Source organism: Capricornis sumatraensis, chromosome 9 (genome assembly GCF_032405125.1).
Source record: "Capricornis sumatraensis isolate serow.1 chromosome 9, serow.2, whole genome shotgun sequence".
NCBI classification, from domain to species: domain Eukaryota; kingdom Metazoa; phylum Chordata; class Mammalia; order Artiodactyla; family Bovidae; genus Capricornis; species Capricornis sumatraensis.
In genome coordinates, this window is record NC_091077.1 from 95535682 (window position 1) to 95679605 (window position 143924).

The 143924-nt window shown below is 41.3% G+C and overlaps 1 protein-coding gene across 1 annotated transcript; it reads left to right on the forward strand.

Moving 5' to 3' along the window:
- The first annotated feature begins 50688 nt into the window (after positions 1–50688).
- ERAP2 (endoplasmic reticulum aminopeptidase 2) lies at positions 50689–97574 on the forward strand. Its single transcript, XM_068979721.1, has 19 exons — positions 50689–50728; positions 53233–53927; positions 60039–60177; positions 63713–63847; positions 65814–65934; positions 70891–71045; positions 74090–74203; positions 75229–75360; positions 75584–75715; positions 78349–78417; positions 79431–79606; positions 82703–82782; positions 83711–83894; positions 87974–88130; positions 88616–88800; positions 91838–91999; positions 92499–92639; positions 94742–94823; positions 95520–97574. Exons 2-19 carry the CDS (start codon positions 53371–53373, stop codon positions 95661–95663), a joined length of 2865 nt encoding a protein of 954 aa, XP_068835822.1. The 5' UTR covers positions 50689–50728; positions 53233–53370; the 3' UTR covers positions 95664–97574.
- The last annotated feature ends 46350 nt before the right edge of the window (positions 97575–143924 follow it).

Sequence of the window (143924 nt, forward strand, 5' to 3'; positions counted from 1 at the left end):
AACACCTAAGAAGTTTTTCACAAATCCTGATGCTTAAACCAGACCCCATGCCAGCTGAATCAGAATCTTCTTAAGAGGAAGCTAACGGAGAAGGCAATGGCACCCCACTCCAGTACTCTTGCCTGGAAAATCCCATGGATGGAGGAGCCTGGTAGGCTGCAGTCCATGGGGTAGCGAAGAGTTGGACACGACTGAGCAACTTCACTTCACTTTTCACTTTCATGCATTGGAGAAAGAAATGGCAACCCACTCCAGTGTTCTTGCCTGGAGAATCCCAGGGACGGGGGAACCTGGTGGGAGGCCGTTTATGCAGCAGCCAGCAGTAAGTTTTAATAACTCCAGGGGTTATTGCACTATGCCACCAAGTTTGAGAACTGGTCTCCTTAAACTTTAACATGCATATGAATTTCATAGGAATCTTGTCAACATGCAGATTCTGGATTCAGTAGGTCTGGGATAATTAAATTATGATCTGCGTTTAATTAATACTTTATAGTAATTAAATGAACTTTTCTTCTAATTGAAGGCAGGATTTTGAGCTGATTATCTGAAAGTGATTTTCTAAGCAATTACTCTATTAAAGCACGAGTTTGAGAATGAGGTGAACTTACACTACACAAGACTGACACTGGGGTCTCCTTCTACTGATGAAGAATGAGCCGGTCCATCAGAACCTACATAATAATTAGGTTAGAAACTAATTATGAGAAAACAAAAGCCTAGCGTCCTCTGCAAACTTAGGAGACAAATCAATGCTTGGCATGGTCTAGCACTATAATTAGACTGGAATGCTTGATCATCAGATAATGTCAAACACTTGTTTATACAGTTTTTCCTCTTTGGGTTTTGTTTGCCCAGCCTGGGCCCTACAGGTTTGTGTTCAAACAACCTGCAAGCATGACACAGCAGACCTACACACAAATGCTGATTCTGCTTAATGTCTGCAGCCAGCACTGTGAGTACAATCTCTGTGTTCTGGCAGTCTGCCTCGCGAGCCCTGGGACTGGATTATGACACAGAAGCAGCAGATACACAGTCATGAGGAGCCAAAGAAGACAGCTCTGCTCCTTACACTGGGGCTGCTGGTGCAAGACTAGTCTGGCCGAAAAAGGCAACGCGATATTAACCTTTTCTCAGGAAAGCCAAGGCACATAGGAGAAAGAATACGAGCCAGGGGAAATAAAAAGCAAAAGCAAAAAACAAAACAGGAAGAGCAAAGGAGACCAGCGGCAGCAACAGCACAGGGGAAAGGCCAGCAGCAAGTCCTCTGAGAGCTGAGAACAAGCGATCAACAGACAGACCAGTTCTGTCCTGTGGAAAGAGAGACAAAGAGCTCCCTGGTTCTCAAAACTGTAGCAATGGAAACATTTACTTATTTATGCGTTCATTCATTCATCCAACATCTGCAGTAGAAGCCTGATGCACTTCCAAAACCCCTACTTCTTTTGCCATGGACCAAGGTTATCAGATTCCCTGATCTGCCGTAACAAGGAAAGCGTCACTACATTTTTCTGGCCATGTACACTCAGCAGCATGAAATCTGACAGTGATAACATAAACGAATATCATTTTTATGAGAAGATGAATGCTGTTTGAGGACCAGGCCCCTGTCTCCAACAACTGCCCCATCTGTGTGTAACTTAAAGCCCTCTCCCCACTTCCAGGTAGTAAATAAACCCTGAACAAGAAACACATAATCCCAGAATTCACTAAGAAAACTCCTGAATTTCTAAAAGTAATTCTCTATTATTGGGTATACTAGGAACTCAAGACAGGAAAAGAATACAATTTTTGAATATCTATGTCTGTAGCTTAAGAAAGATTTCTTCTTAGTTTTGAGAGAAATATTGAAAAAAATCCATTCCCAGAATTTTCTAGTTAAAATTTTATGACCAGATATATGAATAGTACTTTCATTTAATGCCCCAAATGATATTCTGTTTCCATAAATAAAATTTAGGGCTTTCCTACTTTTGAAAAAATAACTTGTGTTAGATGCAAAGTCTCACATTCAAGTCTGACAATTAAAATAGACTTTTCAAATAACCATATTACAATTTCATAGTTTGTAATTTAGTTTACAATGTTCAGATGGTAATGGGAATAGGAATGGTGACTCAATTGCTTTTCAAGTGAAGTACTGTGACGAAATATATTCATTTTCTCCTGACAGGGGATTATTATTGCCTTAAATTTAATCTTTGTTCTGCACATGCTACAGGGATTTTCATGGCTAAATTGTTTTAAATTAGCTTATGATTCATCCACCTTGAAAAATGAATGCACTGTACACACAGTAAAATAAGGCAGAATAATATGTTATAGGCTGTAGATGATTTTATATTTGATTTTCTAGAGACACTTTATTAAAACATTTTTCTTAGGTGGCTAAAAATCATGTCCTTTGATTTGTGTTAAGAGGCAGGCTTGGGAGACTGGACTGACCTACGTGTACTTGTTCATTCACTCAGCAAATACAGAGCAAAGTAGATAAAGGATCAAGGCCAAAACCTCTGCTGAAACCAGAAAAAGAAAACTAATTGTCACACCCAGAAGCCTACCAAGGAAGGGTGGGAAAACCAATGCTCTCTTCGGACAGGATTGGGGCCACTGATTCCAGGGCAGAGGTCGTTTGCTCTCTGCCCTAGTTTGAAACAAAATGTAGACAGAAGGTAAAACCAAATCAGACTGTAGTGGAAATAGACCAGAAGTCTGCAGGTAAATCTGATTAGGGTAAGGGTAAGGTGAAGTCGCTCAGTCGTATCCGACTCTTTGCAACCCCATGGACTGTAATCTACTAGGCTTCTCCCTCCATGGGATTCTCCAGGCAAGAATACTGGAGTGAATTGCCATTTCCTTCTCCAGGGGATCTTTCCGATCCAGGGATCGAACCTGGGTCTCCCACATTGGAGGCAGACGCTTTAACCTCTGAGCCACCAGGGAAGCTGCCAAAACAGAAAGACTAACCTTCCTTTCACCTCATATCAATGCTGAAACGTTCCAAAAATTATTCCAAAAAGCAGTATCAATGGTTGTTTACTTATCTCCAGTTAGAAATGTGTAACAAGGGACAAACACCAAGAACTCGAAGCTATAAAATCACGTTAGGTAAGAAGGGCAGCTATGACCACCTTAACTGCGCTCAATGGACCCATTTTTCCCCAGAAAGGGTTCAAATAATATGAGTTGTATTTATTCAAATTGTAAACAGGAGAACAAACTTAGAAAGTCAAAGTTCCTTTTATAGCTTACGGTGAACGATGTTGGATTCATGGTCTCCGAAGAAGAAGATTTAGCTTCGGGACCAGGGACCAGCCTTGATCACCAAGAGCTTTTGTGTAGCAGAGTTTTATTAAAGTGAAAAAGGGACAGAGAAAGGTTCTGACATAGACATAGACAGAGAGTGCCCCCCTCGCTAGTCTAAGCAAGGGAATTATATACTTTTTTAAATTAGTTCTTATAATAAATCAAAAGAATGTCTCAAGGTTGTAAAGATCTTACCAGACCCACTCCAAAAATATACATTCTAAGCTAACAGGATTAGGCAGAAGGTTTTCAAGAAGGAGAAACTGTCCTCAAGCAGGATACATTGTTGTTCAGTTCAGTTCAGTCGCTCAGTCCTGTCCGACTCTTTGTGACCCCATGAATCCCAGCACACCAGGCCTCCCTGTCCATCACCAACTCCCAGAGTTCGCTCAGATTCACGTCCATCGAGTCCGTGATGCCATCCAGCCATCTCATCCTCAGTCGTCCCCTTCTTCTCCGGCCCCCAATCCCTCCCAGCATCAAAGTCTTTTCCAATGAGTCAACTCTTCGCATGAGGTGGCCAAAGTACTGGAGTTTCAGCTTTAGCATCATTCCTTCCAAAGAAATCCCAGGGCTGATCTCCTTTAGAATGGACTGGTTGGATCTCCTTGCAGTCCAAGGGACTCTCAAGAGTCTTCTCCAACACCACACTTCAAAAGCATCAGTTCTTCAGTGCTCAGTCTTCTTCACAGTCCAACTCTCACGTCCATACATGACCACTGGAAAAACCATAGCCTTGACTAGATGGACCTTAGTTGGCAAAGTAATGTCTCTGCTTTTGAATATGCTATCTAGGTTGCTCATAACTTTTCTTCCAAGGACTAAGCATCTTTTAATTTCATGGCTGCAGTCACCATCTGCAGTGATTTTGGAGCCCCAAAAAATAAAGTCTGACACTGTTTCCACTGTTTCCCCATCTATTTCCCATGAAGTGATGGGACCGGATGCCATGATCTTCGTTTTCTGAATGTTGAGTTTTAAGCCAACTTTTTCACTCTCCACTTTCACTTTCATCAAGAGGCTTTTTAGTTCCTCTTCACTTTCTGCCATAAGGGTGGTGTCATCTGCATATCTGAGATTATTGACATTTCTCCCAGCAATCTTGATTCCAGGTTGTGCTTCTTCCAGCCCAGCATTTCTCATGATGTACTCTGCATATAAGTTAAATAAGCAGGGTGCCAATATACAGCCTTGACATACCCCTTTTCCTATTTGGAACCAGTCTGTTGTTCCATGTCCAGTTCTAACTGTTGCTTCCTGGCCTGCATACAGATTCCTCAAGAGGCAGGTCAGGCGGTCTGATATTCCCATCTCTCTCAGAATTTTCCACAGTTTATTGTGATCCACACAGTCAAAGGCTTTGGCATAGTCAATAAAGCAGAAATAGATGTTTTTCTGGAACTCTCTTGCTTTTTCCACGATCCAACGGATGTTGGCAATTTGATCTCTGGTTCCTCTGCCTTTTCTAAAACCAGCTTGAACATCAGGAAGTTCATGGTTCATGTATTGCTGAAGCCTGGCTTGGAGAATTTTGAGCATTACTTTACTAGCATGTTAGATGAGTGCAATTTGTGCGGTAGTTTGAGCATTCTTTGGCATTGCCTTTCTTTGGAATTCGAATGAAAACTGACCTTTTCCAGTCCTGTAGCCACTGCTGAGTTTTCCAAATTTGTTTGCATATTGAGTGCAGCACATTCACAGCATCATCTTTCAGGATTTGAAAGAGCTCAACTGAAATGCCATCACCTCCACAAGCTTTGTTCATAGTGATGCTTTCTAAGGCCCACTTGACTTCACATTCCAGGATGTCTGGGTCTAGATGAGTGATCACACCATCGTGATTATCTGGGTCATAAAGATCTTTTTTGTACAGTTCTTCTGTGTATTCTTGCCACCTCTTCTTAATATCTTCTGCTTCTGTTAGGTCCATACCATTTCTGTCCTTTATTGAGCCCATCTTTGAATGAAATGTTCCCTTGGTATCTCTAATTTTCTTGAAGAGATCTCTAGTCTTTCCCATTCTGTTGTTTTCCTCTATTTCTTTGCACTGATCGCTGAGGAAGGCTTTCTTATCTCTTCTTGCTATTCTTTGGAACTCTGCATTCAGATGCTTATATCTTTCCTTTTCTCCTTTGCTTTTTGCTTCTCTTCTTTTCACAGCTATTTGTAAGGCCTCCCCAGACAGCCATTTTGCTTTTTTGCATTTCTTTTCCATGGAGATGGTCTTGATCCCTGTCTCCTGTACAATGTCAAGAACCTCATTCCATAGGTCATCAGGCACTCTATCTATCAGATCTAGTCCCTTAAATCTATTTCTCACTTCCACTGTATAATCATAAGGGATTTGATTTAGGTCATACCTGAATGGTCTAGCGGTTTTCCCTGCTTTCTTCAATTTAAGTCTGAATTTGGTAATAAGGAGTTCATGATCTGAGCCACAGTCAGCTCCTGCTCTTGTTTTTCTTGACTGTGTAGAGCTTCTCCATCTTTGGCTGCAAAGAATATAATCAATCTGATTTCGGTGTTGACCATCTGGTGATGCCCATGTGTAGAGTCTTCTCTTGTGTTGTTGGAAGAGGGTGTTTGCTATGACCAGTGCGTTTTCTTGGCAGAACTCTATTAGCCTTTGCCCTGCTTCATTCTTCATTCTAAGGCCAAATTTGCCTGTTACTCCAGATGTTTCTTGACTTCCTACTTTTGCATTCCAGTCGCCTATAATGAAAAGGACATCTTTTTTAGGTGTTAGTTCTAAAAGGTCTTGTAGGTCTTCATAGAACCATTCAACTTCAGCTTCTTCAGCGTTACTGGTTGGGGCATAGACTTGGATTACCGTGATATTGAATGGTTTGCCTTGGAGACGAACAGAGATCATTCTGTCATTTTTGAGATTGCATCCAAGTACTGAATTTCAGACTGTTTTGTTGACCATGATGGCTACTCCATTTCTTCTGAGGGATTCCTGCCCGCAGTAGTAGATATAATGGTCATCTGAGTTAAATTAACCCATTCCAGTCCATTTTAGTTCACCGATTCCTAGAATGTTGATGTTCACTCTTGCCATCTCTTGTTTGATCATGGATTTGACATTCCAGGTTCCTATGCAATCTTGCTCTGACAGAATGTGGTCCACTGGAGAAGGGAATGGCAAACCACTTCAGTATTGTTTCCTTGAGAACATTGTTGTTATATAATCCTTACTAAGGAATGTAGGGAAAAAACGTTTGTTCTTTCCTCCTCCTTGAGAATTCCAGACCCTATCTCCTCTTCAAGAGCCCCAGATCCCTCTCTCCTCCTCAGGGACCCCAGACTTATCAGCCTGCCTAGGAATTGTCTCTCTCTTTCCTGTACATACCAGTGGCAGTCATAAATTTGGAACTCACATTGGAATCTGGCTTTGAAAAGATTGCTTTCTCCACACAGTGTGTTTCAAGTGCCTAAGGCGATACAAGACAGTGTAACAAGTCTGAAGACCAATCAACCTCAAAGTACTTAAAGTTCTTAGAAAATGACTTTCCTGAACCTTAGAAAGGCAAGCAAAGCAGTGTAGACTTTTATTAATAGTAGCCATTGCATTTGTGCCCAAAGAGGAGGAAACACTTATTTATAAATATTGATAAAAGATGGGTTTTTGAAGGACACAACCTCACTGGAAGAAATACATGGCCAAGGACATTTCTGACTCCTCTCCTGAGTTTTTGATAATCATTCTCTAACCATTGCCACTACTTCAGGCTGTATGTACATGCACACACACACACACACACACACACACACATACACACAATCCATACGTATGTTGCCTACTAAAGACTCAGTTCAGATCTAAAGACACACAGAAACTGAAAGTGAGGGGATGGAAGAAGATATTCCATGCAAAAGAAAGGCACAGTAATACTTCTATCAGATAAAATAGACTGTAAAATAAAGACTCTAACAAAAAACAAAGAAGGACATTACATAATGATCAAGGGATAAATTCACATAAAAGATATAACAATTATAAATACATAAATAAATAGATTGAAGATAGCCAACATAGGACTAACTAAATACATAAAGCAAATAGTAACAGACATAGGGAGAAATGTACAGTAACATAACGATAGTAGGGTACTTTAACACCCCACTTACATCAATAGATCATCCAGATAGAAAATCAGTAATGAAACATTGGCCTTAAATCACACATTAGACTAAATAGACTTAGCAGATTTATATATATATATATTTATATATATACATATATATATATACACACACACACACATATATATTACACACAAAAAAACAAAATTATAGGCCATTATCACTGATGAACATAGATGTAAAATTTCTCCAACAAAATATTAGCAAAATGAAAGCAACAGTATATTAAAAGGATCATACACCACAATCAAATGGGATTTATCCCAGGGATGCAAAGATGGCCCTGTATTCACAAACCAAAGTCAATGGGATATAGATCATTAACAAAGTGAAGAATAAAAACCATATGCTTGTCTCAATAGATGCAGGCAAAGCTTTCTTACAAAAGTAAGCATGCATTTATGGCACAAACTCTCCACAAAGGGAGTATAGAGGGAACGTTCTTCAGCATAGTAAAGGCTGGATATAAGCCCACAGCTAACACCACACTTACGGTGAAAAGGCGAAAGCATTCTTTCTGAGATCAGAAACAAGACAAAGATGCCCACTCCTGTCACTTTTATTCCCCATTGTGTATTCCTATGTTCTTTGTTGGAGATCGATTGAACACAAGTGCATTGGTTTACTTTGGGGCTGTCTCTTCTGTTCCACTGATCTATGTGCCTGACGTTGTTTAGAGATGACACAATACTATACATAGAAAATCCTAAAGATTCCAACAGAAAACTACCAGACCTTGTCAATGAATGTGGTAAAGTTGCAGGATGCAAAATTAATATAAAGAAATTTATTGCATTTATATAGAATAACAATAAACTATCAGAAAGAGAAATTAAGAAAATAATCCCATTTACCAGCACATCAAAGAGAATAAAATATCTAGGAATAAACCAACCTAAGGTGGAAAAGGACCTGTTCTTAAAAAATTTGACAGTGATGAAAGAAATTGAAGATAACACAACAGATAGAAAGCTGTATTGTGTGCGTGGATTGGAAGAATTAATGTTAAAACGACCATGCTACTCAAGGCAATCAAAGATTCAATGTAATCTTTATCAAAATACTAATGGCATTTTCCACAGAAATAGAATAAATAATTCTAAAATTTGTATGGAAACACAAAAGATCCCAAATAGCCAAAGCAATCTTGAGAAGAACAGAGCTGGAGGTATCATGTTCCCTGAATTTATACCATATTATAAATTCACAGTAATCAAAACAGTATGGTACTGACACAAAAACAGAGCCATATGGTTCTGTTCAATGGAACAGAACAGAGTCCAGAAATAAACGTATGCACTTATGGTCAATTAATCTACAACAAAGGGCGTAAGGATACACAATGGGCAAAGGCATTCTCTTCACTGCGTGGTGCCTGAAGAACCTGACAGCTACATGTAAAAGCATGAAATTAGAACATCTTCTCACAGCATTTACAGATATTGGATTCAAGACCTAACTATTAATACTGTAAACCATAAAACCCCTTGAAGAAAATATAGGCAGAATATACTTTGACATAAATCATAGCACTATTTTTTTGAATCTGTCTCCCAAGGCAAAGAAAACAAAAGCAAAAATAAACAAATGGGACTGAATTGAACTTAAAAGCTTTTGAACAGCAAAGGAAACCGTTTAGACAAAATGAAAAGACAACTTGCAGAATGGGAGGAAGTATCTGTAAATAATGTGACCGATAAAGGGATGAAATCCAAAATGTATAAACAGCTCATACAATTCAATATAAAAAAACCAAAAAACCCAACTGAAAAATTGAAGACCTAAAAAGACATTTTTCCTAAAAAGACAGACAGCTAACAGGCACATGAAAAGATGCTCAACATCACTAGCTACTGGAGAGATGCAGATCAAAACTACAATAAAGATATCTCCTCACACCTATCAGAATGGCTAACATCAAAAAAGACCACAAATAACAGATATTTGGTACAGATGTAGATAAAAGGGAACCCTTATAAACTGTAAATTTGAAAATCCACTATGGAAAACAGTGTGGATGTTCTTCAAAAAACTAAAAATAGAACTACCATGTAATGCAGCAATTTCATCCCTAGGTGTGTATCTGAAGAAAAAGAAAACACTAACTGGAGTAGATAAATGCACTTCGATGTCCATAGTAGCATTATTTATAATAATCAAGATACGGAAGCAATCTGGTGTTCATCGACGAATGGATAAAATGTGGTGCATATATATACACAATGGAATATCACTCAGCCATAAAAAGTGTGAAAATGTTGCCTTTTGCAACAATCTGGATGGCCTCGGAGGGTATTATGCTTAGTGAAATAAGTCAGAAAAAAGACAAATACTCTATGTTATCACTTATATGTGGCATCTACAAAATAAAACACATGAATTAATATAACAAAGCAGAAACGAGCTCACAGATACAGAGAACAAGCTAGCGGTTACTGCTGGGGAAGATGAGAGCGGGGAAGGGCTTGATAGAGGTAGGGTATTAATCAGCACAAACAATTATGTATACGATATAGGCTTCCCCGGTGGCTCAGACGGTAAAGAATCTGCCTGCAGTGCAGGAGACCTGGGTTCAATCCCTGGGTTGGGAAGATCCCCTAGAGGAGGGCATGGCAACCCACTCCAGTGTTCTTGCCGGGAGAATCCCCATGGACAGAGGAGCCTGGCAGGCTACAGTCCATGCCAGTCCATACATGTACAGTCCATACAAAGAGTCAGACACGACTGAATGACTAATCACATACATTATATATGAAATGAGTAAGCTACAAGGATACATGTACAGTGCAGGGAATGTGACCAATATTTTATAATAATTTTATATGGAGTTTAATCTATCAAAATGTTGAATCACTATGTTGAATATCTGAAACTAATATAATATATAATAATATGTATTGATAAAAATACAATTTTGAAATCAGCACCCTAACAAAACCAATTAGAATTCTAATATAATTATGCTAGCATGGTTAAATTTCCATGGGCATTTGCCTTAGAACCTCAGTCACTCAAATTTTATGGCCTTTTGAACTAGAATCATGCTTTCTTTCTTTTGAAATGAATGTCCTTGAAGACAAGCAGTTCCACAGAAATCAGTTTAACCAAAATTTAAAATACAATCCAAGAATGGCCTAATTTATCACTAATTTCTCTTTTAAAATGGAGTAAACATACTTCCACTTCTCCTCTCTACCTGAAACTCCCCAGAGAGCTTAACAAGAAAATGCAGTGATTCTTGAAGCCTCTAACAAGCCACATTTCATACAAAGAAAAGGTATTTCTGCAGAATTTTTAGCTTTTATCTTAAGTTTTAATACTCTCAGAATCTTCCTCACTAATTGTGAGAAAGCTTGGCTTTGAAACATTAACATGCTGAGGAAAATTATGTATGAACCCACCCAGCTTCCACAATATACTGCCTTTATTCCCAATTTACAAATACATATATAAGTCAATCAAACAAGAAATCAACAGAATGAGATGGTTCTAACATGTTAGCAGTCTACTAAGCAAACCAACCCCAAACCTATAAATGTCTCAAGGTTAAGAAATGGAAACTGAAGGACAACCAATCACAAATCACCAACCAGTCTTATTTAAAGAAAGCAGCTGCTTAAACCCCAGCCAATCAAGTAATTTTCTGGCTTTGTCTCTATCTCTTCTCTGTAAAGTCTTTCCCCGAGCTCCTGGTGGTACAGCATGCACGACACATCTGGGCTGATGCTACCTAATTCAAATTGTCGCTCAAACTCTCAACACTTTTAACAAGCTTTGGTTTATTTTCTAACACACTTGAGTGAATTGGCATTAAGGAAACACCTAAGAGAACAGACTACATGTTCACAACATCATGATCAGGATAACAACGTAATGAAGGTACTCACCACTAGGACCTCTTACCTGTGGTGAGGAAAATTGAAGAAATATCCCATGAACTTGAGCTGCAAGAATGTAAACAGTAATTCTGTCAAAGCTATTTTCACAAGATACATTGACTCTCTCACTCTTGAAACAACAATGTATTAAGAAGGCTTTGGAGGAAAACTCATCCTAAGTTGGTGGGCAGAGCTGTTATCTGACAAAGGTGGCTGCGGGGATTCCCTAGTGAATTGCACAGCAACTCCTGATTTTAGGTTAAAGACTATGGTCCCTTTCCATGACTCACAGCAACCAGGCATTTTTCGAAAAAAAAAAAAAAAATGGTGATGCAGTTTTTAAGCTTTAGCTCACCACCAGAAGAGATTGCAGCAGAATTTTGGTCACCTTTGGGTTATTTCCACCTTTCTCCCATTTAAGAGCTTGAGCTACACTTAAATCTGCCTTCACAGTCAAGTGAATTTGAACGCTAAGGCATCTCCTTCTTGGTCTTATAGGTAAAAGGAATAGAAAGATAAAGAGGAAGGGAATTTTCGGTTCTCTGGTAATCAGTGCAAATTCACTCACACAAGCACACGTGTACGCACGTATGTGTTTGCAGGTTGTGCTTTTTCTCCTCCAGCAAACACCCAGCGTGTCTCATGTAGATTACCTCCCTTTCTGCCCCAGGACATCTCCTCTCAGCATCACAGAAGCCCACAGCTGGACTCAGAAAACAGTAGAGCTAAGTACTTTACCGCAGCACCAACCTCTGATGGGTGTCAAAACCAGAGCTGCTGACGAACAGATACGAACAGCATAATTGCCCCAGTACTTCAAATGTTGAAGTACTTCCATACGGTTTTTCTGAGCCTGTAGGTCTCTTGACCCCTGTTTTGGTCTCCCTAGTTTCCACCCGGGGCCTTCCAGAAGTTCCCCACCACCCCAGCTCATGCCCCTCTGGACTCCTTCACCAACCAGGCACAGAAGGTTTACTGTCTGGCCCAGCAGGCATCCTGGCTTTGCTCTGCACTCACACAGATGCCATTCTAATCGGTCTGTGTATCGTTGTTTAGTTGATAAGTTGTGTCTGACTCTTTTGTGACCCCATGGACTGTAGCCTGCAGGCTCCTCTGTCCATGGGATTGTCCAGGCAAGCATACTAGAGTGGGTTGTCAGTTCCTTCTCCAGAGGATCTTCCCAACCCAGGAATCGAACTTGCATCTCCTGCACTGGCAGGCAGATTCTTCACTGCTGAGCCACCAGGGAAGCCATGTGTATAACACCGAGTATTTAATACTTTAAATGTCACTCCTTGCTAAACCTCATGGGAAATGTCACAGGCGGGGGGAATTTGCAAATGCTGAAATTGTTGTAAAGAAGACCACTGTATGGAGTTTGGAGGAACAGTGTTAAAATTCCTGAGATGCAAAACAGGATGAGACCTCAAGCAATGTGCTTGACTGTCATCTAAGAAAGAGAGGGTCTTGTTAAGTACAGTGTTGGGAAAGACCATGGCCCACATCTGAATTGCTAGGACCATTGGGGAAAAAACTATTCTCTCTTCCTTACATGCAGTATTCAACCTCCCCTACAAATATATTTTCTCCAAATATCAATATTTAAAGAATATTAGTTTGGAAAAAGACAAGTTGTTAGCCCCTCTGGAATGTGAATATGCTAGTGTCTAATTCAGTTTGAGCACTCTGATGTCAACTTCCACCTTGCTCTCACCATGCTCAAAGTCTCACATCCCAGCGCCCATCCTGTGCTCAGGAACATTGAAAGAGCTAGTTCACAGTTCGCTATAACCATTATATCAACTTAGCTGCTGCTTCTGCTCTGTTGCTCTCATCCCATTAATTAGCCCTTGGCTATATTGTCACCCTGCTTATTTAACTTATATGCAGAGTACATTATGAGAAACGCTGGACTGGAAGAAACACAAGCTGGAATCAAGATTGCCGGGAGAAATATCAATAACCTCAGATATGCAGATGACACCACCCTTATGGCAGATAGTGAAGAGGAACTAAAAAGCCTCTGGAGTGAAAAAGTTGGCTTAAAGCTCACCATTCAGAAAACGAAGATCATGGCATCTGGTCCCATCACTTCATGGGAAATAGATGGGGAGACAGTGGAAACAGTGGCAGACTTTATTTTTTTGGGCTCCAAAATCACTGCAGATGGTGACTGCAGCCATGAAATTAAAAGACACTTACTCCTTGGAAGAAAGTTATGACCAACCCAGATAGTATATTCAAAAGCAGAGACATTACTTTGCCAACTAAGGTCCGTCTAGTCAAGGCTATGGTTTTTCCTGTGGTCATGTATGGATGTGAGAGTTGGACTGTGAAGAAGGCTGAGCACTGAAGAATTGATGCTTTTGAACTGTGGTGTTGGAGAAGACTCTTGAGAGTCCCTTGGACTGCAAGGAAATCCAACCAATCCATTCTGAAGGAGATCAGCCCTGGGATTTCTTTGGAAGGAATGATGCTAAGGCTGAAACTCCAGTACCTTGGCTACTTCATGTGAAGAGTTGACTCATTGGAAAAGACTGATGCTGGGAGGGATTGGGGCAGGAGGAGAAGGGGACGACTGAGGGTGAGATGGCTGGATGGCATCACTGACTCGATGGCCGTGAGTCTGAGTGAACTCTGGGAGTTGGTGATGGACAGGGAGGCCTGGCGTGCTGCAATTCATGGGGTCACAAAGAGTCAGACATGACTGAGCGACTGAACTGAACTGAACTGATAGATTCATGGCCAGTCCCCCCAGCCATGTTTGGCCCACCCCATATCCCCCACCCCAGGCTCTGTTCTCAGTGGGGGCACTGCTGTCATCCATCTCTCCCACGTAACACTATATAAAATGTGTGCCACTGACTTTCTTTATTGTGAAAGACTTTATTTTCTTGGGCTCCAAAATCACTGCACATGGTGACTGCAGCCATGAAATTAAAAGATGCTCGCTCCTTGGAAGAAAAGCTATGATCAACCTAGACAGTACATTAAAAAGCAGAGACATTACTTTGCTAACAAAGGTCCATCTAGTCAAGGCTATGGTTTTTCCAGTGGTCATGTATGGATGTGAGAGTTGGACTATAAAGAAAGCTGAGCACTGAAGAACTGAGCTTTTGAACTGTGGTGTTGGTGAAGACTCTTGAGAGTCCCTTGGACTGCAAGGAGATCCAACCAGTCCATCCTAAAGGAGATCAGTCCTGGGTGTCCATTGGAAGGACTGATGTTGAAGCTAAAACCCCAATACGCTGGCCACCTGATGCAAAGAGCTGACTCATTGGAAAAGACCCTGATGCTGGGAGGGATTGAGGACAGGAGGAGAAGGGGATGACAGAGGATGAGATGGTTGGATGGCATCACCGACTCGATGGACATGAGTTTGGGTAAACTCTGGGAGTTGGATGCTGCAAGCCATGGGGTCCCAAAGAGTTGGACACAACTGAGCAACTGAACTGAACTGAACTGACTTTCTGATTAAAATGTCTTCATTTTACTAATTTCGGTCTTCTGCTGGGTCCTGCATCTCTTACCTCTTCTGGACCTGTGAACACTGATCAGTCGCTTCTTTTATCGCCCCCCTCTGGACCCTGACTGCCATCTGCTCTTTCTGCATCCTGATGGCTGCAGTCTCAGCGGGCTCCTTCCCTCAGAGCCTCATCCTCACAGATCTTTCTCACTCAGGTTGTACCACAATCACTCCATTAAACCAGTTACTCCCAGTGTGACCCATTTTTTCTTCTGCCTCCAGACCTCTGCACGTGTTGCTTTCTTTGCCTAGGATGTGATCTTCACTCTGCCTGGCTAACGCCCTCTCATCTTATCAGGACTCAATGTCATGTCACTTCCTCCAGGAAGCCTTCCTGGACTGCCCACGGCTGGGTTCAATTAGGCTCCTATATGCTCTCAGAGCATCTTGTCTTACTCTTCCTACACACTTACGCTAAGCCATTGCTACCTTTCTGTTTTTCCCAATAGAGATGAGTTCTCTGGGGGGAAAACGGCATCTTGTGCTCATTTTTCCTCAATAGCTAGCACACTGCCTGACATAGAAAACTCTCAACACATTTTATTCTGTAATGAACTATGAAAGTAAGATGCAACATAAACTGTTAAGATTTCTCATGTCACTGTGAAGCAGCTATCTTATCATTCCCACTTTACAGATAAGGAAAGTGAACACAGAGAAATGAAGTGACTTTCCTAAAGTTACACAATCAAGTAATACAAAACCAAGTTTCAGATCCCAGTAGCCTGTCTCCAGAGACTCTATAATCACTACTCTATGCCTCTTACTTGTGAGTTATGAGGGGTAAAATCATACCATTAATACAGTATTGTTTCCCATTAGCTCAAAATACCCTTAAATTTAAAAGACGTGTATCTGGTGAGAAAATGTATTTATTCAGCCTATCTTAATCCTGAAAATAAAATTTATTTTATATACAGGCCTAGATGGCAGGTCCCCTGGGGCTGGAGAAGAGAGTAACGAAGAAAACAAGTGAGCTCAGAAGGAAAATATCTTTAAAATTATGTCCAAAGGTTAAGCCAAGATCAGGTCTCCAAAATGTGTTCAAAATGGGTCAGAGGGCAGAGCTGAGATGGGAATTTGTGAGAACAAGAACAGGGAGCAGCAGGTTGGAGGGGCAAAGAGGCTGAACTGTAGCTTCTACCTGCTTCTGCCATTAAGCCACAATGGGAGATCAGTTTGGTTATGGCAAACATTGAGTCAAGGTGCAATCATGAACTTTCTCTTTGTTACACTGCACCTGATAACCTCGAACTAATAACTTGATGATTGGTGACAGCCATTCGACTTGTGGCTTATGCCAAAGAATATTGAGCATTTCTCGAATATCTCTGAGCCTTACATTTGGCTGACAGTGCTTGTCTTCAGTAACAGAGTTAACCAGATTTACAGCACATGGCAATGCTCCCCCGGGCCAGCATTTCACTTGTCAGATGTGCTGACTTAATAGGGCCCAGAGAAGCCCCTAACTTAGATTAATCATGGTATGCAAATAAGTAGTCAATATCCCTAATATTTCATGCCCAGAATGGGAGGCCAGCAAGGGAATATAAGTGAGAAAAGAAAGAATAACAAAGTTGAATACTGACAAGATGTTCTCATTTTAAAACTCCCGTGTGTGCTGCGTTCATAGGCGCATACAAATCAAATGGTATCAGCCACCAAAGAATGCTAAGAAGCCTGGCTCTGAAGGCTGCTCCTTCAGAACATATTATTGGCTGTTGTGCTTCAAATGATGAAAGTGAAAGAGGAGAGTGAAAAAGTTGGCTTAAAACTCAACACTCAGAAAACTAAGATCATGGCATCTGGTCCCATCACTTCATGGCAAATAGATGGGAAAACAATGGAAACAGTCACAGACTTTATTTTGGGGAGCTTCAAAAATCACTGCAGATGGTGACTACAGCCATGAAATTAAAAGACGCTTGCTCCTTGGAAGAAAAGCTATGACCAACCTAGATGGCATATTAAAAAGCAGAGATATTACTTTGCTAACAAAGGTCCATAGAGTCAAAGCTATGGTTTTTCCAGTGGTCATGTATGGATGTAAGGGTTGGACTATAAAGAAAGCTGAGTGCCAAATGATTGATGCTTTTGAAGTGTGGTGTTGGAGAAGACTCTTGAGAGTCCCTTGGACTGCAAGGAGATCCAACCAGTCCATCTTAAAGGAAATCAGTCCTGAATATTCATTGGAAGGACTGATGCTGAAGCTGAAACTCCAATACTTTGGCCACCTGATGTGAAGAGCTGACTCACTGGAAGAGACCCTGATGCTGAGAAAGATTGAAGGCAGGAGGAGAAAGGGATGAGAGAGGATGAGATGGTTGGATGGCATCACTGACTCAATGAACATGAGTTTGAGTAAACTCTGGGAGTTGGTGATGGACAGGGAGGCCTGGCATGCTGCAGTCGATGGGATCGCAAAGAGTCGGACACGACTGAGCGACTGAACTGACTGATGCTTCAAATGAGAAAGATGAAGCTCATGTTAGATTACCTCCCCACCCCATACACATGCACAGAACTCCTTTCCTCACCTCTGGACCCCTGTAACTAGCACAGAGGCTGGCTTATTAGGCATCAGAGGTTTGCTGACCTGGTCTCTGAGCCACACAGGAGCACTCTTCTCGCCCCGTGCAGGCTGTTTCCGGGCCCTTCCATGTGAGCACAGAGCCCTTCAGAGTCAGCAGACAGCCGCCCACGGCAGGCAGGCTCTGGCTTCACCCTCCCAGCTACTCTTTGGCAACTGTGTGCTGAGAGCAGGGGTTTGCTGGCTGCTCAGTGCTCCCAGACTGTGCTCTGAACCAGGAGGAACGTTCTCCTCTAGGAGGAGGGTGGTCCTTGCTCAGCTCTCTCCAGAGTGGGGACCATCTGGGCCTCCATGTCCCTCTGGTTGCCTTGTATCATAGAGAATGCCCTGGACAGAGCTGAAGGCTAGACCCCTGCCTTGATGGTTTCAGTGGTCACTAGTAAGATCCCAACAAGTCACAACCTCATCAAGCTTCAGTTTACTCATTTGTAAAATGAGGTAATACATGCCGTGAATTCTGTACAGAATTGGTCTCAGGATCAATGGTATAATCTATATGAAAGTGCTTTTACAGCTGTAAAGCAAGCCTAATAAATGTAACTGGTATTATTGGTAGTATTTGTGGCATTCTCAGTCTTGGCTGTTTTCTGTGACTCTGACCTAGTGACCTCAGCTTCACAAAATCAGTAATGTCAAGTAGGCTGTGTTACTGTTTGAGGCAGATTTTTCACATGTGAAATTGGAAATACAGTCCAAATGGTATAGAAGGACGGCCAGCATATTTTCTGCCTGGGGCAGCCGGGCAGGGCTAAGGTTTAGTTACTAGACATAGGATGGCATTCCATGTGTGTAATTTAGTGTCACTCCGAGACAAATTTTAGCCCCCAAATACATATATCTCTACCAGTATGACTGTATTTTACACGCCCTAATTATAAATCAGGCCTGGGTTGCTGGTTGTGGTGGTATTAGGCTGGATTTACAGAAGAGAATAGATAGCTCATATTAATTTAACTGTTTGTGAGAGCTCAGCCATAAAGAAAGTAGAATGCCAAAGAATCGATATCTTCAAGCTGTGATGCTGAAAAAGACTCTTGAGAGTCCCTTAGACTGCAAGAAGATCGAACCGGTCAGTCTGAAAGGAAATCAATTCTGAATGCTCATGGGAAGGACTGATGCTGAAGCTGAAACTCCAATACTTTGGCCACCTCATGCGAAGAGTTGACTCATTGAAAAAGACCCTGATGCTGGGAAAGATTGAAAGCAGGAGAAGGGGGCAACAGAGGATGAGATGGCTGGATGGCATCACCAATGCAATGGACATGAACTTGGGCAAAGTCAGGGAGATGGTGAGGTACAGGGAACCTTGGTGGGTTGCAGTCCATGGGGTCACGAAGAGTTGGAGATGATTTGGCGACTGGGGTTTCCCTTATAACTCAGTTGGTAAAGAATATGTGTGCAACCCAGGAGACCCCAGTTTGATTCCTGGATCAGGAAGATCCTCTGGAGAAGGGATAGGCTACCCACTCCAGTATTCTGGCCTGGAGAATTCCATGGACTGTATAAGTCCATGGGGTCCCAAAGAGTTGGACATGACTGAGTGACTTTCACTTCCTTCCACTTTGGCAACTGAACATTCATTTAACAAGTTTATTGAGCAGCTACTCTGTGCTAAACAGCCTGTGTTAGATACTAAGGACAGAGCACTGGGCAAGACAGGCACGGTCCCCACCTTCATGAATTACAGTCTTATAACCCAGTGTAGTCTAGGGCATCAGGAAGGTTTCGTTTGGCAAGAGTCAGTTTATGGAAGACTTCAATGAGGACTTGTCTAGGGTCCAGAGAAGGAGGATAAGAAGCGAGGTGGGACAATCTGCTGAGACGGTGTCATTCAGTAGCTGTTTATCGTCTTCACGAGCGTTGTCTCACATTGCAGTCCCACAGACCCAAAGAACTTAACTACACAGCCTCCCTTACAGCGAAGCTGCTCTTCCAGTCTTCTGCACTAATGTACTTTGATTCAGAAGTGAGCAACACTTCATGGTAACCAGCCTTCAGGTAGCTGCAGCCTCATTTTTCTCCCCTAAACATGGTGTAGGCAGAGCAATCTAGCTACTTAATGAGAGCAATGATTTAAGGTCACAGTTCTGACATGATCCTGTGGCTAAATTGTGGTGTTATTTTCTGGCACGTTTGCAAGTCAATTTATTTCTATTAACCTCATAACAATTTTTTGAACTGCCAAAAAATCCCTTTAAAAAGTTCCACTGTTAAATGAATTAAACAAGGAGGCCATTAGTCTGAGGTAGTTCTCTTAGCAGCCTATGTAAGGGAACCAAAGCTTAAGCCTATAAAATGCCTTAAGGTTGAGAAATGGAAACCTAAGGACAACCAGTGACTAGCAGCCAACAAGCCTGGCCCTCGTAATGCGACAGCCAAAACTATAGCCAGGCAAATGATTTCCTTACTTTGCTTCTGCTTCTTCTTCACCTCAGTATTCTTGCCTGGAGAATTCCATGGACAGAGGAGCCTGGCAGGCTACAGTTTATGGAGTCTTAGAGAGTCAGACACGACTGAAGTGACTTAGCACTCACACGCTTCTCCATAAAAGTATCCCCTCTCCTTCACCCGCATGCATCCCAGCTCCCATCAGTGGAACACTCCTAACCACTTCTGCTCTGGCACTGGTCCATTGGAAGCTAGTTTTGTGCAAGTGAAACTCTTACAATTTTTAATATGCCTCGACTTATTTTTGAACACCACAGATACTGCATCCAATCATTTCACAGCAAAGAATGTGTGAGAAACAGTGCCTGACCTTGGGATTCACGAGTCTTATTATCTGCGGCAGCACCCAGAAGCAAATAGCATGGGTGTGAGTTTTCCCTGCAAACATCTTGATGTCACAGAGATAAAGAACACACGGATCCTTCAGCAGGGCAGTCGGCAACTAACTCTCAGGCAAAACGAAGGACTATCTTAGTTTATGAAGAATAACATGAACCCCAATGGTAAAAACCTAAGTGGCTTTGGATTGCTATTTGCTGATTCTCGTTTAAAGGTTTCATGTAGACAGTCTCAATGTTCAGAAGCAGCTCCAAATAAAATGGAAGGTATCTGAAAGTCTTAACCTGATTTGGCACTCTTTCCTTTTTTGCTTCTGCTAACATCCGTCACTATCAGTAAGAGTAATGACTAATATGTACCAAGTACTTACCATGCACCAGGCTCTACAGCATACCATGTCACTTGATCTAGTTAATCCTTCAAACAAGGTACTCTAAGTATCCTCCCTTTACAAATAAGGAAACTGAGGCAACAGAACTTAACTAACTGACCTAATCTAAGTGCACATCATAGCTTTGGACCCAGGTCATTTAACTCCGAAGCCTTTATGCTCTACACTCCACTAAGGGAGCAGGTCACATCTTGTGGAAATTCTACGGCATTTGTGTTCAGTTGCTAAGTTGTGTCTGACTTTGCAAGCCCATGAACGGCAGGCAGCATGCCAGGCTTCCCTGTTCTTCACTACAAGTTATTTTACAAGAGGAAACGTATTGGGATGCTTCAGATTGCAAACTTATTTTGATCATAAAAAGTACTGGGTAAAATAAAATGCCAAAGGATTTCCACAGGACATTACTAGGGGAGCAGAGAAAAGGTCGTGTCTTGTGGAAATTCTATGACAATTACTTAGTACTAATTTTACCCAGTGCTTTTTATGATCAAATAAATTTGCAGTCTGAAGCATCCCAATACCTTTCCTGTCCTAAAACAACTTGTATGATTTGTAAACCAAGGTATATTGTGAAGCTTAGCTCGAACTAGGAAATCATTCCCATAAACAGGGGACTAAATCTTTATAAAGGGCGATCACTGCTCTTAAGCTCTTTAGTTGACAAGACAGTGTCACCTGAGTGCCATGTCTCAAGAAAAGCAAACTCCTTAAGCTAACTAATGTGCTTTCTTATTAGGGATATTGAGGCTGCCCACCAAGGTAAAAGTGGGCTGAGAATGAGCTAAACCCATCATCCACTGACAATCAGAAGACAGCTCGGAGCATGCCTCTCAGTGTATGACAGCGAGCTAGAACTTCTGAAAGTCTCTGCAGGAGGAGAAGGGGACGACAGAGCATGAGATGGTTGGATGGCCAACTCAATGGACGCGAGTCTGAGTGAACTTTGGGAGTTGGTGATGGACAGGGAGGCCTGGCGTGCTATGGTTCATGGGGTCACAAAGAGTCAGACACGACTGAGCGACTGAACTGAACTGAACTTTGAGTGGGTATGAACAAAGGACATTGCAAGACTCCTTCAATACCTTATCTAGTGAGTGGTTGATTTTCAGTAGCTAATGAGTTCTAAGGACTGCCTGTGTTACATTTTAAGCTGGTGTTTTCCTGATGGCCACAGTGTCACCTGCTCTGAAGCCATCAGGGGCCGACTATATATTACTCTCCAGGCCCTGCCGCATCCCAGGATGCATATGGAGCAACTGAGAGGTTAAGCAGAAAGAGGAATTTTCCTTGCCAGACCTTCCCTGAGCCCTTCTCCAGGCCCATTCCCAGGAAGGGGGGGGTCTCATTTCCCAAACCCTCTCCCTCTCCCTGCCATTTGGCTGTCACTCCTTTCTTGAGCTGCTCAGACCTCACCTGCCTTATCCTCACTCATGTCGGGGTCAGACAGGGTCTAATAAAAGCAGCACAACCGCCGTGTTAACTTAGGCTCTTGGAACATGAAAACAGGCTTAACTTCCTTCTTGACATAAATATGTTTTTCTTCAAGACCCACCTGCACTATGCCCTCCAATCTCACATCTCTAAACCCACTGTTTTGCCTTAATCTTGGCTTCTCACTTACCATCTCAGGCTCCTCTCCCAAGCCCCCCAGGTTTTTGCCCAGTGGGTCTCATCGCCTGCCCTGGCCTCAGCCAGTCACCCTCAGTCAGTGGCAGAGCCTCTCCACCACAAGCTCGGTAGATTCCCATCCCCAGCCCTCCTCCTTCCAACCACCCCAGGCTGGCGCGTGCTTTATTCCCTCCTGCTGCCGGACACCCAGGCTCCCAGGGCCCCTCACTCTGCTCTTGTCTTCCCGCCATTGTCTTCACCTTGGGACCTGTCACACCGGTCCCAGCCTCACTTATCTTAGGCTTGATCTCACCCTTCTTGAGTCTTTTTCTACTGCTCTTTCTCTTTGAAGTCATGGAGTTTTCTACCTTTTGCACTTCCTGTTTCCTTTTAAGATGAGCATATTAAAGTTGAGACACTATACGAAGCAAATGTGAAAGATATGAAAAAATATAAAGAGCTTCCTTGCACAACTATTATCGAGATATTGATTATATTTCATTACAATGAACATACAATGAGAGCTGGACTATAAAGAAAGCTGAGCGCTGAAGATCTGATGCTTTTGAACTGTGGTGTTGGAGAAGACACTTGAGTGTCCCTTGGACTGCAAGGAGATCCAACCAGTCCATCCTAAAGTCCTGGGTGTTCATTGGAGGGACTGATGTTGACGCTGAAACTCCAATACTTTGGTGACCTGATGCAAAGAACTGACTCATTTTTTCCAGTGAGACCCTGATGCTGGGAAAGATTGAAGGCGGGAGGAGAAGGGGACGACAGAGGATGGGATGGGTGGATGGCATCACCAACATGATGGATATGAGTTTGAGTAAGCTCTGGGAGTTGGTGATGGACAGGGAAGTCTGGCATGCTGCAGTCCATGGCGTCCCAAAGAGTTAGACACAACTGAGCAACTGAACTGAACTGAAGCAGTTTTTATCTGCAATTTCCAGAGAAGGAATTTGAAACTCCGAGAGGTTAATTCAGATCACACAATTTTTAAATGGTAGAACCAAGAACTGTGTCCAAAATTGTCTGATGTTAAAGTCCACTCTGGACTTCCCTGGTGGCTCACATGGTAAAGAATCCACCGACGATATAGGAAACCCAGGCTTGATCTCTGAGTCAGGAAGATTCCCTGGGAGACGGGAATGGCAACCCACTACAGTATTCTTGACTGAAGAAGTCTATGGACAGAGAATCCTAGAGGGCTACAGTCCATGGAGTCGCAAAGAGTTGGATACCACTGAGTGACTAACTCCTTACTACATCAGCACTTATAGAAGCCACTTAGACCCAGTATTCTGGAACTTAAGAAATGTAGAAGGAGATACTCAAGGGTTAAGTTTCAACTTATGATGGCCTGACTTCCCTGGTGGCTCAGACGGTAAAAGCATCTGCCTACAATGTGGGAGACCTGGGTTCGATCCCTGTAAGGAAATGGCAACCCACTCCAGTTTTCTTACCTGGAAAATACCATAGACAGAGGAGCCTGGCAGGCTACAGTCCATGGGATCACAAAGAGTCAGATATGACTGAGCAACTTGATTGCCCAATTCATTCACCCCTCTGGAATACACTGAAAGGTTCACTGAATCACATTTTCAATACCAGTATTGGATGTGTATATTTAAGATAAGATTGTCCTCTCCTACTTATATGAAGTTAAGTGAGCCTTAGGAAGCATCACTACAAACAAAGCTAGTGGAGGTGATGGAATTCCAGTTGAACTATTTCAAATCCTAAGAGATGATGCTGTGAAAGTGCTGCACTCAATATGTCAGCAAATCTGGAAAACTCAGCAGTGGCCACAGGACTGGAAAAGGTCAGTTTTCATTCCAACCCAAGAGAAAGGCAATGCCAAAGAATACTCAAACTACCGCACAATTCCACTCATCCCACACACTAGTAAAGTAATGCTCAAAATTCTCCAAGCCAGGCTTCAGCAACACGTGAACCGTGAACTTCCAGATGTTCAAGTTGGTTTTAGAAAAGGCAGAGGAACCAGAGATCAAATTGCCAACATCCACTGGATCGTGGAAAAAGCAAGAGAGTTCCAGAAAAACATCTATTTCTGCTTTATTGACTATGCCAAAGCCTTTGACTGTGTGCATCACAATAAACTGTGGAAAATTCTGAAGGAGATGGGAATACCAGACCACCTGACCTGCCTCTTGAGAAATCTGTATGCAGGTCAGGAAGCAACAGTTAGAACTGGACATGGAACAACAGACTGGTTCCAAATAGGAAAAGGAGTATGTCAAGGCTGTATATTGGCACCCTGCTTATTTAACTTCTATGCAGAGTACATCATGAGAAATGCTGGGCTGGAGGAAGCACAAGCTGGAATCAAGCTTGCCAGGAGAAATATCAAATAACCTCAGATATGCAGATGACACCACCATTATGGCAGAAAGTGAAGAAGAACTAAAGAATCTCTTGATGAAAGTGAAAGAGGAGAGTGAAAAAGTTGGCTTAAAGCTCAACATTCAGAAAACAAAGATCATGGCATCTGGTCCCATCACTTCATGGCAAATAGATGGGAAAACAGAGCAAACAGTGGCTGACTATTTTTCTGGGCTCCAAAATCACTGCAGACGGTGACTGCAGCCATGAAATTAAAAGACACTTACTCCTTGGAAGAAAAGTTATGACCAACCTAGACAGCACACTAAAAAGCAGAGACATTACTTTGTCAACAAAGGTCCATCTAGTCAAGGCTATGGTTTTTCCAGTGGTCATGTATGGATGTGAGAGTTGGACTATAAAGAAAGCTGAGCACTGAAGAATTGATGCTTTTGAACTGTGGTGTTGGAGAAGACTCTTGAGAGTCCCTTGGAGTGCAAGGAGATCCAACCAGTCCATTCTGAAGGAGATGAGCCCTGGGATTTCTTTGGAAGGAATGATGCTAAAGCTGAAACTCCAATCCTTTGGCCACCTGATGCAAAGAGCTGACTCATTGGAAAAGACCCTGATGATGGGAGGGATTGGGGTCAGGAGGAAAAAGTGACGACAGAGGATGAGATAGCTGGATGGCATCACCGACTCAATGGACATGAGTTTGGGTGAACTCCAGGAGTTGGTGATAGACAGGGAGGCCTGGCGTGCTGTGGTTCACAGGGTTGCAAAGAGTCGGAAATGACTGAGTGACTGAACTTAACCCAGCATCCATATAGCAAAGTGGTATTCTCAAAATGCAAATTGGATTATGTCACTTTCTTGCTCTATTTCCCCCAGTGGGTTTCCAATGCACTTATGGAAAACACCCAAAACATATGTTGTGGGCTTATCTCCAGAGCTAAACTTCTACCCTATTTCCATGTGCTTCCTCCAGAGTCTCCCTCCTCTGTCATTTCCTCTCTTTCCCCTTGCTCAACAATATGTTCAAGTTTCTTCTCACTTCAGTTCAGTTCAGTTCAATTCAGTTCAGTCGCTCAGTCGTGTCTGACTCTTTGCAACCCCATGATCCACAGCACACCAGGCCTCCCTGTCCATCACCATCTCCCAGAGTTCACTCAGACTCGCAGCCATCGAGTCAGTGATGCCATCCAGCCATCTCATCTTCTATCATCCCCTTCTCCTCCTGCCCCGAATCCCTCCCAGCATCAGGGTCTTTTCCAATGAGTCAGCTCTTCCCATTAGGTGGCCAAAGGATTGGAGTTTCGGCTTCAACATCAGTCCTTCCAATGAACACCCAGGACTGATCTCCTTTAGGATGGACTGGTTGGATCTCCTTGCACTCCAAGGGACTCTCAAGAATCTTCTCCAACACCACAGTTCAAAAGCATCAATTCTTCAGTGCTCAGCTTTCTTCACAGTCCAACTCTCACATCCATACATGACCACTGGAAAAACCATAGCCTTAACTAGACAGACCTTTGTTGGCAAAGTAATGTCTCTGCTTTTTAATGTGCTATCTAGGTTGGTCATAACTTTCCTTCCAAGGAGTAAGCGTCTTTTAATTTCACGGCTGCAATCACCATCTGCAGTGATTTCTACTGTACTATTAATGTAAACTTTCTTCAACCTCTGATCATGTTCTCACTTCCCAAACACTGTCCTGTTTTTCTTCTTCCTTTTAACAGCAGGCTTCCTTGGTGCCTCAGATGGTAAAGAATCAGCCTGCAATGCAGGAGACCTGGGTTTGATCCCTGAGTCAGAAAGATCCCCTGGAGAAGGGAATGGCAACCCACTCCAGTATTCTTGCCTGGAGAATTCTGTGGATAGAGGAGCCTGGTGGGCTACCGTCCATGGGGTTGCAAAGAGTCAGACACAACTGAACAACACTTTAGCAGTTTAGTTCAAGCCACAAATGATCAGGCTCAAATCACACCTTGATGAGGAAAAATCTTAAATTTCTCCATGGCAGGATAATCAAACTAAGTCAGAACTGAAACACACATTTGTGATGGGCATTTTCTCAACACACTATGTGCATAGACATTATACATTAACAAGACATTCTCAAGGCAGGAGGAAATAAGCAACCTTCAGGAAAAATGGTCGCTTTTACCTGATGCCAGCATTGTAATTTTTAAGATTACTATTACTATTTCATCCTGTACAGGGGGTTGTGTTGACCTAATGTCTCACTCTGTTTGTGCATACCTGACCAAAACATCTGATGAGTTTTATGCATAATGTTAACCTGTCAATATGATTCATAATTCTTTGTCTCAAAAAATGTATAAAACTGCATCTGTAGCACCTAACCAGTGGAACAGTCATCAGAGCTTCTGAGAGTCTGTTTCTCTAGGTTATAATACTCAGTTTGGCTTGAATAAAATTCTATTTTTTCCTTCGTAGGAAAAAAAGAGATTGCAACAGATTTTGATTGCTAATTGGATTTTGGAACATTTGCACGGTGTAGTCAGAAGGATTCCAGAGCACCTCCAGAGGATGCCTGGATCCTGTGCTCGGTACCAGCATGGGGCCCTCGGGCCCCACAGGCTTACCCATATCTCTCAGGCATTCTGGTGAGTTCTCCTGACATCAGGACCTCATGCTGAAGTGATGATCCTAAGAATTTTGAGCTGTTTCTACTTAAAACTTGGAGTCTCCAGGGGCGAGGACCTAGAGGGTGATCTAGGGAGGCAACTAGGAAAACATAAGTCACTAATCTTGGTTAAAAGAAAGAAAAGAAAGAAAGTGAAGTTGCTCAGTCGTGTCCGACTCTTTGCGACCCCATGAACACCAGGCTCCTCCATCCATGGGATTTTCCAGGCAAGAGTACTGGAGTGGGTTGCCATTTCCTTCTCCAGGGAACTTCCCGACCCAGGGATCGAACCTAGGTCTCCCACTTTGTAGACAGACGCTTTACCATCTGAGACACCAGGGAAGTCAGTCTTGGTTGAAGTTGGCTCAAATTGAAAAACAAGTTGGTATACAGTCTGAACAAACTGCTAGTGAAATGAGAAACTGTGCCTGAATTCACCTCCGAACAGATACCTGCTTCTTCCGGGCTCAGAGCATTCTCAGATGACAGAGCCTAGTAGAGGTGTCTGAGGATTAATCCTGGTGCTGCGCAGTGGCCCCCCAGAGAACCCCACCATAACCACTAAGTAAGCACTGCTCTTCCAGGGAACAGGACAGAGACTGATCAGCTAGTGCTCGGGGAACCCACAGTGGTTTTTGATTCTTGGAAGGAGAAACTGAGACATAATATAGTCAAATCGACCCAAAGGTAGCTCCTTAGAGAGCCAGACTCAGAAGCAGCGCACATCCAATCTATCACATGGTCCTTAGAAAGTTGTTCAGATCATATCTGAATCAGGCTACCTAACTAATAATGGGAAACCATGCTTCAAAGGCAGACAGACAGCCACATGAGGGAACACCAGCTAGGTTTCTGTATAGTGGCCTATGGGCCTAACACTTGCAACATTTAACTAAAAGGAAAGATTTAACAAAGATAACTTCTCCCTGAGATGGTCAAAACGGGGCACTTTTGGATTCAGAGTCCAGAGTGCTAACCATTACCCCATGGGGCCCGTTGTTAAAATGGGGCACTTCTGATTGATCTAAACTGACTTATTTGCATACTCAGAAAAAAAAAAAAGGCTATAAGATTCAACAACCAGAATGGGAGACATGTTTAGTAGGTACCTGAAAGCCTCAACATAGGGAAATGAGAAAATGTCTTCTTCATTCAATGATGCAAATGGAAAAATCATGACTAATGGTGGCCAAATTAGCAAAAAACTTCAGAAGCCATTCCATTCAGAAGTCTCCCCTGAACTTTGTATTCTTGCCTTTCCCCTGCCCTGCCCTGTCTGCTTTCCTACCTCCAACACCAAAAGGAAAAAAAAAAATCTGAGTCCAAGGCAGAAAATGAAAGCAGCCCAGAGGTAACAGCAGCTTCCCTTAAGGAGAAGTCCAGAGACAAAGGGGAACTCGCTCTTAAATAGACTCCTTGGACTGAGACAGAGCCTAACTAAGGATTTTCCAGATCCCTTACAGGATCCCTTGAGTTTTTCTAAAGTATTTGATCTTTCTTGCAGTAAGAATGTATAAGCCTGGATATTCAGACTTGTACCAGCTCATACATTTACTAGTCTCTGGACATAAATCAAAAGAATGGCTCAGAGAGCTAAATTAGAAGATGCCTATGGAAGATTTTCATAAACATGAGGCTTCAGACCACCAGAAATGAAGAGAAATTGCCCACAAGCTATATCAGGCTATACCCCTCAGAATAAAGAATTAAAATGGTAGAGGAAAGAGCCAGTAACGTTTCAGCTAGGAACTATCACAGGAAAACACGTGTTTCTTTTGGTGAAATTGTGGTCCAGTTAATATGATGAGTCCTTTTAGAGGCATAGAATTCCCATATTGCCTTCTCACCTGAGGGTGAAATGATTTTAGATTTTGAAGACGTAGATAGAGGTCAGAGCGTGATAACAGAGATTGTTGGTTATGAAAACAGGTCAGGAAGAATTGTACCTGAGAACTTATGGTCATCTTCTTCCTCAAATACTGGGAAAATTAAGACAGCCACTCTAACTAAAGCAACTATTGATAATTCCAAGCTTCTACCCAATATTTGACAATATCCACTTAAATCAAAGGATGGTTAAATTAAATGGAATAAGACCTATTATTCAGAAATTCCCTAAGAAAGGACTTGTAATTCCTTGTACCAGTCTTTGCAATACCCCCACCCCACCCCCCACCCCACCACCACAATTTTACCAGTAAGAAAGCAAAATGAAAAAGGCTGGAGGTTTGTTCAGGATGTGAGCACCATAAATAACATTGTCATCCCTTGCCACCCTGTGCTTCTTAATCCTCACACCCTGCTCTCATCCTACCTGTTGTTTTTCAGGTGGGATGTTCTTTAGTATTCCAGGGGGAGAAGGAAGCTAGTAACTCTTTGCCTTTATGTGGGAAGATGGTCACTATACATGGACAGTTATGCCACAAGGCTATACTGAAGGCTCTACTTATTTTTCTCAAATACTTAAAGCTGATTTGACTGATGTACACTTCACTAATGACTCTGCTTTAATTCAATATGTATTCAATCTTGTTTTGTGTTCTGGAACTGAATAGGACTCCCAAATAGACACTATCCATCTGCTACAATAATTAGCCTCTAAGGGACCTAAGGTTTCCAAAGTCAAAAGACAATTCTGTTAAGTAACTATGAAATATTTAGGTCGTCTGTTATCTAAGAAAGACTAGTTAACTGATCCTGAAAGAATTAAGAGAATCTTAACTTTCTAACTTCTCAAAACAAAATAAAACAAACTGAGGAGATTTCAGGGTCTAACCAGATATTGTAGGAATTCAGTTCAGTTGTTCAGTTGTGTTCAACTCTTTGCGACCCCATGGACTGCAGCATGCCAGGCTTCCCTTTGGGTAGCTCTTTTTCCCTTTATTGCCCAACTTCTCTATGCATTACTTAAACCTGTCGAACCATACCCAGCTGCATGGATGACAGAGGAGAAAAGGCTATAGGCACTTCAAAATCTGCACTGACTCAGGCTCCAGCAGTAGGTCATTCTCATTATAAACTGCCATTCTTTTTTCCTCTTTCGGCATGAAAGAAAAGAAAACACCCTGGGTGTACCAACTCAGAGGCCTGGTGACCAGCATCGATCCACAGACGGCATAATCAGAAGCTAGATTAGGTGGCAAAAGGGCTCCCACCCCATGTGAGAACTATTTCAGTGACAGCTCTCTTATGCAAAGCTAGTGAAGAATTTGTAATGGGGTCTCTATTTATGTTCCTCACTCTGTTGAATCTCTCTTAAATTCTCATCTTAGCACTATTCTGTGAGCCAGTTGGCTTCTTATGAAATACTGTTACTCTCTTCAATCAATATTATTTTGTTTGCTATAACAATTATAACCCAACAACTTTGCTTCCAGCACCTAAAGATGACGACAACCATGACTACATTATGTTAACTGACTAACTTCCTACTGCTAGGACAGACTTTCAAGAAATTACCATTGATAATGCTGATTTAATTTGGTTTACAGGTGGATCCTATTTAAAGGAGGACAAGGCATTATCAAACTAGGTACACAATAACCTTGACGGTATAAATAAAAGTTCTTATTTACCAGACATCAGACTGACTCAACAGGCTGAACTAGCTGTATTAATTAGGGCTTGGCAATTATCTAAGGATCAAATAGAAATTTTCACTGACGGTCACTGTGCCTTTGGAGTGGCTCGCGATCTTGGAATGTTGTAGAAATAAAGAGGATTTCTCACCTCTTCTGGCCAATCCATTAAAAAAAAAATGGATAACTAGTTTCAAAACTATTAGAACCCATGCAATTTCCCAAACAGCTGGCTATCATTAAAATACCTGGACACTTCAAGCCTGATCCAGTGGAAACCAAAGAGAGTCAAGTGGCTGATGCTGCAGCTAAACAGATGCCTAAGCCGTGAGTGTGCATGCTAAGTCTCTTTGTTCATGTCCAACTCTTTGCAACCCTATGGGCTGTAGCTCACCAGGCTCCTTTGTCCATGGGATTTTCCAGGCAAGAATATTGAAGCAGGTTGTCATGACCTCCTCTAGGGGATCTTCCTTTCCCAGGGATTGAACCTTCATCTCTTATGTGTCTGAGTTGGCAGACAGGTTCTTTACCAGTAGTGCCACTTGGGAAGCCTTGCCTCTGTCCATTTTCAAGAATAGCCTCTGTTCAAACATGATTCTGATGAAACTATTAAGAAATTTCTTTTGCAGGCTGAAGAACTGGCTTCAGAAAGTGAAAAGCAGGCCTCAAAGAAAAAAAGGGGGATTTTTTTTAATCCCATCCCACAAATATAAAAGGCCTATAAAACTTACAAATGCCCAGTTACTTTCACTCAAACATGTGCATTCCCTGACCCACTGGACACCTGAAAAAAAATGATATTATGGAGAATGCAATGTTTCTGGAAACTTTCTCCCACTGTAGCTCATAAGGTTTATGATCAATGGTCTATCTGTCTAAATATAATTCTGGTAAATCCCTCTCAAGGCCACTTTCCCCTCCCTTAGGGGCCCTTTGAAATTTGGCAGTTGGACTTCATCCAGGTACCTCCCTTATAGGGCTGCAAATACATCCTGGTAACGGTATGCATGTCTTCACATCAGGTGGAGGCATTTCATTGCAGAGGAGAAATGGCTTCAACAGTAGGCAAATTACTTTTGGAAAGAATAATTCCAGTGTGGGGAATTCCTTCTGAATTGCGAAACAACTGAGGAATGTATTTTCCTGGACAGACTATTAAATCCATTTGTAACACGTGGCTGATAATGCTGTATTTTCACTATATTTATCACCCTCAATCTCCAGGGCTGGAAGAAAAGAACAATAATATTAAACCCCAACTGGCTAAATTTTCAGAGGCTTTTAATCTTCCATGGACAAAAGCTCTTTCCTTGGTTCTCCTCAACCTTAGGTAAACATCAACTGTCTCCTTTAGAAATAATAAATGGATGGCCTATGCATTTAGATGCTTTCTGAGGCCCACTTGACTTCACATTCCAGGATGTCTGGTTCTAGGTGAATGATCACACCATCATGATTATCTGGGTTGTGAAGATCTTTTTTGTATAGTTCTGTGTATTCTTGCCACCTCTTCTTAATATCTTCTGCTTCTGTTAGATCCATACCATTTCTCTCCTTTATTGAGCCCATCTTTGCATGAAATATTCCCTTGGTATCTCTAATTTTCTTGAAGAAATCTCTAGTCTTTCCCATTCTGTTGTTTCCCGCTATTTCTTTGCATTGATTGCTGAGGAAGGCTTTCTTCTCTTTCCTTGCCATTCTTTGGAACTCTGCATTCAGATGCTTATATCTTTCCTTTTCTCCTTTGCTTTTCAATTCTTTTCACAGCTATTTGTAAGGCCTCCTCAGACAGCCATTTTACTTTTTCACATTTCTTTTCCATGGGGATGGTCTTGATTCCTGTCTCCTGCACAATGTCATGAACCTTCATCTACAGTTCATCAGGCACTCTATCTATCAGATCTAGTCCCTTAAATCTATTTCTCACTTCCACTGTATAATCATAAGGGATCTGATTTAGGTCATACCTGAGTGGTCTAGTGGAATTTCCCTGGTGGCTCAGACAGTAAAGCGTCTGCCTGCAATGTGAGAGACCTGGGTTCGATCCTTGGGTCAGGAAGACCCCCTGGAGAAGGAAATAGCAATCCACTCCAGCATTCTTGCCTGGAAAATCCCATGGACGGAGGAGCCTGATAGGCTACAGTCCATGGGGTCGCAAAGAGTTGGACACGAATGGTCTAGTGGTTTTCCCCACTTTCTTTAAGTCTGAATTTGACAATAAGGAGTTCATAATCTGAGCCACAGTCAGCTCCTAGTCTTGTTTTTGCTGACTGTATAGAGCTTCTCCATCTTTGGCTGCAAAGAATATAATCAGTCTGATTTCGGTGTTGACCATCTGGTGATGTCCATGTGTAGAGTCTTCTCTTGTGTTGTTAGAAGAGAGTGTTTGTTATGACCAGTGCATTCTCTTGGCAAAACTCTATTAGTCTTTGCCCTGCTTCATTCCGTACTCCAAGGCCAAATTTGCCTGTTACTCCATGTGTTTCTTGACTTCCTACTTTTGCATTCCAGTCCCCTATAATGAAAAGGACATCTTTTTTGGGTGTTAGTTCTAAAAGGTCTTGTAGGTCTTCATAGAACCATTCAACTTCGGCTTCTTCAGTGTTACTGGTTGGGGCATAGGCTTGGATCACCATGATATTGAATGGTTTGCCTTGGAAATGAACAGAGGTCATTCTGTCATTTTTGAGATTGCATCCAAGGACTGCATTTTGGACTCTTTTGTTGACCATGATGGCTACTCCATTTCTTCTGAGGGATTCCTGCCCACAGTAATAGATATAATGGTCATCTGAGTTAAATTCACCCATTCCAGTCCATTTTAGTTTGCTGATTCCTAGAATGTTGACATTCACTCTTGCCATCTCCTGTTTGACCACTTCCAATTTGCCTTGATTCATGGACCTGACATTCCAGGTTCCTGTGCAATATTGCTCTTACAGCATCGGACCTTGCTTCTATCACCAGTCACATCCACAACTGGGTATTGTTTTTGTTTTGGCTCCATCCCTTCATTCTTTCTGGAGTTATTTCTCCACTGATCTCCAGTAGCATATTGGGCACCTACTGACCTGGGCAGTTCCCCTTTCAGTATCCCATCATTTTGCCTTTTCATACTGTTCATGGGGTTCTTAAGGCAAGAATACTGAAGTGGTTTGCCATTCCCTTCTCCAGTGGACCACATTCTGTCAGACCTCTCCACCATGGCCCTCCCATCTTGGGTGGCCCCACACGGCATGGCTTAGTTTCACTGAGTTAGACAAAGCTGTTGGGGTCCATGTGATCAGATTGGCTAGTTGTTTGTGATTATGGTTTCAGTGTGTCTGCCCTCTGATGCCCTCTCGCAACACCTACTGTCTTACTTGGGTTTCTCTTACCCTGGACGTGGGGTATCTCTTCACGGCTGCTCCAGAAAGCACAGCCGCTGCTCCTTACCTTGGACGAGGGGTATCTCCTCACGGCCGCCTCTCCTGAGCTTGAACGTGGAGTAGCTCCTCTGGGCCCTCCTGCACCCGCGCAGCTGCTGCTCCTTGGACGTGGGGTTGCACAGCCTTCTTAGGGGAGGAAGCCAGGTCCTCGGGAGGAAGGAATGGATTTCATTTCCCCGCAGTCTGGTTTACACATAAAGAATGCAGCCATCTGGCGGCTTGCAGTCCCTGCACCTGTCCTGAAGGTGGCAAATCGCCGATTCGATGGGCGTGAGTCTGAGTGAACTCCGGGAGTTGGTGATGGACAGGGAGGCCTGGTGTGCTGTGATTCATGGGGTCGCAAAGAGTCGGACACAGCTGAGCGACTGAACTGAATTGAACTGATGTATTTAGATGAAGTTATATATGAACCGCTTCTTAAAAGTGATATTTTAAATTTTTGTCAGGGACTCGAAGTGCTTAAAGAAGATGAAACTTTAGTTAACTGACTCCTTCAAAAGTGAGCTCCGTGAATACAAAGACCTTAAGGACTACAGGTGACAATCTAGAGATTTTGTCTATTGGAAAACCATCGGATAAAGGACTCTTTACTGCCGTGTTGGAAGGGACCATGAGAGATTTTACAAACAAACCTCTGTGCTGCAAAGGAGTAAACTCTTGGATTCACCTTTCTTGCCTCAGCAAAGCCTCCTTCCCTGAATGCACTGTTTCTAAAACCTGGCTTCGACTAAGACTGACGCCACCAAGCCAGGATGAGAAGAAGACAACGGCAATGGCAGACAGCTAACCCATGTGTCCAGACCAGGACTCTAAGACCTCTTTTATTCTTTCAAATTGTGCCATTTACCGAACGCCTATCAAAATTGCAAGTTGTTTTATTTCTAGCTATGTTTTTGCCCCACTGTTTAAAGTAGAAAGAAAACTCTTAGTAAAGTTATCACAGGGGCAATTTAACTGATTGTTGATTTGTTATCCAACTTCTCATTCAATTCAAGGCTGCTTTAAACCGCTTGCAATTCCTATCACTGATTTCAGATGTTGCTAATGTTACTATTTACTCAGACTGGCCTCCCTCTAACCTTTCAGGTCCAAATTCTCCAGTGTATTAATATGCCCATCTCCTGCTCAACACTATCGTAGGTCCTTAAGAGTCTGGACACAACTTGTCCTAAGACCACCTCACTCTGTCCCTTACTTAATTAATAAGTGTCTTAAAAAGAAGCATGCTGCTAAGTCACTTCAGTCGTGTCCGACTCTGTGCAACCCCATAGACGGCAGCCCGCCAGGCACCCCTGTCCCTGGGATTCTCCAGGCAAGAACACTGGAGTGGGTTGCCATTTCCTTCTCCAGTGCATGAAAGTGAAAGGTGAAAGTGAAGTCACTTAGTTGTGTCCGACTCTTAGCGACCCCATGGGCTACAGTCTACTAGGCTCCTCCATCCATAGGATTTTCCAGGCAAGAGTACTGCAGTCAGGTGCTATCGCCTTCTCCAAAGAGAAGCATACAGGTCACTTACGCCAGCAACTCTCTCATATCATACAATAGATGTCGAAAAGCCTGCAAAGTGGCCCATGATTTAATACTGTGTTAACAAAACTTCCAATTGATGACGCTCCCAACGAGAGCACTAAGTGAATCACTTGTGCTCCTCCAGGTTCTGTCTCCATATGTAATACTGGAATTGACCCACCTTCCCAAGGGTGGGCACATAAATGAATTAATAGCTAGCAGGTAGAAAGTTTACACTTACCCGGGTGTTATGTTAGCCCACTGTCTATATACACAGAGACAGACGGATCTTCTCTCTGTTCTCAATGAAGTCAGGAGATCCATACTAGCAGGGTATCAAGAGAACTGATGGCAACAGCTTTGGGGACCCTTGGTTCCTACTGCAAGAATATATGTAAACAGGGGTATGTGCAGAAATCTACCAGCCACCATTGGTCAAATGGCCCAAGAGACTACAAAAAGCCTTGCAGCGTAACAGACCTTCCTAAACTCCTTAGCCCAAGTAGTACTAGATAATAGAATCGCTGTAGATTTTCTACTGGCCTAAAAAAGGCAGTGCTTCTACTACTGTTCAGATTATTTGTTGCACTTCCATCAAGACTTCCGGAGAAGTTGAGATGCACCTAGAAAAAAAATTTCCAAACTGCAAAATGGTTACAAGATGTAAGAAAGACTGATCATTTAAATGATCTGTTCAGTTGGTTCCTTTCAGGACTAGGCAATTTTTCCTGCTCTGCTTTACAGATGATCACTATTTTCATAAAATGTGTCATTATTCTTTTCCTAGCTACCAAGTTCCTCAGGGCACGTATCACTTCTTGCTTCAAGCCTGCTGCCAAAAGCACTGTTGTACAATTGTACAGCAAACCAAGATGACTAATCAAGTCTATAATCTACAAAATGTTCCCCCATCAATATATCCTTCTCTGTGCTTGTCGGGCTTCCCAGGTGGCTCAGTAGTAAAGAATCTGCCTGCAAGTGGAGGAGATACAGGTTCTGTCCCTGGGTCTAGAAGATCCCCAGGAGGAAGGCACGGCTACCCACTCCAGTATTCTTAGCTGGAAAATCTCATGCACAGAGGAGCCTGGTGGGCTAGAGTCCATGGGGTTGCAAAGAGTGGGACATGCCTTAGCAGCTGAGCATGCTTGTTTACTATATTTGATTAATTTACTCAGTTCTAAAGTTCCATGATGAGAGAAAGTGAAAGTCGCTCAGCTGTGTCCGACTCTTTGTGACCCTGGACTATACAGTCCATGGACTTCTCTAGGCCAGAACACTGGAATGGGTAGCCTTTCCCTTCTCCAGGGAATCTTGCCAACCCAGGGATCAAACCCAGGTCTCCTGCATAGCAGGCGGATTCTTTACCAGCTGAGCCACAAGAGATACCCAAGAATACTGGAGTGGGTAGCCAATCCCTTTTCCAGGGGATCTTCCCAACCCAGGAATCCAACCAGGGTCTCCTGCATTGCAGGTGGACTCTACCAACTGAGCTATCAGGGAAGCCCATGATGAGAGAACCAGTTTTATAAAACTGAATGGCTCTTAATTTAAAAACAGCTTTCAGTTCAGTTCAGTCGCTCAGTCGTGTCTGACTCTTTGCGACCCCATGAACCGCAGCATGCCAGGCCTTCCTGTCTATCACCAACTCCCGGAGTTCACTCAGACTCACGTCCATAGAGTTAGTGATGCCATCCAGCCATCTCATCCTCTGTCGGCCCCTTCTCCTCCTGCCCCCAATCCCTCCCAGCATCAGAGTCTTTTCCAATGAGTCATCTCTTCACGTGAGGTGGCCAAAGTACTGGAGTTTCAGCTTTAGCATCATTCCTTCCAAAGAAATCCCAGGGTTGATCTCCTTCAGAATGGATTGGTTGGATCTCCTTGCAGTCCAAGGAACTCTCAAGAGTCTTCTCCAACACCACACTTCAAAAGCATCAATTCTTCGGCACTCAGCCTTCTCCACAGTCCAACTCTCACATCCATACATGACCACTGGAAAAACCATAGCCTTGACTGGACGGACTTTAGTTGGCAAAGTAATGTCTCTGCTTTTGAATATACTATCTAGGTTGCTCATAACTTTTCTTCCAAGGAGTAAGTGTCTTTTAATTTCATGGCTGCAGTCACCATCTGCAGTGATTTTGGAGCCCCCCAAAATAAAGTCTGACCCTGTTTCCACTGTTTCCCCATCTATTTCCCATGAAGTGATGGGACCGGATACCATGATCTTCGTTACAGGGGGGAATTTATACTCTAATCCCAAATGAATGTTGTATTTTCATACCAGATGAGCCCTCTAATATGGCTCATTTAATGACTTCCAGGAAAAATCACATTTCTACACTGAAGGATACTCTGCCTAAATGAAATCTCAGGTAAATAATTCAGCAATGGGATTTATGGTTTAATCTCTGTTCATGACTTTACTATTGTTTTTGGCTATATTGATTGTGTTCTATATTATCTATAGAGTAATAATCCCTTGTGCTTTTTGATGTATATTTACAATTCCAAATAAAATAATAATGTTTAAATAATCTGAAACTATTGATCGTATCTATAGTTCTACTTAGGGTAATGGGCACACATAACGCACATATGGGATACAATTGGCATAAATTCTATTGGACATCTTAGAATTGAAAATCCAGTCCCTGCCAAGCATTGTACTATTAATAGTATAATCCCCAGAAGAAAGAAAGAAAAAACCAAACTATCAAGACCCAGCTTAGAGGGACATCATGGATTCAGGATGGTAAGAAAACACCCTGGCATCAGGGGACAAAATGTTTGATCACTTAACACTTTCTCTCCAAAGATTCATGCTCCAAAGGGGGGAAATAATGAGGAAAAATCATAAATTTCTCTATGGCAGGACAATCAAACTAACTGTCAGAATTGAAACACACATAACATGCCCCCATTTGTGTCGGCCTTTTCAATACACTGTGTATATCTGTCCCTTCTCCAGGGGATCTTCCCGACCCAGGGATCGAATCCAGGTCTCCTGCATTGCAGGCCGATTCTTTACCATGTGAGCCCCCAGGGAAGCCCACAGGTTAACCAGACCTCCTCAAGGCAGGAGGACAGAAGCAACCTTGGAGAAAAAGGATCCCTTTTTCCTAAGGCCAGCACCATAATTTTTAAGACTAAAATTACTTTTTCATCCTGCACAGCAGGTCCCACTGACCTAAAGGCTTGCTCTGTATGTGCATACCTGACCAAAACATCTCTGATAAATTTTATGTATAACATTAACCTGTCAACGTGATTGGCAATTCTTTGTCTCGAAAATGTATAAAGTTGCAACTTTAGCTTCTGACCAGTGGACGAACTCTCAGAGCTTCTGAGAGTCTGTCTCCCAAGTTATAACCTCTAGTTTGACTTGAATAAAATTCTTTTTTCTTATTAGCTTGATTGCTAATTGAATTTTCATTGACACACTCCTCTAGTGCAAACCACTTGCTCTAAGCTGGCAATTTAGCAATCTCATCTCTTAGAAAAAAAAAAAATCCCATCTCTATCACTTTGCTCATTTTGTATCATTTCCCTTTTCAAATTCTTATCATTCTTTAAGGCCCAGTTTGTACTCTCTCATCTCCTCAAAGCCTTCTTTGACCCCAGGTATGTAAATTCTGTACTATAAATTCCTAAGGCAAGGGTCAAGGGCCTAGACAGTACTGTATTTCTTACTAGAGTCATCCCTACCTCCCTTCTGTATATTCCAAAACTTAGCAAGCTTTCAAAAAGATTTCTTGATCATATAAAGGAAGAAATGAATGAAGGAAGGCCTTCAAATATTTCAGGAGAAAGAAAAAGTAGTCCTGCCACACTTGGTTCTGCTAGGACGAGTGCTGAGCCCTTGGCCGTGTCTGACTCTTTGTGACCCCGTGGACTGTAGCCCACCAGGCTCCTCTGTCCATGGGATTCTCCAGGCACGAATACTGGAGTGGGTTGCCATTTCCTTCTCCAGGGGAGCTTCCTGACCCAGGGATCGAATCCACGTCTCTGACACTGACACACAGATTCTTTATCACTGAGCCACCAGGGAAGCCCCATGTTAAGATACAGTGTTCCAAAACAGTATTGAAAATTCGGCTTAAAAAAACCCAGAAAACAAAAGAGAGAAGCTTACAAATAGTTGCTTCTGGAAAATGTGACTGGAAGAAGGAAGGAGGACAGAGCGTTTCCATTGCTTTTCATTGTGACTTTTCTACTATAAATACTTGATTTTTCTTACCACGTGCATATATTGCTGTGGTTTTTCAAATGTGGAAGCATTCATGCACATTCACACTCAAATGTACGAGATCCATCAAACAGGCACAAGGATTGTTTCACTCCCTGGATGAACCTAATATAGCATTTTGCCAAAATGTAAACACAGTACGCATCTGTTAAATGATGTTGCCACCTTCACTTGTATTTGAGTGAGGTCTGACACTGTTATTTGACACTGTTACCTTCCAAAGCAATTACGATTGCCTTATTAATATAGTAACCGAGCTAAACATTATTTGCTGTTAAATTGCTTTAGTCGTGTCCGACTCTGTGTGACCCCATAGACGGCAGCCCATGAGGCTCCCCTGTCCCTGGGATTCTCCAGGCAAGAACACTGGAGTGGGTTGCCATGTCCTTCTCCAATGCAGGAAAGTGAAAAGTGAAAGTGAAGTCTCTCAGTCGTGTCCGACCCTCAGCGACCTCATGGACTGTAGCCTACCAGGCTCCTCCATCCATGGGATTTTCCAGGCAAGAGTACTGGAGTGGGGCGCCATTGCCTTCTCCGAAACATTATTTAACTTATGCCAAATACATCAGCCTGTGAGTCTTTGTGTTTTGACTTAGATTATCAAACAAATGCTCCTTCTCTCAAAGTAATACTCTGTGTTCTTAGAACTTCAAGGAAAATGAATGTACATTGAAAATGACATGTTTCTCAGTACAAAAAAAAAAAAAGAGAGAGATGATAGTGATAAAGTTTTCAGGTTACTTTGCTACCTTCTGTATGCATCAATTCAGTTCAGTTCAGTCGCTCAGTTGTGTCCGACTCTTTGCGACCCCATGAATCACAGCACTCCAGGCCTCCCTGTCCATCACCAACTCTCGGAGTTCACTCAGACTCACGTCCATCGAGTCCGTGATGCCATTCAGCCATCTCATCCTCTGTTGTCCCCTTCTCCTCCTGCCCCCAGTCCCTCCCAGAATCAGAGTCTTTTCCAATGAGTCAACTCTTCACATGAGGTGGCCAAAGTACTGGAGTTTCAGCTTTAGCATCATTCCTTCCAATGAACACCCAGGACTGGTCTCATTTAGGATGGACTGGTTGGATCTCCTTGCAGTCCAAGGGACTCGCCTTGACCAGACGGACCTTTGTTGGCAAACTAATGCCTCTGCTTATGCTATATGCTATCTAGGTTGGTCATAATTTTCCTTCCAAGGAGTAAGTGTCTTTTAATTTCATGGCTGCAATCACCATCTGCAGTGATTTTGGAGCCCAAAAAAATAAAGTCTGACACTTTCCACTGTTTCCCCATCTATTTCCCATGAAGTGATGGGAGTGGATGCCATGATCTTTGTTTTCTGAATGTTGAGCTTTAAGCCAACTTTCTCACTCTCCTCTTTCACTTTCACAAGAGGCTTTTTAGTTCCTCTTCACTCTCTGCCGTAAGGGGGGTGTCATCTGCATATCTGAGGTTATTGATATTTCTCCCAGCAATTCCAGCTTGTGCTTCTTCCAGCCCTGCATTTCTCATGACGTACTCTGCATAGAAGTTAAATAAGCAGGGTGACAATATACAGCCTTGACATACCCCTTTTCCTATTTGGAACCAGTCTGTTGTTCCATGTCCAGTTCTAACTGTTGCTTCCTGACCTGCATATAGGTTTCTCAAGAGGCAGGTCAGGTGGTCTGGTATTCCCATCTCCTTCAGAATTTTCCACACTTTATTGTGATCCACATAGTCAAAGGCTTTCGCATAGTCAGTATGCATCAAGTTGGTACAAATTGCTTGGAAACATTCTAGCAAATGATAAATAGAAGTCATATTTCAGGGTTTAAGGTTATTTTTCATAAAATATAATTGTAAAGCAAAATGTTAAAAGTCAATTAATTATAAAAGGGACTTATCTAAGCTCTTATAGGGATACAATGCCTTGAAATGGAATTCTGTTTTCAGTCAGCTATATTATATCTGATCATTTGGATTTGGATGTTTTGAAGATACAATTTCGGTAGTAACTTTGTTAGAATATTGGAAAGATTTAATAAGTTGTGCAAGAGAACAATATATTTTTTTTCAAAGTGATTTACTTAGGTGTAGGCTAAAACTTTAAACATTTTCTTAGCAGCCATCCAATTCATAGAATCACGTGTGTGTTCAGTGATAATCTTATTGATATGCGGAAAACTAGCCTAGTAATTTGAAAGACATTAAGAAAGGAGCAGAGAGCCAAAAACACTAAAAACAAATCCACAGAAGAGAAAGTGTATGCAAGCATGTCACACTCAGAAAGCTTCAAGGACCAGAGAGCTGGGTAAGCAGTATCCTGACAAGCAAAAGGACCTTTCCCCTTTGCTTCCAGTCACCTGCCTCCACTGCTGATCGTAGGAAAGATCCAGAGAAAAACAGGAGGTGGAAAAAATGAAAAGTAGAATATAAAATTATTGAAGGCAATGCAAATTAGCTTTTTAATTACTATTAATACAAGGAGGAGGAAAAAGAGAAGAAAAAGGTCAATTTCTTGTCAACTTTTTTCATATCAAAAAAGCATATCTGAAGCTAAAAATAAAAGACATATTTGTCTCCAGAAGAAAAAGAATCCTGGATTAAAGCTAATATTGTATTTCAGTATTTCATCTTTGTTCTCTGTGTCCAGAACTCTTTCTATGGGTCTTTTAGGCAATAATTACAAGTACAGCGGGGGTGACAAGAGTGTGGTCCCCGAGATAATGCTGGCTTTTCTTGCCTTGAACTGACATGTGACCTCCTCAATCCTCCTTATTATCTTCAAAACAAGTGAAATTCTTATCCAAATAATGGAAAAGGTCTCTGAATATTCTTGTAGACACAGGAAAAATCATTCAAGATCTGCATTGGTAGAAAACTTTCTATTTTAAAAATGTGGTTAAAGCACCCAACCAGGACAGGTTTGAAGGGAGGTCCAATTCTTCCATTTCTAATGTCCCCACAGATACAAAGAAAGCTAGAATTCCAAAGCACAGTTATTCAAGTATCCAAATTATGTTTAGTAGTAGACTCCTGTAAGTTCTGATTCCTAGTTCTCAAGCTCACATGTCAAAAATCCAAGCCTATAAATCTGATTATCTTAGGTCTGGGCTGTACACTGGATGAATGTGTCTAATTGTTTTTAGGATTGTGTGATATACTGTAGGACGTATGTTTGCCTGAAGGGCCAGCCAGCACTATGAAAAATGACCCTCTGCAGTTATCACTGTCACCACTAGGTGAAGCTACCGCTGCTTTTGGTCTCCTCTCAAGAGAATTTGTTGGTTGGCTACTAGATGACATTGATGTGAAATTTAGGGTTGCTTTGTTCTGAGAGCAAGGTGACAAGTCTATTTTGCTAATTTCAGTAAGTTCAAAGGGCTAACTATTACAGCTCAAAGGGCTAAGTATTGAAGTACACATAAATGGCCTTAACACTAACACATGACTTCTCTGGTTGATAAATTTATTTTTTTTAAAAATAAATTCTCCTACTCTACATTCCCTACTCTATACTGACTAGTTTTATACCAATTACTGATTTGGGGGATGTAGAAACAAGGTATATTAGTGGAAAGAGAAAGCTTCTAATTCCTCTTGGATAAACAGAGAATTTGCCTACTTAACATAATTTCAAAAGTGTAACCATAAGCCAACCCACTTTTACATAGTTTACAGATTTACTAGAGGGAACAGGTAGTCTGAAAATTCCCATAAAAGAAGGTGGCAGGAGCAATCCAGCTGCAAGAAGGACTGATGGCAGGGTGTTTGTAGCTGCAATGGCATACAAAGGACATGGTTACCTGACTCTCTGGAGAGTTCAGGGAGAGAGCTGAAGGAGGTGATGAGCATTGAGTTAGGAAAGACTAAACTTGAATGGGATAGAAACTACTCAGTCTTCCGACCATCAACTTTGGGGAGCTATTATAAAGTAATCAGACAGCTAGCCAGATTGAAACAGTTCTGGTAAATGAGGATGGTATCCAAGCAAAAGATCTTGTAAGAGGCTTTCTGAGACCTAGGGAAGTTGGGGGAGCGGGCAGGGAGGGACCAACCTCCTCCCACTGAAGTGAAGTGAAGTGAAGTGAAGTCACTCAGTTGTATCTGAATCTTTGCAAACCCCCCGGACTGTAGCCCACCAGGCTTCTCCACCTTTGGGATTCTCCAGGCAAGAATACTGGAGTGGGTTGCCATTTCCTTCTCCAATGCAGGAAAGTGAAAAGTGAAAGTCAAGTCGCTCAGTCATGTCCGACTGATTTGGGGGATGTATAAACAAGGTACATTAGTGGAAAGAGAAAGCTTCTAATTCCTCTTGGATAAAACAGAGAATTTGCCCTGATGGGCTGCCGTCTACGGGGTCGCACAGAGTCGGACACGACTGAAGAGACTTAGCAGCAGCAGCAACTGCTCCCCACCGCCGAGTCAACACCCTTCTGGGTACTTTACCTGCGGGCCCGCAGATCTTGACGTTCTCCAGTTTGACCGGTGGATGCAGGTCCTTCCACTCCCCAAGCTCTGGGCCGGAGCGCCGTATGAGCCGCAGCCTCTGCTCTTTTTCCAGTGGCTCAGCCTCGGGCTCTGTGTTTTCCGCACATGTTTGTGCAGCTCAGTGAGCAGCTGAATACGCAAAGGGAGCGGGTCTCCCAAGTGCTGACTCTCTCCCTTCCTCCCTCTCGTTGTCTCAGCCTCCATCTCTCTTCCCTTCTCTCTTCTCCTCTCTCCCTGTCTGGTCTCTCTCCTCTCTGTCACTCTCCTCTCCTCTCTCTCTGTCCTCTCTCTGTCTGGTCTGTCTCTCTCCTCTCCTCTCCTCTCCCCATCTCTCTCTCCAGCTCTGTCCTCTCTGGATCCGTCCTGTGAATTCTCCTCTCCTTGGCCTCCCAGACTCAGCAGCTCTCCCTCGACCTAAAAGTTCCCCAGGCTCTGCCACGGGCTTCCTTCTCTGCATAGCGCGAAGAACCTGTCTCAGGGCACTGAGCTGGGACAGTTGCAGCCCTGAATGCCTTTGGGTGCATCTTTCCGGGATGGCTGCCTGCACTTACCTGAAAACGGTCTTTTATCCATTTTGGGGGGCGGAGGTGAGGTGGTGTTTAAAGTGAGAGGATAAATCCCCGCCCCTACTCATTAATGGCCAGAGTAGAAATTCTCACAGACCTTTAAGTCTTCTAAGTAATAGGAAGCCAAGCAATACTCATTTACTTCAATCCGTTGGTTTTATCAATTGGAAGAACAAAATCTTCCTTTCAGAATAAGGTATATAACAAGCTCAGAATCACTGGATTATTTTGCAACAATGTTTCTTGTTTGAAAGTGTGTCATCAGTTATTTAGATAATCTTTCCCTGGAAAATGCCAGAAGCACCAAAAATTTTCATTTGGCTATCAAAAGTTCGAAATGTGGGTAGAGTCACCCATCGGCACACCTGGGGCTTTGGTTCCAGGAGCCCCACAAACACCAAAACCCTGCAGTACTCAAGTCCCTGCTATGAAATGGTATCACAAAGCCCACAGTCAGCCCCCAGGAGCTGCAGGCTTCACCTCCATGCATTCACCCACCTGTGTATCATTCGTGATTCAAAGTCAGGTTTGCTTAATTTGTGTTCTACTTCAGCAATGCAAGATTGTTTTTATTTTTGCAGCCTTCTGTTGTTACTTTTAGTAAATGTTGTGTAAGACTTACTAAAGCTCTAAATTTTTGAAAATCCGTCTATCAGTTACTGACTTAAAATTCTACCATTATGCTCATTTAATTTTCTGCTGAAGCTGAATTTTTGAAAAACTAAAAAATGCTTTCACGATAAAATGTACCACCTTGTATTTTGCATAGACCCTGGGTCTTTGTGGTATTAGAAACCTTTTTTTCTTTGTTAAGATTTTTAAAACCATGTTATAGATTCTGACATCATTTTATTTGAAGTTCTACAGAGACATAGCAATAATTCCATGAAGTGCTTTCAACAGAATTTTAGAGATCCTTTTGAAAAGAAGTGAGAGGCAGAGAAGAGGAAGTAGTTTTAAGCCCGGAAGTTGGCAGGTGTTCAGCATGATACCATCTAGCCTGGACAAATGCAGAGCTGTGTTCAGGGGAGGAAATTCAACGGCAGAAAGCGAAGAGGAGATTCAGGGACATCGCATTTGTCAGGAGGCCATTTATCATTTCATTTATCCTGAACTCTCCCCACCTGCAACACAGGCAGCACTAGAAAATAATTTTTAAGGCATCTGGGTGTCTGAAATAGTGTCCAGCTAGCTTCATTTGCTGAGTTTTCACCTTGCGGCCCTATAGAAGGGACAGTCTGGACACAGGTCTAGGGAGAAAGCTGAGGATGTCTGAAGGTAACAACAAAAGGCAAATAAAAATTTGATGATAATGTGGGACCTGGAATAAACGTTGCATAATATCCTTAACAATTCAGCAACATGGGAGCATTTGTTACCTTTCATTTGCCTCAAGGGCAGCACTTTACTATAACCCAAGAGAATCACTGATTATTGTTATTAAGGTAGCTGATACACGTCAACAAGTTTAAAGTTTATTTTATAAAACATTTATAAACTGTCTTCCACATTACCTCAAATTGATTCCAATAGACAATGTATGCTTGCATGCTAAGTCGCTTCAGTTGTGTCCGATTCTGTGCGACCCCATGGACAGCAAGCAGCCCACCAGGCTCCTCTGTCCACAGGATTCCCCAGGCAAGAATACTGGAGTGGGTTGCCATTTCCTTCTCCAAATAGACAATAATCCTGTGTAATAATTAGTAAAGTATTCATGCCTCTAATTTGGAAAAGAAATGATTTATTTTCAGAAGATGGCTTTAAGTCCAATTCTCTTGATTCTAGGTCCAGTTTGTAATTAAAAACTTGGGTCACCATGATTCTAAATCTATTGGGGATACCCTAAGGGGATAGATAGCTGTGATTTTCATGAGAAAGATTTCCATTAAAATTAATTAAAAAAAAAAAAACTTTGAGCATTTTGAAAAATAAGTGTTTCACCTTTTTAGAAACTTCGACTCACTCACTCTTGCCCGTTTGTTGAGGGCCTCCGCAGTGCGCGATGCTCTGAGAGGTGCTGGAGAGGGGTGCAGGCATAGTGTTTGGCCCCAGGCTTCTTCAGGAATTGATAGTTTAAAGAAGGACATGAAGAACAAGCGTCAGAGTGTGAAGTAAGGGCCAATGGAACTGACTTAACAAGTGCCTGCAGTTAGGGACTGGAATGGAAGGGAGGTGTCACTTCCAAGGTGACTTCCTGGAGGAGGCATTTGCCTGACAGTGAGAAGTTTACACAGGGGACATTGAGAAAGACGAACTGCTCACAGTGGCAGCCTCAGTAAAGGTGAGGGAACACTGGGTTCGTGCAGAAATGGAAAGTTCCCTGGCTTGCCTGAAACAAGGGGCACGCATAGGGCAATCTAGAAAGAAAAAACAAAAAGTATTGGAAATGCGCTCACCTGTCCAGCAGATATTTATATGTATTTCCTGAAGGTCTCATACATCAGGCTCTGCTCTAGGCTCCGGGTGTTAGGAGGCAAGCAGAGCAAACTCCCTGCCAGCAAGGAGCGCTTGTTCTAGAGGCATGCTGCGGCCAAGCTGTGCTCCATCGTGTCTGACTCTTTGCGACCCTATGGTCTGTAGCTCGCCAGACTCCTCTGTCCATGGGATTTACCAGGGAAGAATTCTGGAGTGGGGTGCATTTCCTCCTCCAGGGAATCTTACTGACCCAAGGACCGAACCCAGGTCTCCCGCATCTCTGGCATTGGAGGTGGATTCTTTCCCCCTGAGCCACCTGGGGACCCCAAGTTCTAGTGGGGAGACAAATAAAACAAATAAATCAATACATAGTTACTCAGGAATTGATAAATGCTACGGAATAAAAGAGCAAGCTGATGGATACACGCTGGATGGCGGCAGGGGTGGACTGAAGACTGCTACTCTGTTTGGAGCTAAAAAGGAGAGTCTCTGAGCAAGAGACAGATCAGAAGACCAGAAGAAAGTGGCGTGTGAATTCTGTGCAGCAAACACCCAAAGCTTATTCCCTTATCAGGAAATAAAAGGATTAGAAACCCTTTTTGGTGAGAAATAGTTTTAAATGGCAACCCACTCCAGTGTTCTTGCCTGGAGAATCCCAGGGACAGAGGGGCCTGGTGGGCTGCCATCTATGGGGTCGCACAGAGTCAGACACGACTGAAGCAACTTAGCAGCAGTAGCAGCAGCAGTTTTAAATAATACACTATGAAGTCACGTGGACCCTACTCGTCTTCCTCTTCTGGAACTCAGTAGCTCAATCTGACAGCCTCTTCTCTCCATTCTCTGTCATCACTTCCATTCTCACGGGTAGGGGGTAGTTCTGAGCGCCCACAGACACACACGACTGGGCTGGGTCTTGTGATAAAGTCACAGAACCACTCCCAGCTTGCTACACTTCCTCATTCCCCCCACCGCTCCAAGAACTGGCACCAAGGGCCAGTTTACCCCAGTCTTCCCTGTGGTTCAGATGGTAAAGAATTTGCCTGCAATGAAGGAGACCCAGATTCGATCCCTGGGTCGGGAAGATCCCCTGGAGCAGGGAATGGCAACCCATTCCAGTAATCTTGCCTGGAGAATCCCACAGACGAAGGAGCCTGGTGGGCTACAGTCCATGGGGTCGCAGAGTCAGGCACGACTCAGTGACTAACACTTACCCCAGTCACCTGTTTCCATCCTCCGCCCTGCCCTGCGGTACCCCTTTAACCACAAGAAATTCCACTCTGAGGGATTCCGTTCAGGCCTGCCGCCTCTGTCCCTAAGTATGGGCCACCTCCTTGGTTTTGCTCCTTCTGCTTTATTAGGGTTGGAATGATAAAATATAAAGAGAGGAAAGAAATGAAGGCTTGAGAGCTAAGTAGGATTTAACCATGGCAGGGTGTGAACGTCAAACCAAAGCACAGGTTACATATAGGGATGCACCTCAGAGAAGGCATGAAAACCAGTGTGTGAAGGAGGCCTAAGGACAACAGGAGCCAAGCCTGTTACATTTCACGTGAGAAAACGTGTGTGTGTGTGTGTGTGTGCGGCCCTCTAACGTACTAGGATCTAAACAAAAATCCCAGACGAGCCTTGTACGCGGTCCTGCGGCCTTTAGGCTGCCAGTGGGCCACACACGGTCTCTACATGGGAACTGCCTCTGTGTGTAAACAGGGGAAGAAACCATGGAAAGGTTTGGAGCAGGGGCATGGCGTGATCAAGTGAGTGCGTGAGTGTGAGTGCGTGAGAGTCGCTCAGCTGTGTCCAACTTTTTGCGACCCCAAGGATGGGAGCCCACCTGGCTCCTCTGTCCATGGAATTCTCCAGGCAAGAAGACTGGAGTGGGTTGCCATTTCCTTCTCCACATGGCATGATCAAGCAGTGTCTGAAATAATCTGCTGCCGGGCACTGTGTGGGTGGACTGCAAGGACATGTCTCAAGAAGCAGCAAGTCTTGTTTGAAGGCCGTGGTGAGGAGTGATGAGGACATGATCTGCTTTCACAATTGTGGAGAACAATTTTTTTATGTTGGATACAAACAGATTAAGAAGGAGGAATCAACAGAACTTGGTAGCAAACCAGAGTGGAGCAGAATCAAAACAGCGATGTGGTCCAAATCATGGACAGCAGCGGAAGACGTGAAGCAGATGAAGCTGAAGCTAAAGCAAGAGGCTCCAGTCCTTTCACTTTAGCAAAAGAAGACAACATGTGAGTTGTTAGCAGAACATCTGTGCCAAGGCCGTCCATCGGGCTGTTGGAATTGCAGCAGCAGAGAAGGAGAGACTGGGAGAGAGAAAGGTGGGATGGCTGAGGGTAAGTGAGAAAACTCCTTAATGAACATACTCTCTTAGGGAAAGAGTAAAGTGGGACAAGAGCAGAGAACAGAGGCTTTTTCTCTGTGGAAGGCCCATACACAGGGTGGAAAGGAAGAGAAGACTCATGAAAGATGGAGAGACGTAAAGGTGGGACGCAGCCCCTTTATGCCCAGGAGGCAGGCAGTTTACAGATGGAGGGAAGGGGGTCTAGCACCTCTGTTAAAGGCCATTAAACCTGGCTGGGAGCTATCCTTTCCAAGTGGCTGGACCAAAGTCAGGTTTGTTATCTTTTCCAAGTGGGTGGACAAAGGTCAGATTTCACGGTAATATGGTATGGAGAAATTAACTGAGAACACAGAGTGAGTCCGGCTCTCCTGCCCCACACTCTCACAGCCTCATACGTTATGTTCTATAAACAGCAATATTGCTGACCTTGGTAGCAATGGGCCTGCGTGCCCCTTCGGCCACGGGCCCCTTTTGTCTGTCTTAGTATATCAACGTTCTTTGAAGACTCGCTGTTGATGCTGCTACTGCTGCTGCCCGGAGAAAATAAACTGTGTGCAGACCCCACAGCTCCTGAGTCTTCTTCCAACTTCCCCGGTCACGCCTTATCTACCCTGGGTTCAGTGAAGAGCGGAAGTGGCAAGACATATGGACACACCACGGGGAGGAATTCAATATCGTGTCTTAAAATAACCCAGCATCAAAACAAAACAAAACTAGGTTCTGAAGGTTTTTTACCTGGGGACACGGGGGTGGGGAAGATGAAACAGCAGGAGCCGCAGCCGCTGGGCTGTTGGAGTCCTACCTGGCCTTGCCTGGTCTGGCTTTTACTTTGAAGCTGCTTGTTCATTGCAGTTATGCAAATTTCTGAATCCTGCCTGAACAGAAAGTGAAAGCAGAAATAAGTTCCCCTCCATTCAAATCTGCAACGACGTGGATTGAGGTAACCCAGCAACATTTCTCTTGAATCTGTCTTAAAATCCGCATTTTCCAGTGAGAATAATGACCTGCACTGAAGGTACGAAACTTCTGTGTTGAGGAGCTCTTGCAATCTAAGCCGGGGATCTGGGGAAAGTGGGTGTATCTGGTACTACTGTTTTAGGACGATGGTGCAGTTAGGATGAGATTTAAGAATCCGTTTGACTGACTCACTCTCTTTTGGAGAGTCTCTTAGCTTTTCCCTAATGTTTGCTGCAGTTCTTGGATCTTCTGTCTCCGGGTGTTTTGTTCAGCGCAGCAAAGCGCCATATAAGGAAAGTTCCACTGACAAATAGGCCAAGAGCTATATTTCAGCCCTGATTCTGCTTCAGACTTCCTGTTTGATTCTGGGAGACACACTCACTCTCAGTTTCTTTATCTCACTGAGAACTCGTGCTAGCCAGCCTTTAAGATTCTTACCAGTTCTAAAGTTAAAGGCCACATCAGTAAAGATTGAGGCCTTTCTCTCTTCTCTTACCAAAAAAGAAATATATGTATATATATATACTTTTCCTTTGGTGTGTCTGCTACACGTGGGGGAGAGGCTCCATAATTTAGGCCAGAGAATGTGCTCTAATAGTCACAATAATTTAATGTCTAACATTCATTACATGCTTTCTGCACGCTAGTTGCTGTTCTGTACCCAATTCTTCGTGTAAATTATTTCACTTAATTCTTCCGATGTTAGTGTAAGTCATTACACTGTTTTATAGGTGAGGAAATTGATGCTAAAAAAATCAGAAAATTTGCCCAAGATCATTCAGCATAAGTACGATGACCCTAGAATTGGAACCCTTGCATTCTGATTCCCAGGCCTGGGACCTAACAAACAAGTTATTTCATTTTTCAAATCATCAGAAATTCAAGCTAATTGACCAGTTATGGTTTTATGTATCAGAGGCCCTTGGAACATCGGGATTTGGTAGCAATAATTTAATGCTTGTCTAAAAAAAGAGGGGAGAAGTGTTGTTATTCAACCATATTTAACCATTATTTTCTTTGCTTCTTCAATAATATTTGTTGATCTGGATTAATACTGCAAATTGCAGTAACTCTTTAGACAATTAATTCAAGAGAATATGTTACTGATTTGAGAAAAGGAAATGGAAAGAGAGCCATTCATGGATTTAAGGTGAAGTGGGGAGGAGGTAAACAGAGGCAAATGTTTTTAACGTTTGCCCACATCATTTCATGAGCGTGTCTGGACATCTGAAAGCAAGCTGCACAGGTGTCTCTATTTCATCTTAATAAGTCACAAAGAATGTTCAATATTCTTGGGATACTAGATATTAATATCTAGATACTACACATGGGGGAGAAGTTCCACAAATAGGCCAGAGAATGTGAGTTATAATAATCACAATAATTTAATGTTTACCATTCATTACATGCTGGGTGTAATGAACTACGCACCTAAATTATTTAGCGGTGGGTGTCAGAACTGAATACCTGAACTACAACGTATATTGTTTGTCCTTATTTTGTATGTTTTGCAGTGTTACCCTTCTAATGAGAAGAAATTGCCTTAGTTTTATTGACAGAGGCAGTGAGTTCAATTTGATTTGTGTTTTCAAAGGTAGCCTGTGATGAAGACCAAAGCAACTTAACATTAGTTAATAATTTAATAATTACTTAATAATAACTTAATAATCAGTTTGAATATTATAAATCAAAGCTTATTTCCTTGGTTTTTGATACATTGGAAATAAACTGAAATAAAAGCTTAGCTTTAACAGCATTCTGTATACCAGTAACTTCACTCACTCAGTCGTGTCCAACTCTTTGCAACCCCGTGGACTGTAGCCTGCAATCCCGTGGACTGTAGCCTGCCAGGCTCCTCTGTCCAAGGGATTCTCCAGGCAGGAACACTGGAGTGGGTTGCCATTTCCTTCTCCAGGGGATCTTCCCGACCCAGGGATCGAACCCAGGTCTCCCATATTGCAGGCAGACGCTTTACCCTCTGAGCCACCAGGGAAGTCCCAATAGAATGGGGCCATTCAGCCAACCTTATTTATCAAAAGAGGTGAAATCCAATGCCGTTAATAATAGTAATATCTAGTATCCCAAGAATATTGACTATTCTTCCTGACTTATTAAGATGAAGTAGAGGCAGCTGTGCAGTTTACTCTCAGATGACCAGACAGGCTCATGAAATGATGTGGGCAAATGTTAACGTTCAGCATGCAATGAATTTACGCACCTATCATCTCTTCATTGCACAGGAATGCAGAGGGGATCCCACAGATGCAATTTTAAGGCAGAATCCTTTCAGTTGAGTTCTAAAAGTGTTTATTTGTAATAACCAGATGGTAGGTCACTTTCTACTTTATTTTGTGGCGATTTGGCCTCATTATGACAAAGTAGATTTTCCCCTTTCACATATATGCTTTTGTTGTTTTAAAGTTTTATTTATGAATTGAAATGTCTTTATTTTCATGCTATACATGTTGTTTTTTTTCTTCTTTCTAGATTAAATCTGTTTATTGAAACATATTGTTCAGATCCTGAGTGGCCTAACTAGAGCCAACACGGGGCTATGGAGGACTATGAGATTTAGCCTGAACACTTGTCTTCCGGAAAATTGATTTAGTATTCTATCCCTCTGTCATGGCTAATTCACGCAGAAAATTAATATTTAATATATACATCGTATTTTACTGCTCAGCAGTCATCATGCCCCAAATATGTATTTGTTCTCAGTTCACAAGTTCACCTATTGATCAGTTCAATAAGGACCCCGAGGCTTTTCCAATAGCCACCAATGGGGAAATATTTCCTTGGCATGAGCTAAGGCTCCCCACTGTGGTCATTCCCCTCCACTATGACCTTCTCATTCACCCAAATCTCACCTCCCTGGACTTCGTTGCATCTGAGAAGATCGAAGTCTTGGTTCGAGATGCTACCCAGTTCATCATCTTGCACAGCAAAGATCTTGAAATCTTAAATGCCTCTCTTCAGTCAGAGGAGGATGTGAGATACAGGAAACCAGGGGAAAGCCTAACTGTTTTGAGTTATCCTGCTCATCAGCAAATTGCCCTGCTGGTTCCAGAGAAACTTAGGGCTGACCTGAGATACTCCGTGGCTATTAACTTCCAGGCCAAGCTAGCTGATGGTTTCGAAGGCTTTTATAAAAGCACGTACAGAACTCTTGGTGGTGAAACAAGGTAAGAGGCAGCTCCAATTGTTCGCCGTCTTTTATAATACTTTCCTCATGGGTTATGCCTCTACCAGGAGCAGGCTTCCGTAGCCAGTTATGAAAAGTCAAAAAAACACCTGGAAAACTCAGAAGGAGAAGCTCTGCCATTCCTAAAGTAAGTCACAATAAAGATGAAAAGACAGAACGCAGAGGCATAAATTGCTAGAGGAAAAATAACCAAGAGGAGAGGCCAGTATTTGACTATGACAAGACTGACATGCTTATCTGCTAGGGGAAATGATCCGTGCAGAGAGAGCTAAAGTATGGAAGCCTTCTCAAAGGGGGTGAGCCTTGATCTGAGACCAAAAGGAAATGTGCATAAGATTTGGGTTGGAAGGGAGGAAGTGAGATCATGCACTTTGCCCAGAAACAGCATAACTCAGATCCAGGAGGCAGGAACAAGTCAGTCTGGAAAAATGAGAAATATAGTCTATTCCATCAGCTCATACTGAACACATGCTATGTGCCAGGCACCATTCCAGGCACTGAGTATATAGCAGTGAGATATAGACGAGGAGTTTGGAATAATTTAGCTGAGTGGTCAGAGAAGTTCTTACTATGGAGGAAGTATACTTAAACCGAGATCTGAACTTTTTTTTTTTTCCTACAAAAATGTTTATTTATTTACTAGTTTACTCTTACAAGGAACAAGTTCTAATTTCAAAACTATCAATAGTATTTTTCACTTGAATAGATTCACATCATACTCAGATTAATTTTTTTTTCTTTTTTTTTTGGGAGGGGGATTTTTTATTTTATTTTATTTTATTTTCAATTTTAAAATCTTTAATTCTTACAAATTAAAACCACAGTGAGGTACCACTTCACACCAGTCAGAATGGCTGTGATCCAAAAATCTGCAAGCAATAAATGCTGGAGAGGGTGTGGAGAAAAGGGAACCCTCCTACACTGTTGGTGGGAATGCAAACTAGTACAGCCACTATGGAGAACAGTGTGGAGATTCCTTAAAAAATTGCAAATAGAACTACCTTATGACCCAGCAATCCCACTGCTGGGCATACACACCGAGGAAACCAGAATTGAAAGAGACACATGTACCCCAATGTTCATTGCAGCACTGTTTATAATAGCCAGGACATCGAAAGAACCTAGATGTCCATCAGCAGATGAATGGATAAGAAAGCTGTGGTACATATACACAATGGAGTATTACTCAGCCGTTAAAAAGAATTCATTTGAATCAGTTCTGATGAGATGGATGAAACTGGAGCCAATTATACACAGTGAAGTAAGCCAGAAAGAAAAACACCAATACAGTATACTAACACATATATATGGAATTTAGAAAGATGGCAATGATGACCCTGTATGCAAGACAGCAAAAAAGACACAGATGTGAACTTTTTTTTTAAAGGAGACAATCCTGAAGACACCTAAGTGCACAGCGTTCCCAGGAAAGGCATCAGCAAGTGCAAAGTCTGTAAGGCAGGAGTAATTGAGAGATGAAGGCCAGTGTGAGTGAGGGAGAGATGCAGAGGAGAGAGAGGTCAGATCGTGCAGAGACTTAGAGCCTCTTGTGTTAGGCTTTGACTCAGGGACCATGGGAAGTCATTGGAGAGTTCTGATGTGACGCATGCTTTATAAAGATAACATATATGTTGATGGTAGATTATAGAGGAAAAGGTAGAAGCAAACTGGTCTTTCAGGAGGTCGTTGCAGTTGTTCTTGTTCGGGTCAGAAAGGATGTTGATGCAGTTGTTCTTGTTCGGGTCAGAAAGGATGTTGGTTTGGACTGGCTGGTAGTGCTTCTTATGAAATGATTGAATTCGGCATTTGTTCCAAAGAAGGGTAAAACAGAATTTGCTGACACTGGTTATGTAAGGCAAGGGGAATCAAGGATGCTTCGCAGGGAGGGATGACTGACTTGGCTGTCCAGGGCCAGGGTCCATCTCAGGGGTGAAAAGGAATCTGGCTTTGGTGTTCTCCTCTTTTTTTCAATTGCCAATTTGAGAAACCCCAGTACGATGGCTTTGGCATACAGGGGGAAGGGGTGTCTTTCTCATGCAACAAGAAATCCAGAAGCAGAGCCTCCCAGGTTTTCTCCGGAGTTCACTAATAGTATCCAAGACCTAGACTCCTTTTAACTTTCTGCTTAGCCATCTTTGGTAGATGACTTTCCTCTTAATACAAGATGATTCCTGAACCTCTAGGCATCAAGTTCACATTCCAGGCGGGAAAACAGGGAAATGGGAAAGAGAAAAATGCTAAAAGAAACATCCAGTTGAGTCTGACACCTTCTCCCAAGCTTTCTCATCCAATAATTTCAACTAGATCAGAATGAGTCGTGTGCTCACCAAGCTGCAAGAGAATCTGGAGAAATGATTCTTTTATCCAGAGGCATTGCCTTCCTTGGAGAAGGAAATGGCAACCCACTCCAGCGCTCTTGCCTGGAAAATCCCATGGATGGCGGAGCTTGGTGGAGGCCACTGTCCATGGGGTCGCAAAGAGTCGGGCACGACTGAGCGACTTCACTCACTCCCTCATCGCCTTCCTGAACAGAATCAGGATTCTGCTGAAACTGAAGAAGGGGAATGGGTATTGGTAGGTGATTTTAGCAGCTCAGTGCCTCCTGCCACAGAGTCTCCTCTCCCCTTCCCCACCCCAGGGGCTCCCTGCCCTCTGGGACTCACGCACGCACCCCACAGCCCCCAGCACTCCACTGAGGACAGCCCTTCCCCAGCCCATTCTTGCCCTCCCCTTGGGAATGCATTCCCCTCATTGTATCCTCAGTTCTCAGAGGCCTGTTCTCAGGTCTGGCACGGTACTGGATAGGAAAATTATCAACTCCTCACTGAGGCACCACAGGACTAGCGATGATTTATTTCACTTTCTCAACTGACAAAACCTTCACTTAAAGGAAATACATTTTAAGGATATCATTTGGGGAGACGAGGGAGACCAGTTCAGTTCAGTTGCTCAGTCATGTCCAACTTTGCAACCCCATGGACTGCAGCATGACAGGCCTCCCTGTCCATCACCAACTCCCAGAGTTTACCCAAATTCATGTCCATTGAGTCGGTGATGCCATCCAACCATCTCATCCTCTGTCATCCCCTTTTCCTCCCGCCTTCAATCTTTCCCAGCATCAGGATCTTTCCCAGTGAGTCAGCTCTTTGCATCAGGTGGCCAAAGTATTGGAGTTTCAGCTTCAACATCAGTCCTTCCAGTGAACACTCAGGACTAATCTCCTTTAGGATAGACTAGTTGGATCTCCTTGCAGTCCAAGGATCTCTCAAGAGTTTGTTCCAGCACCACGGTTCAAAAGCATCAATTCTTGGGCACTCAGCTTTCTTTATAGTCCGACTCTCACATCCATACATGACTACTGGAAAAACCATAACCTTGACTAGACGGACCTTTGCTGGCAGAGAGGGTTGTTTTTTAGAGTATCAGCTTGAAAAGTAACAACGTTCCAGCGTGTCTCTCATAATTAACTGAAGGCTATTTCCAACTCATCCCATGATTAATTTGTCAGCTCTCTTCATATTCAGTTACCTAGTAGGTCTTAACATGTAGGATGATTTGCAGGACAATGTCAATGGAATTTTATGACCTCTCTCTCTTTTTCTTATTTACACACGCATGTGCGCACACACATCTTAAAATGCAAAAATAATTCAGTCGACAATAATTCTTTGAGAAGCAGGGAGTCACTACTTTACATGCTGCTGCTGCTGCTAAGTCGCTTCAGTCGTGTCCGACTCTGTGCGACCCCATAGACGGCAGCCCACCAGGCTCCCCCGTCCCTGGGATTCTCCAGGCAAGAACACTGGAGTGGGTTGCCATTTCCTTCTCCCTACAGCACTTTACATACTTTACATGCAGCACTAAAATTAATTGTGTAAATAGCAAAGAAAATCTTAAACTTTTGACTTTTTCAGTGTTAGGCTTTCTAAACCAAAATTTCACGTTAATAAAAATTATTCCAGGTACTTGGGATTCCTTTAAATGTGTAGGACCTGCTACCAAGTCCAAGTAACATCAAGGCCCCAGATAAGACAGTTAGATCCCCAGCCTGATTTTTCTGGTCTGAAGTAGGAATTAAACTGAGGCAAAAAATATCCTAGCAGCCCCTCTTTATTCCCCTCCTGGTCCTTCTCACCCTTTCTCTGTCCCTTGAAATTTTCTGTTCTGCCTTCCTCCTCCAGTGGAAGTATGCTCTCTAGGTTTGCTTCCTAATTAAAGTCTTCAGGTCCAAAGAATACATTTGTAATTATACCATTTCAAACATCTTCAAGGCGATGGGGTATAGAGGTTTGCCAGGATATCTACCTACCTGTTATAGTCTGAAAACTGGAGCTGCTTTGCTTGCAAGTGGAGAGAGCTAGAAATGTTTAAGTGGAGCTTGGGTCCTCCAGGAAGAACCTTAGCCCAGCTCCTGCCTCTAGTAGGAGGGAAGCTGAAGATGTAGTTTCCATGCAGAGCTGCCCAGGGATGAAGCTAAAGCTGGCACCTGGCCTGACTTCTTCCTCTTCCCTGTCCTGCTTCCTCTGCTTCTTGCCTCTTTGGCAGCACGTTCTCATAAATCAGGGTCTGCTTCCTGGGAACACAACCTGAGACATCACTCATCTCGCAAATACGCAAAGGGCTGATTGAGACCTGCTCGGGCTTATTGATGATACTAAACTAGTAACTTCTAGTCAATTTTGAAGGCAAATTGGGCATATCTATTGAGAGGGTAACAGGCAGGAAGGTCAGGAGTCTCCAAATGGAGGAAATAGGCTTCAAGTGTCAGACTTTTTTTTATCTCTCTCTTAAGCAGCAGGAGGAAACAAACTACAAGTATTAGTTGTTGTTTTTATTTCCCCGTCTCATACAAATTTAAAAAGAGGTTTCTTTTAAAATTCTATGTTGCCATAATGACACCTGGTTCCACCTGAACTTAACTTTTCTCACGCTTTGAGCTAACCAATGCATTTTTCTTACGGAAATGTTTTTCCTAAGCTGTGTTAATGAACTATGTATTTACCCTAGCCTCTGTCTTCAAGTTGGTTCTACCTAAGACTCAGAACCAACTTGACAAACCAGTTAAGTTTTACTCATACAATTGTTCTCCTAATCTATGTCAATGAAACCATGTATTTGCTTGGAAACCTGCCTTTCAAGATTTAATGGCCTAGGATGACTCACCTTGTGCCAATGTTATCTCAAAATGCATGTTGTGGGTGAGGGGCCTGGAGTCACTCTGAGTTTTGACACATTTCCTTTCTCTGATTAACAGACTGCTAGTAGCCTGGTGGCCTGCCGTCTATGGGATCGCACAGAGTCGGACACGAATAAAGCGACTTAGCAGCAGCAGCCGCAGTAGCTATATAATATCCAGCTAGAGACTAGCAGGGGGGCACTCTTTCCGTCCCCTTCTGATGTCTATGTCAGAAGCTTTCTCTCTCTCTTTTACACTTTAATAAAACTTTATTACACAAACACTCTGAGCATTCAAGCCTCGTCACTGGCCCCAGTTTGAATTCCTCTCCTCCAGAAGCCAAGAATCCCAGCGTCTTTCACGGCTCAGCAACAACCTTTCACTATCTCAGCAATTTGTCAATACTAAGTAAAGTGAAAGAAAGTGAAGTCACTCAGTCGTGTCCGACTCTTTGTGACCCAGTAGTCTGTAGCCTACCAGGCTCCTCAGTCCATGGGATCTTCCAGGCAAGAATCCTGGAGTGGGTTGCCATTTCCTTCTCCAGGGGATCTTCCCGACCCAGGGATCGAACCTGGGTCTCCAGCATTGCAGACAGACGCTTTACCCTCTGAGCCACTAGGTAAAGATCCTAGTAAAGTCACCTAAGTTCTCAGAGCCTCAATATCCTTATCTGCCGTAAATATGGAGACAATCATGTTAATAGAGTGCCCGGCACAGTGCGTTGTTATGATTGGCAGCTGCTAAACAAATTTTACCTTCATTTTCTTCAAAAACTAAGGGTCACGAAGGTTATAGTTTGAGAAATCAAACATATCACTTCCAGGTTTGATAAGCTGTGTTCTGAAGATAAAATTCTTTCCCTTTCTTTTATGATTTCACTTGTGTATTCTGACTAGAATGTACTTCTTTTCATAGAACGATTGCAGTAACGGATTTTGAGCCAACCGAGGCACGAATGGCTTTCCCTTGCTTTGATGAACCATTGTTCAAAGCCAACTTTTCAATCAAGATAAGAAGAGAGAGCAGACATATTGCCCTCTCCAACATGCCAAAGGTATTGCCACTTTCAGAAACTTTGGGAAATTGTTCTCAAAATGAACTTTGGTTTTTGTTGTGTTTTAATATTTGCTTTTTTTTGCAGGACTTAAGACATTAATTGTTCTTACTCCATCTACATATTGTATAATAACTCCAATCTGTCTATATTTTAAAATCATTCTGTTTGGGCATTGTTACATAAGAAACTTCTTGTTTTAAAGAAAGTGATTTATATTTCACTTGTGTTTATATGGAACCAGTGTTCTTTTAAATCAGTGTTACTTGGCCAGCGATGAAATTCAGAATCACCCAGAACAGCACTTCTCAAACTTTAATGTTCGGATGAATCATCTGAAGATCTTGTTAAAATTCAGGTTCTGATTCAGTTGGCCTTGCTGTGAGGCTCAAAATTCTGCCTTTTTATTAATAGCAAGCTCCCAGGTGGTACCACTGCTGCTGATCCAGGCACCACATTTGGAGTAGTACGGATCTAGAGACTGCTCCATCGGCCCATCCTGCAAATTCTGATCTAGGGGTCTGTGATAGAACTTAGAAATCTTTTTAAGTTCCATGAGTAGTCCTTAAAATTATTTATGAAAATTATTTGAAAATCATATGAAAAGCTACAAACTTTTTAATTGAAAGAGACCTCTGCACACTTTTATTTGGCTCACATTTATGCTCAAAATGCAGAGACTCTGAATGACATAGTACACCCTTGAGTCTTATTTGATATTTCCTCACTAATGATGTACTTGCCTTTTTGCTGTTGAACGAAATGTAAAATATTTCTCCATTGCTACCTAGAAAGTTGGATAAAAATAGAGGCCCTCCTGACAGTGCTTCAGGAGGATGAGCTCAGAAGCAGCCAGATCATCATAACCCAGCCAGTGACTCCAGCCCATTTTTCTCTCTGCTCTCTTCAGTGACTGTCTTCTGAGGATAAAGCAGGAAATGAGTCCATAAGCTAGAAACTGAATTTCCCCCAGATTTCTGTTTAACACTGGAAAAGTTTTTGCTTTGAAATGCTTGCAGAGCAGATCAAGGGGGAAAGTAACATACTCCACATGACATATATCCCACCGTTTTTTTCATGATCGTGCAGACAGCACTTTAATTAGCCTACTCCCTTTCAGGTAAAAAGGATTTGCTGCTTAACTTCAAGTCTTCTTTTTAATGGAATGTTCATTTAAGGGCCATTCAGTCTGTTTCCTGGCAGCTTTTTATTACTATAATTTTTCACATGAATCATCATGGAGGATAAAGTAAAAATACAAATAGTAATGCCTTTTAATTAAAATGTGATGCAAACATAAATTGTCATTTTGTTATATTAGAATTTCAGCTTTCTGGAATGTTCAGAAATGTTCAGTGTCTCATATTTAAGAAAAATAAGTGAAAATTTAAAAATATTTTATATAATCCTTGAACTTTGCGTTGCTTCAGTTGACTGGGCCAGTTTTCTGGATCATGGCTTTTTCAGCAAACACTGGCTTAACTTTCTGCTCCATACTGACGTGCCCTACCCAGGTTTCCATGGTTACCCCCCCAAAAAAAAGGGGGTGGGGTGGGGAGAGAGAGCTGAATAATGCTATGATCATACTCTTTGGATAATACCTGTGGCACTTGAGATGGGTTGTGGACTGGTGAGAAGCAATACATAATAAGTTCTCAGTTGGTTTATTTCTAGAAGAAAAGAATCCAAGTTAAGAATACGAGAAAGTGAGGCAGTCAGCCAAGTGCTAGGAGAGGCAGTGTATATCTCTGGGGCATTCCTTTGTCCCCTTCAATCCTTAAGGGAGCACACACCTGCGGGTGACACTTGCTATGTAAGTAGAGTCCTGCCGAACTTGAGAAAACAGCTAAACCCTTCTCTAGCAACACGTGTGTTATACCTGGAGCTTACATCACCATCCTGGAAGAACTTACGCCAACACCGCAAACACTTCTATTTAAGGCAATGCTGATCTACACGAGTGACTCCAGGTTCCTGAACCAAATTCAGCTTCCATGGGCTACATCTTTACCTGGGAGGAAGAGATAAATCAGAGGGAATGCCCACCTGTGTCCTCACCAGCCCTGCCACAGACCCACTTCTCCATGGCCCCACAATCTTTCCTCTTCCTCTCCTCAGCAATCTACACTCTTGACTAAATGGTTTTGCTGCTGAGCTTGGTCAGAGGACCACAATAATAGTGTCCCCTCCTCAGCCCCTACCATAACCTCTCCTCTGCTAGGGGTATGTACCCATAGAACTGTGGTTCAATCAGACTCCTTACAAAGGAGACTGTTTTTGGACAAAATTACCTTTCAGATAGAGGTGCAACTTAAAGCCCTATATATACTGCCACCTTTTTAGGGTACTTGGTCAGTGTTTCCTACTTCATTGGAACTTAGGAATTGAATTTTTGATAGAATTCTGTAGAATCAAATTCTGTAGAATTTAATAGCACAAACATTTGTCATTGACATAGGCTAGCCAGTTTGTGATAATCCTTCAGGCTATTTTTTCTCGCCAAAGCAAACTGCAATCTTATACAAACACACAAAATATGCTTAATAATCTGTGGTTAGCACTGCCACAACCCTGATGGCTTAAAAGGGGTTTGGAGAGGATGAGCAACAAGCCAGTTGAAAACGTTACCAATTTGAAGAAAGTGGTATTTTCAGATAACGGGATCTGTGTCCTTTCAGAATTCAGGGGCATTGTACCATGGTGAAGACCATCTTTGGAACCAGCTATCCGGAGCAAATAAAGATAGAATTCAGTAATTACTCAGTGAACTTGATGGATGCAGCTGACCAGTCTATAGACTTAAAACTTGCTACTTCCTCAGTAGATAGGCAGAAGCTTAAATTACTAATGACCTCCTTGGCCTGACTGCTTTCATGGCTGAATCAATGAAGCAAAGATAAAATAAGGCTATGACTCAAGCTGTCACACAGCAAGGGCCAGAATGAGCAATGTCTTTGGAGTCACACAGCCACATCAACATCTTGGTCTTACCGTGAAACTAGCCGTGGGATCTTAGGCAATCAGTTAGCATTTCTGAGACTCTGTTTCTTCACCTATGAAATTATACCTACCTCATACGCACATAATAGGAGGATTAAAAGATGATGCAAGACATCCAGCACAGTTCTGCTTCCCATTTCCTTCTGCAACAGAGATTTTATTTATTATATAACAAAGGGAAGGGGACTAGTCTCTGGCACTTTTGCTTAGAAGTACAAATGTTGGATTGATGCCAGTGTTGGAGATGATTGCATTTCAAGAATATGGAACCATCTAAGATATTTCTATGCTTTCAAGCAACAAAATAGGCATCGTTTTCAGATCCCTAAAGTAGCACGTTGTGTCTTTGAGGAAGTCTAGAGGTAAAAGAAATAGAGGGAGGTGAAGCCACAGAATGTTGTGAAGAGTCCTCTAATCTATATGGACATCACACATCCTTCAGAGCATCAGGCTCTCCTCTAACTTACATAGCCTACATTGTAGGCATTCTTGTAAATTACTTGTTTTCAAATACCGATTCTTTCCCTTCCTGTAGGTTAAGACGATTGAACTTGAAGGAGGCCTCTTGGAAGATCATTTTGAAACTACTGTAAAAATGAGTACTTACCTTGTAGCCTACATAGTTTGTGATTTCACCTCTGTGAGTGGTACAGCCTCATCAGGGGTCAAGGTGAGTTTGAGTTCTCATTTCATACACAGTACGGAATAGTGTCCTGAAGGCAATGAGCTGTTCTTTAAAATTTCCCCCCTTATTATCAAAATATCATGTATACATATTATTTACAAAAATGGAGAGAGATAAAAAGTAAAATAACCTGTGAGCACTACAGGGGCGTGTCCTGGTATATCCCAAGTATTTTCTGTAAGTCTGTCAGTATACGATTGTATATGATAACAATATATACTGTATAAATCTATATATACTTTTACAAATAATATGCAATTATTTTAGCTCACCGTAATATGCTATAAAATTAAATGGCATTAAGTATTTTTCTATAATATTAATGATTGCATAATATTGTACTCTAATGCATAGAGGTACCATACGGATTTTTTAATCAGCATCTTATTCTAGGATATTTACATTGTTTCCAATTGTTTTCTATAATTTTATTTCCCTAATGAAAGGAGGTCTTCATCATTTTTAGAGCATTCGTTGTTTACAAAAGGTTACAATACCCAATAATTGGGGCTTCCCAGGTGGTGCAGCAGTAAAGAATCCACCTGCCAATGCAGGAGACACAAGAGACACGGGCTCAACTCCTGGGTCGGCAACACCCCCTGGAGGAGAAAATGGCAACCCACTCCAGTATTCTTGCCTGGAGAAGTCCATGGACAGAGGAGTCCGGCAGGGATCGCAAAGAGTCAGACAGGACTGAGTGACTGAACACAAACACACACAATAATTATCTGATATAGTTTTGTGAATATCAATGAATACATGAAAAATAGAAAAGAACTCCTTACCCTGAGGAATTGTTGCTGCTAAGTCACTTCAGTCGTGTCCAACTCTGTGCGACCCCATAGATGGCAGCCCACCAGGCTCCTCTGTCCCTGGGATTCTGCAGGCAAGAATACTGGAGTGGTTTGCCATTTCCTTCTCCAATGCATTACAGACACAAAAAATATATTCAAAGAGCCATAAAATAGTGCTTATGAAAAATAGCAATAAAACATCGATTATAATTTCCACACATACTAACCATGGATACGCAGATATATATTATCAGCAATGTGTCTACATACATTGCTGCACACAGATATATATGTAGATAGATACAGGTGTGTGTGAGGTCAGATTGCACTTTACTTTAGGGACAGGGTCCTGTCAGTTTCCTTGGATTCATACCCCAGCTCTACAATTTTCCATCTGTGAGACTTAAAGCAAGTTATTTAATCTCCATGTGTTTTCATTGCTTCATTCCTAACATGAAGAAAATAGCTTCTATTTCAGGAGGTGGTTGAGAGGACTAAGTTAGAGTTTACACGTTTTACAAGTGCACATTTAGCACAGTGCCTGATAAGGTACTGTGGCCACTAACTTATCTTGCTTATAAAATTTCTGAGGGATTTCAGTTAATTCAGAGCATGAAAGCAGATTATGAAATGAAAGCACTACTGTACTTGAAACCCAAGAAAACTGGAATCTAACTTTATTTTTTCCACTAGCTAGTAGTTACTGTGCAGGGAGAGAGTGAACCTATCTGGGCGTTGAGTTTAAAGAAAACACAGCAGAGGGTGGTTCCACCAAGTCCACGAAGGCTTTTCCGCCTAATACAACTGTGTTTCATTGAAACTCTTTTGGTGGTCATCATTTTGGAAAGCTAATTCTCAAGTGCTAGAATACGTGATCGCGATGAACTGAAGTGAGGTCTCATGATGTAAAGGGTTTATATAGCTGGAAATGTACAGATTCACTGTAACAGAAAGTACTGGATTGTCTATAGTTTTCAAGAGGCACTTTTTCTTTAATACTTTACAGAACACCTTACCCCCTGTTGATGACATGTTTAACAGTATCTCAATACTTTCTTGAAAAATATAGTCTCCATTTTTGGGTGAAGGTTGTTAGGAGTGGAGTCATGCCAAGGAGCTTGTCATTCAAAGATCATTCTTCTCACCAAAATTCCCAGGTGTCCGTCTATGCATCTCCAGACAAACGGAGTCAAACACATTATGCATTGGAAGCATCACTGAAGCTGCTGGACTTTTATGAAAATTACTTTGATATCCACTATCCACTCCCCAAACTGGGTAGGTTCAAATGCTAGATCATTGTCTTCATTTTTAGAACTTGCTTTGATTTCATCTCTCTTTATATGTGATTAAAATGAGCACTGAGGAACTTCAGTTAGCCCAGAAAGCAGTAATTTATACCTGAGAAATGTCTTTGAGTGTAGAAAATAAAGTATTTATGAGAAGCCCAAGTACTTGGGTTCATTTTTCTATTCTTTTATCAGGTTTAATATTAAAATATCTGCATTTTATATTAGATTTAAATGGATGAATTTCTGGAGCATATATTTCCTTCTATATCATATTCATATAAGACTAGCAATCTTTTATAAAAGTTGCCAAAGGTTTATGTAAATAGCTGAAAACTGTCCCTCCATCTGTTATCTACAGAGTGTTTGAGGCTGGAAGATAAGACTGCGGCACAGACATTTTTAAAAAAAGAGAGATTTGAAGGAAATAGATAATTTGAATGTGGTAGTAGTTGATCTTTATGAGAGGATACAAATAGCCCATCTTTGTTGGTTTCCATTTTCTATCTTAAAAAATAAAAATTGTGATTTTTATGATGTTGCAGAATATATAAAACCACTGACAAATTTTATAAGTTATGTAGATTAATTTTTAGAGTTTCGGACAGTGACAAAACATTGTTTTCCTTTGGAACTTTACAACACACACCTTAACATGTCCTTCTTCCCCTTTCCTGACCAACTTTGTGCAGTTTTTCTTAGAGAATTAAAGGACTATCAGAAGACATCTCCAGGGGCTTATTCCCATAGTTCTTGAGTCTCGTGGTATCATTACAGTGCAGGTTCTATACACCCTTTAGCACAGACATGCTAAATCAGGTTACCACAGTCCATTGCTGTCCTCTACGTCAAAAATCAAGGAAAGATCAAGTAACAGCCATCAACAATCCTAAGTTGTTCTTGAAAGATGCAACTTCAAAGACCATATGAAATGAATGCATTTACAATAAAGTTCACTGAAAGGCAGCATGCAGATTAAGAAAAAGTAGACCAGATATATTTAGCAAACAGAATTCAGCAACACATCAAAAAGCTCATACACCATGATCAAGTTGGGTTAATTCCAGGGTTGCAAGGATTCTTCAATATACACAAATCAATCAATGTGATATGCCATATCAACACATTGGAAGATAAAAGCCATATGATCATCTCAATAGATGCAGAAAAGGCCTTTGACAAAATTCAACATCTATTCATGATTAAACCTCTTCAAAAAATGGGCATAGAAGGAGCCTACCTCAACATAGTAAAGACCATATATGATAAGCCTACAGCAAACATTATTCTCAATGGTGAAAACCTGAAAGCACTCCCCCTAAGATCAGGAACAAGACAAGGGTGTGCACTTTTGCCACTATTATTCAGCATAGTTCTGGAAGTCCTAGCTACAGCAATCAGAGAAGAAAAAGAAACAAAAGGAATCCAGATCAGAAAGGAAGAAGTAAAGCTCTCACTGTTTGCAGATGACATGATGCTGTACATAGAAAACCCTAAAGACAGTATCAGAAAACTACTAGAGCTAATCAGTGAATTTAGCAAAGTTGCAGGATACAAAATCAATACACAGAAATCACTTGCATTTCTATACACTAACAATAAAAAAGAACAGTTAAGGAATCAATCCCATTCACCATTGCAACAAAAAGAATTAAATATCTAGGAATAAACTGACCTAAGGAGATGAAAGAACTGTACACAGAAAGTTAGAAGACACTAATGAAAGAAATCAAAGGTGACATAAACAGACGGAGAGGCATTCCATGTTCCTGGGTAGGAAGAATCAATATTGTGAAAATGACGATACTACCAAATTACAGATTCAATGCAATCCCTACCAAATTACCAATGGCGTTTTCCATAGAACTAGAACAAAAATTTCACAATTCATATGAAAACTCAAAAGACCCCCAGTAGCCAAAGCAATCTTGAGAAAGAAGAATGGAGCTGGGGGAATCAAGCTTCCTAACTTTAGGTTATACTACAAAACTACAGTCATCGAGACAGTATGGTACTGGCACAAAGACAGAAATATAGACCAATGGAACAAGATAGGAAGCCCAGAAATAAACCCATGCACCTATGGGTACCCTATTTTTGACAAAGGAGGCAAGAATATACAATGGGGCAAAGACAGCCTTTTCAATAAGTGGTGCTGGGAAACTGGACAGCTACATGTAAAAGAATGAAATTAGAACACTTCCTAATACCATACACAAAGATAAATTCAAAATGCATTAAAGACCTAAGTGTAAGACCAGAAACTCACTTCAGTCATGTTTGACTCTGTGCGACCCCCTAGACAGCAGCCCACCAGGCTCCCCTGTCCCTGGGATTCTCCAGGCAAGAAGACTGGAGTGGGTTGCTATTTCCTTCTCCAATGCACGAAAGTGAAAAGTCAAAGTGAAGTTGCTCAGTTGTGTCCAACCCTCAGCGACCCCATGGACTGCAGCCTACCAGGCTTCTCCATCCATGGGATTTTCCAGGCAAGAGTACTGGAGTGGGGTGCCATTGCCTTCTCCTACCCACCTCCTAGAGTAATGGAAATAAAAACAAAAGTAAACAAGTGGGACCTGATTAAACTTAAAAGCTTTTGCACAGCAAATGAAACTATAAGCAGGGTGAAAAGAAAACCCTCAGAATGGGAGAAAATAGTAGCAAATGAAACAACTGACAAAGGATTAATTTCCAAAACATACAAGGAACTCATACAACTAAAAACCAGAAAAACAAACAACCCAATCAAAAAGTGGGGAAAAGACCTAAACAGACATTTCTCCAAAGAAGACATACAGATGGCTAACAAACACATGAAAAGATGCTCAACATCACTCATTATTAGAGAAATGCAAATCAAAACTACAATGAGATAGCACCTCATACTGGTCAGAATGGCCCTCATCAAAAAGTCTACAAGAAATTAATGCTGGAAAGGGTGCGAAGCAAAGGGAACACTCTCTCACTGTTGGTGGGAATGTACATTGATACAGCCACTGTGGAAGACAGTACGGAGATTCCTTAAAAAACTAGGAATAAAACCACCATATGACCCAGCAATCCCACTCCTAGGCATATACCCTGAGGAAACCAAAATTGAAAAAGACACATGTATTCCATTGTTCACTGCAGCATTATCTACAATAGCTAGAACATGGAAGCAACCTGGATGTCCATCGACAGATGAATGGAAAAAGAAGTTGTAATACATAAACACAATGGAATATTACTCAGCCATAAAACGGAACACATTTGAGTCCATTCTAATGAGGTGGATGAACCTGGAACCCATTATACAGAGTGAAGTGAGTCAGAAAGAGAAAGATAAATACCGTATTCCAACACATTTATATGGAATCTAGAAAAATTGTACTGAAGAACTTATTTATAGGGCAACAATGGAGAAACAGACAGAGAACAGACTTATGGACATGCGAGAGGGGAGGAGAGGGTGAGATGTATGGAAAGAGTAACACGGAAACTTATACTGCCATATGTAAAGTAGATAGCCAACAGGAATTTGCCATATGTATCAGGAAACTCAAACAGGGGCTCTGTATCAACCTAGAGGGGTGGGATGGGGAGGGAGAGGGGAAGGAGGTTCAAGAGGGGGGGATACATGTATACCTATGGCTGATTCATGTTGAAGTTTGACAGAAAACAGCAAAATTCTGTAAAGCAATTTTCCTTCAATAAAAAATAAATAAAAAAGAAAGAAAGAGTAGAACAGATATAAGCATTTCTAATGGCTTTGGGAAATAATATAACTAATATAAAATCATTGATGCAAGTTAGAAAAGGAATCATTCCCATATTTGAAGTGGTAATGAATACTAATCTTGATTAGTGCTAGTTTACTTTTTGATTGCAATATACACATTTGCTTTTATCCACTAGAATTAGACAATACTAATTCAAGACAATGAAATGTCAAGCCAAGTGACTTGATTTATTTCAAATTATTATTGTTTTTTTAAATTACCTGGCTTTTCAGCCAAAGAACAGTATTTTTTCCAATATGACCTGGCAGAATAAAAAGAAGTCTAAGATTAAATATTAGCCAGAAGTTTTCTAATCAACATGAATTCATCGGCAAAGGGTATATATATATATATATATGAATATATATACTCTCACACAGACATGATATAAATTAATATACATTAATTAAGCTCTGGGAGTCAGTGATGGAAATGGAAGCCTGGTGTGCTGCAGTCCATGTGGTCGCAAAGAATCGGACATGACTGAGCAACTGAACAGAACTGAACTGAATATACATTATACCTGAGGGGCTAAAAGATGATTAAATTTTACATTTTTTCTCTAAAATTTTGTCAAGAAGTAGAGGAAATATCAACAGTGAAAAGGAAATTGAAGTCAGAAAGAATTGATGCCTACAGTTTTTTCCCTTTACTGCCTTAGAAGGACACTTAGAGGCTGTATGTGCTTGAAATATTAACTATAGAGATGCTTCTAAACGGTGTTCTCCTGAAATTAAAAGTCCCTTATTTTCTCTTTTTTATAGAAATGAGTTCATTATATGTTTTGTTGAATCCAAATATTTTAGAGATCATTTGATACCTTATATTTTCAAAGTCTTTCTGTAATACTAATATAAAATACAATATGAATGTTTTCAAATGAATGATTTTCTCAGCAGTAATGCACCTAAGGTGATTTCACAGTTTAGTATTAGGAAACAATGGTTATGTCCCTAGGCTACTTCACCTAGAAATGAAACTTTACCAGTAAACTTTATTCTGCTTGATGATGGATACTGATTATTTTCCACAACTACAAGACACCATATCAATGTTAAGAAAAAGAGATAGTGTTTTTAGAATGTCTGCTTATATATACTGAAAGGATCGTAGCATAGTTAAGAAGGAAGCAAATCCCACTTCTGGTGTAGGAGCCATGATGATTAAGCGTTGCTCTTATTCCTTAGATCTCGTTGCCATTCCTGACTTTGCAAGTGGAGCCATGGAAAACTGGGGCCTCGTCACGTACAGAGAGACGTCGCTGCTCTTTGACCCCACGACCTCCTCTACTTCCGATAAGCTGTGGGTCACCAAGGTCATAGCCCATGAATTAGCACACCAGGTACCCGGCTCTCACGGCATTCTCTTGGTGTCGGTTCCAAAGGGCATCATGCAGAACACCCCCAGGATTCCCCAAACGATGGAAAACCATGTCATTTTATTTCCCTGGGGCACCTTAGGGATCATCAAACCAAATATTGCATGTCGAGTAGCAGAATGTTCAATGTCTAGACTATGGGTCTCATACAAGAATTTTATCACACGAGAACTGGCCACTATGTCCTCTAAAACCTTTCAAGGCGCAAAGCCTCCAAACGTCTTGTAGTAAAGAAGGGTAGAGATCATACAGGTACATAGAGCACAGTACTAGAAACCCCTACAAATAGAGATTTTTATTATTTCCCCATACACCCTCTAGTACAGCGGCATTCCAGTCTAGGACAAAATCAAGCTCCCTTCATTTGGAGTTTGTGATTATTTGGCCATAATGAAGTATTTCAAGTCCTTGTACTCCCAGGCTACTGACCGTGAACCGCACTACCTACCTCTCTAAACTTCAGTGTCCTCATCTATAAAATTACGTTCATAATAGCTCCTGCTTCCTGAATCTGTTGTGCGGATTACAGATAAGTGTGTCTGTCACACACTAGGTACCCAGTAACTGTTAGCTGGTCACAGTAGTGGCAGTGACTGCCACTGCTACCATTTATTACAGAAGAAGATTTCCAAGGCCTGTCCATCAACCCAGTATTACATACAATTATGAAACAGTAAAATCACGCATGTAAGAATTAAAGATTTTAAAATTAAAAAAATAAAAAACTAATAAAAAAAAGTAAATAAATAAATAAATAAAAGTAGCTTAAACCAAAAAAAAAAAAAAAAAAAAAGAAACAGTAAAATCAGCTCTTCAGATACCAGAAAATTTTTTCATTCTGTTTTATTTCTGCAAGTTCCCTGATATGCAGGGAATTATTAAAGACACCGGAAATTCTCTTTCACCATATAGGCACATATCATTCAATTGTAGAAACTGGTAAGATCTCTTATTTTTAAATTTTTAACTTTACCCTTTATCATGACCATAGTAATAAGAGGGGTTGTTTGTTTGTTTTAAGCAGCAGATGAAGAACCCGGAGCCATGCTCAGTGCCGTACTTTGAGAGCATATGAACAGCTTCCTCTGGTTTAGCATCTCCCCGCTGGCTCATCGTAGGAGTTTGGATTATTAGTCACTGGAAGCTCTAAAGCACTTAACTGAGTCTGGGGATTCCTAATTTTCTACCCAGTGTTCATAGGGAAATAAGCAGAGAGCTCTCCTTTTGAGGCTCCATGCTGCCTCAAGGCCTTCCTTTGAAAGCTTCTCTTTCATTAAAACGCAGAGTCCAGGGCTGAAGCAGCAGGCCCCCCTGGAGTTTCTGCCTTGACTATTTTGTCTTCCCATTCATATCCATCTGGCATGTCAGTCCTCTGCATAAAGCTCTGGCAGACTCTCAGTGCTCGGTTAGTCAAGGATACACAGTGTGTCATATAAGGCCCAGATAACCCCGCTCCCCGCCACCTCTCCGGTCTCTTCTCTGAATGACACCTTCAGCGTTAGCCATCCCAATCTACCTGCCATTATCTCGACAGGCCCAGGTCGTATCACTTCTCTGTGCTTTTGTTCCTGCTACCTGATCGGCTTAGAGCACACCCCACTTCCAACGTTCCTGGGGACTGCTTGTAAGACTCAGGAAATGAATCACTTCCCAGTTATCCTACACACTCTCTCAGTGAAACTGATTTTTTCGTTCTGGAATCCCCTCTGCCTCTTGTACAGATATAAATCACAGGGCCAGTAACATTTTATTTATGTGTATGTCTACTGGTTGACCTCTACCATCTGTATTAAGGTAGTAGCTCTATTGCATACATCTTTGTATTTCTTCTATATAACAAGGTCTTTTGTTTGCTGCTTTAAAAAAATAACCCTCTTATTACTATGGTCACGATAAAGGGTAAAGTTAAAAATTAAAAAAGAAGAGATTTTGCCATGGCATAGTGCCAGGAACATAGTAGATTCTCAATAGATATTCACTGGCTGAATGAATGAATAAAATACTCTTCCTGACTGGCAAAATGACCACCATAACCAGTTTGAACTTCTTGTGTTCATCACTTCTCAAATTGAGGAAACACCCACCATTCCTTCTCACAGTCCTTCGGAAGACTGGCGCACATTTTCAACGTGATCTGAAAGCTGTAAGAAAAGGAATAGAGCTTGAGCAGTTTCTAGTAGCTATGGACCTAGTGATTTCTGTTCTGTAACTATAACAAGGCTCTTCTGAATCTTAAAATGTTATTATTTAAGCTTCCAGTCCATCTGGAGACTGCACTCTTAAAATAGATAAACTAGAGGCACATTAAAACGACAAAGGCCAAATAGGTAAAATATAATAATATATTAAAAAATAATATTTAAAATGTGTTACAGATCAAATATAGGTCAAGGATAAATTTCTATTTAGCTTATCTTTTCACATTCTTTATTTATATATATTTAAAATCTCAGAATTTTATTCTCATTGGTGGCCAAATTGATCCCTAGAAGTAAACTGGGACAGAGGTCAACAACTACATTTGCTCATTAGTAATATTATGTAACAATCTGAAAGTCCTAAATGAATTCTTATCCTTTTAAGTACCTACTACTTAATACAAAAAGATGACTTTATCAAGAATATTCTGGCTTATATTTCTCCTTAGACCCTCACTGTGAGTCAGTGACAAGGTGGGATTATACTAATTGTGCCAAATGTCTAAAATAAAATGTCTCATTCTCTTCCTTAATATTAAGTCTAATATCTAGGAAATAAAGGGAGAATATAATGGAAGGTAGGGCATTGGAGGCAATGTGGACACAAAAGAAATAAGTGAAACAAGCAAAAATGTGGTGGTGAGGGGAGAAAGCAGGGAAACCAGTAGAAAGATGCTGTGCAGAGAGAAAAGGGTAGCAAAGACAGAGAAGAGGCCTCAACTTCTAAAAAAGAAGTTACCACCCATCGTATTTTTTTGCTGCAGTTAATAATTGTTTATATTTGTTTAACATTGAGTTTTTACCTCCCAGTGGTTTGGTAACCTGGTTACAATGGAATGGTGGAATGATATTTGGCTCAATGAAGGTTTTGCAACGTACATGGAACTTATCTCTCTCAATATCACATATCCAGAGCTACAGTTTGTAAGTCACAACTTTGTATCTCATACTATATGTCCTAAGAAATCATTAATTTACTATTATAATTTTTAGAAAATGCCAAAGAGAACACGGCATTGCGTTTTTGAATCTGTGGTATTTTCTTTTGTATAAACAGATTGTATTGGTTTGCTAGCACTGCCATCCACAGACTGGGTGGCTTAAGCCAGTTTATTTTCTCACTGATCTGGAGGCTGTCAAAATACTCCAAATTGCCAAAAAGAAAATGAAAATTTCAGGCATTATTCTATATTTATCCAAGAGTCTATAAGCAATATGTCTGTTAACCTAATGAATTCTAAGATGGTGCTTCCCTGATGGCTCAAATGGTGAAGAATCTGCCTGCAATGCAGGAGACCAGGGTTGGATCGCTGGGTTGCGAAGATCCCCTGGAGAAGGGAATGGCAACCCACTGCAGTATTCTTGCCTGATGAATCCCATGGACAGGGGAGCCTGGTGGGCTACGGTTCATAGGGTCGAAAAGTGTCTGACATGACTGAAGCCACTTAGCAAGCACGAAGAGGGTCTGAACAGCACATAGCAAGGTAGTGCTAACTAGTAATGGATAACGCGCTTTGGGGGGTAAATATTTGGCCCAGTACAGTTGCGGACAGACATGGATTCAAAGTCAGTGTCTTTTTTTTTTTTGCTATGTGCTGAGTCTGTGGTTTAATCCAAAAGCTTCATGCATTCTCACTTGTAAAATGTGTACAATGCCTCTTCCTTGCGGAGTGTTGAAAGGACTGCAGCTGAGGGAACCTTTGTTTTATTTCTGTGTCCAAGGGCCTTGCTCGTGGTAAACATTCAGGCAGTGTCTGAGGAAATATCACATTCATACCTCTAACAAAGTAGAGAATTGGTGAAAGGGGGCTAATAAGGGGAAAGAAACATTTTGTAAGAAATATTGTTTGAATACTTACTTCTGAGACTATCTTACTAAACCTAGCATCTTTGCTATTGCTTTGAGTATCAAATGGCAATTGAAAAAACAAATGTTCTCTCCTGTTTAGGATGATGATTTTTCGAATACATGTTTTGAAGTAATTCAAAGAGATTCATTAAATTCATCCCATCCTATCTCCAATCAAGCAAAAACTGCTGTTCAAATAAAGGAAATGTTTGATGCCGTTTCCTACAACAAGGTAGGGGATACTGTGGACCAGCTGGTAAATGCTCTGCCCTGGGAGAAATATAATGAGGCCAGTACATCAACAGTTGAAGGTGTTGGTGCCAGATTACTCCTGTGTCTCTTTTTGTTTTGTTTGTGGTTCATTTATCAGACATTACACATGTTCCACAGCATGTAAGCTTCCTTTAAAAACATATGCTACCCTTTACCTTCTTTTTCTTTGTGTTTTTATTTAGGGAGCTTGTATTTTGAATATGCTCAAGGATTTTCTGAGCGAGGACACATTCAGGAAAGGAATTATTCACTACTTAAAGAAGTTCAGCTATAGAAATGCAAAGAATGATGATTTGTGGCACAGCCTGTCAAATGTAAGTCATCAGCTGAGTTACAGGAGACTGCTGGTAAGCCTAAACAGTGACAAGCTAATTAGGAAGGCTTATAAATAGTTATAGTGTCACACAACAGATGTTTATTGCACTTGCCACACTGCCAGGGTTTAGCAGGTAGCACCTGTCTATTTCCTCTGGCACCTTGCTAACCCAAGATGCTGCACTAGCTTAGCCCCGGGGGTTCAGTATTTGACCTGCTTCTCTTTGACTTCCCTCTTCTGGTTCACCCTACATTTTGTCTTCTGTTTCCAAACCTTTCATGACTTCGTAATTCCTTCATGTGACTCCTAATCTTCTCTTCCCAAATTTGTTTAAACTCTACTTGTTCAGCTTTATGTCCCAACCCGTATTCGGTTGAATGAGACCCACCTTCTCCCTCGTGCAAGAAATCCTGCTCATCCCTGTCATCACGCCTTTGTTTCTGGTGCACTTGCTGCCTGAAGTGTTCTTCCTTCTTTTCAAAAACTCAGGTGCTATGCATGCTTTGCGATCCAGCTGAGGGGTCACCTCCTCCTCATAGCCAGCTCCAGCACTCATTGCCTTTCTGCTGAGTACCGAGAAGGGCACTCATGAATCTGCTCCAGCAAGTGACTTTCTCTTTTATTGGTTTCCATTGATTTAATGATAACAGTGATAATGATGAACAAAATTTGCTTAAGAGAAAGAATCATGTCAGGCCCCTAGTATTCTATTGACCCTATAATCATGGTTCAGTTCAGTTCAGTCATTCAGTCATGTCCAACTCTTTGCAACCTGTTGGATTATACAGTTGATGGAATTCTCCAGGCCAGGAGTGGGTAGCCTTTCCCTTCTCCAGGGGATCTTCACAAGCCAGGGATCAAACCCAGGTCTCCCGCATTGCAGGTGGATTCTTTACCAGCTGAGCCACAAGGGAAGCCCTTTGTACACAAAAGTGAAGTGAAGTTGCTCAGTCCTGTCCAACTCTTTGGGATCCCATGGACTGTAGTCTACCAGGCTTCTCTGTCCATGGGATTTTCCAGGCAAGAATACTGGAGTGGGTTGCCATTTCCTTCTCCACGGGATCTTCCTGACCCAGGGATCGAACCCAGGTCTCCTGCATTGTAGGCAGACGCTTTACCCTCTGAGCCACCAGGGAAGCCCCTCCTGTACACAAAAGAGGTCCTCTATTCTTTGTAAGCACTTTTGTCCCAGGGGTAATAATAATATTATTCAATATTTGTACAGCACGTCATAGTTTTAAAAAATTCATGCACATTATCTTATTTGATTTTTCTGTGCCCTTATTAAGTCCGGATCCTTAAGGTTTAACTTAAGGTGTGATTAACTTAAGGTGTGATTTTTGTGGTCAAAGAAGCAAGTGCAAGTAACTAAAATTTCACAGTAGCTCAAAACTTTTACTGACATTTCTCGAAAACCCTAAAAGGGATCAAATATAGCATCCTTCATAATACTTATAAAGAAGGTTCTTTCTTGGGGCTTCCCTGGTGCTCAATGGTAAAGCATACACCTGCCAACGCAGGAGACACAACGTTGATCCCTGATCTGGGAAGATCCCATAAGCTGCGGAGCAACCAAGCCCACGTACCGCAATGACCGGGTGTGTACTCTCAAGCCAGGGAGCTGCAGCTGCTGCAGCCCGAGTCCCCAGAGCCTGTGTCCTGAAGCAAGAGAAGCCACCGGGGCGAGAAGCCCGCCCACTGCAGCTCCAGAGTCGCCCCTGCTCACTGCAGCCAGGGAAAAGCCCGCACAGCAGGGCAGACCCAGGGCGGCCAAGGAACAAAATTAAACTTTCAAAAAAGCCTCAAGAAAATGCTCTTTCTCCATCACCTCCTGCCGGTGATCCAGATGATCTCGTCCCGGTTCCCTTCCAGGTTCTCAACAAGCCTCGCATTGCTCTTCTCTCCCAGCCTTTTCCTTCCCTCCTCCTTTAGGGATGTGTACTTGCGTGTGTGTGTCTGTGTAGACCTTGCCTGAGCCTTTTTTTCAAAGAGGAAGAACCCATCCTTTGTGCAGTTAGTGAGTGGAAAGAGGATTAAAGGAGAGATTTGGCCAAGAATTACAGGACTGTGAACAATCCTATATTAATTTTTGTCACTTTGTGCTTATTACCATCTCAAGAAAGTAAGGTAGGCCGTCTTAACCCATTTTTTTCCGATGGATTTTCCCATTTTTTAAATGGGAAAACTAATGCTAATGGAGAGATTCGTTAAAGATCTTGTACAAGTGAGTGATGGAGTTGTTACTTAAAATCTGTCTTCTGCTCAGTCTAGTACTCACTCTCTCAATGACATCACAACTTCTTCCCAGTTACTGTAGGAGTCTCCCATCTAACCTCCCCCTAAAGGTCCTAAATTCTTAGTTGACCCCCTTCTGATGTCAAATGAAATGGTGGCACAAAAATGATAAATTCCCCAAAAACCTAACTCAGCACGGTGTCACATAATATCAACTAAATATTTAAAAGAGTAACTTTTATGCAGTTTTAATGAATTGCTATGCTCATTATCATGTCTAGATGAATTACATTTTCATACATTTATGCTAATAAGTGTTTGCACTCATGTCAAATGTTCATTTTAAGCCAACTCTCAGAGGCCAAATGGCAGCGCTCTTTTATTTTTGTTTTCTAGAATTGTTTAGAAAGCGATTCCGCATCGGGTGGATTTTGTTATTCTGATTCCAAGAAGATAAGCAACACAGTAAGTAGAAAGAGACTTGGGGAGTGAAAGAGATTTGGCTTATCTCCAGACCTGGAGTGAGTCTGTAAAGTTGTCCAGCTGTCCCTTTAAATAACTGGAGAGAAGAAAAAACTCCACAATTTTCCTTGAAACAAAGTTGACTGAAGAAGGAATGCTCAGGCCATTAAGGGAAGGGTGCTGCTCTTACTACTATATTTTTGTTGTTATAATTCAGCTTTCCCACAATCCCACCAATGGCTAAAAATATCTCAGCTCCAAATTCCTCTGAGTGGTTATTGCTGCACTGGTATCCTCAGGGCTCTGCAAAATGCCAAACCAAATATGTTAGGTTTGGAAATAGTATGAATGGCTTTCTTGAGGCCTCGTCTTTTTGTTTACTTCTGGGAAGTTATTGGAACATTTTAGGAGAGAGAGAAAAAAAATCATCATTAAAAAAAAAGAAAAGGCAAACCTTTTAAAAAGCGTCACAGTAATCCCGTCAAGTATGGTTTTAAAGGAAGATTCAGCATCATGCAGTGATCAGAAACCCGTACTAGACGCTGTGAATAAAAAGCTAGAGGTTTTGTCCTCCACTCCATATACCTCTATTGATATAATACTGTTCTATTGGATTTTTTAAAAGAGACATTTCTTCCTAAACCTCTGGATTCCATCGTTAATGAAATGGAGGGGCATTTTTGTTTTGTTTTGGTGGGTCCTTTTTTTCTTCTGTTTTGAAAGGGAGCAGAGAGGGGCCCCAGTCTCAAGCCCTTCCTCTTGGCCTTTCTTGCCCTGTATTAACCCTCAAGCTCCCAGACATGTCCCTCCTTCAGGCAACTTTCCAGGAACCCGTGGATGGGGAGGGAAGGGGCAGGTCCAGCCCAGGTTCTACATGGCCCCCGCTGGGAGACTGCAGTCGGAGTTCACTCTTCCTGCCCAAGCCATGTCCCTAGCATCCGAGGAGGTCTAAGTACCTGATCTCTCTCTGGTTTCTCTCCTGTGTCTCCGGTTACCAAAGTCATTTGTCATTTCAGCTCGCGTTTCTGCGGAAAAATGTAGAGCTCAAGGAGATGATGGCTACATGGACTCTGCAGAAAGGCATCCCCCTTGTGGTGGTTAAACGAGAAGGGCGTTTCCTCAGACTGCAGCAAGAGCGCTTCTTGTCCGGGGTTTCCAAAGAGGACCCCGAATGGGGGACTCTGCAGGAAAGGTGGTTGCTTTTTTTTTTTCCTGTTGGTCTAGATTACTTCATTTCAGTGTACTGACAATTGCATTAGCTTTCTTTCAGCCTCTCTGGCAATTTTATGGGATGCTATTTCTGCTGCTGCTGCTGCTAAGTCGCTTCAGTCATGTCCGACTCTGTGCAACCCCATAGATGGCAGCCCACCAGGCTCCCCCATCCCTGGGATTCTCCAGGCAAGAACACTAGAGTGAGCTGCCATTTCCTTCTCCAGTGCTATTTCTACATAGGACTTAATACACTAAACCAGCCTCAATAGCAGCCTTTAAGAGCTTCAGGTGACCCAGACTGCGTTGGTGAGCAGCATATTCTTGGTAACCCTGTGGCCACCCTTAGGACCTCAGTTCTGATGCAGAAGGCTGTTAGTTATATTTCTAATATAATATTCCCTGACTGTATCCTAGCCTTCTTTATGCTGTGTGTGCTCAATTGCTCAGTTGTGTCCAACTCTTCACAACCCCATGGACTGTAGCCCTCCAGGCTTCTCTGTCCCTGGAATTTTCCAGGCAAGAGTACTGGGCACTAATAAGTTATGAGACGGTAGATTAGACTTCCCTGCCGCCTCAGACAGTAAAGCGTCTGCCTGCAATGTGGGAGATCCAGGTTCATTCCCTGGGTTGGGAAGATCTCCTGGAGAAGGCAATGGCAACCCACTCCAGTACTCTTTCTGGAAAATCCCATGGACGGAGGAGCCTGTAGGCTACAGTCCATGGCGTCGCAAAGAGTTGGACACGACTGAGCAACTTCACTTCAAGTTATGAGACTGACCCATACCTAGGAAGATAAGATGTATGACAGCTATACATCTTATCAGAAAAGGCATTCCCTGTGTGTTAAGTCAGAGAAGGCAATGGCAACCCACTCCAGTACTCTTGCCTGGAAAATCCCATGGACGGAAGAGCCTGTAGGCTACAGTCCATGGCGTCACAAAGAGTTGGACACGACTGAGCAACTTCACTTCACTTCAAGTTATGAGACTGACCCATACCTAAGAAGATAAGATGTATAACAGCTATACATCTCATCAGAAAAGGCATTCCCTGTGTGTTAAGTCATGGGCTTCCCAGGTGGTGCAGTGGTAAAGAATCTGCCTGCCAGTGCAAGAGATGCAGGTTTGATCCCTAGATTGGGAAGATCCCCTGGAGTAGGAAATGGCAACTCACTCTGGTATTCTTACCTGGAAAATTTCATGAACGGAAGAGCCTGGTGAGTTACAGTCCATGGGATCACACAGAAGAGCCTGGCAAGCTATAGTCCATGGGGTCGCAAAAAGTCAGACATGGCTGAGCACACACACACACACACAAACACACGCATGCACACACATGTGTTAAATTAGATAAGACCTTCAGCTCTCTTTTATTTTTCAGTAAGAGACTGTAAATATAATGTCTTAAAACATGATGTTCTTGGTAACAATAAAAGCAAATCCAATTACCTACTCTGTTATCTTGCTCACAAGCCTGTCCTAAGAAAACTTGTTAAAGGTTTTACTAAAATCAAGAAATAAAACACTGTCCACCTCCCTCTGATCTCATTCAATAAGATGAATGAGATTAATTTGAAAAGAAATAATCCATGTGAATCAGTGCTGGCTCTTATGATTATTACCTTTTCTAAAATCTAGCTGTCTAAAAACAGTTTTAGAATTTTTTCTGAGAATCAGAAGCAAACTCAAGGCCTTTAACACATAGAGTATAACAGTTTCCATTTTGATCTCATCAGATGTCTATTTCCATCCAACAGCAGCCCTTATGCCATTAATCTATGTACACATCCATCCATTTCTCTGTCTGCCCTTTTGAAGTCCAAACCTCAGAGAGCTTAAACAATTTGAAGCTTGGCAACACAGGCTGGAAAATTTAATGTTTGATTTTATTATTGGGAAAGCAGGACTCACAATGCTGCAACTTATCAAAATGTCACAAGAGAGTTCAATAGTGTGAATGGCTCAGAATAACAAGCATCTATCTGAAGCAGGATTGGGATTTCTCTTATAAAACTATTGCCCTCTGACCCATGCTTATCCAAACTTATGAACTGCTACTCTTTCTCTCTTTACTCCCAGGTGGGTTTATCTGGAAAAATCTCTGTCCTTCTAGAGCCAAAATCTATCCATGAATCTTGATCCATTACATCTTACTGATATCTGTGTGTCTCTTTTTACCTTTTTGTGCAAATATTTTAATTGCTTTGTTGATTATCGGTACTCTGGGTTGGCAGGTAGATTATTTCTTCTGACCTTTTATTAAATTGAGTCTGTATCTGTTGTCTCTTTTACTATTTTAGGTTTTTCTAAGGACTAATGGGCATATCCTCAGTTACTATTCTTTCTGCTTTATACCTATTGGTATTTTCAAGCATCTGATTTTATAGGATTACTATAGCTAATATGGCTTACTATGTTAGAGGAAATGAGCTCTAGAGGCAGGTAGAAATTAGTCAGGAAAAAAATAGCTAATAGTTATTTACCATAGGAAGGCCCTTACAAAGTAACTGAGGCCTTTTCCTTCAATCCGTTCTGCTTCTCTGCTCTCTGGACTTGGCCAATGAGCAGCTCCTGACTTATTGCTGGTTGCTGACCACTTAGCAGGTGGGGGTTGAATGCGGATAGCTTCACTGAACAAAAGGATAAGTGGGAGAATCATGCTAGAGGAAGATCTTCACCTTTTGGGGTTTTTTCTACAGCTTTGATTTAGTTATTTGAATTACTATCAGACAGTGAGAATTTTTGGAAATGTGAAACGAAGACTGTTTTTTTTTTTTTTTTCTTTTATTTAGAAGAAAACAATCAGCAGGAATTGTGGTGGTATAAAATTTGGACTGTAAATGTCCCAGGTAATTGTGACAGAGTTCAACTGGGTATATATTACTGCTCCTTCATAATCATTAAAGAATTTTTGCACACCCAAGGAACCGTTAGTCTTATCCTATAAAATTTATAAGGCCAGTGATGGTGTGAAGGATGGGCGATTAGGTGTCTTTTATAGCCTCTCTGAATCTGACAATGTGGACATTGAAATGGCTATTGATTTGGTCTGTAACAGTCTTTACTTTCTAACGTAGGTACCTTTGGCATATCCCAGTGACCTACTCCACGAGTTCCTCTCATGGGATTCACAGACACATTCTGAAACTGAAGACAGGTAAAATGAACTAATTAGCCAAAAAACCTTTTAATTCTGAAATTAAATGTGTTCTGAGCTATAGGGAGGACAGTTACTGTAGGTCAATCTGACAATGAAAGGCATATGTTTGAGAAAATTCTCATTTATCTATACCTATGTGTTACTAAAAGAACCTTTTAGCTAAAAAGTCTGGGTGTTTAATTCAGGAGAAAGTTCTCTTGTGTTTTTAGCACTTAGAGATGGGTTTCAAGAACTGATGGTGTCTGGTCTTATGTCTTTTAATGCCTACTAATTCAGTGGGAAAAGGTGTTCACTTTAGAACTGATTGGCCCTGGATTCAAATCCTGATTCTGTCACCTACTGGATGTATGGCCTTAAGAAAATTTTTTAACTCCTGAGCTTCAATTTTCTCATTTATTTTGAATGAGGACTAAGCCTCAGTTTTTGAGAGTATATAGTAATGTTATTTTACCACCTACTACAATGTCTGAAATATTAAAAATAATATAATTTTAATTTCTCCTTTAAACACGTCACTGAAATTTTAAAATGTTTCCCTCATAATCTCATGGTCAACCTGCCGTCCTTATTTTGCCCCAGAGAAGAACTGGACAAATGGATCACCTACTTGCATATACATATTTCAACATGCAGCAACTAAACCCTGAGACAAGGCTACCAGTGATGCCTTTTAGACCGGCATAGGCTGCTTTTGAGAACACATTCATCAGCCCGTTTCCTAGGAATTAGTTTATTCATTAATTTAATAAAATCATCACTCCCAAAATAAGCCATCCAGCAGACTATGAAAATAAATATCATCATGAGTCTTCCAGAACTTTTTCTCCATTGATTTATTACTAATGATATGAAGAAGACTACTTCTGGAGATATTCATGATGTGTTCTTCGATGAGGAAATACCCATACCAATTTTCTCCTCCTAGATACTCTGGATTTATCTGAGAAGACCGACTGGGTGAAATTCAACGTGGACTCCAATGGCTACTACATCGTTCATTATGAGGGACAAGGATGGGACGAGCTCATTACGTTGTTGAATCAGAACCACACGCTTCTCAGGCCGAAGGACAGACTAGGTCTCATTCACGATGCATTTCAGCTAGTAAGGTAATGCAAAACTTCAACTGATTTCACAGGAAATCACTGCTCCCTAACCAGATATGTTAGATTTCAAATCAAACGTTCAGTATTAATCATTCATATGATATGGGTTCTAATGGAGGTCAAATACTGGCCATGAGGTCAAAGCCTACCCACTGATAGAATATTTTTACTCACCTAATGTTTAAACATTTAATTCAACATTTCAAAATGTGGAGAAATGTATGTAAAAACCCTGACTTCTGGAATCCCTTAAATAATGAGAAGATTTGGCAACTGCGGTCTTCGTTCCCACAGGGCAGCCACAGAGGAGGGCACCGTGGGCAGATCCTCCTGTAAGCCAGGTCTGCATCCCCTCGGTGCCCAGGTCCTAAATGACACACGTGGGGGTGTGCTTCACTCCCTTATGGTAGCCTCCGGGCATTTACGCTTGTGACCTCAAGTTTTGAATTGTTTATGCCAGAAGCTTGCTGTTTCGCTAAATACTGACATAATCTATTAGACAAAAGGTTATAATCTTCGTAATTTTAAAATCTGGTGCACAAGCCATTCCTTACTTTGCTCACATCAGGGAGATCAATATGAAACTGGTAGAAAAATTAAGGAAGAATTGGCTACTTCTGTTTATTCCTTTTTAGACTTTCCTGGAAAGATACAGTGTTTTCTTTTTTCCTACTTGTCATCAACGGAATAAAAGGTAGAATAAATCAAGTCACCAGGTCACCGGTGGAAGAAAGTTGGGACTACCATGACATATCAGGCTCTGTAAACTTTTCCTATTCTGAGAACTACGGTAATGCACTGATTTTATTCAGTGTGACATATTATTTTCTTTTACATGCTTATTTAGGTCAAATTCAGTAAAAGTAACCAGCAAAACATCTCTCAAGCAGAGCTTCTCTGTACAACAGAATTCCCCAGTTAGAAAAGGGAGAGGACTGGGAGCTTAACCCCCAGCCCCAGAGGTCTCAGGACTACCATGAGCCATCCTGCTTCTGACTGGATGCATGCAAGACCAGCTGAGGAGCGGACTATGGTTAGTTAAGGGAGGTTTGTCTGCTCAAAGGAGAAACTCTGAGAAGACTGCAAAGAAAACAGATTAAAAATTTAAAACTAAGCAGAATGAAGAATGTTGACAACTCAGAATATGAAAGCCAATCTTTCCAGTAGCTGAAAGTCTTTTCTGCTGTTTCTAGCCTATAAATTTATGGGTACTCTCAATTTAGCAGCAGGAACCCTGCAGTTATTAATGTATCAATGGAAAAGCAATCATCATTTCTTTACCAACTAGATAGGTTAATGAAGTTCTGAGTACAAATTTTGGCTTAAAACCGGTCAACTATCAATATGTACTACCTTATCACTTATTGTTTGACTTTTGACAAGCTTTTTAACCTTTTTAAACCTAAATTTTCTAGTCTTCAAAACTTTTTTAGTCTTTAAAACTCCAGTAATAATAGTGTCTATCATACAAGGTTGTTTTGAGGGTTGCATAAGGTAATGTAGATACAGCCCTAAGTACAGTAATAAATGCTCAATAAATGGTAGCTGTTAGCATTAGTAGTCTTGTCTAATATAAATTGTTTAAAAGATCACGTATTGAATAGGAAGATGAGGTCACAACATAGAAAAATTCATTTCAAATAATGTGAAAGTGAAAATAAAAAGCAGAATGTAAGCTTAGGTTAGCAACTACATGAAAAAAAAATGAGCTAATGGTGAAAAAAACAAAAGCAGAAAGAAATATTCCAAAGTGCTATTACTGAATACGTAGGGGTAATGAAATTATGTGTTTTTCCCCTTCTTTAATTTCTAGTTGTCTTGTAATTTGTTTATGCTACTTTTATAAGAAAAGTAATTGTATAAGAAAACAATTTTAAAGTCTCATAATAGGTCTAAATTTTTTTTTCTTATTCCTCTGCTTTGGTGATATGTATTTTTTCCTTCCCTGCTTTGTGAAATATCTACTTAAGAGTTTCAGGATATAATCTGTGATTGCATTGAGTTTAGAGACAAAATTTGACCCAGGAATGGATATTCATTTTAACTGAGTTTTTATACTTGTTATTAAATATTTAATACTTGAATCTCTTCTGAGTTGAGTGGAATTAAGATGACAACCATAATTTCCTTATAGGTAAACTATTTATTTTTTTATTCCAATACCCTAGAAAGAAGTCCCAGATTGTTTCCTCAGGGATATAGTTTATTTCACAAAGGTACCATTTAGCTGAAACCTTATACAAATAAGTAGATATAGATTTTTTTGTTGGGCTAAAATGTATGCTTATATATAGGTTTAGTCTTTAAGGTAAACAGACATTCAGATAACATTTTGTGCATTAATTGAAGCAGAAGGCAGGTGGTGAGGGGCTGGATTTTTATTAAATAATAACTGTGAAAATGATTCCCTCTTTGATGAGTGTTAAGATTAAAGTGTTTTAAGTAAGTAAGTATGAGTAAATAATGGCACTTGTCTTAGTAAAATATAAATTAGGCTGAGCCAAAAAGAAAAAAAGATTAATATAAACATGTGTTAAACATTCTTTTCAGAATTTGACCCTAGAATATAATACCTAGTTTTGTCCTGTTGCTTATCTTTATAATACCGGTAAAGAAAAAATATGTCACACTGAATAAAGTGAGTACTTTGCAGTAATTCTCAAAATAGGAAATGTTTCCAATGCATAATACTCCACCTGATCCTTAATATTTTTTCTGTTGGTGACCTTGTGACCTGATTTATTCTATATATTATTCTGTTGATGGTAAATAGAAGGAAAGAGCTTGTCTTTCCAGGCAAGTCTAAACATAAGCAGCCAATTCCTCCTTAATTTCTCTACCAGTTTCATATTGATTTCCCCAGTGTGAGCAATGTAATGAATGGATTGTGTACTAGAGTTAACATTTAAAATTGTAAAGGTTGTGACTATATTTATACTTAGCTAGTGCACCACATGTTGTGACACTTACACGTGCGGAAGGAATAGTGACATTTTGTGGGTTTGTATTTTTAAAAATATAGCAGACTATAAAATCATAGTGCATATGGTCCAGCCCTCTGTCTTCAAATGAAATTTTTAGAAAATTTCCTGTGGGTCTGTTTTAAAGCACTATGCCATTGTGACTGAGAAGAGTATAGTCACGACACAAGTTGGTTCTTTTTGATGCCACTTCTTTCTAGCTTCAGTTCCCTTGTTTCAGATGAGCATTTAAAATCTTAAAAATCTCTAAGGAGATAGGGCATTATATTAATGAAAAATTCAACACAGGTATCTTTGTTCCAGAATCTGTTTCCATATCAAACTATTATGCTTAATTTGGGAGTTGGATGCTGGCAAGAATGGGTTATAGATGCTGCAGGGACACAGGGCTTCTCAGAAACATAAGTGAGCAACCACTTTATGAAGGTGACAATATAATGACTTACTTCCTTTATAAAAGAGACACTGAAGTTTTAGCACTCAGAATGATAGTGTTGTTGTTTGTTTGCATTAAAGGGAAATATAAAGAAGACATCACTTTAGAATCTAAATAGATTCGTTAAAAACAAAGAAAATCCTTGTTTTGTCCTATTCAGAATAACTGTGGCTTCTCTGTTAGGTTCTAGGAAGGGACATGAAAAAAAAAAAAAAAAAAAGATATGGCACCTGTCCTCAAAATTTCCGAATACACACGGAGGAACAATTCAAAACCACAAATTAAGCAATTAGAGAATGACTAATACATGAAAAGTTTGATATTATTTGGCACAAGATATTAATATTAGCTGTTTATTTCATTTAGAAAACTCTTATTTATGTTTAGGCAATTATTCTAAGCACTTTACCTGTATTAACTCATTTAATCCTCACAACAGAGGTTTAAAGTAGATACTAATATTATTCCCGTTATATACAGGAGGCAGGTGAAGCTCAGAGGTAAATTTGCCCACATCAGTGGGAGAGCTAGGATTTAAACCGAATGGTTTGAATATAATGAGGTGCTTCTGTTATTGCTCTCTGTATCATATTTGTCTTACTACTTTTGAAATATTGAGAACTGTCAGATATGCACAAACCTCCAACGTTTGTTTTATACCTCAGTGCAGGAAGGCTGACCCTAGACAAAGCCCTTGACCTGACTCGCTACCTCCAACGTGAAACGAGCATTCCCGCGCTTCTCAAAGGTCTGGAATACCTAGAATTGCTTTACCGCATGGTGGAAAGAAGGAACATTTCAGATGTCACTGAAAATCTCAAGGTTTGTGTTCCTTTCAGAAGGTTCATTAAGTAAAAGACACAGCAGCTGGATGATCAGTGAGACTTGTTCTATTTTGTGTGAATTCTTGGGGTTAAAGCTTGGCGAATCTAAGGAAATTGCCTGGGAGCACAGTCACCACTTAAGTATCTAATGGTTGAATATCCCCTGGTCTTTGTCACCATCAGCCTAAGAGCTGGGTACCAGGGTCATAAGCAAAGCATCCCTCTTAAGGAGATTTTATCTTACATTAATTGATAGTCCCCTCTCAGATAAGAAATTAAATTGTACTTCTAATGGAGACACAAACTGGGGTGGGCGGAGACCACACACCAGAAAAAGAGAAGCAAAATATAGGAGTTAGTAGTTCTATGCTTCAGGAAACATTCATGCATACTGTTTAGAGTTGAACCCATTAGATGGGTGAGTGAGAGCTGTGTTAAGAACTAAATTTAGCCTCTCTGTAAACCATCCTATGCTTTCTGCAGCATTACCTTCTCCAGTATTTTAAGCCAGTGATTGACACGCAAAGCTGGGTTGACGAGGGCTCCGTCTGGGACAGAATGCTTCGCTCCATTGTCTTAAAGCTGGCCTGTTACCTGAACCATGCTCCTTGCATCCAGAAGGCAACTGAACTCTTCTCTCAGTGGATGGAATCCAGTGGAAAATTAAAGTAAATCTGGACCTCTGTTCTTTGTTCCTTTCACTTTGATGTAAAAGTCTTTGATCATGCGAGACATTAAATCTAAAACCTTTTAGTGAGGATAGGGAAAAAGAAAAACATGCTGGGAATTACATACCCTTGGTTCATACTCTCACATAGTAAATGCTCAATAGATTTTTGTGGGAAGTGAGGTTTAGTTCCCTGCAGGGAAAAGCTAATAAGCATTAGCATGGTTTCAGAAAGACAGCCAGGGGGTGAAAGTGGGGTAGACTAGAGTGCTGCCCGATCGCCAAGAGTAATAATGCCTTTTAAAGATAAAAAGCAATGTGAAATGTACATGCAATCAAAACGCCAATGATCAATTGATGAAACAAAAAACGAGGTGGTGGGGAGGGAGCTTTGTTCAGTGTATTTACTTCCTCATCAAGCAATACCACACCACATACACCACATACCACATCTTAGTCTCAAGCTTCAGCTTTGATAGGAAACTGATGATTTGGGCCATCTAAAGCGTGTGCACGGTGGCAAAATTGATTCCATTGGTTGCTGTAATCAGGTAGATGCCCAGGGATCAGATCGATTCTGTTGTAGTTCAGTCTAGCAGCTGCAACCCATAGTACTAAAAGACTCCACAGTCTTTTCAATGTAAGCCTTAATTTCTGTGCAGCACATGATTCTATATCGTTGCTATTAAAACTCTGACTTTCAAGCTGGATGTTTTGAGAAATCAAATCTGTATGTGAATTAAGGAAAATTCATTTCTTAGAATAGAAAAAAAATTCACAGCTTAATACCAGGTATCACTGCAGATGGTGATTGCTGCCATGAAATTAAAAGATGCTTATTCCTTGGAAGGAAAGTTATGACCAACCTAGACAGCATATTGAAAAGCAGAGATATTACTTTGCCAACAAAGGTCTGTATAGTCAAGGCTATGGTTTTTCCAGTGGTCATGTATGGATGTGAGAGTTGGACTGTGAAGAAAGCTGAGTGCTGAAGAATTGATGCTTTTGAACTGTGGTGTTGGAGAAGACACTTGAGAATCCCTTGGACTGCAAGGAGATCCAACCAGTCCATTCTAAAGGAGATCAGTCCTGGGTGTTCACTGGAAGGACTGATGCTGAAGCTGAAATTCCAATACTTTGGCCACCTCATGTGAAGAGTTGACTTATTGGAAAAGACTCTGATGCTGGGAGGGATTGGGGGCAGGAGGAGAAGGGGACAACAGAGGATGAGATGGCTGGATGGCATCACCGACTCGATGGACATGAGTCTGAGTGAACTCTGGGTGTTGGTGATGGACAGGGAGGTCTGGCGTGCTGTGATTCATGGGGTCCAAAAGAGTCAGACATGACTGAGCAACTGAACTGAACTGAACTGAACTGAACTGAAAGCAATAGAGTCAATTTTTCCTCTGCCAAATTGTTATGAAATGCTATCACAATTTGTCTCCATATAACTAAATCTCCATGAGCTTTTTTGAAATCTTTTCTTGACTTCTTATTTTTTTAAAAAGCAATTTGTTTTCTTCTTTTTGGACTTTTTCACTCTTTAGGATTTAGGCCTAAAATCAGTTTCAGGAAAAAAATCTTTTAGCTGTATTTTTCTCTTCTTTTTGTTCATGTTTGAATAAACTGTATGAATGAGGCTGAAATATAAACAGTTTGCTGCCCTGTAGCACATCAGAATATATTCTGTCTTTATGGTACTTACAAGAGGAATGATCTTACCTGAAGTAACTCAAGTCCAATAGATACGATGGTTCAACATCCTGTAGTATAGGAGGCTATACTATGAACAAATTATAGGAAAATCTCATTTAAGATTGTAATCAAGAGTACCTAATCAAATACTGTAGGTTTATTTTTTTAAAGTTTAGGACCATCAGTATTAATCCTTTATAGATACTTCCTTTATTCATGAATTCAGAATACAATGCTTTGCCTGCTGCTTCTGTGCCAGGCACCGCAGTTAGTGGTAAGAATAAGCTAGTGAAAGAAATAGCTAGGTGTCCTACCTTCAAGGGACTCATGATTCATTTGTTGCCAATTTTTATACATTTGTACAGTTCAGTTCAATTGCTCAGTCACGTCCAACTCTTTGAGACCCCATGAACCACAGCATGCCAGGCCTCCCTGTCCATCACCAACTCCTGGAGTTTACCCAAACTCATGTCCGTTGAGTCGGTGATGCCATCCAACCATCTCATCCTCTGTCATCCCCATCTCCTTCTGCCTTCAATCTTTCCCAGCATCAGGGTCTTTTCAAATGAGTCAGCTCTTCGCATCAGGTGGCCAAAATACTGGAGTTTCAGCTTCAACATCAGTCCTTCCAATGAACACCCAGGACTGATTTCCTTTAGTAAAATACACTAAAATAAAAAATAATGTGGATTATAATTTGGTTAATTTTAGTTTTATGATTCAAAGGCTCTTGGGATACTTATGTACATATAGTACAGTGGAAATAGTACAGTTTTAGAATCATAGGTCTAAGTCCCATCTCGAAAAAGGCTGATATGTCACCTCAGTGCAAGTTACTTAAACTTTATGGGCTTTATTTCCACTTTTAAAAAACTAGGGTAACTTTTACATCTCACTGGGTAGCTTTGGCAGTTAAGTAAGTTATATAGAGACTAGTACAATGTTATGGACCCTGTATGATAAATGCAAATTTCCTGTCCCATCCCTGCTTCTCTGTACTGTGGGTTTTCCAAGCCATCAATATTGATATTGGCTATTACTGATCAATTATATTTGGAATTAAAAATCATAACTAAATTAAAGACTAGTTAGTGTCCTTTAGGACAATAAAACTTGAAAACCATGGTGTCTTCTTTTAGGGGGACAGAAAATAATAATATTGCATCTTATCATTTTAAGGAATTATAGTATAAATGACTGAACTCTAAACAACTGTGCTAAATTAAATAACTAAGGAAATAACTCAAGGGTGATTCTGTTTTAGAATTTAAAATCGTCATAAGAAAAACTAATTTTTTCTTTCATAGAACTTTTTTTCACTTTTGTGCTTAATATTACAGTATCCCAACAGATGTTTTAAAGATCGTGTATTCTGTGGGGGCTCAGACAACAGCAGGATGGAATTACCTTTTAGAGCAATATGAACTGTCATTGTCAGGCGCTGAAAAAAACAAAATCCTGTATGCATTGTCAACCAGCAAACATCAGGAAAAGTTAATGAAGTAAGTGAATTTAAGTTGTTAAAAGTAAACTTACACATATTCAGGAAAGTTACTAAAATTCAGCCATCCAATTCAAAGGCATGTAATAATAACGAAATCAGGATTTGAACCATCTTGAATTTTTTCCAAAAACCATGTATTGACAAAATACACATAGTGAAAACAGATGTTCCTTAATCATGTGATTGATACTAAGCAAATAGCTATGTTTTACTGTCAGAACCTTGGAGGAAAATTATTATTAAAAAATACATTTTTGTGTTTATGATGCTAGTTGAAGTTTACTGAAATAATAAGCGGATAAAATTACTTCTAGAGAAAAGTAAACGTTTAACTGGAATATTAAAAATGTTAGCCAGTAGAGAGTTTATTACTGTTTTCGGTACATTACACTTTTGTTGTGCCTCTTTCTCTCTGATGCTTTCAATATACTGATAGCCTGAGTTAATTTCCATTATAAATCATGCCGTGAAAAATTAAGTGATCTTTGCTTCTTCAGGTTAATTGAACTAGGAATGGAAGGGAAGGTTATCAAGACACAGGACTTGGCAGCTCTTCTTTTTGCGATTGCCAGAAATCCAGAGGGGCAGCAACTAGCCTGGAACTTTGTAAAAGAAAATTGGACCCATCTCCTTAAAAAGTTGGTATTTGTTTATATCCTAATAGCTCAGTTGGTCAAGAATCCGCCTGCAATGCAGAGACCCAGGTTCAATTTCTGGGTTGGGAAGATCCGCTGGAGAAGGGATAGACTACCCACTCCAGTATTCTTGGGCTTACCTGGTGGCTCAGCTGGTAAAGAATCCGCCTGCGATACGGCAGACCTGGGTTCGATGCCTGGGTTGGGAAGATCCCCTGGAGAAGGGAAAGGCTACCCACTCCAGTGTCCTGGCCTGGAGAATTCCATGGACTGTATAGTCCACGTGGTCACAAAGAGTCGAGCACGACTGAGTGACTTTCACAATGTGTATTCTTCCACCCAGATATTTCAGTTGCCTAAAACCAAGTGTAATCAGATGTTCCCTAAAGCATATGAATGACACTAATTTTACTCAAATGGTTTGATGAAGTGTGTCGATTTTAAAACTCACTAGCCTGCTGTCCAGATATAAGGGAGAAGAATGAAAAACAGGGGATGGGAAACAGATTTCTGTTACTCATCTCAGGCCATGACGAATTGCTGGGAACAAGTAAGAGCTGAGTTAAATCCAGTCATCAACCCCAGGCCCTTTTCCCTTCTGGCTCTCTCCCTAGCCCAGAAGAATGCAATGAAGCCATATATAGTACAGCAAAATATTTCGTTTACTTTGTTAATACAGTTTTGTTCTGGGGGGAAAAAAAACTTCAGAAATTTTGAAGAGAACTCATCCCTACCTCCAGTTCCCTTGGAGAGGTAACACAGTGGAGAGCTTGGAGGCAATAGAAGAAATTAATCAGAAGTGCCTGGGGAGCTCCCTTCCAAAAGTAGATAGGTTATGAGTTTTCTCTGGGGTTTCAACTTTTGGGAGAACTATAGCTCACTGCAATATGCTCCTGGCCCTAAGATAGTTCCAGAACAAAAGCAATAAAGATTAGATTTCCTCGGAACATACAGGATGGCATGGCTTTCTCTCACAACAGACCGCCTGCGAAGGTGCCCAACCATTCCTCATCCCAATCCAAAATATCACTTATTAACTCCATGGAAAACACCCTAAATGAAAGAGCTGTGCAATTTGCTGATTTCTGTGTCATTTAGCGTGTCTGATGTCAGTCATCCTCAGTTTCTCATCCCTCTCATTTCTTAGTCATAAAGGACTCAGGGTTCTCACCGATAGATTTTTGTGAGCAAAAAGCACGTTTCTACCCCTTCCAGACCTTAAAGGGGTTGACATCCACATGAAACCAAATTAGTTAGAAACTGTTTTTTTAAAACAAAACAAAAAGCACTTTCCTTAAACACCCTACTGGAACCATTGGTTTTGTGGTTCGCGTGACTCTCCGTTCCCTCCTGGATGATCAGATTTCTCTGCAGTGCTATAGATTTATTTTGTAACTGGAAATTATTCTCCTCTTCGACCATGTACAGAGCCCAGACTTGGCAGCATGTCTGAGATGTATCTGTGCTCTGCTTTATAGCATGAACCCCTTAGACCTGTGGCCAGATTCTCTTTGTAAGACAGGGGGGTAAATGATGCCATCTGTGGCTTTGAACAAGAGTTCCACCAACAATGCCCCAATAAATATGATGTTTAAACACAGTGATGTCCAAAATGAGTTGGGGAAGTTTACAAGACAATGCCTTACAGTGCAAGAAGAAAATATTACCACATGTATCATTTCTCATCTTATTCTTATGTTTTCCTTTTTACCTTTAAGTTAGTATATACATATAATTCATAAATAAAAATGTGCATATTGGGAAATTCTTGGTCAAAAAATTTTGTTGATGGAATGCATGCATAATCAAAAATTGTAGGGTGCTGCTTTAAATATGAACTTAAATTTAAACATAAACATGCATCATATTTCCTATAAAAGCTTTATCTAAATTTTAATCTTATGGTCAAATTTAACAAACTTTATAGCTTTCAGATTTTCCCAGATGCATATGAGCTAATCTTGTGGTAATTGATAGTATCCATTGTAATGTACAAGTTTATCATACAGTTACTAATGTTACATAGTTTAAATATATATAGCATGTTATAAACATAAGGTCATTGTTCCTATTACTTACATCTATGAAATTCCTTTTATTTTCAGATTTGATTTGGGCTCATTCCCCATAAGAATGATCGTCTCTGGTACAACATCTCATTTTTCTTCCAAGGATGAGTTGCAGGAGGTTTGTGACTCTCTATTGCCAACAATTTAAAATTAAAAGTTCAAGTTATAGAATTGAAAGTAAATTTAGATGCAATCTGGTTTTAAGTTGTTATTTTATTAAAAGAAAATAAGCTGTTTGTCCAATGTCACCTAGAAAGTAAATGGAAGAGACAGAACTAATGTTCATAGCGTTCAAAATGAAAATTACACTTGAGGGATGAGTCCTTTTGTATTCTTTAGTTTGCATTGTATCATCGCTTGAGTGATTATATTGACGTTTGAAAGAATGCTTGAAGGTCTTTTTTAACAATATTCCCCTTTATGGTAGTTCTACTAACCTCTTTTTAAAAAGCATTCTTGTGTTTTACATTGTCTTTCCACAATAAATCTTGAATTTATTTCATTTTAAAGCAAATTCAGAACTTTAATCCCAGATCACTGCTTACGCTATGAACTTGACTCAATCTCTTACCTTTTTTTACCTACAGAGTGCTTACTTGTAAGATTTGTCATTCCTGTCTTGCTTTACCTATTGTTTGAAGATAAAGTGAAATAATTATGCCCCAAAAAGAGATGAAGAAAATAACTTTTTTAGAGGTTGGCAGAAAAACGCTTGCACCTGTGTTTGTATAGTCTGCAAGCTGTTTTGAAGCCCTCTGAAAGAGAAAGTGTTTTATGAACCATATCAGTAATTCTTTCCTGGCTTTACTTTCAGGTGGAACTGTTCTTTGAATCTCTTAAGGCCCAAGGATCACATCTAGATATATTTCAAATTATTCTGGAAACCATATCCAAAAATATTAAGTGGCTGGAGAAGAACCTTCCCACCCTGAGGAAATGGCTACTGATTACTACTTAAATGGTCAATAGAAACAGCACATCAGATGCTGTGTCTGTGGGAAGTGGGCAGAGCTCAAGCCAATGTTTCAGATAGTTTAACCTGTAAGACGGAGAAGGCAATGGCACTCCACTCCAGTACTCTTGCCTGGAAAATCCCATGGACGGAGGAGCCTGGGTAGGCTGCAGTCCATGGGCTCGCAAAGAGTCAGACACGACTGAGCGACTTCACTTTCACTTTTCACTTTCATGCATTGGAGAAGGAAATGGCAACCCACTCCAGTCTTCTTGCCTGGAGAATCCCAGGGACGGGGGAGCCTGGTGGGCTGACATCTATGGGGTCACACAGAGTCAGACACAACTTAGCAGCAGTGAAGTGACTTAGCAGCAGCAGCAGCAACCTGTAAGAAGCCTCAAGAAGTCAGCCTACACAGCTGCCTGTGCTCAGCTATCACTTCTAGCTGACAGACATATGCTGGGGTGGAGCCCCAGTAGCCTATTTTAAATTAAACCTCCTGAATAATGGAGATATGTGGAGATATAGACAGAAATAGCTGCCACAACACAGACTGTCTACACTGCCCCACTTGAGGCAACTACTATTTTGCTTCTTTGATGCTTTTTAAGTCTTCCATAGTATCCTGGAGTTTTCCCAACCAGGTTACTTCCAAGGAAACATAACCAGTCTGCAAAAAAAAAAAAAAAAAAAAAATCTTTCTTTCACATCTTTCCATCTCCTCACCCTTCTGCTCTCTCAGCTCAGCCTGAATAGTTTATTTATTTTTTATCATTCATGTAAAATCTCAATCAAATTATGAAGCATGTGAATCAGGAAAACAGACTTATCACCAAATCTCAGGTTATTACAAACTAGACATCAGGGTTTAACAGGGAAGCGAGGTCCTTCTGGCTTGAGCCTCACGTTCATGAAGAACCTTGAAAACAGACTTCTGAGGTCATCTCTAAATGAAGTTAAATCTGAAGTCACAGTGGTACAGGAGAGAAAGATGGTATCACCCCACTTTAACTCATGCCCTATTGCATTTGTAATAAATCTTTTGAAAATTGCTGAGTTAGATCATGCTATTGGATCTATTTTGGCTTAAATATATTTTGTATACATTTTGGCTTAGTTTGCTATAAATATTTAAATGTATCACTATATTTTGTAAACCAGTTTTGGCGTTTCTTCATATTTTAAGGGAATCTCCATCTTTGAAATTGTTTGACTTAACTGTTTGACTAAGGTAGTAGGAAATAAAACGTCACTCTAAATAAAGGAAGTAAATTTATTAAATTCATGATCCACGTATAAGTCAGTATAAAGTATAATAAGTTCCTGAAAAATTTGAATCAATACACAGATTACTGGCTTATCTTGGTTATCAAAGAAGGCTGGGATTATTTGGGTGGGAGTAGGGTGGCAGGGTATTATCCAATCCCTTTTAAATTATTTCATAGCATAAAGGTCTGTAGACCTTTCTCTACTGCCACAGTAAGAGCCAGGATACATTTTGGATGGACATGGGTGTGATCCAGTACATATTTTGTTAAGTTTGTTTTTAAATAATTTATTGGAGTCTTTCAAGCATCTTGGATTCTAGAGTTGGCCTGTTCATGGCTCTACCAGGTTTGTATAACATCTAAGTGATGTCCCTGTACAAGTGTATTTTTGCATAAAGAAACTGAAAGAATAAAGAATGCTATTTTTTCCACCAAAATAATATGTAAATTATGCAGTAAAATATATATGCGTTTTGGTTGAATTGTGCCGTTAATATTGCCGTTAGTAAGAGAAGTTCTTTCTCTTGTGTAATAACTTATCTGCCATAAGTTTCCAGGTTTTTAATTCTTCTCTTTTTAGTTAATCTCTCAGATTCTTAAGAATTGAGTACAGAAAGTGGAAATTTTATTATTTGATGAGATTGAACATGAGAAGTGCTGTGCCAATGATGTTTTAATGAATAAAGAGTTTTTTTTAAAAAAAAAAGAAACACATTTATTAGTGTGGTATTTCAAAACCTTTATGGTGGATGTCAGACCCCTAAAACAAACTAAGGCTTGGCTAATGTTAGTTTTAGTTTCTCTTACCTTGAATGAGGACTTTCCTGGTGGCTCAGAGGGTAAAGTGTCTGCCTACAATGTGCGAGACCTGGGTTCAAACCCTAGGTCGGGAAGATCTCCTGGAGAAGGAAATGGCAACCCACTCCAGCACTCTTGCCTGGAAAATCTCATGGATGGAGGAGCCTGGTAGGCTACAGTCCATGGGGGTCACAAAGAGTTGGATGACTGAGCAACTTCACTTTCACTTTCACCTTGAATGGACAAACAAGTCATGAAAAGGTTATATACAATACCACGGATAATGATGGTGTGACCGACCAGACCCAACTTCACCATGCTTTCCTACTCCCCACAGAGGCACAGGGAAAATTTTGTGGTTTCCAAAGCCCACTCAGAGTGAAAACCTTCCAGGCAGGGGAGCCCAGAGCAATGGCTTGTTCCCTTTTAGTGTTTGTGCCAGACAGAATAGGTCTTTCAGCCCTCAGAGTCCAACTCACTACCATGATATGAATTTCTTTACCTACTTCATGTACCTGCTTCTGCATTTAACTCTTAGCTGTGTCACCGGGGTCTCTTTGAAGTTTCAGAAAAGCAAGCCTGGCAAGGAACTTCCTGGAGAGATCCTAATTTTCTGAGGGAAGTTCTTAGGTTTGTTTTGTTTTTTGAAAATGTTTTTGGCAGGGAAAGGGGTTATTCTATTTCAAGCTATGAGAGCCTCTATGTAGTCACAGAACCTAGTTTTCTTCTTAAACATTAATGTCTGTGAAATGCAAGATTGTTTATAGTGGTCACATTTATATTCTGCAACAAAATACCTCTTTATCTGAATTCATTGTGACCTGATTTCCATTTGACTATGTCACTATCTTTCATTCTGCACGTAATTATATTTATAGACTTTGAATCAACCATCTGTTGTCTGCCTGCTAAAACCTTAATCTTATCAGTTATGTCTCCAAGTCCTAAAGAAAGAAGAGTGAAAGGGATTATGAAAGAAGTGGGTTTGCTGGATTTGAAGTATATGTATATTTTACACACAGTACGATCAATGCAAAGAAATAGAGGAAAACAATAGGATGGGAAAGACTAGAGATCTCTTCAAGAAAATTAGAGATACCAAGGGAACATTTCATGCAAAGATGGGCTCAATAAAGGACAGAAATGGTATGGACCTAACAGAAGCAGAAGCTATTAAGAAGAGGTGGCAAGAATACACAGAAGAACTGTACAAAAAAGATCTTCATGACTCGGATAATCGCGATGGTGTGATTACTCATCTAGAGCCAGACATCCTGGAATGTGAAGTCAAGTGGGCCTTAGAAAGCATCACTATGAACAAAGCTAGTGGAGGTGATGGAATTCCAGTGGAGCTGTTTCAAATCCTGAAAGATGATGCAGTGAAAGTGCTGCACTCAATATGCCAGCAAATTTGGAAAACTCAGCAGTGGCCACAGGACTGGAAAAGGTCAGTTTTCATTCCAATTCCAAAGTAAGGCAATGCAAAAGAATGCTCAAACTACCACACAATTGCACTCATCTCACATGCTAGTAAAGTAATGCTCAAAATTATCCAAGCCAGGCTTCAGCAATACATGAACGGGGAACTCCCTTATGTTCAAGCTAGTTTTAGAAAAGGCAGAAGAACCAGAGATCAAATTGCCAACATCCTCTGGATCATGGAAAAAGCAATAGAGTTCCAGAAAAACATCTATTTTTGCTTTACTGACTATGCCAAAGCCTTTGACTGTGTGGATCACAATAAACTGTGGAAAATTCTGAAAGAGATGGGAATACCAGACAACTTAACCTGCCTCTTGAGAAATCTGTATGCAGGTCAGGAAGCAACAGTTAGAACTGGACATGGAACAACAGACTGGTTCCAAATAGGAAAAGGAGTGCGTCAAGGCTGTATATTGTGACCCTGCTTATTTAACTTCTATGCAGAGTACATCATGGGAAGCGCTGGAATGGAAGAAACACAAGTTGGAATCAAGACTGCCGGGAGAAATATCAATAACCTCAGATATGCAGATGACACCACCCTTATGGCAGAAAGTGAAGAGGAGCTAAAAAGCTTCGATGAAAGTGAAAGAGGAGAGTGAAAAAGTTGGCTTAAAGCTCAACATTCAGAAAACGAAGATCATGGCATCCAGTCCCATCACTTCATGGGAAATAGATGGGGAAACAGTGGAAACAGCGTCAGACTTTATTTTCGAGGGCTCCAGAATCACTGCAGATGGTGACTGCAGCCATGAAATTAAAAGATGCTTACTCTTTGGAAGAAAAGTTATGACCAACCTAGATAGTATGTTCAAAAGCAGAGATACTACTTTGCCAACTAAGGTCCGTCTAGTCAAGGCTATGGTTTTTCCAGTGGTCGTGTATGGATGTGAGAGTTGGACTGTGAAGAAGGCTGAGCACCGAAGAATTGATGCTTTTGAACTGTGGTGTTGGAGAAGACTCTTGAGAGTCCCTTGGACTGCAAGGAGATCCAACCAGTCCATTCTGAAGATCAACCCTGGAATTTCTTTGGAAGGGATGATGCTAAAGCTGAAACTCCAGTACTTTGGCCACCTCATGCGAAGAGTTTACTCATTGGAAAAGACTCTGATGCTGGGAGGGATTAGGGGCAGGAGGAGAAGGGGACGACCGAGGATGAGATGGCTAGATGGCATCATGGACTCGATGGACGTGAATCTGAGTGAACTCTGGGAGTTGGTGATGAACAGGGAGGCCTGGCGTGCTGCGATTCATGGGGTCGCAAAGAGTCGGACACGACTGAGCAACTGAACTGAACTGAAGGGACAATTTCTCCAGCTACTAACATAGCTATCCCACTGGTTTCTTTTGGTTTGTATTTGCTTTGTGCATCTTCTTGAACCCTGTCTGAATTTTTCTGTATGCTTTAGTTTCATATGAGTCATTTGTAAACAGCCTACACCTAAATTTTGTTTTCTATTATGCTTCCTAACATAAGCCTGGCTGGCTCTAGCTTCAACCTCAATCCCCTCCACTCTCAAGCCTTGAAAACTGAAATTTTAGCCCTCATGTTAACATCGGCTTTAGCCTTCTGCTAACCCAGCTTTCCTGCTTGCACTTAGTTTTTTATAGACGACTGTTCTCCACTACTTTTCAGGTGACCAATGCACTCAAATCATTTGAAAAAATATATTTCATTTTACAGTTCTGGTTATTTTTAGCAAGAAGGTTAGTCAGGGTACCTAGTCTAGGATATTCCCAGAAACCATTATAACTTTTTTCCAATATGCAAATGCCTAACACTTACATGTGGAGAAGGCAATGGCACCCCACTCCAGTACTCTTGCCTGGAAAATCCCATTGACAGAGGAGCCTGGTAGGCTGCAGTTCATGGGGTCGCTAGGAGTCGGACATGACTGTGCGACTTCACTTTCACTTTTCACTTTCATGCATTGGAGAAGGAAATGGCAACCCACTCCAGTGTTCTTGCCTGGAGAATCCCAGGGACGGGGGAAACTGGTGGGCTGCCATCTATGAGGTCACACAGAGTCGGACATGACTGAAGCGATTTAGCAGCAGCAGCAGCAGCGACGCTTACATGAGAGGCTCCTTAGGGTGGCAATTAGTTTGTGGTATTGATTGTGTAATATCGATTTCTCAGAAATAATGTTGTGGGGTGCCTAATCGTGTATCAAACTTAAGTTAGCAGTATAAACAGACTGTTCAGAATTTAAATCAGGAAAATTTTCCAATATTCATTAAAGAGAAATGGTTAGAAAGTCTGAGAAATGCAGGCTTAACAAGATAGGAAAACATTTCTGTCTCAATCACTTCTGCAAACTTTACTTCACAACTGTAATTTCAAGATCTTTTGCTAATTTATTTTCCTTCCTCCCAAAGTCCTTTTCTTCTACCATACTCCCAGAGAAGTTCGGATAACCAGTTTTCTATTCTCAGTACATGACTCATTAATTCTCATCTTTAGGTATTTACACACACGATTTCCCGCACTTCAAAGTTCATATCTTCCTCTTTTGAATTATACTATATTTTTTGTTTTCAATACAATATTTTGGGTTGATGCCTCTGTAAGGAGTTCCCATGTTAATACCACCTGGCATGTCCCTCTAGTCATCCAAACAGTCCTCAATTATAATCACAAACCCCATTTTAAAGTAGGCAAAGCAAGTTGCCTATGAAAAGACTTAAAAGATAGGACGGACATTATTTCTGTTTTAGAACCATACAATCTGCTATGTGCTCAGATGCTCAGACCTGTGTGACTCTTTGAGACCCCATGGACTGTAGCCCACCAGGCTCCTCTGTTCATGGAATTCTCCAAGCAATAATAATGGAGTGGGATGCCATTTCCTCCTCCAGGGGATCTTCCTGACTCAGGGATCCAACCCAGGTCTCCTGCATCGGCAGGCATATTCTTTACCATTAGCACCCCCTGGGGAGCCCCTTTAGCACAGTTCAGTTCAGTTCAGTCACTCAGTCATGTCCGACTCTTTGCCACCCCATGAATTGCAGCACGCCATGCCTCCCTGTCCATCACCAACTCCCGGAGTTCACTCAGACTCATGTCTATTGAGCCAGTGATGCCATCCAGCCATCTCATCCTCTATCCTTCCTTTCTCCTCCCACCTTCAATCTTTCCCAGCATCAGGGTCTTTTCAAATAAGTCAGTTCTTCTAGAAAATAGTTTTGATACCTCTGATGAAAGCACAGTCTTAAAAATAATGCTCTATATTCTAGAAATGCCATTACCAGGTAGGAAAAGCATGTTATTCACCTGCTTTCAGTTGACTATTTCTCTGGGAAGCCAAAGTATTTGGATTTTAAGTCCAAGGGAGGTGGTGTTGGCTCCACCACCTCACTGAGGACCTAGAAAAGAAATAACACCTCCATTACTGACCTTGCAAATCCAAATCTAAGTGCTGCCTAAAAAGGGAAACTGATGGATTTTTTTTTTCCCAAAAATACATCCCTCCTTATCTAGTGGCCTCTTCTTCTATAAGTCCACAATTACAGATTCATCCCTTTCAGTTAATGAAAGTTGAAATATTAAATTGTAATTCATTAATCATGCTTTAGTGTGACTTCTTAAAAGATTTTTTTATATGGGTCATTGTTAAAGTCTTTATTGAATTTGTTACAATATTTCTTCTGTTCTATGTCTTGATTTTTTCACCGGGAGATATGTAGGATCTTAGCTTCCTGACTAGGGGTCAAGCCCACAACCCGTACATTGGAAAGTAAAGCCTTAACCACTGGACCACCAAGGAAGTCCCTTGATTTTATTTTTTTAAATTAATATTTATTTCTTTACAGCAAAAGGGCTGTAAGGAGAGAAGACCCTCAAGCTGGAAGAGGATTGGGGGAGTGGATTTTGGAATGAAAACAATACCCCCAGAAAGGACTGTTTGGGTAGGAAGCCCGGGAGGGCAGGATCTGTTACTTATTTATGGATACTGTATACAGAGGGCATTTGATGCATATGTATTGACTATGTGAAGCAGCACCTAGAAGTGAGGAAGGAAAATAGAAAATGAGACCTCGGAGAACTCAGAGACAAGCCCACTTGGCAATTTTGCCTCAGAGGCTCCTGCCGGTACATGATTGTATAATTGCGCATCATGTATTATGCATCGTGAATGAACCCCGTGTGCTGGTCCTGACTGTAAAGCCTTAAAAGCAAAACCTTAGCCTCCATTTTGTTTTCAGTTCGCTTTGGTCTCTGCATACCACAGGCATCCTACAAACAATGCTGGCTGAATAACAGGCTGTGCAGGCAACTGTCAGCCAGGAGGAGGAAGAAGGCATCTGAGTCAGCCTAGAGTCAGCCAAGAACTGCGGCCAAGTGTCATTTCCTGCATAAATATTGCAGGACCTTCCCCTGGTCAAAAACAAACAAAAACCTGAAGGACACATTCTACAGAAATGAACGGGAGGAAAGCGTCTGTTTCAGCACAGCTGTAAGAAATAAAGGAAAACGAAAATCAGCATCTTCAGAAGTGTAAACATCTCCCTAGAAAGAGTAAGCCGTTCAAAAATTCCCACTGGAGATCATCTCTAAAAAGATTTTTTTTATATCCTCTGATTTGTAGGGTCTGTGCTTGGTTTTCACAGCTGGAATAGGGCCTACCATCTCTGCCGGACTTACGTATCAACTCGACACCAAAAACTTTTTCTCAGGACACGGTCATTTTAAATCATTAGGTGTTAGAAAAACTGGTTTGCTCTTAGAGTATATTTTGTGAGTCTACTCTTCTATCTTTTCACGCAACGTACATGGAATTAAAGTTTCACAATTCACATTTAATAATATTAGCAAATACCTCTCTCGTGCTTATTTTGTGCCAGTCTCTGCCTGAAAGCATTTTCGGTGCGTTAGTTCATCTTATCCTCACAGTAACCTTAAAAGGAAGGCAGTTGTCCTTAGTTTGCAAGGAGAAAATGAAACCCTGGGAGGTTAAGCAACTTGCCCCAGTCAGAGGCAGTGGTCTTTAGTTTATTTACAGAACTGTGCACTTCTCAACATGGTCAATTTTAAGAGCATTTTCATCACCCCCAGGAGGAATCTGTACCCATTAGAAGTCACTTCCTTCCTCTCTTCACTCTTAGGCAATAACTAATCTATTTTTTTTCTCTCTATAGACTTGCCTAGTCTGGACATTTAAAAACAAAAAATCAAATAATACAGCATATGATGTTCTGTGTCTGGCTTCTTGTTGTTCACACTTTTTGGTTGTTTTGAATAATGCTCACAGTTATAGAACCATGGGCTTCCCTGGTAGCTCAGTTGGTAAAGAATCCACCTGCAATGCAGGAGATGTGGGTTCAGTTCCTGGATAGGGAAGATCCCCTGGAGAAGGGAAAGGCTGCCTGCTCCAGGATTCTGGCCTGGAGAATTCCATGAGCTACAGTCCGTGGGGTCCCAAAGAGTTAGGCACAACTGAGCAAACTTCACTTTGCTATGATCATTCATTTACCAGTTTTTGTATGAGCACAAATTTTCAGTTCTCCTGGGTACATAACCAGGAGTGAAATTGCTGGATCATACAGCAACTCCATGTTTAATCTTTGGAGGAACTACCAGACTATTCTTCAACACATTATTATTTTCAACACATTATTTCCACCAGCAGTGTATGAGCTTCCAGTTTCTCTCCATCTTTGTCAACATTTACTTTTATCTGGCTTCTTGATCCTAGCCATCCTATGCCTATATCTAGCCATAGCATGAAGGGGCACCTTATGGTTTGTATTTGCATTTCTCTCATCGATGATAATATTGAACTTTCTCATGTGTTAATTGGCCATTTGTGTTTCTTCTTTGGAGAAGTGTATATTCAGATATTTTGCCCATTTTTAGTTAAATTATTTGTCCTTTGTTCCTTAGTTGTAAGAGCTGTTTATATATTCTAGATGCAAGTCCCTTGTGAAGTATATGCTTTGCAAAAATTGCCTTCCATTATTTGGGTGTCTTTTCACTTCTTTGGATGCTGTCCTTGGAAGACAAATTCGTCTTCACCCTTGTCTTATTTCCATTAGAAAGATGCTGTTACAATGAGTTGAACTGTGTCCTCCAAAAATTCATATGCTGAATCATACCCCCCAATACGTCAGAATGTGACTTTATTTGGAAATAGGGTCAGAAATGTAATTAGAAAAGAAAGAAAGTGAAGTCAATTAGTTGTGTCCGACTCTTTGTGACCCCATGAACTGTAACCTACAAGGCTCTTCCATCCATGGAATTTTCCAAGCAAGAGTACTGGAGTGGGTTGCCATTTCCTTCTCCAGGGGATTTTCCCGACGCAGCGATCCAACCTGCGTCTCCTGCATTGTGGGCAGACGCTTTTACCGTCGGGGCCACCAGGGAAGCCCGGGGAAGTAATTAGTTAAGATGAGGTCCTGTTGGAGTAGGATGGACCCCTGCTTCTATCTGATGGGTGTCCTTGTTTAAGGGGGCGATATGGACACAGACAGGAAACAGGGAGAATGCCTTGTGAAGCCTGGAGCTTTACTGTCATAAGTCAAGGAACTACTGGAAACTAGAAAAGCGCCCTGGAACATATCTTTTGCTGGTGCCTTCAGAGGGAACATGGCCCCACAGACACCTTAATGTTGGGCTTTCAACCTCCAGAACTATGAGACAACAACTTTCTGTTATTCCAGTCACTTGGATTATGGTAATTTTTTTTTTTTCTCTCACAGCAGCCTTAAAAAACTGATACAAATGCCTAAGATTTATTTTTCCATTTTGGTAGTTACTTTCATGTCAGCTCCCTTGTGGCTCAGATGGTAAAGAGTCTGCCTGCAATGCAGGAGCCCCGGGTTCGATCCCTGGATTGGGAAGATCCCCTGGAGAAGGAAATAGCAGCCCACTCCAGTAATCTTGCCTGGAAAATCCCATGGATGGAGGAGCCTGACAGGTACAGTCCATGAGGTCACAAAGAGTCAGACATGACTGAGTGACTTCACTTTCACTTTCTTTTTCACTTTTCAAGTCAAAATTCAAGACTTAATAATATAACATTTCTAGGTTTGAGATCCTAGTTATATTGATCAATCATATGAAAATTACATTGAATTGGGCTCTATCTTTACATTTCTTACACAAGTATCTTAGGGTTTTGAAAAAAATCAAAATATTTGGCTCTTAGCTACCTAAGCAGATCTTATGCTTTTTAGATTTAAGTTTAACAAAGGGAAATGTTATAAAGACTTTTAGTAAAATAAGGTGACACTATAAAATTAAAATTTATCTTTTCTATTAGAAGTTATCGTATACCACATATATTAATTTCTGTTTTGAATTTTCTCCCTTTTTTGTAGTTCTTGTCTTAACAACATAACTATGTGAATTAATCTCTTAAAAATAAAACACCCTTTAAATATTTTCTTAGATTACAGCTTATTATTTCTCACTCGTTAGAAACAAGCTATTTTATTTTGAAATGTTATTCAATTATTTCTATCTGATTATAAATATAAGGTGGCTAGTTTTGATGAATATGCAATCAATCAAATATAATACAAACAGATTAGGGAACTTGATTCAAATGTCAGAAGAATCTTGCCAAGTTGTATAGGTACAATGGTGAATAATATTGAGAAAGGAGCTTAGAACTGGATTTGAAAAGACAGAATGATACTCCTTTTCTGATTGAGCAGCTTGATGGCTATGTGACAGCTTTGTGGGCAAATCACGTCTCCTTCTGAGCTTCTCAGTTACCCTACATACATTATGATTTAGATTCCTTTGGGTATAAAGAGACTCAGGAGCACTGAAGTCCTGGTATTTGTGTTTGTGTGTATGCCCGTAGTTTTGAAATGGGAGGGGGGTGCGTGGGGATGCTATTATTGAGCTATATCACATTAAAAAGATATAGGATTAAATACCAAAAGTTACTAAAATCTATCAATATCCATAACATTGGGTAGACATTTACGTTGCCTACCTAACATTTTGGTTCACTTAATCTCTTTTTCCTTTCTGAATAAGAAAAACGAGTTTGTCTGAATGCCCCCTTCACCCCCCATATGAAATAAGGGAAGTGATCCCAGACCCTACTTTGTCTCAGCACCACTCACAGGAACTTTATTTTCATTTCCAGAGACTGGCTTAGAAATGTACATAATAAAGTTTTGATAAATGAAACCCAGGAAGAATTCTAGTAGGGTATTTCTTAGAAAAGTTTCTTTGTTCTTAAGAAAGAGACATCAAGAGAAAGGTTCTTTCTTCTTCCCCTGCCAAAACCACCTTCTTGACTAAATGGCCCCCAGTCTCTCAGAAAACCTCTCAGAGTACAGAGTGAGAAATTGGGTTTTTGACGAGGTTGGGGAGCTCTGACTGGAGGTTGTCTTGTTTCTTCAATTGTCATATGAGATGGTAAATGTCCTTATTCTTCAAACTAGTTTGATTCAACATAGTTTTTTTTTTTTTTTTTTTTTTTGTAGTCCAAAGCATCTGCACTAGTATATGACTGCTCTTTCTTGATAACCTTTTACTTCATTTGGCTGAAACTTTTGGTTAAACTGTAAGCTATACAAGGACTTCCCTGGTGACTACAGGGTAAAGAATCTGCCTGCAGTCTCTCCTGCCTGGAAACCTGGGTTCGATCCCTGGATTCGGAAGATCCCTGGAGAACAGAATGGCTACCCACTTTAGTATTCTTGCCTGGAGAGTTCCATGAACAGAGGAGCAGTTCATGGGGTCACAAAGAGTCGGACACCACTGAGCGACTAAGCATGCATGCAATATGAGGGGTTCCAGCTGGCTCATTGGTAAAGAATCTTCCTGCCAATTCAGGAGACACAGGTTCAATCCCTGGTTAGGAAAGATCCCCTGGAGAAGAAAATGGCAACCCATTCCAGCATTCTTGCCTGGGAAATCCATGGACAGAGTAGCTTGGTGGGCTACAGTCTGTGGGGTCAGCTGGACGTGACTGAATGAGCACGCATGCACAAGTTACAAAAGAACTCTGTTGGACAATCATTCTGCTTTCCTCTGTGCTCTAAACATTTCTCAACTTGCTATAATGGATGCAGGGTATGTGCGCTGCAAATAGGTTGTTGGAGTGATGAGATGTCGACTCCTCCGGTCCTTGAAGTGACTGGAGACTTCACGGTGGTCACCTGTGTCCTGGCAGGAAGCTGCATCCACCATTTATTCAAGAAGTGAATAAATATCATGTTCAAATATGTGCACTGAATTAATGTATTTTAATTGTCTATTTCAAAGTCATTAGAAAGCTTATTTAATAATGCTAAACCTAAATTTGACGTGGACTATCAATAAATTATATGGGAGTATCAATTAAACAGTGAAATAGCCATCCAGTAGCCTGAGGTTAGCTATATTTCTCTTTAATTCATATCCATTCCATGGATTATTGTCATTGACCTTAATTTCCCTGTGGGAATAGGGAAGAAACAGAAAGCTCCAGAGTTCTGGAGTAGAGCATGACCTGAGCTTCATCCTGTCTGCCACCTGTGAGTAAATCCTCTAACCTCTTAGACGTAAATTCTCTGTTCAACAAGGCTTGGGTTAGCTGTCCATGGCATAGGAAGTGTTTTATTTTGATGAAAAAAAGTTCCTATTTTCATTGATTAGCAAGTTTGTTGCTTCTTTATAACTAAACACTGTTTGTTATTCAAGGAGCTCATATTTGCCTTTCATGCTATTTATTATACATTATAATTAGCTCTCCAAAATTTTGGCTTTCAAATGTTAAATAGACATCAAGGATTCTGAAAAGAGTAAATGAGTATGGTAGATAATGCCACACCATCTCCTTTGATAGCAAATAGTTACTTCATAATAATTTAAAGTATTATGCCCTTCACTAAAGAGGAAGTTCTGTGTGGGAGGATAGGAGGAGCTTAGAGACTGAAACATAATGGGTTTCAGCTTGGGTCTGTGAAACAGTGTTCCCTCAGAAATGCTTTATGAAGTGAACTGTAAAATAGTATCCAAAAAATAAAAACTCAGACTAAAACAAAACAAAATTCATTTTTATTCTTTTGAGGGTAGATAGGATTCTGAAACATTTGATTTTCGCTACTCTATCTCCATAACAAACCCACAAGTCTTTAAATGGTCCTTTTGCATGTGTGTGTGTGTGCGCGCATATGTGTGTGTGTGCATGTGTGTGCATACATGTGGGCACACCCACGCCTGGGTAGGAACAGGAGGCAAATGTTGGCAAAGGGAAGATAAAGAAGTTATTTGTCTTTATGCCAAAGAAATCACAAAAGATATGATGATTCACCAATATTTGTTAGTGCAATGGTGAAGCATTTTTACAAGTCTCTGCAGAATTGACGTATTTAAAACCAAATACAAGCTAATGTGTTTCACACTTAAAAGCATGACAGACTCCAGCTTATGGGTGAGGTGAGGTGAGGAGATTTAACAAGCTATGGAGTTGTAAATATCTCTAAGTGCTTTGACTGCAAAAATAACTCCAAAGGAACATGACAAGACCCTGACTCATCGGAAAAGACCCCGATGCTGGGAAAGATTGAAGGCGGGAGGAGAAGGGGGGGACAGAGGATGAGATGGTTGGGTGGCATCCCCTATCCAATGGGCATGAGTTTGAGCAAGCTCCAGAAGTTGGTGATGGACAGGGAGGCCTGGTATGCTGCAGTCCATGGGGTTGCAAAGAGTTGGACACAACTGAGCGACTGAACTGAACTGAAAATATAGGTAAGAGCCTCCTTCTAAGCAATACAATGTGTGGGGTCCTTTTAACAAAACCCAGCACTACAAATACTATATACTATTTGAACACTTTTGTACCAGCCCCTGTGACTCACTTCCTATTATTGGTTCTAAAGTAGACAGGTGTAGGGGAAAGGGGGAGGGGTTGCTGAGGAGGCAGCCTAAGGGCTCTGATTATCTTTAACACAATGTCAAGAGAAGTGGTTTCCCTTGTAGCTCAGTTGGTAAGAATCTGCCTGCAGTGCAGGAGCCCCGGGTTCCATCCCTGGGTTGGGAAGATCATCTGGAGAAGGAAATGGCAACCCACTCCAGTATCCTTGCCTGGAAAATCTTATGGACAGAGGAGCCTGGTGGACTGCAGTCCACAGGGTCCCAAAGAGTTGGGCACGCCTGAGCAACTAACACTAACAAAGAGAAGAGGGGAGCTCTGAAGTGTCATATGATACAGACCTTCTCTGTACTGATCACAAACACATCACTCAATACAGAAATGTTCTCTGGAAGGGTTTCAACACTGCAAAAGACCTAGAACTCTAAATACTGTGGCATCCATTCACAAATCCTAGGGTACAACCCTTTATGAAGGTAATGACCCTGTCTTCCTGGAGCTTGCATTCTGGAAAGAGAGATTGATAATAATGAAAGAAGGAACAAAAACATTGTTTTAGACAGTGCTGTGAAGATAATAAAGCAGGGGTCAGTCTTTACTTAGCAGATCATGTTTGGACCTATTTTCCTTTGGGGGGTCAGGGAAGAGCTCTGCAGAGATGACATTTGAATTGAGCACTGAAAGACAAGAAGGAATAAGCAGGGAAAAGCACGAGGCAGAAGCAACAGTTCATCCACGAGGAACGCGTTACAGGAATGATTGGATGTAACTTGGCGACTTTCAGGAACAGCCATCAGGGCCTCCGCACACAAAGCATCGTGGGCACAGGTAGGAGATGCGGTCCCAGAGTTCAGGCAAAGAGTTTCAATTTTATTCTAAGTGTCGTTGGTATCCACAGGAGGTTTTAAAGCGGAAGTGGGCGATTTAATACGATCGACACTTTAAAATGAAACATTGCAAAATACAATAATTGCACGCAGCTTTTACTTCTTCGAAACCTAATTTCTAAATTCCCACTCGGGTCAAACAGCGCCGCGGCCGTCCCCGTTTGCCCAGGCTGTTTGCGCTCTCTTCCAGCTTGTTTGCACGCGACGCCCTGCTGTTGACAGCCTCGGAAGAGAGCCTGTGACAGTTGCCAGGCGCCGGGAGGCGTCGCGGGAGCCAAGTTGCTGCTGGGGCCAGGGCTGCGCTGGGGGAAGGAGGGGAGAGGGGATGTGAGGCGGTGGCCGCGCCCTGGGAGGGCTGCGAACTCCGCGCCGTGGCGGCGATGCATCCTCTGAGCAAGGGATGAAGAAGCCGGGGGCCCAGCCGAGCTTCCCGAGGCTCACGGTGCCCCCCGGTTTGTTTCCGTCCCAAAGGTTCGCCGGCCCTGCCCGGGGTTTGACGCCGGAAACAGTGATGGCTGGGGGGCTGCTGGAGGCTGGGGCGCTGGATGCGGGCGGGGCGGGGGAGCGACCGAGGGAGTTTCCGTTTCTCCGGCCTAGCTCCTCCCGGCCGGGCCGCCAAGGCGACACCCTGGGGGAGAGGGGGGTGGAGGGGGGAGCCTCGCCAGGTGTTGATTTCAGGCTCCACGGGGCCAGGCCTTCTGCCCACATCCTGCGGCGCCAGTTGGCCCGGGCGGATCCAGCGCCGCGTTTTGTCATCTGCCTGCACCGGGAGGTAGAGGCGGCGCCCCCAAACCCGCTAGCCGCCCGGGGACAGGACCCCGGGTGCCTGCCCCCGGCGGTAGCCCCCCTTTCAGTCTCCAGGCCATCGATCGCTTGGGACCGCTGTGCGGAGAGCGAGTAGCCTAAGGAGACGACACAGAGTGCCTGTTCCCTGAAGCCTTGCCGAAGGGAGGTGGACTCCCCCGGGGAAACTCGAAGCTTGGGCACTCAGCGGAGCGCCCTGCACCCGCAGCCTGCTACCTACTCTGCCTTTAGATCTCGGCGCCCGTGGCCACCTCGCACCCAGGTCTCTGTCCTCACCCAGCCATCCGAACCAGCGACCCCACTGGGTCTGCCTCCCATCACCCTAACTGAAGGCTCAACAGGAGGGGCGTGTGTTTCCGCCTCGTCTGTGGCTTGTGTTTCTCGTCCCATCTCTGGAATGTCCGCTCCGTGGGGAGATGTGTTACGCGCGCGGTGCCGGGCTCCCACCGTCTAGAGCCGGGACACCTGCCAGACGCGACAGACCATCCCGTTTGCTTTAAAGCGACTGAGCGCGGTTCCGAGCGCTGGACCGGAGAGAGCGAGAGTGTGAGCCGGCCGGCCTTCCTGCCCGGGGCGGGGCTTGTTCTGGACACGCCCCTCCCAGGCCCGCCGCCTCCCAGGAGCCGCCCCCGCTAGATTCCCCCGCTCTCTGTGCAGCTGTCTGCAAAACCCGGAGTGGCGGATCCCAGAGAGGGCGGAGCGGCGCCGCCCCTCGCGGCACCTCCCCGGCAGCCCTGGGCGCCGCGCCGGGCATGCTCAGTGCGCAGGGCCGCTCGGAGCTCACGGAGGAGGAAGCTTGCGCGCTCCCGCTCTCAGGAGCCGCGGCCCGGGGCAGGGGGGCCGCAAATAATGGAGCCTTTCACCAATGGTGAGTAGGCGCGGCCGGAGGGAGGCCGGGGCTGGGAGCCGGGCTCTCCCGGGGCCCAGAGGGTCGTGGGGAGTCGTGACACGCGAGGGTGAGCTGCAGCCGCCTCCAGCGCAGCTTTCCCACGAGAGGTTTTGCGGTGAGGTGGGGGGTGGGCGGTGCTGGTGTAGGGGACCCTGGGGGGAGGCTGTTGGAGGCTCGGGGGAGGGGGCGAGAGGCGGCAATCGCCAGGCTCGGGGGTCGAGGGCCGGGGTTGCTGGCGTGAAGGTCAGCGCCACCGCCCGTCCCGGATGGGGACACCCGGTGTCCCGGACACCTCGCTCCTCTGCGCAGCCAGGTGGGCGAGCTGCAAAGTTTGGGCTGCGGTGCATTGGAGGAGGGGCTGCCGGGAAAGTTGGCAGAGCTTGGGTTTGCCCCGGGTGCAGAGTGGGCTTTGGGGCGGGAAGGGTTAAAGGGCGGTCAAACCCTCAACTTGGGTGGCGCGCCCGGAGCTGTCCCCCTGCCTTTCGGCGAGTTGCCGGCGTGACTTTTCCTGTTAGGGCTGGGTGGGTGTGGGGGTTTGTTAGGTTAATTCAGTGGAAGGTAGAGGAAAAACTTGCAGAAAAGCTGGATCACCCCGGCTGGGCGCCGGGGAGGTTCCTGCCCGCATTGCCGCTCTCCCCGTCTGTTGCGGAGGCATTCCGCAGGAGGTTCAAGCTTCCTCTCCCTGGCTCCCAATAAGATCGGTTTTTTAATTTTCAGTCGAGATTCATTAAATATCAAGGGGCCGTCACGGTGATATCACAGTGTGACTTGAGGCGAGTGTCCAAAGCCGGAGCCTGCAGGAGGTTTGGCTAACAGTCATAGCCCTTTACTGACCGAAGGGAGCGAATCCGTGCCACCCTCCTTAAAACCGTGGCTTTTGTTTGGACCACAAGTGCCATGTAGGGGTGAGATGCCTTTCAGTTTGGAGTGTTGAGTGTATAGATTCCCTTTTGGGGACAGAAAGTAGGAAAACTGCCAGCAAGAGAGAATTCACGCTGAAATGGGAGAGTTCACTCTCCTAGTGGACATGTGTTTTCCTGCGGGTGGTTGGTTACTTAAGGTAGAGAGTTTGTCGCATTAATAGAAGGCAGAGTCTGCCTCTGTTAGGGTGGGTCACTTGCCACCCGGGAGACAGAGACATTGTCCACTATGTCCCAAACTCGAGCCAGACTTTGTTGTATGCTGTTTTCATCCCTGGGACTGCGAACTACTAATTATATTCTCCCTGTCCCTAATTCAGAATACTTTATTCTACTGCCATCTTCCTGTCTGTACTGTTTAATTAGGTTTAATGATGACAGGTTTAATTCTGAATTTTCTCATCCAGGTTCTATTTGTAATTACTGAGGCTCTAAGAGTAGTCTGGTAAAGTTGGCAAAGAAAAATAAGGACGATTTGAGCTAAAAGGAAGGTTAGAGAACATCCAGTACTTTGGTATACAAACTCTGTTTAATACAGATTCTTAAATCCTTTCCATTGAGTATCCTAAGGCTTATCCTGTGTTCTAGGTAGAAAGCTTGGAGCTTCCGTGTTGGTAGGATTTTAAATGTGAAGTTTCCTCTAAATTAAAACAAACCAACAAACAAAAAACTCCTTTCAACAAGGCTGAATCATGTATTTGGTTAAGATCATTGCTAGCTGATTTGGTGAACCTGTGCCTATAGAATTAAAGTACATTCTCAAGTCTTTAAATTGGAGCCTTTTCTCCCATCTTAGAATAGGTTTAGAATATGTTCCTCTGGATGTGAATATTTGCAAATTGTCATATTTGGAAGGGCAATGAAAAAATCCCAGAGAGGAGAGTAGAAAAGAAGCAGTGCTTCAACTTTCATGTAGGAAATTGGATTTCTAATCCTTTCCTGTCTTGCAGATTTTCACAGTCTGTGCTGGAGATAGTTTAGCAGTGTATCATTTTAGTTAATGTAATAATTACTCCTTGGAACCTTATCTAGCATCCTTTAGCAAGGGGAATAGAAACTTAACATCTAAAGTCAACAAGAAGTTGGTTGATTAGTTGCTAAGTCGTGTCCCATTCTTTTGTGACCTTTGGGACTGTAGCCTGCCAGGCTCCTCTGTCCATGGGATTTCACAGGCAAGAATACAAGAGTAGGTTGCCATTTCCTTGTCCAGGGGATCTTCCCGACCCAGGGATCAAACCCCGTCTCCTAGATGGCAGGCGGATTCTTTATCACTGAGCCACGAGGGAAGCCTCATCAAGAAGTTAGGTCCTAGCACTTTGAGGTGCTTTTTGGGTTTAAGGAAGGCTCATTATTTCGGAACTTTTGAAGAATTTTCTAGTGTCTTCAAACAGGACATGGTATAGTGGAAAGTACACTTATCTCTGTACTTAATCCTTTTGAGGGCAAAGAATATGCCATCTAATTCTCTCATAGGTCTCAGTCTTCTGGTGCAGAATATTTCATTACCCATAGAATTTATCATTGGAGGGTTTATCAAGTATGGCGTGGGCTTTTGTTACACGTTCATTCTCTTTTAATAAAATTGTCACCACTTACACTTTGTCATATATCTCTATATTTGGAGAGAGGTGTGACCGCTTATCGGAAAGTTTCAGTAAGTCGGGGCCACGTATCTTTCAGTTAAAATCTTGTCAATGATTTCTCTCCCTGAAAAGAGGTAAATTTGTAAAGGAGGCAAATTTAGTTTGTTTTGCTGATTTGGTTTTCAATACTCTTCTATCCCAGTGAGGCCCAAAACTTGCTGCTGGAATGGCTCACTTTTCTTGGACCCTGCTTTCTACCTGCTGATAATGGATTTATTTGATGACCATCCTGTGTTAACTTGTCACTGCTGCAGTCCATTTAATATGCAGATCTCCAGAAAGGGCTTACAAGGAGAGACATTATTGCCAAGAATTTCCATTTGGCTCAGGAGATATTTTTGGTGTTGCCCTTGGTAGGGACTGCTGGCTATTATGCTGAAGACAGGACATCCAGTCTGGCTTTGGATATTTGGTGCCTTTTATTTTTTTATGGGGAGAGGAATGTGCTGGACTAGTAGTCAAGGTTGGTTTCGTAGTAGCTATTATGTTCTGTTAGGCAGGTAGAAGTGAAACTATTCAGAAGTAGTGATTGCTGTATTACCAAAAACCAACCAAACAAAAAATAGAAACTCTGTAGATCTTTTGTACAGGGACTTCTCTGGTAGCTCAGAGGGTAAAGCGTCTGCCTGCAATGCAGGAGACTGGGTTCGATCCCTGAGTTGGGAAGATCCGCTGGAGAAGGAAATGGCAACCCACTCCAGTACTCTTGCCTGGAAAATCTTGTGGATGGAGGAGTCTGGTAGGCCACAGTGCATGGGGTCTCAAAGAGTTGGACACGACTGAACGACTTCACTTTCACTAGATTAGGGCAAGCGATTATTGGATGACTGCCTAGTTTTGTTTGTCCTCACTTGCACGTAAGATTAGGGCATTTTAGAATAACTTAAATTTATGTTAAGGAATGTAGAAACAGAGCTCACCCTCTGGATTTGATTCAGAAGGTCTGAAGTTGGGTCTAGGAATCTACACTTCATTTTTAGTGTACTAAAAGGATTCACCAGGAGGGAGCTTTTGAGAACTTTACTAGATAAGCAAATTCCATATGTGTGTGTGTGTCTATTTTTAAATGCTTTCTAGTTTGTGGTATGGCCCAACGAAAATCTCCAGAGGGTGGAAAAGCAATGATATTTTGAAGCCCCAGCACTGAAAACACAATTTAAACAGTTTTATTTTTCCCAAAGCCCCCAAGAATCACTTTAATACTACATCCTGGTGTGTAATCTAACAAGGGGGGCTTTCCTGTCTTTATAAAACTATTTTTGTTTTTAGACTGGCTTCCAAGTGAAAGTATTTCCCAGCTTCCAAAATGGAAAGTCTGGATAATGAATTAGATGCTCATGAATTATAAGGCAGTATAAAATTGTGATTTCATCATTTTAACTTTACAAGTAGCAGTTATCCTGTTAGGTATGTGCCTGTGTGTGCTCAGTCACGTCCAGCTCTTTTAGACCTCATAGCCTGCCAGGTTTCTCTGTCCATGGGATTTCCCAGGCAGGAATACTGGAGTGGGTTGCTATTTCCTACTCCAATCCTACAGGCATGCATTTGTTTAAAAAAAAAAAAGTTTTTTTAGCGTTTGTTTAAAAAAAAAGCTTTTTTTAGCATTTATCAAAGGTCATCTATGTGAGCTTACTGCATTGTTTTCCTATGTAGTTTTCTTTTGTTCTGAAATAACTTAGCACATTGAGAAGAAACCTTTAAAATGGAAGATAATAGTTTACATGATAGGATATAAGTTAAATTCTGCTTTTACCTTTCTGTCTTACATCTTTATTTCAGTTAAGGGAAACAGGAGTATATAGGATTCGAATATTAACATCATTTAGTAGTATAAGGTTGAGGCTGTAACTAGAAACCAGTCCAGCTGTTAACTGGAAAGCAGAGGTGGAAAAGTTCTGTATGTGACAACTTCCCCAAAAAGGTATCTTGAAACAAGATAAACACCATATTTTAGAAACTATTAGAACCAGTGATTATTATTTATCTAGAGATGATTCTTGAGAACTCAACTTGAAAGAGACAGAACCAGAAAGATTGGTTATAAGGAAATTATCATATAGAGAATAAGAACAGTGATTTCTTTCTCAGGAATCAGGCAGACCATTTTTGGAATGGCTATTTATAAGGAGATTTTCTGCTAGGCACAGTTAGCAGAAGCCCCATACACCTGCTATCAGTTAATGCTAACCTGATCCTAAATCAAGATGGCAGAAGAATAGGATGGGGAGACCTATTACGATTATATAGTGGAAATGACAAATAGATTCAAGGGATTAGATCTGATAGACAGAGTGCCTGAAGAACTATGGACGAGGTTCATGATATTGTACAGGAGGCAGTGATCAAGATCATCCCCAAGGAAAAAAAATGGAAAAAGGCAAAATAGTTGTCTGACGAGGCCTTAGCAATAGCTGAGAAAAGAAGTGGAAGGCAAAGGAGAAAAGGAAAGATATAACTATCTGTATGCAGAGTTCCAAAGAATAGCAAGGTGAGATAAGGAAGTCTTTTTCAGTGATCAGTGCAAAGAAATAAAGGAAACCATAGAATGGGAAAGACTAGAGATCGCTTCAAGAAAATTAGAGATACCAAGGGAACATTTCATGCAAAGATGAGCACAATAAACGACAGAAATGGTATGGACCTAACAGAAGCAGAAGATATTAACAAGAGGTGTCAAGAATTCACAGAAGAACTGTACAAAAAGATCTTAATGACCCAGATCATCACAGTGGTGTGATCACTCACCTAGAGCCAGACATCCTGGCATGTGAAGTCAAGTGGGCCTTCATAGTTCATCACTATGAACAAAGCTAGCGGAGGTGATGGAATTCCAGTTGAGCTATTTCAAGTCCTAAAGGATGATGCTGTGAAAGTGCTGCACTCAGTATGCCAGCAAATCTGGAAAACTCAGCAGTGGCCACAGGACTGGAAAAGGTCAGTTTTCATTCTAATCCCAAAGAAAGGCAATGCCAAAGAATGTTCAAACTGCTGCAGAATTACACTCATCTCACATGCTAGCCAAGTTATTTTCAAAATTATCCAAGCCAGGCTTCAACAGTACATGAACCGTGAACTTGAGAGGTTCAGGCTGGATTTAGAAAAGGCAGAGGAACCAGAGATCAAATTGCCAACATCCGTTGGATCATCAAAAAAGTAAGAGAGTTCCAGAAAAACATCTACTTCTGCTTTATTGATTACACCAAAGCCTTTGACTGTGTGGATCACCACAAACTGTGGAAAAGTCTAAAAGAGATGGGAATACCAGACCACCAGACCTGCCTCCTGAGAAATCTGTATGCAGGTCAGGAAGCAACAGTTAGAATTGGACATGGAATAGCAGACTGGTTCCAAATTGAGAAAGGCTGTATATTGTCAGCCTGCTTATTTAATTTGTACGCAGAGTACATCAAGTGAAATACTGGGCTGGATGAAGCACAAGCTGGAATCAAGATTGCTGGGAGAAATATCAGTAACCTCAGATATGCAGATGACACCACCCTTATGGCAGAAAGCGAAGAACTAAAGAGACTCTTGATGAAAGGGGAAGAGGAGAGTGAAAAAGTTGGCTTAAAACTCAACATACAGAAAGCTAAGATCATGGCATCTGATCCCATTACTTCATGGCAAATAGTTGGGGAAACAATGGAAACAACGAGAGACTTTATTTTTGGGGGCTCCAAAATCACTGCACATGGTGACTGCAGCCATGAAATTAAAAGACACTTACTTCTTGGAAGAAAGGCAATGACCAACCTAGATAGCATATTCAAAAGGAGAGATGTTACTTTGCCAACAAAGGTCCATCTAGTCAAGGCTATGGTTTTTCCAGTAGTCATGTATGGATGTGAGAGTTGTACTGTAAAGAAAGCTGAGTGCTGAAGAATTGATGCTTTCAAATTGTGGTGTTGGAGAAGACTCTTGAGAGTCCCTTGGACATCAAGGAGATCAAATCAGTCCATCCTAAAGGAAATCAGTCCTGGGTGTTCATTGGAAGAACTGATGCTGAAGCTGAAACTCCAATACTTTGGCCACCTGATGGGAAGAACTGACTCATTTGAAAAGACCCCGATGCTGGGAAAGATTGGAGGTGGGAGGAGAAGGGGATGACAGAGGATGAGATGGTTGGATGGCATCACCGACTCAATGGACATGAGTTTGAATAAGCTCTGGGTGTTGGTGATGGACAGGGAAGCCTGGCATGCTGCAGTCCATGGGGTTGCGAAGAATCGGACAGGACTGGGCACTGAACTGAACCTCAATAAGAGAAAAGAAAGGGAATAATCTAGTTTTGGTTTCATGCTAATATGAAAATAATAGAATATGGAAGTTAAAAAAAACAATAAAACTTGGGACAGTTTTCTAATTATTAAATAAATGAATAAAGTGAAAGTCACTCAGTCGTGTCCAACTCTTTGTGACCTCATGGACTGTAGCCCACTAGGGTCCTCTGTCCATGGAATTCTTCAGGCCAGAATACTGAAGTGGATTGCCATTCCCTTCTCCAGGGGATCTTCTCGACCCAGAAATTGGACCCAGGTCTCTTGCATTGCAGGCAGATTCTTTACCAACTGAGCCACCAGGGAAAGTGAAAGTGAAGTCGCTCAGTCATGTCCAACTGTCTGCGACCCCATGGACTGTAGCCTATGAGACTCCTCCATCCATGGGATTTTCCAGGCAAGAGTACTGGAGTGGGTTGCCATTTCCTTCTGCAGGGGATCTTCCTGACCCAGGGATCGAACCCGGGTCTCCCACATTGTAGGCAGACGTTTTACCATCTGCACCACCAAGGAAGTTCTGAGCCACCAGGGAAGCTCACAAAATTCACTAGTTTTAAACAATGGTTGGAATAAGATTTTAAAAGGCTTTGTTCCCTTTTTTTTTTCCCATTTTGTTTTCAGGATTAGAGATGGTCTAGATAAGTGATCTAGGTAAGTGAGAGCTCTGGTCTCAAGGTATAGGAGGAGTTACTTCCTCAGGGCAAGAATTCTTAAAGAGATATTTTTTTTTTTTCTTCAAGCTTTCTCTGGAGTCCAAAGAATATTGTGACCACGTTGTCAAAAATGTATTTATCTGTGTACGATTGTCTTTATAACATGTTCATATAACATTTTTCAGCAGTAAGTTTACATTTCTACTGATTAACACTCCTGTTAGGAAGCAACAGCATTCTGACACTCTCTGTGGAAACATTCGGAGATTGAAATACAGAGAAGCCTAGCCAGAATTACCCCAGAGGTTGGGATGGAGCTGGATCAGGCCTGTGGTTCTTGGCACTTGAAGGGAGGACAGCGCAGCCATATTCTGTTAGTTACCTCATGTCTTGAAAACTGTAGGAGGTTGGAGCTGGAGGTAATACTCCCACACCTTTCCATAATTTTGGAGTGACCTGAGAAACAGTGTTTTTTTGTTTTTTTTTTTTAATTTGAATTCCTGGATTTGTGCCCCTTAAGAGTATTCACAGAAAAGTAGAAATGAAGAATGAGGAAAATTCTGGAGCCCACAGTGGTTCAGCTCCGTTTTCATCTGGTGGTTTTTATAGAGAAGGCTGCTCATTGCCCTGGTATTTCTGTGCAATAGATATGGGTTTCTGAGTCTATGAAAGAGTAGTCAGGATTCCCCTGTAACCCGATTCACTGTTGTAATCTATTGGTGATTATTCCCGGGAGTGCCTCTAAGACTCTGAATCCAAAGATCTTAAGGGGAAATCTGGATTTAGGAGAATTAGTCATGAAGATGAGCGGTATATGGAGATTTAAGGTAAGGAGGAATCGAAAAGGCAAAATGGTCAATACCTTGCAAGTCTTTGGCTTAGGAATGAATCTCTTCTGGAGAGTAGGACACTCTTGTGTGAGGCTGAAAGGCAAGAGTTGGGCTTGGAAAGGTGAAGCAGGTTGGGTCTGGTTGGACAAAAGGAATTGAGGGGAGAAGGGATGAATGAGTTAAGGCTGGTGTTTGAGGGCCCTAGAAGGAGATAGAAAACATTTGCCATGAGTTTAATCATACTGTGTATTTTTCTTTCCTAGTCAGAAAAGTCACAGTTGCTTGTAAGTTAGTGTTCACTTTCCTGAATGTTTCCGATCTCAAGAAGAAAAAACTATAAAGAAGGCTAGTAACTCATTGACCCACCGTGGGATGATCATGGTGGCAGTCACTGTTCTTCATTGACTGGTTTAGACTCACCTGTGTACTGATGTTTATGGTAGAGCAGTGAATCAATTAAAAAAAAAAAATTCCGACCTTCACATCTAAAAAAGACTAGGAGGAAATCCGTTCCAAATAAAGAAAATTGAGTCTTCCAAGGGAGTTTGAAAAAATGGTGCAGAATCAAGTTCAACTGTCAAAGACCCTCTGAAGTTCTTTTCCTTAATGAATGTCCTCCCAGGCATTTCTGCCACATAGTTCAAGAGTGTGGTCATCAAAACAGAACTCCGGCCAATTGTCTGAACTTCTGTAGATGGCAAGATTAGATGGTCAAGAGTCTTCTCCAGGCCTTTGTGCTATTTGGGGAGGCCAAAGCTGGTGATCTGGGAGGAAGGGTGTTTAAGGAGGTGTTCCGATGTTTCTACAAGGGAGAGAGCTTCGTAAGCTGGGAAAACAGGAGAATGGGAAATCCAGTGAGAGAACTGGACCCCTGAGGATTGGGTGTGTTTCTTTGCTCCCTGGATCTCACAAGCAGATGATGACCAGGGCTGTGTGGTAGCCCTGTTATCTGTAGTTGTCTCTTTCCCAGACAACTGCCTCAGCTATCCTTTGGTGCCATAGAGGAACTTTCTGGTGGGCAGGAAGGCTTTGGGTCATGGTATTCCTCACAGCTGAAATTGTTATTTTATAAGATTTAAAACAGTTGTTAGAATACTCATCACCTCAACACCATTGCACCATTTCAGAGTTCTCTTTGATGGAGAGATGGAGTTTAGTGGGAGTGATTAAGGAGAGCTAAGTGTGATTTGAAGACAGAAGTAGTATTACATTTGTCTAGGTTCTTCTTGTCCCAAAGTTGTCAAAAGGGTTAAGTAAGGCCACTGAGGCTTGGTGGGAGGAAATAGTGTATCCTGGATATATCAAGTTGATGCCCACAAGTTTGGGCTGGTTTCCCTTTATACTTTTAGCAGTAGTTTTTCTGCTTTTGAAATGCTTAGTACCTAAACCTTTTGGGCCACTGATACTGTCCTTTTAGTATGTAGATTTGATGCCTAGATTAAGAAAACAACTCAGACTGAGCATCGAGTGTTGAGTGTTTGGGGAAATAGGAAATGCATTGCCATTTAAAACAGCAACCTCACTTCGATCAGCATTCGTATAGGCTTCCCAGAGACTTAGTAACTTTTTGTTTAGCGGAAGCACACAGAAGAATAATTCAATGTAGGAAGGAAAGTCTATGTAGGAAGGGAGGTCTTCTTGGAAGGAAAGTTATGACCGACCAAGACAGCATATGGAAAAGTAGAGACATTACTTTGCAAACAAAGGTCCGTCTAGTCAAGGCTGTGGTTTTTCCAGTAGTCATGTATGAATGTGAGTGTTGTACTATAAAGAAAGCTGAGTGCGGAAGAATTGATGCTTTCAAATTGTGGTGTTGGAGAAGACTCTTGAGAGTCCGTTGGAGTGCAAGGAGATCCAACCAGTCCATTCTGAAGGAGATCCGCCCTGGGTGTTCATTGGAAGGACTGATGTTGAAGCTGAAACTCCAGTACTTTGGCCACCTGATGCAAAGAACTGACTCATTAGAAAAGACCCTGATGCTGGGAAAGATTGGAGGTGGGAGGAGAAGGAGATGACAGAGGATGAGATGGTTGGATGGCATCACTTACTTGATGGACATGAGTTGGAGTAAACTCCAGGAGTTGGTGATGGACGGGGAGGCTTGGTGTGCTCCAGTCCATGGGGTCACAAAGAGTTGGACACGACTGAGTGACTGAACTGAACTGACATGAACTGAAGCACGTGTTCGCTAAAGAGTGGCTAGCCTTGAGCGTGCTTGTTCATTACAGTTGGATGCTGTTGAGATAAAGACTTGAAGAATTCATGCATAGAATCTTTTCTTGACAGATAATCAAGTGACAATGACTACTGGTAGAAAAAGTGTGGTTTCAGTGCCTAATTTATAGTTAATTACTATTTTTAAAAATAGGTTAATGATAATCAAATTGATCCTCAGTAAGTTGTATTTTCGTGGCAAAGTTTTTGCTACAGATTTGGTACTATCATTTACCTTGTGTTTTATCAGTCTGATGGAAAAATATTTCAGAGAGATATCAACAAAGTAAGTGTTAGTTCAGATCCATCTGAGATCAAGTCTAGCAGATTTATTCACCAACTGAGGTGTTCTCTAACTCACAGGCAATGTTTATAAGAACATTGGAGTTCTTATAAATCTCTTCTGTAAATCTCATGCAGTGATATGCATTCTCGGTTCAATCACTCAGAGGTGTTTCTTATGCCTAATGCCATTTTTAAAATAAGGAATTACATGCAGTTAATATTTTTTGAAACAATATTTAGGTAGTTGAAATTAAAAACAAGCTTTTTAACTTTAGATCTTATAAGGATTGTAGCTTTGCCTGAGAGATTAATGAGCATAAATATTTAGTCATCATTGACATTTTCAATTACTTTTTATAGCTAAATCTCTCAAAGAGGTACCCTGAGGATGGTCAAGGACTGTGGGACCTTTGTTATGAGGAAAGATGTTTAGAAATATTTTGTAAAACAAAGATTATGTTTGATTGGGGAACAAGTTTGATACAAATACAAATATTAGGATAAAATAAGGTAGCCTAGAAAAGGAAAATAAAATTGAAAATTAAACTAAAATAATAATATTTTTCTTCACAAAGATATTGGTTAACTTTTAAGTGACCAAAATGGCATATCTTTATGTGAATCTGATCATTGTCATAATAATAAATAGAGGGATAAAGGAACTAACTACTCTTCATATGCTGAACTGTTTGTGTTTTTAGTCCATGGAATATGATGTTGCTCTGATAACTTGATGCTTTCTGGTGTCCTCTAAGCCAGAGTTGTTTAGCTAGATTATTTCCAATGTGGAATTGACAAACATTTTTGAGTGCTGGCTTTTCAGTAGAACTAAATGGTTATTATTATAACCTTGTAAATTATTATAAATTTTTTGTTTTCTCTTGGTTCTATGTTAATGGATAGCAACCAGAGAAAATAAATGCAGAAATATATAGTACAAAAACTTTGTAGAAGATGAGTGCTTTGAGCTTAATTCTGTTTTATTGAAACCAGGTAGTGATGGGGTTCAAACCTACTTAATTACTGTCTTCTCTTTTTTTGTTATTATTTTCCTTTTTAATTTCATTTTGGATTTTTTCCTGTTTACATCATGCTAACAGTTTTTCTTCATCTTATTTTTATCACCCAAGACTAAAAATATAACAAACCAAAATTAGTTTTCCATGTCTCTTTGCTGCGTCCTTCTGGGGAGTCAGGAGTGGGTCAGAGAAGACTGTGAATGTTTGAGTACAGATTTTCTTGCAAACTGTTTTAAACTGCCTCAATTAACAAGTATTTCTTAAATTAGTGTTCGACACGTTCCTACTTCTCTCTTTCTAAAAAGATAACCCTCTTCAAATAAATACCTTCACCGTATGCCCACTTGTTCCAAGCTTTATTCTTAAAGCTGGAGTACAACTATGAATGCAGAATGCTCTCTGCCCTTGAGGAGCTTATATTCTAGCAGAGTTCATTTTTTTTTTTTTTAAGGTATACAGATGCACAAATCAGTACACTCTCTTCAAAAACTTTCAGACTTTGAGAAAGCCAGGTCCCATCCCACACCACTTTCCTTAGATACATTTGGTTTGCAGTTTTATTTTTTCATTTTAGAGATCTCTCCGTGAATCTGCCTCATTTTGTAAGACTGCTGTGTAGTATCTTGGAATAAAGAAGAGCAGTCAGTCTGCCCCTTTTAAATCCTGGCTCCTGACTCACTAGTTCTGTGATTCTTACCTAAGGATGTTACCAAGAGGTTTTAATATCTTTAGATGAAACACTAAAATATGTACAGTAACTGAAAACGTTTTCTCACATTCACTGAAGTTTAAGATATGGGGGGTGGTTTGGCATATCCCGGGCTTCCCTGTGGCTCAGCTGGTGAAGAATCCGCCTGCAATGTGGGAGACCTGGGTTCGATCCCTTGGTAGGGAAGATCCCCTGGAGAAGGGAAAGGCTACCCACTCCAGTATTCTGGCCTGGAGAATTCCATGGACTACACAGTCCATGGGGTTGCAGAGTGGACAAGACTGAGTGACTTTCACTTTCACTTGGCATATTCCAGCCATAGTGAGATTCTGAAAATTGGGGAACATGTATTTCTTACGTCTTGTTTTAGTAACATTAAAGGCTTGAGGCTACTATAGGAGAGGATTCTTTCCAATTCATATTTATTAACAATTATTACGCATTTGTGGCACTTTCGGGGGAGTGTTGTCTTAAGAGTAGAAGGCCTGTTCATTTCTACATCCTGTTTAATTCTGGCTTAGCTGTGTTTTTCCGGTTCCTGCAGGCAAGTGTTATACATAACACCTCATTATTCGTACAAGTAGAACTTGTTTCATTCATTCAGTTGTAGGTGTTTTGTACATATATATATATATATATATATATATATTAATCTAATTAGGTGGGGGTTGAAATAGTGAGGAATTAAAGACCAAAAGAGGTAGTGTTAGCATGAGAGTATAGGATAAGGGAACTTCATTTACTGACAACAAGGCCTGTATATATCATAGACGTCAGGAATGCAAACAAAGATGTCTATAGTTTAATAGGTATTTAAGTTCATACCTATGTTGTTATGTATCCTCACAGGAAGCATACTAAGAAGCTGGTTTTACTAGTGAATTTGTATTTCTGCTAGTGACTGTGACACTTATTTTACTGTTATTTTTTGCTAACTAAATGTAACTTGGCAGCAGCTTTTGGCTCTGAGAATCTATTTTGAATTATGGCAGTTACCTCCTTACTTCATCCCTGCCAGGAGTCTCTAGATCTGGTTTTTATTTGTTTTTTTCTCGTTAAAAACAATATTTTGAACTTCTGAAACATAGAAGGTAGTGATTTTCACCAAACAGCAAGGTGAAGGATGTAAGAAATAATACGTAGAGTGTTTAGTGGCCGCGTGAGTGGGCTGCATGGGAACAGAGTGGAGGAATTCCTCATTGTGGGCTGTAAGTGCCCCTGGGGATGCCTCAGGGCTAAGAAGATAGCGTTTTCCCACAGGAGTAAGTTACTGGAGTCCACGTTTATCCCCAGGGATGCTCAAAGAAGCGTAAGGTATGTTATGACAGCAGAAGTACCACTTGTTTAGGATTCGTTTTCTCAATGGTTCAAACCACATATCAAATTCTGTGTAAAGAACATGCATGCTTGTTCAGCCAGGAGCCATCAGTTTCATTTAATAGATAAAAACACAGTTTTCTTGTATTTGGTTCCTACTAGAGTTTGCACCTAATGTGGTGTTTCATATGTATTAGTTCAGTAAATGTTAATCTGAAACTAATATTACATCAGACAACCTCTAAAACATTTAGATAAGAACTTTACTTTGTGCTCTTTTTTTTTCTTTTTAAAAAATTATTTTAATTGGAGGATAATTACAATACTTTTGATGGTTTTTGCCATATATCAACATGAATTGGCCACAGGTATACATGTGTCCCCCCATCCTGAACCCCCCTCCCACCTCCCACCCCGCTCTATCCCTCTGGGTTGTTCCTGTGCTCTTTTAATTTAGAGGGTTTTAAATTTTTTTTTTCAATTAACGTTGAATTTCAGTGCCTCTTCTTTTTCTATAAATATCTTTATAACAGTAATTTCAAGTCACTTTTTTTTAAATATTCTTATCGATGTTCATTCAGCTTCCCTTTCCACTGAAATGTATTTTGAGCACTTGCTTTTTTTTCAGCACTTACTGTGAATGTGCTTTGTACATGGTCTCTGTGTTTGAGGAAAGACGATGCTGAGAGGGAGGGAGTCTCTTACTCTGAAGCATTTTTAAAATCAAAATGTAAGACTGATCCAACATTTTCCTCCCGCATCCTTTTCATCTGCTGGGCCTTTCTCACAGCTGGAGAGCTGCTGCGGATTCAAAACCACAGTGGTTCAGTTAAATCAGTTTCTTTTCCTGCAGGGCTGTAGGGCCTGCTGACCGACCTGCCCCTGGGGTATTTTGCCCTTCGTTAGAGAGCCACTGAAACAATTCCCAAGCCAGTTAGATTTGACTTAAAAAAAAAAAGGGAATTTCCTGGAATTGGTAAGAGGCATGAACGGGTCTTGCATAAGCCTTCCTGTGACCCTCATGGAAAGAGTAAAGGAGGTGAAACCATGTCATAGCTGTCAATCTTAGAGCCATTGAGAGGTGGGGCTCTCTTAACATAATAGCTAATGGTATGAGTTAGTTACGGTATGAACTGAGATATGAAAGCGTGAATTTTAGAGCTGACACTAACCAATAGGAAAAAAATGCGGATGTTTCTGTCCTGATTCTAATCAAAGGAGAAAAAGAAAAAAGTAAGGCGACGTCTTGAGAAGAACAACACTTCAACATTTCCTTAGTGGCCACACAGCATCAGTTATGGTGTGTGAACTGTGCAGATAGCTATTCAGTATCTCCTTCCCCCTTAAAAAAATCTCCCATTTTCACCCTCTTACTCAGTATATTTATGGAGTGCTTATATGGAAACAGAGTATATAGGCAGGGTACCACAGATGGGGTGTCTTAAGTCCCACAGACTGGGTAGCTTAGCAGAAATGTTCTGAGAGTGTGAAGGTTAGGAGGTCAAGAGGAAGGTGCTGGCACGGTTGGTTTCTGGTGAGAGGCTCTTCCTGGCTTGCAGATAGATGGTGGCCTCCTTGCTGTGTCCTCACGTGGCCTTCTGCACGTACAGAGGGAGCTCTGTGTCTTCCGCTTATAAGAACGCCAGTCCTTTCAGCCCTGCTCCTGTGACCTCATTTCACTTTAATTACCTCCTTAAAGGCCCTATCTCCCAACACATCTCACCGGGGATCCATGCTCCAGTATATGGCACTGGGGACGGGGGTGGGGAGGAACCACAGTCCATCACGGGCCGCCTTCACTTTGGATAATCTTGTACACCATCAGGTGAAGAAGACTGTGTTTTTTACAGGGACAAATTATTAAAGGTTTCATTCCTACCAGAGGATGCTCAAATGAGCATATGTAGTTAAATTCAAGAATTTTTTTTTTTGGACCCAGGCATCCAGGGTGGTCTAAAACCCCATGTCCCTTCCTGCCCTCCTTTGGAGTGATTCAGACCTTCTGTACTTCCCTGACTTTATGGGTTGGCTCCGTGTGCTTCTTCCAGCAGTATACTGAAACTTGCATGCTTGAAGATGCAAGATGTCTGAAGAGTTTGGGGATTTTTTCCTTCATCTTTGAAGGCAGTGTTACTCTTCTTAAACTTTTTAGTCTAGGACCCCTTTTATACTCTAGAAAATTATTGTGGACCCCTAAGAGCTTTCATTTATGTGGATTATATCTCTCAATACTCCCTGTGTTAGAGATTAACACTGAAAGATTTTTTTAAAAATGTTAATATACTTCATAATGACAATGAAAACCTTTTACATATTAACATAAACAACATTTTTAATTTTCCAAAACAGAAATATTAGTGAGAGGCATTATTTTGCATTGTTGCACATTTTTTTTTAATGTCTGCCGTAATAGAATACAACTGGATTTTTAGATTTGCTTCTGTGTTCAGTGTGTTATATAAAGTGTCATCATATAGGCTAGGGAAATCTCCACAGAACACTCATGAGAGAATGAGTGTGAAAACTGAAATAGCGTTTGATTATGAAAATAGTTTTACCCTTGAAGACCTGCTGAGAGAGTATCAGAAATTCCCAGTGGTACCCGTACTGGATCTCGAGAACCGTGACTCTACACGTTAAACCTGTCTTCTGTAGAGACTGGAGAGGACTATCTTAGGAGTACCTTTTACAGAAGGTAGAAAGTGGAGCTGTTGGAATTGGGTAGTGAGTTTCTGAAGAAAGATCTAGGTCACAGGAGAAGGAAATGGCCTAGCCAGGCATATCCGACAAACCACACATCAGATGTCTTTGTTATCTGAATATTCTACAGTCATTTATTTCATCTCGGGATAGTTGTAAGCTTGGGAAGACACAGAATTATTTAAAATTCTTAAATTAGCTTTAAAAATAATCACTGATTTTTTAATCTGTTCTGTGTTTATACTGGAAAGGTTTTCTTCTTTATTATTAAAAAATAAAAACGACTTTATCGTTATTTTTTGATGGTTGCCAAATTGTGATGTTCTACGGGCAGCAGTCGTTTTACGTATATTAGTTCCTGTCAGGCCTGTCTATTTATTGAAGGATAGTTGGTTTAAAGTATTGTATGCAGCAAAGTGATTACATTATGTATGTATACATCCGTTCAGTTCAGTCGCTCAGTCATGTCCGACTCTGTGCGACCCCATGAACCGCAGCACCCCAGGCCACCCTGTCCATCACCAACGCCCGGAGTCCACCCAGACCCATGTCCGTTGTGTCGGTGATGCCATCCAACCATCTCATCCTCTGTCGTCCTCTGTCTCCTCCTGCCCTCAATCTTTCCCAGCATTAGAGTCTTTTCAAATGAGTCAGCTCTTCGCATCAGGTGGCCAAAGTATTGGAGTTTCAGCTTCAACATCAGTCCTTCCAATGAACACCCAGGACTGATCTCCTTTAGGACGGACTGGTTGGATTTCCTTGCAGTCCAAGGGACTCTCAAGAGTCTTTTCCAACACACTTCAAAAGCATCAATTCTTCGGTGCTCAGCTTTCTTTATAATCCAACTCTCACATCCGTACATGAGCACTGGAAAAACCAAGCCTTGACTAGACGGACCTTTGTTTGCAAAGTAATGTCTCTGCTTTTTAATATGCTGTCGAGATTGGTCATAACTTTCCTTCCAAGGAGCAGGCATCTTTTAATATGTATACATACACACATATATATACATGTCTGATTATTTTCTATTATAGGTTATTATAAGATACCAAGTATCGTTCCCTGTGCCATGCAGTAAATCCTGTAGTTTATCTGTATTATGTAGTCATGTGTGTCTCTTAATCCCATACTCCTAATTTATCCCTGTTCCCATCCTCCCTTTTCCTTTTCAGTCATCATAAATTTGTCTCCTATGTCTGTGAGTCTGTGTCCGATTTGTAGATAGATTCATTTGTATTATTTTTTAGATTCCACGTGTGAATGATATGTAATACTTGTCTTTCTCTGTCTGACTTACTTCACTAAGTATGATGTTCTTCAGACCCACTCATGTTGCTGCAAATGGCAATATTTCGTTCTTTTTTATGACTAAGTAATATATATATGTGTGTGTGTATCCACCACATCTTCTTAAACGAGTTGTATGTTGATGGGCACTGGAGGTTTTAACAAGCTGTCTCTTTCCCAAAACCCTCTGCCTCCAACATACATAATATGGGTATATCATTTATCTTCTCAGTCCTTTGGTAAATTCTTAGACTGACTTTAATTTTGATGAATTAAAGGCCTATAAGTTTATAAGTTCAATTATTTTTTTTTTCTACTTGTCGTGATCTATTGAATAATAGAAAATCCTTTGGCCCATGCCTGTCCTGCCGTAAAATGATCTAGACCTTTAAGAGAACTCGAATCAACTCTCTTTTTCCCTCTGGGTTCTTTGGGGCTGTGAATGACTGGGATTGATCTACTTAAACTGTCTTGCTCTTCAAAAAATATCTGCACGCCTATGTTCACAGCAGCATTATTTATAATTGTGAAGATGTGAAAACACCCTTAATGTTCTTCTGTGGATGAATGGATAAAGAAGTTGTGGAGTGTGTGTGTGTGTGTGCACAGGTATGTATGTATATATGCATATAATATATGTACCTGTATGTGTGTGTGTATATACACACACACAATGGAATATTATTCAGCCATAAAAAGAGGATATCCTACAATTTGCAACAACATGAGTGGACCTAGAGGCTAAGTGAAAGAAGTCAGAGAAAGACATATTTTGTATGATCTCACTTATATATGGAATCTTTAAAAAAAAACAGACCCGTGCACAAACACACATCAAACTCAAAGAGATCAGATTTGTGGTTATCAGAGGTGGGGGTTTTGGGGAGGGGAAGTTGGAGAAAGTGGACAGAAGATACAAACTTCCATTTGTAAGGTAAATAAGTACTGTGGATGTAATGTGCAACGTGATGACTATAGTTAAGACTGCTATACGATTGGAAAGTTGTTGAGAGAGTAGATCCTATGAGTTCTCATCACGAGAAATTTTTTTTCTTTTTTTAAAATTACATCTACATGAGATGATGGATGTTAACTAAACCTATCGTGGTAATCATTTCACAATATGTGTAAATCAAAACATCATACTGTACACCTTAAATTTATACACTGATGAAGTGAAGTGAAGTCACTCAGTCGTGTCCGACTCTTTGCGACCCCATGGACTGCAGCCTCCCAGGCTCCTCCGTCTATGGGATTTTCCAGGAAAGAGTACTGGAGTGGGTTGCTGTTTCCTTCTCCAGGGGATCTTCCCAACTCAGGAATTGAACCCGGGTCTCCTGCATTGCAGGCGGACGCTTTACCCTCTAAGCCACCAGGAAAGCCTTTGTATGCCAGTTATTTCTTAATAAAACCTGTGGGTGGGTAGAGGGGGAGAAACTGTCTTCTCTTGCCCTACTCCGCAAATAAGACGTATGGTGAACCTGTGATGAGATGTAAACAGGTACACCCTGGCATGTACAAGTTAAGTTAAGCCAAGTGAACTAGAGTCTGTGAAAGATCCCTCACCTACTCATTCAAAGTACTTTGAAATACTTACTAACATTATAGAGAATTTAGCCCATCACTGTGTTGGTGTTTATAGTGTCAGGAGTATATTTTAACAGAAGACCTTCATGGTTCCTTTGGGTAAGTGGACAAGAAATAATTGTGGAACAAAGGCTTAGAGTGTGGCATGAGAGTGTGCAGTAATTGTTCAAGTGAATAGCCTCTCAGATTGGTCTTTGTGTAATTAAAATCAGAGTATTGTAATGGTGCATATTCCTGATACTTGCTGTTATATTTTTTAAACTTAGAGCCAAAGCCAAACAAAATATTCCCTTCCTTCCTAGGCAACCACTGAACTGTTTTCCCTCATTATAGATTAATTTACATTTTCTAGATTTTTATATAAATGAAATTATACAGATTTTACATGAATGAAATCATGCACTGTTGTTGAGCCTGGGTTCTTTCACTCAGCGTAATTGTTTTGAGACTCATCCAAGTAATATCAGTAGTTCCCTTTTATTTTTTAATTTTTGCCTTTTTTAATTCATTTTTTATTCCATTTTATGGATATACTATAACTTGTTTATCCGTTCAGGTGTTAATGGACATTTGTTTCCAGTACGGGGTTAATATAAATCTCCCTTGATTTCTGAAGTAAAAATCTTGATGTAGACATTTGTTGTTTCTCTTGGGTAAATACTTAGGATTTGATCGGTTGGGTCTTCTGGTTGCTGTATGTTTCAACTTTTTAAGAAACTGCCAACGATTTTCCAAACTGGTTTTACCACTTCACATTTCCATCAGCAGTGTATGATAATGCTTCTTCTTCACATCCTTGGCAAAATTTAGTGTGATTAAGCTTTTTAATTTAGCCAATCCGATCAGTATGTAATGATATATCTGCAGTTTTAATTTGTGTATCATATGTAATATATGTATCATATATATTGCACAGACATATATAATGGCTCCGTGTATATAAAGGCACTAAAGGCTGCCATTTTCTGGTCTTGGCTGTTAAGAAGCCCATTGTATTTGAGTTGTTGTTCCTCTGTGTGTGACATGTAGCTTTTTATTTTCCAGCCAGTTTCAGGGTTTCCTTCACTTTTGGTTCTAGCAGTTTGTTTCTTCGCTTGGTTTTCTTTGGACTAAATATTTTTTGATGTTCGTTGAACTTCTTGAATCTGTAAATGTGTGTCTTTCACCATATTTACAAAGTTTGGGGCTCTGGGTTCTTTGGATCATTGTTTTGCCCAGGTGTGTTTTTTTTCCCCCTGTAATTCTGGGACTCCAGTTACATACGTGTTGTTAGTTCTTTTGTGCCTTTGAGGCACTCCTCTCTTTTTTTCTCAATTCTTCTTCTTTTCTCTGTTTCAGATTGAATAATTTCTGTTTACCTTTAAGAAATGTTTGCTGTCTGATATGAGAATCATAATTAATATTGACCTTCAGCTGAACTTTTAATCCCCTAAAAAATAGCTGGAGTAAACAGCAGGAGTGAAACTTGGTTCAATGAATAAAACTAAAGTATAAGTTAAAAAAATATCCAATAGAGTATGATTTGTTGTAAACTGTTGTTAATTGAAATGCGTTTTTGAGCAAATTGGCCAAGTGATGAGGTATGCGGGTATCATTTCCTATAAAGGTACTTTTATCATCCAGGACACTGAGTTCTATTTCCCATCAAGCTTCAGCGCAGTCATTTTTCCCCAGGGATGACCATATGTTGCATCTGGTCTTTGTACAGGATGAGAAAGCAGCAAAATGTATTAGAAATATTTGCATCAAAAATTTTTTAAAAATTTTAGTAACGTTTCATCACGTAGCCAGAAAAAGTGTGTGTTAGTAATTATAGATTCTCTTATCCCTAGTTATCATGTTTTACTGTACCAGGATTTAACTGGTACTACAGGGAAAAAAAGAAATAGCAGATATGTTTTTTCAAAAAATCAACTACAATTATGACATGAGAAATTTCTCTAAGAATGTGATTTCTCAGTCATATCTGATCTCTGTTTTGTCTGAGATCAGGACGAAACCATGTTGCTCAGTCTCAAACTGTCAGCTTCTCTCTTTCTTTCAGTGACTTTTATATTCCTCTTTGGGCTTAAAGTATTGAGAATTCATTTTATTGTAAAATGTAAAAACTCATTGTTAAGAAACATGTTCTCTTTGTGCTTTTTAAAGGAAGAAAAGGATATCTAGATTCAAATAATAACTTGTAGCATCTTGTAGACTTTTTATTTTAGTTGACGAGTGCTTGGACAATGTTAGGATGTTCTATTACCTAAAAAGGACTGATAAAAAAAAAAAAATTATGTACCACAGTGCAAGAACAAATGACTTCTCAGAGGTTGCTTAACCATTTCCTCTAAGTCTGAGAAAGTGGTTGTTTTCAAAATCACCCAGCTGAATTTGGGTAGAACTAAACTTAGCTGAGCAGTTCTGTGGGTTAAACTCACTTATTGTTTCACTTCCATCTTCCTGTAGTTAAAGTTTAAACATTTAAAAAAAGAGAGAAGAAAGAAATCTTTTGGTTCCAGTCATTTTTGCTAGCCAGCTGACTGGACAAAAGTTCATTATTTTCTCTGTAAAATATAATAGGTTTAAAGGGTCTCTTAAAAAAGCATCACTTCATAGTAAATAGAAGAGGACAAAGAGAAAGCAGTGTCAGACTTTATTTTGGGGGGCTCCAAAGCACTGCTGATGGTGATCACAACCATGAAACTAAAAGGTGCTGGCTCCTTGGAAGAAAAGCTATGACAAACCTAGACAGCATTTTAAAAAGCAGAGACATCACTTTGCTGAAAAAGTCTGTATAATCAAAGCTATGGTTTTTGCACTAGTCATGTACAGATGTGAGAGTTGGACCATAAAGAAGGCTGAGAGCCAAAGAATTGATGCTTTTGAACTGTGGTGCTGGAGGAGACTTGAGAGTCCCTTGGACAGCAAGGAGATCAAACCAATCCATCCTAAAGGAAATCAGTCCTGGGTGTTCATTGGAAGGGACTGATGCTGAGGCTGAAGCTCCAATGCTTTGGCCACTTTGTGCAAAGAGCCGACTCATCGGAAAAGACCCTGGTGCTGGGAAAGATTGAAGGCAGAAGGAGCAGAGGGCGGCAGAGGATGAGATGGTTAGAGAGCATCACTGACTCAGTGGACATGAATTTGAGCAAACTCAGGGAGATGGTGAAAGACAGGGAAGGCTGGCATTCTGCAGGCCAGGGGGTCACAAAGAGTCATACACGACTTAGCTACTGGACAACATAAAAGGTTCTACTTTTCTAAAATAGCAGTCAATAATGGTTCAGTGAAATGATTGGACACGTATTGTATGTGGATAACTTCATGGTCATAATGAGCAGGGGGCAGGAGGGAGTCCACCTTACTGCCTGTGATGAAATAGTAACACAGTGAATATAGTTGGACAAGATCAGTGTTTGAATATCTACTAAGTAATGGCTCAGAGAAGGAGATGGCGACCCACTCCAGTGTTCTTGCCTGGAGAATCCCAGGGACGGCGGAGCCTGGTGGGCTGTCATCTCTGGAGTCGCACAGGGTCGGACACAACTGAAGCGACTTAGCAGCAGCAATGGCTCAGAGAACTGTGGGAACCGCAGCACGAGTGTCTGACACATTGTGGTAATTGTGTTCATCTCTGAGGCCAGCCTGAACCTCAGCTCTGATCTAGAGGTGACTGTGATCAGAGCCTTTGAAGATACGGGGCCTGTTCCTGAACAAGGGGCTAGTTTAAGTTATGCCGCATGGAGCTGAAGGGTTTAGCTACTGCAGCTGAGAAAAATGTGAGTTTGAAACTTGGTTGTGCCACTTCCTAGCAAGTTCTTTCACCTCCCAGCAAGTTCTTTCACCTCCCTGCCTCTTACTTCATCCATAGAACGTTGTGGGGAATAAATTAAATGAGATGACATGTGTAAAATGTTGGTTACTTAATACAGAAAACCACCAATTATTGAGCACTTGCTGTGTGCTAGGCTCTGTTCTAAATATTTCACATGTGTCTCATTTAATTCTCACAACTCAATGAGGTAGATCACTGTTACTATCTCCATTTTACAGATAAGCAAACTGAGCTTGGAAAGACGAAGTAACCTGCTCCATGTTATACAGGAAGTGACAAAGCACTCTGGTTCCAGACACATTCTTAACTTCTCAGCTGTTTCCAGCCTGTTATTAGCATGTGCTAAACCCCTCAGTGAATGCTGACTTTTATCACCATCATTATTGGTGGAGGTGTTAAAATGGTAGGTGGTGGTTATGAACTTGGTCTTACTTTTTTCAGTATCTCTCCTGGGCTTGCTCTGGGACACCTGTTACGCAGAGCATCCTCACATCCACTGATGAAGGAGCGAGAACCTCCCTCAAGTCAGCTGCATCCAGGTCCTTGGTCTTTGGAGGAAAAGCCCACAGCTGCATGCAGGATTTTTGTATAAAGAATGTAAAATGTCCTGAGTATACCAAGTGTTCCATTCTCTCCCTATGTGTTTGAGTTTAAATCTAAAATAACCAAGAGACCCTGCATATGGTCCCATTGCAAAGATGTCAGGGAATCACAGAACTAGTATGTGCAGTATAATCTTTTGTTTTAGGAGGATACATTAGTCTGTAAGAAGAGTGCCTCCCAAACATTAATGGTATACTGTGTGGATGGCGGGTAAGTTAGTCATCTATTGCTACATAATAAATCACAGAACTTAATGGCTTAAAACGGCAACCGTATATTGGCTTATGATTTTGTAGGTCAGCAGTTTGTTCTGGGCTCAGCTGGATGTTTCTTCCACCGTTCTTGCCCGAGGTCACTTGTAGCAGCTGTCATCTGGTAGCCTGATTGGGAGGGAGCTAGAAGATTTAGGATGGCATCGCTCCCATATCTGGCAGTGAGTGCTGTCTGTTTGCTGGTCTTTTTTTTTTTTTTTTTCCGTTTGGTTCCTTGTCCACAAGTAGGCTAGCTCAGATTTCTTCTCACGGGGCTCTCCAGGTCAGCAGAAGAGAAATGGTGAACGCTGTAATACCTCTTAAAACCTAGGATTGGAAATTTTATAGTGTTGCTTCTGCTGCTTTCCATTGCTTAAAACAAGTTACAAGGCCAGTGTGGATTGGAGATAGTCTCCAATTCCTAATAGGAGGTCCCATGAGAGATTAATAGCAAATTTTATCCTGCTATCCGGGTTTCTTGATTTCACTATCTAGGGCCATTTCTAAGACACCTCAACTGTTGATAATTTTCATTAATTTATCACTGTTAGATCTTGAGTGGTTAAAACATGATCTGTACATGTTGGAAGGCTTTTCATGGTGTTTTTTACGTATAAAACATAGAAAATATAAATATGAAAACATCTAACTTACCTTTAATTCCACCTTCCAGAAATAACCACTAATATTTTTATTTACAGTGTATCCAGCAAGATGACTGTTTGTTTCAAGTTCTGTAACCTGCCTCTTAATACTATATTTTGAACAGTTTTTCATGTGTAAACTAGATGCAAATAATTTTATGTATGCATAATATTTTATTGGATGTGAATATGCCTATCCCTTGATGTTACATATGTAAGTTTTTTTTTTTTTCTTGCTATGTGAACAAGACTGCTGTAAACACTATACATATGTGTCTGTGCAGTTACTCTTAGGAGAAATTCCTCTTGTGGAGTTATTTGTTCAAAGAATGTATTTTAGGCTTTTGACATGTATTGATGTGACATGATTTTTAAAATTACCTGGTTCATTAGTAAGTATTAGCATTGCAGAGCTAGGTTGTTAAGCATTACAGTGAAATTGTTCTTTAGACATTCACAAGTAAATGCATACATTATGGTTTATGTTTGTGGAAATGTGTGTGCTCTTGACTGCCAAGATGAATTCTTAGGTGTGAGCCTTATACACCAGTTGCCTTTAACACATCTCAAACATGATGCATACTTTTTAAAACCTTGTTAAAAATGGAAACTAAAGAAGATTTCACATTCCTTTAGCATTTCACTAAACTTGGTTGCTAATAATGTCTTACTGGCTAAAGCTTTTCTTTTGCCTCTGGGACCACTGACTAGAGTTCTGCTTCTGTCTTCTTCCACATCTCTGTGCTACCCATGGCGCATCTGTCATTTCCAGGTTCTTTTTTGTTTTTCCAAATGTTTGAGAACATTAACATTTTGCAGCCTGGGTGTAAACATTTTTCTAGGACAACCCCCCACCCCCCAGTCTTTTTTGTTTTTCCTGCTAATATTTAATTTGGTAGCAATGTTATTTGGGAGTCACCTTTGTAGGGTCTTCCTGATGCATAACTCAGTTTTCATAGAAATAATTGAAAAAAATTTTTTTCATTTAATACTTAGTTATTCCATAACCATAATTATAATGTTAACTAGCATAAACTGATTTGTGAACAGACACTAATTCTTGGTAAGGACGCAGCTGCTTTGGTGGGGGCATACGCGCTTGAACCTTGTAGAGAGTAGCCCTTTAGTTGGAGACAGTGGGCAATGGCATTAGAAAATGTTGCAGAGAGAATGGAGAATGTTGCTTAATTTGCAGTTTTGTTAAGTGGGCATAGGTTAAAAGAACATCTACCTTGTTTGTTGAGGTAGAAAACACCCTTTCTTTCCTGCAGGAAATGACTCCTCCCTGATTTTTTAATTCTTTTTTTTTTTTAATATTTATTTAGCTGTGTTGCACCTTAAGTGCGACACACATCTTCCGTTGTAGTGTGCGGGCTTAGTTGCCCTGTGGCGTGTGGGATCCCCACAGGGATCGAACCTGTGTCCCTTACATCAAAAGGCGAATTCTTAACCACTGGACCACCAGGGAAGCCCTAATTCTTGTGTCACAGTTCTTGTGTTCAATTGCAGGTGTTTATCTGTTCCTCTCCTCGATCCCTTGCATTAAACTCTCTGTCTAAAGCACCTCATGGTGGGATTCTTCATGTGCTGTGTCTCTGGCACTCTTCTGGATCATTGGCATTCTCTGGCAGAATGTCTCCTTTTCCTCTTAAATGTTCTCTTTGATGGATATTTAAAATAATGTGCTTCTTAGCTGCAGCGAAACTAGCGAGTAGTTCCTCTTCTTTGCTCCCTTCCCTCTAGCACTGAAATGTTGATTTTTGTTCATTGGACCACTCAACTGCACAGAAAATAGCAGCTGTGATTAGACTCAGTAAATATATGCAGTGTAGAATTTGAAAATGGTAGAAAATTTATCAACTGAATGTTTTAGTTTAGAAAGTAAAATCATTGTCTATGTTATATGCTGCCTTTTAGGTTATTTCAGCCAGAAAATGTTGAGCATTATATAAGTTTAAATCGCCTTCTTAGAAATTGTAATGGTCATTGGATATCTGAGTTTTATTGTGTAAGTGCAATTATAGCAAATGAGTGTGGCCTTTAGATACACTTAATCCCTAAGGATGTTTTGGGAAGAGTTGTAGTGTCTTTACAATCAAGGCAGCTATTTGGCAAATGTTTTAGGAGCTAGATGACTTAAAAATGTAAAGCCTGTGTATTAAAATCTCTGAGAATCAGATATAATCATCTGAAGTTATCCTGTTCCACACTGGCTGAAATCTGCCATGGACATCGCTGTTGCTGAGCCTAAATGACATCAAGGGGTTAGCATGAGGTTTCTAGACTCTTCTTATTTTATAAATTTATTTACTAATATATACTGTAATGACATTTAAGCATCATTTTATAATAAAAGATGTGAGGGAGGAAATTATATTGGTGGATCTTAAAGAGAAATACTAGTGTGCTTGACTGAAAGGTAGACGATCCATTTATTTGCTTATGATTTTGAAATTCCTCCCCTAGTTAGGTAATACATTGTTGTTGTTGTTCAGTTGTGTCTGACTCTTTGCAACACCCCCCCCCCCCCCCACCGACTGTAGCCTCTCAAGCTCCTCTGTCCATGGAATTTCTCAGGCAAAAATACTAGGTTGCCATTTCCTTCTCCAAGGTAGTATATTAGCAATAGACTATTAATGCAGCATTAAATAATTTGCAAAGTGTTATTGACCCACTTACCTTATTTGCCCCCTATGATAAAGCAGACAGAGCAGTTATTACTCCAATTGTAACAGTGAGGAAACTGAGGTTCCAACACACATCAAGTGATGGAGTCAGAATTAGAACCTCCAATTTCTCTTCACTATACTTTATGCCTCCTAAACCACAATTGACTTAAATTATATGCTGGCTTTGAGGGAAGAAGAGGGAATGTAGTCTGAAGAATCAGTGTCCAGTAAAAATGAATTGCAGTGACTCAGAGCTAATAATCACTGAAATAGTACTAAACCCAGCCTCAGAGCAGGTGTTAGAAGAACTTTCTTAACCTCATAGCTAGCATATTAACTTTGTTTTATTCCAAGCTTCAGGTCTCAAAGATTTTATGAGTGAAAATGAACATAATTTTCTTTAATTAATACTTCATTTTAATGTATTGGGTATTGCTACTTTGATTTCAAGCTTATTGCGGGTTTCTGCCGTGGTAGGCACCAGGCACACAAAGATGAATGAGATAAGAGCCCCTCCCTGGAGCAATTATCTAAGTGTGAAGCACAATTTTAAATTATAGTTTACTGATGCAGAAATTCTCTTCTCTATAGAATAAACCAGGCCTTGAAAATTTTCTAAACTGTCTCTTTCTCAACCTCTAATCCTTTGATAGGCAAAAAGTTGCCAGGATTAAAATGTATTTTGGAAAGTATAGGCAACAGGTATTGGAACTCATCCGAAATGTGAGAGCTCGGTAAGCATGTGTGCACATGTAGTGTGCACAGCTTCCATCTTCCAGGTTTGAGGGCTTCCAGTGGTGTGTAGCAGAGAAGGTGATGGCACCCCACTCCAGTACTCTTGCCTGGAAAATCCCATGGATGGTGGAGCTTGGTAGGCTGAAGTTTATGAGGTTCCTAAGAGCTGGACATGACTGAGCGACTTCACTTTCACTTTTCACTTTCATGCATTGGAGAAGGAAATGGCAACCCACTCCAGTGTTCTTCTCTGGAGAATCCCAGGGACGGGGGAGCCTGGTGGGCTGCCATCTATGGGGTCTCACAGGGTCGGACACAACTGAAGCGACTTAGCTGCAGCAGCAGTGTGTAGTTGGAGAGAGTACAGTGACTCATAATTTAGGAATGATTGTTTTGATCTCTCCCTGCAGTCTCTGTAGAACATTGGCAGGGCAGCCAGCATAATTAACACTGCACAGTCTAATTATAAATAAGGCGCCATGGACAAGGGGCACCTGTCCTGGGTCATCCTCCAGGTTGGCAGGATTGCATTAGAATGATGACTAGATAATGTCAAGTTCGCTATAAATCAAGTTGCTTTTCCTAGATTGTCCAAGGAATTACCCTACCGGGAGAAAGTAATATCGGTGGAAGACTCACTGGCTTCACTTTTTCAGGGCTCATTTAAGTATGTTGTTATTGCAGTCCTTCTAACCTTTTCATCCTAAGAGAAGAGTTAGGCATCTTAATTTTTATGGTGTACAAACAATACTTTGGCCACCTGATGTGAAGAGCTGACTCATTGAAAAAGACCCTGATGCTGGGAAAGATTGAAGGTGGGAGGAGAAGGGGACAACAAAGGACGAGATGGTTGGATGGCATCACTGACTCGATGGACATGAGTTTGAGTAAACTCCGGGAGTTGGTGATAGACAGGGAGGCCTGGAATGCTGTAGTCCACGGGGTCGAAAAGAGTCGGACACAACTGAGCGACTGAACGGAACAGAACGGAACTATTTTAGGGAGAGTAGTGGGACGGATCAGAGTAGGATATTTATTCCAGCAATAGATGACTTGATTTTAAAAAGCTGAAAACCTGGGGATTTGCAAAGATTACACTGGACTAGTGTATTAAAGCGGAGAAGGCAATGGCTCCCCACTCCAGTACTCTAGCCGTCTGTGGGGTCGCAGAGTCGGACATGACTGCAGCAGCAACAGCAGCAGCAGTGTATTAAAGAGGGCGGGGGAAAGAAAGGCTTGTGGGCGAGGAAAGTGAGGAGGGTGGGGTATGGGCAGAAAGATGAAGTGGCCACACCAGCCACGCGTGCTTGAGGGAAACTGAGATGTTTGCAACATGCGATGGTCTCACTGTGGGTCAGAGGCGGAGCAGGCACTGTGCACGGGGCTGTGTGTGCTTCCAGGATTTGTGGAAGCGTGGCTTAGTGCCAAGGACTGACTGAGTTTATATATAGTTTTGGGCATCAGGTCACTGAGATTTAGAACAAAGGTGCTCGCTGTGGAGATTCCTTTCACAGAACTGTAACCTGAACTACTGCTAGATGGTTGTGTTTCTGCATAATGAGAGTCGAGGTTGTCATTACCCTAAATGAAGTCGGCACTTTAAATCCAGTGCTTAAAAATGAGGCCTCTTTCCCCGCCCCACCCCCCGCCCACCCGTGGCATTTTTCCTATTGAGAAAGTATTCAGCTAAAATTTTAAATGGAAACTTAAAAAGGGGGTTCACTTTTTAAGAGAAAAATATACAAAAATCTAAATATAGAAATAATGACTCAAGTTTAGGTTTTGGCTTAAGAATTTTTTTCTTTACTTTTGAAGCAATCATAAGAGCTTTCCTTTAAATGTGTATGTGTGTGCTCTCAGGGCTCAGTTGTGTCCGATTCTTTGCGAACCTGTGAACTGTAGCCAGTCAGGCTTCTCTGTCCATAGAATTCTCCAGGCAAGACTATTGGAACGGGTTGCTATTTCCTTACTCCAGGGGATCTTCCTGATCCAAGGATCAAACCCGCATCTCTAGAATTCTTGGGCAGATTCATCACTGTACCACCTGGGAAGCCCCTTTCTTTAAATAGTAGCTCTCTAATCCATTTTAAACACTTAGTTTTACCACTCCACTCCCACATACACAAAAAAACATTCAGTTCAGTTCACTTCAGTCACTCAGTCGTGTCCGACTCTTTGCGACCCCATGAATCGCAGCACGCCAGGCCTCCCTATCCATCACCAACTCCCGGAGTTCACTCAGACTCAACGCCCATCGAGTCGGTGATGTCATCCAGCCATCTCATCCTCTGTCGTCCCCTTCTCCTCCTGCCTCCAATCCCTCCCTGCATCAGAGTCTTTTCCAATGAGTCAACTCCTCGCATGAGGTGGCCAGAGTATTGGAGTTTTAGCTTTAGCATCATTCCTTCCAGTGAACACCCAGGACTGATCTCCTTCAGAGTAGACTGGTTGAATCTCCTTGCAGTCCAAGGGACCCTCAAGAGTCTTCTCTAACACCAGTTCCAAAGCATCAGTTCTGGTTTTTATTTAAAAGGAGGAGTAGAACATAAGTATTTCTGAATTTGGGTATAACTAGCATTATCACTGGCTAAATATTTCTGTGTTTTCCAGGTCTTCTTGAAAGAGGGACATGCCTAAGACTTGCGGGCTTGTTAAAGAGCACGTCTGTCTCTAGCTCAGGACCCAGTTCTGATCTGTCTGTGTAATGAGCCTAAATAGACCTTTGAGTAGTAGAAACTGCTCTTGGAGATCCAACAGGACTTGATATATATGGCTTTTTAGGCCAGTTTCTGGGAGAATATGAATTACAGCCAATAACACTGCTTCCTTGCCCTCCACCAGCATTTTTTTTTTTTTCCTGTTATTACCTGTTTTCTAGTCCATTGAGCTCTGCCCTTTATTGTTTCTCATTAGGTTTCTACTTAGGTTTAATTTGCTTCTTTTCCCCCAACTTCTTAAGGGTAGAAACTTAGATCATTGATTTTAAACCTTTTTCTAATATAGCAGTAAATTTCTCTCAAGTTTTGATATGTTGTGTTTTTACTTCAAATATTTTCTGAATTCCTTGTGGTTTATCTTGGACTCATGGATTATTTAGACGTGTATTTTCTATTTTCCAGAGATCTATCTGGAGATTGTCTGGATTTACTGATTTTT

Bases quoted from the DNA above. Each gene is read 5' to 3' on its own strand.
- ERAP2 (XM_068979721.1), top strand. From the start codon at position 53,371: ATGGCTAATTCACGCAGAAAATTAATATTTAATATATACATCGTATTT. The intron at 60,178-63,712 runs GTATTGCCACTT...CCCTTCCTGTAG, and splicing joins CCCTCTCCAACATGCCAAAG to GTTAAGACGATTGAACTTGA. The intron at 65,935-70,890 runs GTAGGTTCAAAT...CTTATTCCTTAG, and splicing joins CTATCCACTCCCCAAACTGG to ATCTCGTTGCCATTCCTGAC.